A 143,840-nucleotide genomic window follows, 5' to 3' on the forward strand; every position below is an offset into this window, starting at 1 on the left:
TTGTTAACCTCTGATGGAGCAGGTATAGCCGAGGAAAGATGGGCTGGGCCGGGAAGCTGGACCGCTGTAACCTGGCTAAGGACTGCACGGGGACCCGGGAGACCTTAGAGGGTCACCAGCCATTGGTTAGGATTGAGAAATTTCTTGAGCTCTGGGACTTCAGGTGCTAAAACGATGAAAGTCTGGGTGAACCAGGAGGAGCTGGTCGCCTTAAGGCCACAGCAGAAAGGAATTCGAGTGGTATCCATGAGGATTCGGATTCTATTCCTGGCCTCGATTAGTGGGTAGGGGATCCAGCGTTGCCCTGAGCTGTGATGTAGGTCGAAGATGTGGCTAGGATCCCGCACTGCTGTGGCCATGGTGTAGGCCCGCTCCCATTAGACCCTTAGCCTGGGAACCTCCATGTGACATGGGTGTGGCCCTAAAAAACAAAAACAAACAAACAAAAATCTCTGTTTCTGACACACTCTGTGATTAAAAAAAGGCAGGTAATTTCCCCACACCTTCTTTCCTCTGTTCATAAGTGGAATTATCCTGTGTTCCTTTTCCACAGGGGATTTCCTCTTTCTTATCACATATCACTAAATTTCACCACCCCAACACCAGAACAAAGATGCCCCAGTGGGTTTTTCTCTCTCTCTCTCTCTCTTTTTTTTTTTTTTGTCTTTTCTAGGGCCGTACCTGCAGCATATGGAGGTTCCCAGGCTAGGGGTCTAATCCAGCAGCAGCTGCTGGCCTACACCACAGCCACAGCCACACCAGATCTGAGCCGTGTCTGCAAACTACACCACAGCTCAGGGCAACACCGGGTCCTTAACCCACTGAGCGAGGCCAGAGATCGAACCCGAAACCTCATGGTTCCTAGTCGGATCTGTTAACCACTGAGCCACGATGGAAACTCCTAGTAGGTTTTTTTTTTAATGATTTTTATTTTTTCCATTATAGTTGGTTTACAGTTTCCTGTCCATTTCTACTATACAGCAAATTGGCCCAGTCACACATATATATATATATTTTTAATTGTGGTAAAACCTAGAAATGGAGGATAGTTATGAGTTAAAAGCTTCTAGAACAAGTCAGGGGTAAGACTTGGACTGAGAGAGAAAGGTATGAGGTTCCATGGAATCTCCTGAGGTAAAAGCGAGGGCAGAGGCAAGGGAAAAGAAGCTGGTTCAAAGAGGATGGGGTAGTCTTCCCAGAAAGAAGTTAGTGCTGGAAAATTCTGTGGACAGAGTTCAGGGAAATTGCCAAGCTGGAATTCAGGTAACTGTGAGGAGAGCAGTTTTGACTGGAAACGAAGGAGAATCCAGGACCCTAAAAAGACCTAACTTTTCCGAGAGGCTGGAGAGGCTGAAGAAAGTGAATTTGGCTTTAGAGTGTGGGTGAAGCATGCAAGGACGGAATGATTGAAGGATCAAGCTTCTGAAGGACCAGCAGGTAAACAGGTGAGAAGGAGGAGCCGGAACTTGCTTGGAGCCGGAATGCGGTACCCTGAAACTGTGCACCTGCAGCCTCTCAGTCTGAACAGTTTATACGCTGAGATCTCCTTGTCATGCAGGCTCATAATCAGGCAGTTCATTGTGGTTCTCCCCTGCAGCAAGCATGCAGAAAGAATGGGTGAAAGGGACGAATTAAATCAAATCTGTGGGGTTCTCCCTAACAATGCAGTCGTTGTTCAGAGAAGGGACTCTGGAGCCCTGGACAAGAAGGCAGGCTTCCCATGGTCGTCCAGAGATGGCCAGAGAGAAGGAAAGATGGCACTGCGGGTAAGGGATTAACCAAAGCAAAGCTAGGGCATGCGTGTGTTAGAAAGTAGTCAACAGTCAAGGCTGGTTGGGCAGTAGATGAGGATTGAATCCATTTGACAGTGTTTCCCAGCCTTTCATTTCACGCACGCATTGAAAATGGTGACAATAGTTGAGGGTAAACCAGTGTGGAGGCCACCCGTCTGCTGTTCTAGAGCATTAGGCTTGGTCATTGAGACGCAGCAGTGTGCATGGCCCATTGCTTGATAAACTGTGAGATAACGAGTGAGGAATCCAGTGTCGAGGTCCTGAAGTAAACCAGAGACATGGCTTGACTTGCTGGGACATGGAGAAACAATGTCAAAACCTGAGCAGGACAATAAAACGTCAAAAAATGGTATTTTAAGAAAAATACTACAACCGCATCATCTAGGATGGATTGGGAGTAAACGATAGCTTGAGAAGGAAGGAAGGAAAATATTCTCATAGTAAAAAGGTAATATTATTTCGTACAATTAATGATTCAGCTGAGGTACTTTTAGCCACTGAAACATTTTTTACAAGTTGAAATAACCTTTAAGCTGAAGTATTAACATTACTGCTTCCGGCTATGGCTTGAATGATGCTAAGGATGATGTTACCATTCAAGGTTTCCTACTGTCACCTTACAAAGTGAAAAGAGATTATTTCGTCTGGATAAATTAGACTTCAAAAATTTGTTTCCTACCAAATACAAGGCACTAAGCTAGACACTGGGAAAAAGAGCAAGAAGGACAAGTGATATGGAACCTCCACTCTCAGCAGAGAGCCTGAGATATAAAACACCTGAGCCTGTTACAATATGGTGAGCATTGGGAGATAAGAAGGTACAAGGAGGAGGAGTTCCCTGGTGGCTCAGCAGGTTAAGGACCTAGTGTTATCCCTGCGGCAGCTTGGGTCGATGCTGTGGCACAGGTTTGATCCCTGGCCTGGGAAGTTCCACATGCCTCAGGTGCAGCCAAAAAGAAAAAAAAAAATGTACCTAGAAAAAGAATGAGGAGTTCCCGTCGTGGCACAGCGGTTAACGAATCCGACTAGGAACCATGAGGTTGTGGGTTCGATCCCTGGCCGTGCTCAGTGGGTTAAGGATCCGGCGTTGCCATGAGCTGTGGTGTGGGTCACAGACGCAGCTCGGATCTGGTGTTGCTGTGGCTCTGGCGTAGGCCAGCAGCTGTAGCTCTGATTGGAAGCCTAGCCTGGGAACCTCCATATGCCGTGGGTGCAGCCCTGAAAAGACAAAAAGAAAAAGAAAAAGAATGAATTCTGGTGGTGGGGGTGGGAGGTAGGGGGTATCCCTTGGTATCTTAGCTGGACCACGAGGGATGAAAAGGATCAAAAAGACACAGAGAAGGGAAAAGCTTGAACAAAAAAATGTGTGAGCTTGTCTGTGTGCAGTTGCACAGCGCATCCTTTCAGGACGGTGAGTGCTTCGGTGTGGCCATCATGAGGGACAGGGAAGGATGAGAAGGGCGTGGTGAGACATGAGACTGAAGAAGAGCAGCTTCCTGGGAAAAGTCCTCTCCATCTCTCTCTCACCCGCTCAGTGGAGGGTGGTCTTCCATTCTCTCCGAGGAGGCGCCTTAGCGTGTGGTCAGGAGAAGGGAGAGGCACAGCCCCGCCACCTGCTAGCTGAGCGACTTTGGGCAGATCACTTCATCGCCCCACCTGTAAAGCGTGGTCCTTGGAAGGTCTTTGTGAGGAATGAATGAGTTGATGCATAAAAAGCAAGCACTGAGAACGGGCCTGCAATGTTGAAAGAGATCACTTAATGTCAGCTATTATGACTATTTTAACATAAGCATGTTATTTTTTAGTTCTTATGTTAGGAAAAGACAGTGTTAAATCTGAATTTGTCTTATTCTTAGGGGTACGGTGTGACTTTGTGGGCGCTGGCGGCAAAGGAGCTTTTGCTGAACCAGCCTCTCCTGCAAGAACTCTTTTCTGCTACCTGAGACTCTACCAACAGCTCTGCTTTTTAAGGAAGTCCTTTATAAATGTTAATACTTTCACCATTAGCAGCTCAGCAGGGATTCGTTCACCCCCGGAGGCAGGAAAGACAGGGCTGAACTAAAAAAAAAAGTAATATTGGACAGGTGAGAAAGGAGGTGGTAGCTTAGAAAATTGTCTGTGGGTTCCTTGGAAATTAGGAACCATTTTAGTATCACGAGGGGGCAAAGGAAATTAGTCAAAGAGGAGAGGGACATAAGAGAAGAGAGAATTGTTTACTTCACAGCGAGGTTTAGGATCAAGCCTGTTAATAAAATGAGTTGCTGGTGGAGTGAGTAGTTCCCTTGTGGTGCAGCGGGTTGAGGATCACAGCGACAGCTCAAGCCACTGCTATGGCGCGGGTTTGATCTCTGGCCTGGAAACTTTTACATGCCATGGCTTGTGGCCAAAAAAAGAACAACCGGAACTGCCGAAATGACTTAAATAAAGCTGTGATCAGATCTTGTCTAAAAAAGTAGAAGGTTCTAAGCCCTAACATTTTATGCAAACTGATTGTGAATAATAATATCGAAGAAAAATATGTACTATATTTAGATATATATGTATGTCCCTTTGTGTTTCAAGTTAAAGCTGACAACAGTCAGAATGCGTGGCCCCTTGGGGTACTCATATCTAGGTTGCAACTGTTTCTAGTGGTGTGGGGGGGCCTGTGTCAAGTCCCTGTACTTCCCAAAACTGCTGATGGGGTTTCCCCCAGGGAGGAAGTACTTCATTGGAGCTTTAGTGCAGAAACCAGCACAGGTAGGTGAAATGTTTTTATAATTGCCACTAGGAAAAGGAGAGGGCCCAGGAGGATTCTCTGCCCAAGAGAGCTGCTCCCTGGTTATAACCTAATTTGTTGTGTATGTGGACGAGATGGATGGAATTAAACCTTCTCAGGTATTGTGGTTAGATTGTTTTAAAACGTCTGGCAACTCCTGGATATATGAGGAGTCATATTTCTCTTTCAAAGGACCATCCTCTTGTGGTTCAAATGTAGGCTTTAGAACCTTGAAACTGCTCCTCTTGGGGTTATAGAGTGGGGTCTCTTGGTTTGCCTCCTCCCCCATTGGGGTGTACTGTAGGAAGGCTGCAGAATTCTTGGTTTAATGTTTGTGTTTTGATAAACATGGTTCTAAGGCAGCAGGCAGGAGGACTGGAAGCTGGTTAGTCACTGAAGAAGGTCCTTGGCTTTCTACGCTTTTCTGCCCTGAAGACTGGCCATCCCAACCTACTGGTCAGCTGTTGAGAGTATTTATACGTCTGTCTGCTGAGTGGCACTGTGGAAATAAGCTAGAGAAAAGTCTCAGGAGGCAGCCATAGTAAGTTGAAAGGTGGCAGGGCAAAAAAGTATAGGCAAGGGAAAAGTATTATATGTAAGGTAAAAAAATACAAAACATATCTATTTAAATGAACACGGAAATATAAGCAACAAATCCAAATGTCATCTGGAGTTGTTCCCTGAAGAAGTCGGCCTACAAGCAGTTTCCTATCCATCATAAGCCCTGAATTATCTGGAAACTAAATGTGCTGCTGTGATCAAGAAAGTTAAAAAAGACAAAAAAAAAAAGAAAAAAAAAAGTTGAAAAGAGAAGTCCTTTCATTCACCCTGGACAATAACACAGGGCCTACCTACATCTGGAACATGATGGCTTGGTCCGCGTGCTTTGCTTCACAAAAAGTCTAACGAAGTTGGAGCCAGTCAAGAGGAGACCAGATGAAATAATCAAGGCGAGGGCTTCCCCATCCCCCACACAGAGCTACTGAAATGGTGGCGTTCCACGGTGGCAGTGGTAGGAGGATGACGTAGGGCTGAGCTGTGTCCCCTAAAATTCATATGTTGAAGCCATAACCCTCAGTAGCTTAGAATCGCCGATGCATTTGCAGACAGGGACTTTAAGAAGGGAATTAAACAGGGTCATCGGGGTGAGTGCTAATCCAGTGTGACAGATATAAGGATCGGTGTCCTCGCAAGAAGAGATTGGGACGCAAAGAGACAGACCCCGACACCTGCATGTCCAGACAGACAACTACCTGAAGATACTGGGAGAGGGTGGTCTTGCACAAGCCAAGGCGGGATGGCGTAGAAGAAACAAACCCTGCCAACCCCTTAATCTTGGACTTCCAGCTTCCAGAACTGTGAGAAAATACCTATCTATTGTTCAAGCCACCCAGTCTCTGGTATTTTCTTATGTCAGCCCTAGCAAACAAACACAGATGAGAACAGATATGATTAAATAACTTAACGGAGTTCCCTTTCTGGCTCAGTGGTTAACGAAACCGACTAGGATCTATGAGGATGGGGGTTCAATCCCTGGCCTGGCTCAGTGGGTTAAGGATCCGGTGTTGCCATGAGCTGTGGTGTAGGTCAAAGCCGAGGCTTGGATCCTGCATTGCTGTGGCTGTGGTGTAGGCCAGCAGCTGTAGCTTTGATTTGACCCCTAGCCTGGGAACTTTCATATGCTGCAAGTGTGGCCCTAAAAAAAAAGGCAGTAAATAAATAACTTAAAATCATGAAGGGTCATGAGAAGGATGTGATTATTGCAGGATACGTCTAGGTCAGAGTTTCGTCAAGCCAGGTTTGCGGGCTATGCTATTTTAAAAAAGCAGGTTCCCAGGCCCCACTGGACCTACAGTATTAAATTTTTTTGGTATTAAGTCTAAGAATATCTTTTGTTTGGTAGACACTCCAAGTGATGTTTTTAACGTGCTGAGGTTTGACACCTGCTGGGCAAGGTCCTGCCCAACCTCTGGCCCTTTTCTGGGCATGACTGATTGGTACTAATTACATCTCAGCAAGTGCTGGTGTTTCCGGTGCTCTGGCAGATGCTCTGTGATCCAGGGAACCAGGTACAGATCATGCTGGAGGTTCTCTCCCTCCAGGTGTCAGCCAGCATTTGCCAACATGTGGGGACTGCTGAATGGTGGAATGGACCTAATGGAATCTCAGGGGAGTTTACTCTTGATTCTTGGGAGAAATATGTGTCTCACCTCTCTTACCCACTTAATATAATGAGATATTTTAAACAATAATCTATAATACATATTATTTCTCTCATGAGATTTATTTAAAGATGCTGTTACCTTGGCACCTAAATTTTCATAGGAAATCCAAGGGACAAAAAGGTCATATTTAACTTTTCTTTTTTTTTTTTTCCTTTTTTTGGTCTTTTTGCCTTTTCTAGGGCTCTTCCCACGGCATATGGAGGTTCCCAGGCTAGGAGTCTAATTGGAGCTGTAGCCTCCGGCCTACACCAGAGCCACAGCAACTTGGGATCCAAGCCGCATCTTCGACCTACACCACAGCTCACGGCAACGCCGGATCCTTAACCCACTGAGCAAGGCCAGGGATCGAACCCGCAACCTCATGGTTCCTAGTCGGATTCGTTAACCACTGAGCCACGAGGGAAACTCCATATTTAACTTTTCTATTGCTGTACATCAGTTGAACTTATACAGAAAGATCTCTGACAGGGCCTGTGCCTTTTTATGCCTTGTACAATTAAAATATAATGTTGGTACAATAGATAAATAACATATATAAATAAAGCAAATTAATAATAAAGAGGAAGGAATCTAATAAATTAGAAAGCCAGGCTCTGTGCTTTCATATTTCCTCATTGCATAATGGAATAGGAATAGAAAATATTCTTTCATACGTCATTTGCATTTTCTTTCCTTCACCTGAGTGCTACAGAGGAGCTGAAATTATGGACTTAGAAAGAGAGGGAGAGAGAGGTAGCTGAGAGTCCAAAGCAAAGGCAGTGAGTGATAAACATTTTGTAGGCATTCTGATTTAAGTATGGCAGTTCACAAGGGGCCTGCACTCGCATTTACAAATGTGATCAAGGGACATAGCAAGTCCCCCACTCGCATTTACAAATGTGATCAAGGGACATAGCAAGATTTTATAAGTGTATTTTTAAACTGAAATTTAGGTAGAACATGTGAGAATGTTCAGGTGGGCAGGTCATCGGGCTATTTCTCTGTTTTCTTTCTGGCGGCCCAACCTTTGAAACAGAACGCAGTTGCAGTGCTCTAGGAGTGACTAGGCCTGTCCAGGGGTACCTATGGCCACGAATTTTTGAGCACTTACTCAATGACAGGCACTGCCCACATGCTTTTCTCTCCTTGACTAACTAAATTTCAGTCTCTGTAGATCACTCATTCCCACTGCATTTCTTTTTTGCCAGGAAGGGGGTGGGAGGATGGATGGAGAATTGGAATTGTCATGAATGTTCCAGGTGCTTTCCAGGAACGAGAATTCTGGCACTTAAAGTGAATTGATTTTAAACTCTAGACCTTCGTACTCCAGAGAGATTCGGAAATAAGCCATGAGCGCAGTTGGGTTTCACTAGGAGGGAAAAGAGGGCATTCAGTCTTCAAGGAGACAGCTTCCCAGTTTGGGGAGCGATCGGTTTGCCTGCAGACAGAGCCCTGACAATGAAACGCGGCTCTCGGCTTGATCCAGTCGCTCCTCGCGTGGCGTGAGGGTTGGTGCTCATTCCTGGATCTTTCTGAGCGGCCTCCTTCCTCGGTGCCAGGGCCGGGCAGCCCCAAGGGCCTCGACCCGCGGACCAGCGGGATCCCAGGCGCTGGCGGCGGCGGCGGCCGCGCCTTCATTAGAGGGCGCTCTGGGGGCGGCTGTGCCGCAGTCCCGACTCCCGCCGCTTCCTCCCCGTCGCCCCTCCCCGCCAGCCCGGCGAACGAGGCCGGGCGCTGGGGAGCGAGTCTCGGCGCCGCCGGGGACCGGGCGCGGGCCGCGCCGCAGCGGGAGCGGGGCCGGGCCCCGCCGCCTCCTCGCCCTTCCGCCGGCCATGCATTCTTCCGGCTCCTCTGGCCCCCGTGGCCCCGGCCGGAGCCGGGCCGGCCCGAGGTAACCCCCGGCTCGGCGGGCGCAGGCCCCGGGGCTGCGGCGGGCCGGGCCCGGGAGGCGCTGGGGGGCGGGGAGAGGGGGTCGCCGCGCGGCCCGGGGAGGCGGCGGCGGCGGCGGCGGCGGCGTGAGGGATGAGGGCGCGGTAGGCCCCGGGGAGGAGGCGGGGGCGCGGGGCATCCGCCCGCCTCCCCGGGACCCGCCCCGGTGACAGGTCCGGCCTCTGAGTCCCGCCGTCCCTCTGTCCGCAGGCAGCCGCGAGGGGAGTAGGGCGCCCGCGCGCCCGCTCGCGCCGCGCCTCGACCGCCGCCGCGTCCATGACCGCGACCCCTCGGCCGGGGACACCCGCCGCGGCCGCCGCCGCCGCCGCCGCCGCGCAGCACCGCGCCCCGGGCCGCCGACCCCCGGCCCCGCCGGCCGCCGCGCTCCAGCGCCCGCCGCCCGCGCCCGCCGAGGTGAGCCCGGGACGCTGGCCGCGACCGCCGCCCCGACCCTTCCACTGCCGCGGAAACCGCTGCGGGCTCCACCCGCCCCCCGAGCGGGGCTGTTGCCTCTTCCCCGCTTCTTTCATCATCCCCGCTTCCCTGCCCTCGGGTCCCGGGCTGCGCTCCCATCCCTGGCCCTTGGCCGCCGCCGCCTCCGGCTATTGCTCCCCTCCCCCTACTCCTGTCCTTCCTCCTTTTCGCCTTATTATCGCCCACGATCTTCCTCTCACCCCTTTGCCCTCTTTTCTGGCCTGTTCTCTCTTTTTCTTCTTCTTCTTCTTTTTTTTTTTAACTAAAAAAGAACACAAGACCCCGATGTGCCGCAAATGAAAAATTTTCGCGTAACTCTTTTTGCTAATTCGAGAGACCTTTTGAAGGAATGAATCAGTGCAGGAAGGGTGGTGGCGAGGGTACCGAGGTCGCGGTATCTGGGAGATCTGATCCAGAGCTTCTGTTTCAGTCCTTTTCGCCCGGGTCGTCCGTTTGGAGCTACTGACGGTGTGTGAGGCCAGTGGGTCTGTTTTTCTTCCTTGAAGTCCAACCGAAGACTGCAGTCCGACGCGGTTGCGGAGCTGGCCACCGATTAGTTGGTGGGAATAGTGTTATCATTTGCTAAATATATTATGACATAGCCTGTGCCTCGGTGAACAGCTCCCTTGACCTTGTGCCGCTCCTCCTCCCTCGCTCACTTTGCCCGTCTGGAATTTCCCGGACAAATCCCCGAGGTACCACACTGGCAAAGCTTCGATCTTCCTTTTTTTCCCCATTTATTTTTCTGCCGGAGGTGATGTCTCTGTCAGTGACTATTTAGATGTGCTTAATCCATTTTCCTTTTTAAACGAATTTTCTTTTCGCCTCAGAAAGACCGGACAGACCCCAATGTGAGAATGGCTGTGACTTTGGAGGAAGCTCCGTGGCTGGGCTGGATCTTGGTGAAAGCTCTGATGAGGTTTGCCTTCATGGTCGCCAACAACGTGGTTGCTATTTCATCCTACGTCTGCTATGTAATTGTGCTTCAACCCCTTCGAATGCTGGACAGTAAGCGGTTCTGGTACATTGAAGGCATCATGTACAAATGGCTTTTAGGAATGGTGGCTTCCTGGGGATGGTCTGCTGGATATACAGGTGAGAGATGTTATGCTTAAGTCAGGAACCACGATTTTGATATATGTATGTATATATATGCGCATACACGCATCTGGTGTATCTATATCTGTGTATCTGTATTACGCTTCCGGTAGAAGATGCTCTGATGCTTTAACTATTGAAAAAATAAATAGCAAACAATGCTATTGAGCTTTTTTTTTTTTTTTCTGAATCCTAATTTAGGAAGGATGATATTTTCAGAGGTATAATTTCATAATTATATATGGATAAGTTCTTTAATAATGTTTTAAGATGATTGACATCTGCTAAAACTGATCTGTGAAAGCGCTCTTAAAGGAATAGGAGTGCGTTTTATAGGACGACAGGGCTTATAAAATGAAGAGGTAAGATATTTAGCCAGTAATCACTGGGCATATAGAAATGTCTAAATGGTAAGTTGTGCTAAGATAGTTTAATACATTTTTTTATTTAGTGGTGTGTTGTACTGTGTTCACATTTGAAGCCAAGCAAAAAAAATGGCTCTCTTTTCTGTTGCATATGCTTCTTTTGTTTACTAGAATCTACATGTTATAATTCTATATTAGAATATTAGGTGTAAGAAATTGTCTCATCCCTGTTAAGCTAATTTATTTTCTGAGTGTCTTAAGTAGATTTTTACTTCTGTAGGAGTACTGCTATTCTGAGGTGGACTTTTTTTTAAAGAACTGAATGAGAAGTAGTGTTTATTTTCTGTGTATAAGCCTTATATGCTTTGAGCACTTGTGTCCCTGCTGTGCAAACTGTGCATTGTTTATTATATTTATTTGACTTTTTTCCTCTAAGAGTTAGGATAATGAAAAAAGCATTGAGGTTTCTGGCACTTGTCTTAGACGTGGAGGCTTTATCATGGAATTTTATAACCGATAAGCTCCTTACAGATGGTGCCACAGATGCTGCGGTCAGTGGAGTCTGTAGGTTTTACCTTGGAAGAGCCAGAAGGGTATTTCTGGGGCCGGGCAGCGCAGAAATTTTCAGTCTCCTTTCTTGCCCAGGCTACATCTGCAGATTTTATGCACACACATGAGGGCACTGACAGCACACAGCTTTTATGGAGTCTGCCGGTCTCTTGCTAGGTCACAGTGCTGTCAGTTGCCCCAGATGAAGCCTTTTCTCCTTCTGGCAATGCCATTTATTCTGTAAGCCCCAAGCCCTGGGATAGTGTATGCATTGCTTCTCTGCTATGTGTTTTGTTGAGATTCCAATGCTGTTTAGATGCAATAGAGGAACTTCTAGTCCTTTTTTAGGATTTGGTGGTAGCAGTAATGAGAGAGAAAAAAAGGAAGTAAAAATGAAGTTTTCATCTTTGTTGCTGAATTCTTACCTGAACCACACTGCTGTCACAGGATTGCTTGGCTCAGTATAGTTTGAGCTTCCGCAAACATGCTGTTTGGTATAGTGGCTTTGTTCTCAGTATGGTATACCTGAGTTTGCTTGTTTTAAATGAGCTCATGGTATTTTTCGATACAAGTTCTAGAAGTTCATTCTACTTCTAAAGAATGAAATTACGGAAGCATTTGTGCTTGTGTGCGTGTTTGTGGAATATTTGTGTATAAGTGTTAGCATAATGAGAAATTGGAAAAAAATAATTGGGCATTGACCTTGAGATCGTAAGGAGGATAATGCTGTTGATTGAAGTTAAAGTTAGCTGTCTTATGGCCACATCAAGGCTGCAGTGTATTTTTTAGCATGTTTTCTTGGGGTGTTTCTTCCTTGCTGAATATAGACACTTTCTTTTGCCACCTGCTTGGAAAGTGGTCTTGGCATGATTTGCATATTTTAGTCTCTGAAGCATCTACTCGTCAAGCCACTGCCCTTTGACCATCTGATCAGTTTGTTTCATGTAAGTATAGAATATTTTAGTATGTGCATTTTAAATGGTCTTCCTATAGGTAGAATACTTTTAGAGGGTCTAGTCATAGCGGAACATAGTCAAGAGGTCAGTCAAATGTAGGAATGACTTTTTTTGAAGGCCACAACTGAGTCTGGAGAAGCAAACATAGGCGGGGGTTGATGACAGATGTCCCCAGAAAAGAGTCTAGGGGGGTGTATTAGGTTTTGGGTGGATCATGTGTTTTATCTCTTACCATTATATCAAGAGAGGGTGGGCTTAAGTAGCTTTTTTCCCCCTTTCCCTATGCTTCAGTTTCTTTTTCTTTTCTTTCCTTTTCTTTTTTCTTTTCTTTTCTTTTGTCTTTTTGCCTTTTCTAGGGCCGCTTCTGTGGCACATGGAGGTTCCCAGGCTAGGGGTCTAATCAGAGCTGTAGCCACTGGCCTGCACCACAGCCACAGCAATGTAGGATCTGAGCCACGTCTGCGACCTACACCACAGCTCACGGCAATGCCGGATCCTTAACCCACTGAGCAAGGCCAGGGATCAAACCCACAACCTCATGGTTCCTAGTTGGGTTCGTTAACCGCTGAGCCACGACGGGAATTCCTATGCTTCAGTTTCATAGATGGAAAATTGAATGTTGCCAAAGGCATTCTGCTCCGGAGGTCTATCTAGTATGTTCATGCTTTAGAATAAAAAGTGCCAAACCTTGTTGAAAAACCACCTCTGAAGAAATCTTAAATGTTAATTAGTTAAGTTATTAATTAGGATGCTGGATATGAATGCTCCTATAGGATGTCATCTTTTCAGACTGTCCCATTCAGTCTAAGGTATGTCAGTTACTCAACTTTGCTGCTGAGGACTTAGGTTGATTACCCAACCTGCACTGTTTCATATGGTAGCTGCTAATTATATATGGCTATTTAAATTTAAATTAATTAAAATGAAAGACATTGGAAACTCAGTTTCTCAGTCAAGCCAATCACATTTTAAGTGCCCCGTGCTAGGTGGCTACTATATTGGACAGTGCAGATAATAGAACACTTCTCTCAGCACAGAAAGTTCTGTTGGATGAAGCTGATAAATAGTAGGTATGGTTTTCTCCTTTTTCTTAGGAGAAATGCACTTTATCCTTATAAAGGAATATTTATCTCAGTGTACTTCTAAACAGGTTTCTTTGGGGTAAGACAGGAAAATTTATTAAAGTTTATAAAATTCTTATTTTTATTTTGTCTCTTGTCTTTTTAGGGCCACATCCACCTCATATGGAGATTCCCAGGCTAGGGGTCTAATCAGAGCTGTAGCCGCTGGCCTACACCATAGCCACTGCGACACAGGATCCAAGTGGCGTCTTCGACCTATACCATAGCTCATGGCAACGCCGGATCCTTAACCCACTGAGCAAGGCCAGGGGTCGAACCTGCAACCTCACGGTTCCTAGTCAGATTCATTTCCACTGCGCCACGATGGGAACTCCAAAATTGTCTTTTTTTTTTTTTTTTAAACTTTAAATTTTATTTTATTTTATTTATTTGTTTTTTGTCTTTTTGCCATTTCTTGGGCCACTCCAGCGGCATATGGAGGTTCCCAGGCTAGGGGTCCAATCGGAGCTGTAGCCACCGGCCTACGCCAGAGCCACAGCAACGCAGGATCCGAGCCGAGTCTGCAACCTACACCACAGCTCACGGCAACGCCGGATCGTCAACCCACTGAGCAAGGGCAGGGGCCGAACCCGCAACCTCATGGTTCCTAGTCGGATTCGTCAACCACTGCGCCATGACGGGAACTCCCAAAATTGTCTTTTAATTTGAGGCAAATGTCACAAAAATGGGTCCTTTAAACTCAGACGTGCTTCTTGAATGGGCTAGTGGTGAGGCTAGGAAGCCCAGGACTTGACTGAACATTCTTGCACCGAATTTGCGTTCTCAGAGCTAGAGTGCTGTCTGCCGACACAGAAGATGGAAAGGGGTTTCCTGCTCTTTCTGCCTGTGTGTGACTTCACGTCTGTGCAGGGGACACATTTCTTGAAAGGACTCCAAGGACATCGGGGTTTCTTCTTTTCCAGCTTTTTGCTGCTAGGTAGTCATGGTTGTTGTGATCCCACTTCCTTTAGTGGGAGGTGCTGTACAAGCATCTCATCTGAGGAAATGTCGCATACTGCCCTGCCTTCCTATGTCAAGTGCAAACCGCAAGACATACCACCTTAGCTCATGATCCGCGTCTGCCTGCTGTATTCAGATCTGGGATCAATCAGTGCCCTCCCCAGCCCTCAGTTTTAGTGACGATTGGCACATCTCAGTGAGAGATTTTTATGTATTTATTTATTTATTTATTTGTCTTTTTTGCCTTTTCTAGGGCCGCTCCCGCGGCATATGGAGGTTCCCAGGCTAGGGGTCAAATCAGAGCTATAGCCGCAGGCCTACACCAGAGCCACAGCAACGCCAGATCCCAGCCGTGCCCGTGACCTACACCACAGCTCACGGCAACGCCGGATCCTTAACCCACTGAGCAAGGCCAGGGATCGAACCCTTAACCTCATGGTTCCTAGTCGGATTCGTTAACCACTGACCCACGACGGGAACTCCCTCACGAGAGATTTTTAAAAAGTAAGGTGTGTTTATTTTGATTTTCATTCACTTATCTTAATAAACTCGTTTCCCATCCAAACACATTTAATTAAAGTCTCTTACACAAAATCATCTAACAGTATTCATTGTAAGCGGAAGCTCCAGAATTTCTTGGGTAGGATGAGAGTCTCTGGGGCCACAGTCTGGCTGGAAGGGAACTGAGTGTGCCCGGGACTTGCCACTAAGCTCAATGGCTGTTTCCCTTAGATTGGGAATTTACTTGGGTGGCTTTAGAGAAAACCGATGGAGATTAGGTTTAGCTTCCTCCCACGCGCTAAGTGACAGCTGTCATAGCTCTCTGTTAGTCTTTGGATGTTATTTGATAGTGTTTTACCTTTTTTTTTTTCCCTTAAGATATTCGTTGTGTGAGAAAATGATCAGAAATTACATCTGACTTTGAAATTCTAGGGAGAATTTTAAAAACATACCTTTTAGAGCAGTATTTTCCCCTTTTGAGTCATAAACCAAGGTAGTGTGTCAAGATGAACGTTTTAAAAAGTGAAATAGGAAAGGTGAAATAGAAGCGATCAGGAGTGCTTGTGTCTGTACTGGGTGGTGCTTAGAATCCATTTTTTACTGAGCCCTGTCACCATCTGAAAGGCATTGTTCTGGTGGAAAGAGCACGGAAATTGAGGGGAACTCCAGGAGCTGGCTGTCTCGACCTAGCTTTAACTTTAATATCTCTGCTCACCGGTCGGAGGGAGATCCTTGCCTGCTCCATGCCCACTGGGCTGTGAGCTCTCTACACAGAGATATGGCCTTCTTTGTAACCCTGGAGTCCACTTCGTTGTCGATGCTCCATATGCACCTGCTTTCTTGAATCTCTTCTTTCATTCATGGTCCCAAAGGAGCTGCCTGAGCTGCCTACCTTCCTGATCTTGATAACAGACCTTTTGGGAAGGTAAGGCAGCTCAGGCAGCTCAGTCTGTTATCAAGGTCATTGCAATCCACAGAATATAAACCCTGAACTGGATCATGTTTTTCACACACACCCCCCACACACACCCTACAATACCCCGTTTGTTAATTTAGCACACCTCCGTTCAGATTTTCTTTTGTGTGGGAACAGATGCCCTGGAGGTGCTGAGATGCACACAGCACTATCACTGACTTTAAGGAGTTCACAGCAGCCTTGGTGGGGAAGACAGTGCCACCAGCAAGGCACACATTCTGGGATAATGCTCTCATGGAGATGTACCACGGGGTGAGAGAGCAAGGCCTCCTTCTCTCATCCCAGTGGTAGGTGGTAGCAGAGCGGGAATAGGGAATTTAGGGGAGGATCGCCTTACATTCTTTTTTTTTTTTTTCCGTTAGGGAAATATTTCTATGTGGCTAACTCTATCATCAATTATTATAATAGCCTTAAAAGATTCAGTAATGCATCACTTGAAATTTATATCTTTGTGGTGTTAATATTAGCTAACATTCATTGCAATATAAGCCAAGCAGTATTCTAAGTGGTTCAGTGATTTAATGCTCACAACAGTCTTATCAGGGTGGTACTATTATTATCTTCCCTTTTGTTACTGATGTTGAAATTGAAATACAGAGGTTTCACAATTACTTCCTCTTAGGCATTAGCAGTTGATGCTGTCACAAGTTTATTTTTGTAAAGAGCCATTATTGACCTTTATATAATATTCCTAGAGTGTTTCTTAATTTTTACTACCCATATTTTTGCTTCTGAGGCATGAAATCTCTTCCTGAAGCAATAATTCTTTAACACCTGAAAGCAATATCATGGATTTCTGCAAGAGGTTAAAGAAATTGTTGCCTTAACAGAAGTATTTGTAGTATACTGTAAATTTCATAAAATCCCATTTCCTTTCATTTCAGAGAGCAACTCAACTGAAATTTTGGTTTGGTTTTTTTTGTTGTTGTTTTGTTTGTTTGTTTTTTAAGGGCCACACCTGTGCACAGGAAAGTTCCCAGACTAGGGGTGGAATTGGAGCTGCAGCTGCCTGCCTCCGCCACAGCCACAACAACGCTGGATCCAAGCCGCCTACACTGCAGCTTGCGGCAATGTTAGACCATTAGCTCACTGAGTGAGGCCAGGGATCAAATCCACATCCTCATGGATACTAGTTGGGTTATTAACCCACTGAGCCACAATAGGAACTCCCGAATTTGAGTTTTTTGAGTGCTTGGCAATAGATTGTCATCAGAACGAGGAGTTACCGCATGATGTTAGGTCAACAGCTGATCTTGACATAAATCCAGATGGGGAGTTTTCAGTATGGTGTTTTGATATTTATATGGAAAACTTTTATATATCATTAAATGTAAACATTCCTAAATTCTTTGAACTCAGCAATTTGATATCAGGTCTCATTTTGCAGACTGTGTATAATTGAGTAATTTATTTTAAGTAGTTTAACAAAGTAGACAAATTCATTCGTGCACACCCACCCACATGCACTATTCAGAAGCACATGAAGCATTATTTGCTATGTTTATAGTGGGTAAGACCTCAGATTCTGGAGTCAGAAAGAGCAGGGTGAAACAGTTCCTACTGTCTCTTTGTTTGCTTGCCTTGTATATCTTTGCCCCTCCTTTCATTTTCAAACTGTTTATTTGGTTTTGCTTTTTAGGGCCACACCTGTGGCATATGGAGGTTCCCAGGCCAGGGATCGAATCTGAGCTACAGCTGCCGGCCTACCCCACAGCCACAGCAACTTGAGATCTGAGCTCTGTCTTTGACCCACACCACAGCTCATGGCAGTGCCAGGTCCTTAACCCACCGAGCCAGGCCAGGGATCAAATCCACATTCTCATGGATACCAGTTGGATTCTGCTGTGCTGCAGCGGGAACTCTTGGGAGTTTTCAAACTTTGAATTACTTTGATTTAGTTGTGTCTCTAACAATCAGCATAGAGATAGGTTTTGCTTTGTGAGTCAATTTGAAAATCTCTTTTACTATGAATTGAGCCCATTTGCATTTATTAATATGTCAGACATATTTTGTCTGGGCTGTGTTACTGTATCGTATGTTTTCTGTTTCAATAGATATAAATGTTAAGTCTTTCACTGTGTAGTTGGTTTTTCTTTTTTTTTTTCTGATATTTAGGAAGGTTTGTATTTTGGTCTTATTAGTTACTTTATATGATATTTTTAGTTCTCTATTGATAGTAACTATTAGTTCTCTCCTACTAACAAAGGTAAAATTCTTTTTAAACACTCCCTTCTCCTTTCTGTTCTCCATCACCCAAGTTTAGTCAGTAATGAACAGTATTTATTCACGACAGTATTTGCGTTTGCACTATTACATATGCTTTCACTTCTGCTGCTTGATTTGTGAGCCTTAAGACTATCTCTTGACTCCTAGCTGTTCCATCAAGGTTATCAGTAAGCTTATTTTACTTCCTACTTGCTTCCTCCCTTCGCTCAATTTTTGTAACTTGCATTGATACCTTGTTATGGCCTACGATATTTGTGTTCTGTTTTTATCACCTTTATCTCTTTCAGTTTTAGTCTTCATTCTTCAGTTAAATATATGCAGTGCTCACCTGAGCCCTTTTGCAATTCTTCCCAGTCATCCTTTGGTTGGTTAAAGTCCATCCTCTGATGGTTTTTCAGTGAAGAATCAGGGAAACAACATGGGAATATTATTCTTGCACCGTTTTCAGCACGTCTTTTTGTTGCTTTACACTTGAAGGACAGCTCAGCAGGTAATAAAATCCTCGGCTCACTCTTTCTTTCCTTGAGCATCTTAACAGTGCCGTACAAATGTCTTCTGGCATTAATGTTGCTGTGGACATGTGTGAAGCCAGCTTGACGTTTACCCCATCATTAGTGATTTGATTTCTCTTGCCATTTGCCCAAAGGATTCTCTCATTGTCTCATATTTAGTAACTTTCCTGGGATATGCTGGTGTAGGATTTGCTGGCACAGGTGTGCCCTTTCAATGTGTAGATTCAAATCTAACTTTATTTCAGGAAAGTTTTTAAAATTATATCTTTAAGTACTTTTGTTTGGTTGTTTGGGTTTTCTTTTTTGGTGACCCTAATTATAGGTCTGTTGGATCACTCTTTGTATATCTTTTTTATCTATTATTTTCTCTTTAATCCTTTTAAACACTTTCATTTGTTTGTTTTTTTTGTCTTTGATGTCTCTTATCGAGTCTTCCGCAATGTCTTTTTTCTTTGTTCTCCTTTCAGCTTCTTCTTCATTTCTATGATGGTTTTGTTTATTCTTCTCTTTTTTTTTTTTTTTTTGTCTTTTTAGGGACTTACCGACGGCATATGGAGGTTCCCAGGCTAGGGGTCCAGTTGGAGCTGTAGCCCCTGGCCTACTCCAGAGCCACAGCCACAGCAACACCAGATCTGAGCCACGTCTGTGACCTATACCACAGCTCATGGCAACACTGGATCCTTAACCCACTGAGCGAGGCCAGGGATTGAACCCGCAACCTCACAGTTCCCAGTCGGATTCGTTTCCCCTGCACCAAGATGGGAATGCCTATTCTTCTTTTTCTTTCTTGAGTTCTGCCAGTTCATGCTTCCTCTTTTCCTGTTGACTAGATATTTCTTTCTTGAGTTCTTATATTTATGCTTTGTGATCTTCTTCATAATGGTGGTGACTTCATTGAGTTTGTTAAAATCCGAAGAGAATATTTAGTAACAGTTTTTATCTTCACCATTGCAGTGTTTTGTAGTGAGTATTCTTTGACAGTCGGTACATCATGCTGCTAATTTCTACCATTTTCTTACAGTATCTCCAAGTCAGTGCTGCACCAGTTCCTTTTTTTTTTGTCTTTTTGTATTTTTGCCTTTTCTAGGGCTGCTCCCACAGCATATGGAAGTTCCCAGGCTAGGGGTCCAGTCGGAGCTGTAACTGCTGGCCTATGCCAGAGCCACAACAACACGGGATCCAAGCTGCGTCTGCAACCTGCACCACAGCTCACGGCAATGCTGGATCCTTAACCCACTGAGCAAGGCCAGGGGCCGAACCCGCAACCTCATGGTTCCTAGTCGGATTCGTTAACCACTGAGCCACGATGGGAACTCTACCAGTTACCTTTTTATTCCCTATAATTTAGTGAACTGGACCTTCCTCAGTCATTTATTTGTAGGAGGTACAAGTGGGGTCAGGGTAGATTCCCAGATAGCTGCCACAGAGATAGTTATTTTTTACATGTGGCACCTAGGAGTGTTCTCTGTGCTGCCACAAGTCCTTCATCGCTCCAAACCAGACTGAGTCCAGGGGGCTTTTTGCCACCAGTTCTGGACTTCCCACTCTTTCCTTTGTAGCTGTGACTGGAGGGACAGCCACAGCATGGCAGTGTAAATCCCTCGCCTTAAGGATGTGTGTTTTTGCTGTTACTTTCTGAGCTCGGCCACTCCTGGGCCCTCTTCATCACATGCCAGGCATTCTGTCTTTATGTCTGCTCCCCACTCCCAATGTAGATTCTTTCTCTAACATCAGCTTTGTTTGATCTCACATATTTTGGAGGGCTTTTTTTTTTTGGCTGCCCCTTGGCACGTGGAGTTCCGGGGTCAGGGAGAGCCACAGTTGTGGCAGTGCAGGATCCTTTAACCCACTGTCCTGGGCTGGGGCTTGAACCTGTGTCCTGGTGCTACAGACACTGCTGATCCCATTGTACCACAGAGGAAACGCATGGAATTTTTATATTTTTGTTTTTTTCCTAGATTTGCTGGGAAAGAGTTCTGTGAGGTTTTTTTTTTTTTTTTTAACCTCCTTTCTCCTTGTTGATGCATGTATTTTCCAGGGAGATTCATGTCTATGACTCTACTGTGCTCATACCAGAAAGTACAACACCAGATTTTTATTCAATTATATAAGTATAATCCAGGCAACTCTGTCACCATTCTGCTTCACTACTAGTTGATTATTATAAAATGGAGATCAACTTTTCCACCTAATTAATTTTCTTTAAGGTCTGTCCAAAAGCAAGAAATAGCCTTCCCCATTTTTTTGTTTCTCCCAAACTGTTTTGGTTTTTGGTTCCCAAGCTGTTTTGATTCTTAGAATATTTATTGGAGTATAGTTAAGATAGCCGCTCTGTTTTCCACTTGGCTACAATAAGAAAATGTCACCAGAATGAACAGAAGAAGTGAGTTACCTTGGATACTTGAGTAAAGAATATGAATGAAGAGTAACATTAATATTAGTCTCTAGGATGTGGTCTGGGACCACCTTGAAAACTTTAAATGATTAGTGCTCCTAAACCTTGATAAATATATTTATAGTATCTTATAATAGTTAAATATATTAATATATATAATATATTAGTTATATATGTAAGGTATATTGTATACATTAAATATAGTAAATTTGTAGTGTATTTGTTATAAACTCATTTTCGAGTTTCGTTTCAGAGTTGGCAAACTAATGGCCATATTCAGCAACTGAAGTGCTTTCTTTGACCTTTACAGTTATTTCAACTTTTTCTTTAATTAATTGCCAACATTTCAAAATTAGGGGGGGCTTCATAAAACACGAAAAATAAAAGCAAGACTTGTAGTTCTTGGGAAATTAGAAATCCAGCCATGCTGGGCCCTCGCGTCTGGCAGCACTTTGCTGGAGCTAAGTGATGGCTGCCCCCTTTAGAGGAGCCTGGCTCCCCAGTTCACCCAAGAGCCCACTCCTTCCAGGTCTTACTCGGGGCCTGCTTTGCTCATTTACATTACTTGCCTGGACCCCAGAAGCTTCAATGATGTTCATTTGAAAATACTCAAGTCACAATTACCAGTCTGTTTCTGCTGGGCGTATGATATGGTAGTTTTGCATTTATATGCCTTAATACTGCTAATATACTAATGAGTTCTACCATTAAAACTGAAAGTGTGTTAGTGAGCTCAACTGCTGATTTCACGTAGCAGAGGCATGTGACGGGAACTGAAAGATGAAGTGCCATTAGTAAGAGCTGTGGTCACAAAGTTTTTCAAGTTTCATGTTACATATTACTAACATAGTGAAATGTTTCCTGTTATTTGTGCACTCGTTAACTAGAAGGATGTCTCATTTCTTCTTATAAATATAATCATGTAAAATTTAGATTATTAAAAATTGGTTATTTTTAAATATGAAAAAGCAAGTCTAGTTGATTTCCATTTCTTTAAATTACTGTACAGATAATTTAAAAATAGTATTGTAGGAGTTCCCGTCGTGGCGCAGTGGTTGACGAATCCGACTAGGAACCATGAGGTTGCGGGTTCAGTCCCTGCCCTTGCTCAGTGGGTTAACCATCCGGCGTTGCCGTGGGCTGTGGTGTAGGTTGCAGACGCGGCTCGGATCCTGTGTTGCTGTGGCTCTGGCGTAGGCCAGTGGCTCCAGCTCCGATTCAACCCCTAGCCTGGGAACCTCCATATGCCGCGGGAGCGGCCCAAGAAATAGCAACAACAACAACAACAACAACAAATAGTATTGTAAAAAGCATGCATAAATCTGGGAGTTCCCGTCGTGGCTCAGTGGTTAAGGAAGCTGACTAGGAGCCATGAGGTTAAGGGTTCAATCCCTGGCCTTGCTCAGTGGGTTATGGACCCGGCATTGCTGTGAGCTGTGGTGTAGGTTACAGACGCAGCTCGGATCCCGAGTTGCTGTGGCTCTGGTGTAGGCCGGCGGCTATAGCTCCGATTCGACGCCAAGCCTGGGAACCCCCATATGCTGTGGGAAGCGGCGCAAGAAATGGAAAAAAGACAAAAAAAAAAAAAGCATGCATAAATCTTAGTTATGAGAACATGCTTTTTCTTAACTTGGTAGATCTGGTCAAATTTAGCTACCAAAACACTTTTCGCAGAATTTTTTAGTACTCATTAAACTTTAAGAATCCATTATTGGGAGTTCCTGTCGTGACGCTGTGGTTAACGCATCTGACTAGGAACCATGAGGTTGCAGGTTCCATCCCTGGCATTGCTCAGTGGGTTAAGGATCCGGCGTTGCTGTGAGCAAACTCGGCTCGGGTCTGGTGTTGCCGTGGCTGTGGTGTAGGCCAGTGGCTACAGCTCCGATTGAACCCTTAGCCTGGGAACCTCCATATGCCGCAGGAGTGGCCCGAGAAAAGGCAAAAAAAAAAAAAAGAATCCATTATTAATAATGTATGTTGACACATTTCGCATATGCCATTAATTAGAAATTCGCATTATTTTACACTTTAAGGGATTAAACACCAATAAATTTAAATACATCAAGATGTTTCTTTTCTTTTTTTTTTTTTTGCTTTTTAGGGCCACGCCTGGGCTAGGGGTCGAATCAGAGCTACAGCTGCCAGCCTACACCACAGCCACAGCAACGCAGAATCTGAGCTGCATCTGCTCATGCCAGATTCTTAACCCACTGAGTGAGGCCAGGGATCGAACTGACAACCTCATGGTTCCTAGTCAGATTCATTTCCACTGCATCACGATGGGAACTCCATCATCAAGATGTTTCTGAATGATCAAAAGACGAAACTATGATCAATCTAGTTTTACTAGGTATGTTAATATATTGTATATATAAATTGAGATCAAATTCACATACCATAAATTTCACTATATTTAAATCTACAATTCAGTGTTTTTACTGTGGTCACCAGATTGTACGGTCATAAGCCCTGACTAATTCTAGAACATTTTGTCGCCCCAAAAAGAAACCCCAAACCCTTTAGCAGCCACTCCCCATTGCCTCCCTTTAACCTCTGGGAACCACTAATCTGTGTTCTCTCTCTATGCATTTGTCTGTTCTGGACATTTCGTATAAATAGAATTGTCCAATGTATAGTCTTATGTGTCTGGTTTCTTTCACATAGCATGGTGTTTGCAAGGTTCATCTGTATCCTCACATGTGTCAGTACTGTATTCCATTGTATGTTGGAATAACATTCCATGGTATGGATAGCCCACATTTTGTTTATACATTCACCTGCTGATGAACATTTGGGTTGTTTCCATGTTTTGGCTCTTGTGACTAATGCTTCTGTGAGCATTCATGTACAAGTTTTTGGGTGAAACATATGTTTTCAATTCTCTTGGACCTTGAGTCCAATTGCTGGGTCACATGATAATTCTATGTTTAACTTTTTGAGAAACTGTCAAACTGTTTTCCAAAGCAGCTGTCCCATTGTACGTTCCTACCAGCAATGTAGAAGAGTTCCAGTTTCTCCACATCCTCACTAATACTTATTAGTTTCTGTTTGTTTGTCACTTTTAATTTGGCCATCCCAGTGGACGTAAAGTGATAGCTCCTTGTGGTTTAGATTTGCACATCCCTCGTGACTTATGATGTCAAACATCCTTTCATGTGCTTAATAGCTGTTTAGATATCTTTGGAGAAATGTCTATTCAAATCTTTTACCCATTTTAAAATTGCATTATTCGTGAGTTCCCAACTAGTATGCATGAGGATGTGTGTTTGATCCCTGGCCTTGCTCATTGGGTTAAGGATCTGGCATTGCCACAAGCTGTGACGTAGGTCACAGATGAGGCTCGGATCTGACGTTGCTGTGGCTGTGGTGTAGGCCAGAGGCTGCAGCTCTGATTCAACCCCTGCCTGGGAACTTCCAAATGTCTTGGATGTGGCCCTAAAAAAGAAAAATTTGAAAAAAAATTGGACTGTCTTTATTGTTGAGGTGTAAGATTTTTTCTATATTTTATATGCTAAGCTCTACTTTTTCATTGGTTGGCTGTGTTTTTGGTATCATATCTAAAGGACCACTGCCTAATCCAGGGTTGTGAAGATTTATACCTATCTTTTCTTTTAAGCATTTAGATTTTATATTTAGGTCTTTGATTGATTTTGAGTTCATTTTTCTCCATGGTGTCAGGTGGGGGTCCAGACTTCATTCTCCTGCGTAGGGGTATCTAGTTGTTCTAGTGTTGTTGTTTTTCCCCATACAGATATTGAAAGCAGTCTTTTGATTCATTTGCCTTGATGCTTTTATTCATCATCAGCTGCCTCTGTATGTTTGGGTCTTTTTTAGAGCCTATTCTTTTTCACTGATCTAATAACTGTCTTTTTACCAGTACTTCAGTATTTTGAGTACTGTAGCTTTATAGGAGCTCAGGTGGTATAAATCTTACTATTTTGTACTTTTTTTTTTGTTTTTTTGGCCACCCCGTGGCATATGGAGTTCCCAAGGATCAGATCCAAGCTGTAGTTGCCACCTAAGCCATGGCTGCAGCAATGCGGGATCCTTAACCCGCTGCGCCAGACTGGGGATCAAACTTGTGTCCTAGTGCTCCCAAGATGCTGCCAATTCCACTCCACCATGGTGTTGTTTGTTGAAAAGACTTTTCTTTCCATATTGAATGATCTTGGCATCCTTATTGAAAATCAGTTGGCTGTCTGGGTTTATTTCTGGGGGCTTTCACTTCTGTTCCATTGATCGGAATGTCTCTCCTTATGCCAGAACCACATCTTCTTTATTTCTCTGGTTTTGTGCTATATTTTAAGTGTCAGGTATAGTTTTTTTGTATTTTAATTCTTTAAAAATTCGCAATACTTCTTGTTACATATAATGACTTCAATCATGAGGCTAGTTCACGAATCAGAAATCCTAGTTTAAAGCTTTTCTGGATTTAAAAGTGTTTGCTGGAAACAGTTTTTTTTCGAGAATTAATATTCTTAACTGGGCTAAATCATATCTTCTTTCCTCTGTGTTGAGGAAATGCTCACTAGTTACGATTGCGCTAGGAGTTGCCTTCGAAAGAGTGTGGTTAGGAGTAACAGTATTTCTTTCCTGTTTACTCTCTCAAGAAAACAGGACCTTAGTGGCAGAAGTATCTTATGTGATTGATCAGCCAGGTGCTTATTGATTGCCTGCTGCCAGTTAGCATCAATAAGTACTTGTATAATACGGTATTAGAGAGTACGATTTAGATTAATTTCTACCAAAAGAATTTTTGACATAGTTTCTACTTTGATGGATGATTTGGGGGATAGTTGAGTTTACTATGAACTGTGTGTCCAAAATGCTCCTGCGAAGTTTTCTGAAAAATGGAGATAGGTATGCTCATTTTCCCCTAATGTGATGGTTCCATTTTTTAAAGTTAATTGAGGTCTCTGCAGAGAAGAAAATTAACTGGAAGCTAAATTTATGTTGTAGAATAAAGTATAGGTTACTTGGATATGGAACAAGGGTGTCATTTTAAATGAGTCTTGGGTTGTTTTTTACAAGTAGGATAGAATTAGCTTTTATATATGAGAGACTGAAATTTTAAAGCTCATTTTAAAGCTGAAATAATCATTTAAAGGTGTTTTAAGTCTAAGAGACTTACATACAGATGTTGTGTTTTTAACAAATGGTAGATATTGCTAAGTAAGTATGATATTGGAGATAGCATGATATATTAGAAAAAACATTGACTTTTGAGTTAGTATGAGTTTGAGTCCCACCACTGCACATTTCTAGCTGTATAACTTTGAGCCGATTGCTTAGCTTCTCTGAGCCTCAGTTTGACCATCTTTAAAAATGGAGGTTGTGATACTTATCTTTTATGAAGCATGTTTGGTATTCTATACATAATAATATTATTATTAGCAGTAGTAGTAATATATGAATGCCTAGGAAAACAATTATGTTAACCTTTTGGGGAAAGGTATGTCTACACGAATAAAAACTTTCTAATGGAATAGTTTTAGAAATACATTTGAGGATACTGAAACTTAGTCATAGCCTAACTAAACTATTAACTGAATATTATGTTTATAAACTATGAAATGCTTCAAAGCAAATTACATTTAACTGTCTTCTAATTCATTCAGTCACCTGTTCTAATACCAGATATTTGAGTGCCTTCTCTGTCAGGCACCGTGCTGGTGGAGGAGATAAAATGATGACAAACAAACCAGAACAGCTCCTGTTCTTCTGCAGTTGACTTTTTCACGTGGGGGACAGGAGGAGTCATGTGATAACCATGCAATCACAAGTTGAAAAGGGCTGCAAAGAACAGTATAGGGGCGGTGAGAGTAATTAACAGAGCTTTTTCTGGAGATGATGGAGTCGCAGAGGAGTGGCCTCCTTGAGAAAGTGACATTGAGACTGAGACCTCGAGTATGAATGAATCAGGTGATGCTGGGGGAGGGGCAGCATGTGCAGAAGATGAAAAGAGTTTGTCGCTTATGAGGAACCGAGGGAAGGCCAGATGGGCTGCCGCACCGAGTGAATGAGGAGAGGAGTAGAGGTGGTGACAGTGGAGGGGGTGGGGTGATGAGGCCAAAACCACTGAGGCTTTGACATGCTTCCTAAGGATTTTGAAATTTATCTTGAAAGGAAACAACGCAAGGAATTTAAGCAAGGAAATGATGAAATCTGACTCATATCTGTGATTGTATACTCCGCCTGCATTGTAGAAATGGATTAGAGAGAAGTGAGAGTGTGCAGGCTGTACTTTCTTCTTATCCAGGTGAGGTGATAGTTGCTTGGTCTAGGGCTGATGGCAGTGGAGATGGAAAGAACTGAATTAATTGGAGAGTTTTGCAGGTGGAAACGTGTCGGGACTTGTCGAGGGATGGGACACAGAGGATGCGATACGTGGGCAGGTGACAGGGGGGCGGGGGGGGCGGGGGGGTGACCATAAGTTTTCTGGTGTGAGACGCTGGGTGGATTGAGAAGCCCAGAGAAGGAGCAGTGTTGAGAGGAAAGATGAAAACTGAGCATAGGCCAAGTGAGAAGCTTCTAAGGGAGGCTCTGATGTCATCTTCAGCATCCACAATCTAAAGCCCTTTTCCTGGAGGCTGAGAATCTCCTCATCACTTAGCTGATTTTCTGGGGTTTTTTCTTTTTCCCTCGTCTGAGTTATAGTTCTCTGTCTTTTCATTTTTATAGGTTTTTGGTGTGGTGACCTTTTTACAGATAACAGAGTTGTAGCCTCTCTTAGTTCTGGTGTCTGCCCCCCTTGTGGCTGAAGTTGGTACAGGGGCTTGCTGTAGGCCTCCTGATGGGAGGGCCTGAGGCCTGCTCACTGGAAGGCGGAGCTGATTCCTGTCCCTCTTGTGGGTGGGGCTCTGTCTCCGGATGGGATTAGAGGCGGCTGTGTGCCTGGGGGCTCTTTGGGCAGCCTGTTTACTGATGGGGCAGTGATCCCACCTGGATTGTTGTTTACCCTGGGGTTTCTCAGCGCTGATGGGTGGGGCCAGATTTTCCCTGAAATGGCCACCTCCAGAGAGAGGCAGCTGCTGAATACTGCCGAGAGCTTTGCTTCCAATGTCCTTGCCCCACAACAAGCCACGTTCACCCCTGTTTTCCCAGGAGGGCCTCCAAGAACGGCCGTCAGGTTTGACCCAGATTCCTATGGAGACTTTGCTTTGCCCTGGGACCCAGTGCACGTGAAAGTCTGTGTGCGCCTTTGAAGAATGGGGTCTCCGTTTCCCCCAATCCCGTGGAGCTCCTGTGCACAAGCCCCATTGGCCTTCAATGCTAGATGCTCGGGGGGCTCTTTCTCCCAGTGCCAGATCCCCGCACGTGAGAGTTTGATGTGGGGCTCCGAACTTTCCCTCCTGTAGGTGAGTCTGTGAACCAGTTACTTTCCAGCCTGTGGGGCTCCCCACCTGGGGGGTGTGGGGTTGCTTATAGCGTGTGATCACCCTCCAGCTTCTTGAGGAGTCTTTGTCTTCTGGAGGAGGATATCTTTTTGAAGGTTTCCAGTCCCTTTGGTTGAAGTTTGCTCAGCATTTAGTTGTAAATTTTGTTGTTTTTAGGAGAGATGTTGAGCTCCAAAATCAAGTGTTTTTAAAAAAGCCTAAGTGAGGCTCTGAAGTAGGCATGGATAGGCTGTCTAGAACTGAGCAGAGAAACATGAGCTAGAAAGGTAAATGGGAAAATTACCAACAGTGTTTAAAGCCAAGAAGACAGATGCAATCCCCTGGGTGGATTCTAAGTACTGAGTGATGAGAGGCCCGGGGCCAGACTCTGAGGAGGGGTCAGCCTGGGAAGGAGCAGCCCAAGGAGAGGAAGGCATCCCGGCCCTGCACGTGTGTGTCCGAAATGAGCCGGTTCCAAGGCAGGGGCGCGACGGGAGAGCTGCTGAGAGTTCTCTTCTGGTCCGATGAGAACTGATTTATCCTTCCATTGATTTGGCAAGAGCAGCTTCGTTGACGTGGTGGAAGTGGAAACCAGATGAGAGTGGACTGGAGATGAATGATGAATGGAGCAGACAGAAGGGAAGCACGAGTGGGTGACTTTCCAGAGACATGGCTCTGAAGGAAGAGAAGGTGATAGTCACCAGAGAGAAAGTGGGTCCAGGGAAGGCTTTCGAATTTATTTTTAAGATTTAAAAGTCTAGCTTTCAGCCTACTGGGAGTTGTACCTGAGGAAAGCAGGGTCACTTACTGACACGGCTCAGGGATTTAGGAAACCATTGCAAGTGAGGGTGGAAGGAGAGAAGGCTTAGCAGGGCTCGAGGATACAGAGGACACGGGAGGCACTGAAACGCTGGCTCTGGCGACAGAGCTCAGCAGCAGGGCAGAGCTGCCACAATTTGCTCCTGTCCCAAACTCTTGTTTAGTCAAGGCTCCAGTTTCTCATTGATATTCCTTCTGTCCCTAAAATCTGTTTTTCAGTTTCTTTGAAAAATTTCTGCCTCCTTATATAAGCCTGTGCTATCCTTTCCCGCTCCTCCGCTTCTTCTGTTTCCTTCTCTCTGAACCTCTTTGGCACCTGCTCTGTAATTGTGGTTCACACACTTTTGGGCTGAGAGTTCACAGTTTTCTCAAGGGGTCAAGAATTCATACACATGTTAAGTACCATCTGTGGATGAATAAATAATGGGTCTTATAAATATGTGTTAATATTTATTTTTCAATTAGATGTTGCTGTTGTTGTGATAGAGATCTCTTTTATAAGCACTGTAGACTTCAGACTTGCTTTTTGCTGTGGATCTTTTCACTCAGTTCTAAAAGAACTGCTATCATAGACGTCTGCCACATTTTTTTGACATTAAAAAAGACTGTTCGTCTTTGAAACAGTTAGGACTCACTGCTCCACAACAGAAAACATCGGGAATTCCACTTCATGTTTTTCACTGTTGTTTTTACCTTTGCCCTTCCTGTCTTTTAAACTAACTTGTCAGTTGCTTAAGGACAGGGCCTGTGGCTCTTTCTTCTTCTTTACAGCTTTCTGCAGAGGTTGGCAAGCTGCAGCCATTGGGTCAAATACAGCCCACGGCCTGTTGGTTTTGTAAGTCCTTTCCAGCTCAGGAAGTTTTTACCAGTGACCATTTGCAATTGATCTGATGATAGGAAACACTGACTTTGAACCCCAATTAAGTGAAATCTTACCCCTCCCAAGAAAGAATTTTATTCTTCTTGTTAGTAGACCAATATTGCAAAAAAAAAAAAAAATTGTGTTTATTTTTATATTTGGAATTTTGTCAAAAATTTTGTAGAATTTGTTGGAAAAAAGATTTGTTATGTAAATAGCTGTATAATATTCTCAGTTTTGCCTCTTGACCTGCACAGCCTAAAAGTTTTACTATCTGACCTTTTACAGAACAAGTTTCCTGATCCCTGCCTTACAGAGTAGTTCCCAAATTTGTCCGCACATCTGCCTTATCAGAGGAGCTTTAAAATTGATGTGTACGAACTTCTCTACCCTGGAGATTCTGACTCAGTACCTTGAGATGGAGCCTGAGGACCTATATTTTTAACAAGCTGTTTAATTGTTTGGGAATCCCTGCCTTATAATGCATTTGTAGGATTGAACTCCAAGAGAGAATGAAATGAATATTGGATTAGATATCAGAGAAGAGCTCATTTCCTCACTTCAGCACTCACTCACCATGGGATCTGATCCAAGTAACTGCTTGTTCCGCAGGTTTTTAACACACTTCCCGTTCCTTTGTTTGTAGACAGTTTTGCTGTATCCTCTGCAGTAGTAGTCCTTTTCCCGTTTGGGGTTCATAAGAACCTCTTGTAGAATCTGATGAAAGCTACGGGCCCTCGCTCAGAACAGTGCACCTGTATTAATTTCCTATGACTGCATAACAGCTTAGCACAAAGGCACTTAAAGCAGCCTAAGTGTGCGGTCACATTTCTAGAGGCCCAAAGGTCAAGTCAGGATGTCGGCAGGGCTGCGCTCCCTGCAGAGGTTCTATGGGGAGATTCCTTGGCCCTTTTATTTCCAGTAGCTGCCAGCATTCTCTCCTAGCTTTGCCTCCAGGGTCATGTGGCCGCCTCCTCTTCTCCCTGTCTGTTCTCTCTGTGTCTCTATAAGGACATTTGCCATTGATCGAGGGCCTATTTGGATCATCTAGAATTAGCTCCTCCTCTCAAGATCCTTAAGCAAATCACATCTTTGCCATGTAATGTCACATTCCCTAGTTCAGGGATTTGACTTGGATATTCTGTGGAGTGGGGGAAGAGGGCATTTTTTTGGCTTACCCCAGCACCTTTGCACGTGCTCACAGTTTTACAGACAGTTTCAAGGGGCTCACAACTCTTTGAAATCTGTTTGTGGGAGCCTGGGGACCCCAGGTTTGTACGCCGAGCTCCTGAGCTCGGTGAGGACCTTGCACCTTTCGTGCATTTGGTCTCTTTATTCTCCTCTATGTCATGTTCTTACGTTCATCTCCCATTAATCCCAGTCTTAAAATGATGATGTTTGCTTCTTGTGACTTTGATTCTCCAATTTATAGTTTGCTTTTTGATTTAGTTTCTCTGATTCCTTTAGAAATTATTTATCTTCCGGTTAGGGTTATTGCTAAAGAAAAGCTCAATTCTTTTTACTTAATTTTGTGGCAAAGAGACTGACTTCTATGCAAATCATAGATAACTGGCAATGCGTCTGTGAGAAGAGAAACCTATTTTGAGTACCTGCTGTGCCAGGTACTAGCAAGTGCTTACATGTGGCTTCTTATTAAATACGGAAAACAATCCTGGGAGGGAAGTGTTATCAACCCTGTTATAGAAACAAGACACAGACACTTCTGGGAGTGAAGCAGCTTGCTCAGTGCGAGTGATAGAGCTGCTCTTTGAACGAAGGTCTTCTGCTCTGAAGCCCACGCTGTTTCACTGTGCCTTGGAAACAGCACACTTCCCGTTTAAGTGAATGGTTAATGCTTTTATTAGACAGGGGCTATCTAGATTTCAGTCACATTCATTGCGCTTACTTGCAGTGCTCCTTTGCACCGTGTCTTCTCTGAGCCTTAGCTTTACACGAGATTGGTACATGGCCTGGATGCCCTAGAGTGCTGCTGTGGCAGTTGAGAGAATATGAATGAAAGCCTTGTAAAACAGGAACATTTTTTACTAATATATAGTACAATTCATTAGTTTCTCATTTGATTATATTCTTAGTACTGTCTTCTTTTGGTATCCCAGATGTCAAAGTTTAGGAATACGGCCAAGTCTCAAATCAGAGGCTATGTTACCTCCAGCCATGAACTTCTTTGCTTCAGGCTTCTGGACAGTTGGCTGGTGTGACTGCTTGCGTCTGCTTTCTGGTCTTTCATTTGAAGGGGCCTCCCCAGTTTCATCTAGGTCAACTCCACTTAGGATATCTATGTTCATGATAGTTTTCTGAGCATTCTCTTTCCCAGGTCTTTTTTTTTTTTTTGTCTTTTTGCCTTTTCTAGGGCTGCTCCTGCAGCATATGGAGGTTCCCAGGCTAGGGGTCCAGTCGGAGCCTCCACCACAGCCACAGCAAAGCAGGATCTAAGCTGCATCTGCAACCTACACCACAGCTCACGGCAACGCCGAATCCTTAACCCACTGAGCAAGGCCAGGGATCAAACCTGCAACTTCATGGTTCCTAGTCAGATTCGTTAACCACTGTGCCACGACGGGAACTCCATTTCCCAGGTCATTTTTAAGTTCCTCTCGTTGCCTCTTTGTCATGGGTTTGTTTGCAGGCCTGGGACTGTGCCCTGGAGACTCTATCCTCTCCCCAGTTTCTTCACACCTTCATTCATCTGTAGACCTTCTGTCATCCAAAGCGAACATCTCATCTCTCTTGCTTCACCTCACTGCTTCCTGTCTCCTCGTGTCTTTGCTCTTGTCTTCCAGGATATAAAGATACTAAGTACATTCTCATCCTTAAAAAAAGTCTCCCCCATTTAACAGACATACTCTCCCTCATCCCCACAGCCTGTCACGCCTTCCTCCTATCCCTCTATTGTCAGGTCTTTTCACCGGCTGGCTGCCTGTGGTCTGTGAGCTAAAGTGCAGAATTCTGGTGTCTACTGGCCCGTCCCAAGCCGACCTCTTGAGCTGTATCACTTGGCATTCCTTCCTTTATTCTTCCCGTTAACGTGCAGGAAGTCCTTCTTATCATCTTCCTTCCTGCTTGCTCAGGGAACCTTCCTCTATTGTTTATCTCCTCTTCAACTTTCATAAAAATGCTCAAATTTCCAATTCATTAAAAAAAAATTGGGAGTTCCCATGGTGGTTCAGCAGTAATGAACTCAACTAGTATCCATAAGGACTCGGGTTTAATCCCTGGTCTTGCTCACTGGGTTAAGGATCTGGCATTGCCATGAGCTGTCGTGTAGGTTGCAGACACGGCTCTCATCCCATGTTACTGTGGTTGTGGTGTAGGGTGGCAGCTGCAGCTCCAATTTGACTCCCTGGGGACTTCCATATGCCGCAGTGCGGCCCTAAAAAGATTAAAAAAAAAAAATCGGAGGCTCTGGTGATCTGGGTTCCCATCCCCACATACTGACCATAGCCTGGAGCCGGATAAGTAGCTGCCCTCTTTTTGGGTGGGGCATCCCTCTCTATTTTTAACACAGTGTCACTGTTCCCTTCTGCCAAATAGGAAGCCCACTTTCTCACTTTTGTCACCTGTCTGGTGGCCAAAAAAAAAGAATTTTATATTTTCTGGCTTCTAGCATCTGACTTCAAAAGTACCTCTCCAGTCTGACCTTGTGTTCACGGATGCAGCCTCCTTCTCCATCCTTCCGGGTCCTGTCCACTCCAGTCTGACCTTGTGTTCACGGATGCAGCCTCTGGTCCGGACCACATGAGGCCACTTTCCTCATCTCTTTGGCGGGCCTCTTCCCTCCATGTTTTTGTTCCCAACCGTTTCTTCTTCCTCTGCCTCCTGTGGAACAGATTTTCCTAAGGAACGCATCGTTCCCGTTTGTCTTGTATTCTCAATAAGTGAGCAGACGTCTTGGGGGCAGGATCATATGTCAGTTTAAAAGTTTGCTTCAGTTTTATGTGGAAGAAAATGTTTTTTGTTTTTTGTTTTGTCTTTTTGCCATTTCTTGGGCCGCTCCTGCGGCATATGGAGGTTCCCAGGCTAGGGGTTGAATTGCAGCTGCTATAGCCGCTGGCCTACACCAGAGCCACAGCAGCGCAGGATCTGAGCCGCGTCTTCGACCTACACCTCAGCTCATGGCAACGCCAGATCGTTAACCCACTGAGCAAGGCCAGGGATCGAACCTGCAACCTCATGGTTCCCAGTCAGATTCATTAACCACTGCGCCACCACGGGAACTCCGATTTTTTAAAAACCTGAAATCTTTGGGCTCCGTGAGATGCCGGCCTGGTGATGGGCACCTGAGAGCTGAAACTGACAAGTGACAGCGGCTTCGTGGTTCCAGCCTCCAGCTTCCTCCAGGGCCTCCGTCTGAGGACTGCAAAGGCAGGCAGCATTGCTTGTACCGTTTGAGAGGTTCTGTTTCATCTTTTCAGTCTTCCCTTCCGTGCTCTCTCCTTTCTCACCTTTCACTCTCTCTCTTTTGTTCTTGTTGCTGAGCTCACATAGCTGAATGTAGTGAGCTGATTGCTTTGTGATAGAATCCTGCTCTGCACTGATGTGCCCGCAGTGGTCGAATCCTGTTTCTCTATGAAGAGAATCAAACTAGCTGAACGAATGGAGACATCACTAAGTGCTTTGGGGAGAGTGAGCAGGAGGCGCTGTAAATGAGTTATACTTACCATCTGTGTGTTTTCCAGTCAAGGAGCAGCCATCGCATTCTGTTTCGTGTATTTGATTCAAAATATCTGTGACATGCGGAGCTTGGATTCAGATACCTCTAAATTCCTTTCTAGCTTTAAACGTCCTTAAAATCAAAACCCTGCCATAAGTAATCATCCAATTCTAAAGCTGTTTAGAGATCTGGTAGCAGAGCAGAGCAGCTAGATTGCCCACTTATTTCTAGCCGTGGGGTGCGATCCTTAACCTTTAGAAGTTAGAATTTCCCCATCTTCCAGTCGCTTATTTTAGCACCCTGAGGCAGGTAACTACTTAATCCCATTGCTTAAGTGGAATCACATTAAAATACCTGTGCTTTAAATCCCCATCCCTGAATTTTGTATAGTGTTCTGTTAGTCTCCTTATGAGTAAATGAAAGAAGCTGTTTAAAAAGTGGAGGAAACACAACTTTGACCAAGTCGAGGATTTTGTGCAGAGTGAAGTACTTTTATTGGCACCTACTATGGAAAGAAACTGAAGATGTAAAGTCTTAGATACTTCCACTCTCAGTGTTTTAACAAAATACGTTTGAATCAGACTGCTCTGGGGAGAGGCTTTCAAAAGAGATAGTGAAGGTGAGAAAATGAACATTTAAAAAACAAGTAACAAGAGTGCCATCCACTGTTAATACCTTCCATTATTACTTTGATCTGGGGAGAAAAACCTCCCTGAATCATGAAAGTAAGAAGTCAAATGCTGAAAATTTGGAGGGAACAGAAGAATGTGAAAAAGGGAAAGGAAAAGAACAGAGCAAAGACCAGCCGTAGTTCTGCCACGTTGCCTCTCACTGTCCTTGGTGATCACACCCCCCGCCACCTCTAACCCAGGCAACCCCTCATCAGTTTTCTTTCACTATAATTTTGTCTTTTGGGGAATGTCATAAAATGGAATCATGCATTATGCAGCTTTTTGAGACTGACCCCTTTCACTCAGCATGCCTTTGAAAGCCATCCAAGTTGTATCATTAGAATGGTTTTTTTTCTTGTCTTGTTTTGTTTTTGTTTTTGTTTTTGTTTTTGCTTTTAGGGCCACACCCATGGCATATGGAAGTTCCCAGGCTAGGGGTAGAATCAGAGCTATAGCTGCTGGCCACAGCCACAGCAATGTGGGATCCATGTCGCTGTGTCTGCGACCTTCATCACAGCTCACGGCAACACCAGATCCTTTAAACCCCTGAGGCCAGGGATCAAACCCGCATCCTCACGGATCCTAGTCAGATTAGTTTCCACTGTACCACAGCAGGAACTCCCAGAATGTTCTTTTTTTGTTGCTGAGTAATATTCCATTGTATGGATGTACCACAACTTCTATCCATTCAGCTATTGACAGACATTTGGGTTGTTTCTAGTTTAGCAATTATGAATAGAGCTGATACAAACATTCATGTGCAGGTTTCTATATTAACGTAAGTTTTCGTTTCTCTAGGGTAGGAGTCAGCAAACTATGCCCATTGGGCCAAATTTTCCCGTTGCCTGTTTTTGTATGGCCCTGTGAGCTAAGAATGGCTATTCCACTTGTAAAGGTTTCCTAAAAAAACACCACCAACAAAAGAAGAATATGCAACAGAGACCATATGTAGCCTGAAAAGCTTAAAATATTTAATGGCTGACCTTTTACAGCAAGTTTGCTAACTCCTGCTCTAGGGTAAATACCCAGGAGTAGGTTTCCTGGGTCAGATGGTAAGTGTATTTTAAACTTCATAAGAAACTGCCAGACTGTTTCCAGAGTGGCTGTGGCTTTTACATTCCCATCAGCAGTGTCTAAAGTTCCAATTTTTCTGCATCCTTATGAAAGCTTAGTATTCTCAGTATTTTTAACTTTAGTCAGTCTAATAAATGTACAGTGTTTGCTCATCATGGTTTTAATTTGTTTTTCCCTGATGGCTAATGATGTTGAACGTCTTTTCATATGATTGTTTGCTTCACCTCTTTGGTGAAATGTCCAAGTTTTTATGCCCAGTGTTTGTTATCTTACTGCTGAGTTTTGAAAGTTCTGTAAACATTCTGGATACAAAGACACCAATCCTGGTGTTTCTGCTGTGGCGCAGTAGGTTATGGTTCCAGTGTTGCCGCAACTGAGGCGTAGGCCACAGCTGTGGCTCAGGCTCGGTCCCGGACCTGGGAACCTCCATGTGCTGCTGGTGTGGCCGAAAAAGAAAAGAAAAAAATAGATAAATAAAAACAAACAAGAACAAAGACACAAATCCTTTGCTGGATATGTGATTGCATGTTTTTTTCCCAGTCTTTTTATTCTCTTAACAGTGTTTTTTGTTGAGCAAAAGGTTTACATTTTGGTAAAGTCCAGTTTACGGATTTTTTTTTTTTTTTGACTGTGGCATGTGGAAGTTCCCAGGCCAGGGACTGAACCTGTGCCACAGCAGTAACCAGAGCCATAGCAGTGATAATGCTGGTCCTTAACCTTCTGTGCCACCAGGGAACTCCTAGACTGAATTTTTAAGATGGATTTTGCTTTTCTGTCAAGTCTAAGAACACTTTGCCTAATCCTAGGTCATGGAGATTTTCCTGCACATTTTTTTCTGGAAGTTTTGTAGTTCTAAGTTTTACACGTAAGTCTGTGGTCCATTTTGAATTCATTGTTATATAAGGTATGGGTTAAGGTTTCGTGTTTTTCTAGCATTGTTGAGAACACCATTCTTTCTCCACTGGACTGGCTTTGCACCTTTGTCAGGAATCCTTCAGCTGTATTTGTGTGGTCTATTTCTGGGCTCTCTTCTGTTCTGTCCATCTATATGTCTGATCCTTCACCAGTACCATGCCATCTTGCTTATTGTAGCTTTATAGTTAGTTTTAAAGTTGGGTCATATGATTCCTCCAACTTCATTTTCCCTTTTCAAAGTTACTCTGGCTGTTCTAGTTTCTGGCATTTCTTTGTAAGTTTTAAAATCGAGTTGTCTGCAAAAATTCTTACTGGGGTTTTGATTGGAATTATGTTACATTTATAGATCAATTTGTGGGAGAATTGATATCTTTACTGTGTTGAATCACTCAATGCATGAACATTCATTTCACTCTGGCCTTCTTTGATTTATTTTATCAGTGCTTTGTAGTTTTCAGGATACAGATCCTGTCCATGTGTTTTTGATTTATACCTAAGCATATTTTTTGAGCTATTTTAAATGAGATTTAAGACATTTTATTTCCTATTGTTCATTTCTGGTATAAAAATGATTGATATTATTATTGTTGACTTTGCACCTTGCAACTTTTATAAACTCACTTATTAACGATAGGAGCTTTTTGTAGATTAATTGGGATATTCTACAAAGACAGTCTTGCCATTTGCAAATATTTGCAGTATTATCTCTTCCTTTCTAACCTTCATTTCTTTTTTCTTTTTGCATTATTGAATGGAATAGGACTTCTGGAATAATGTTAGACAAGAGAAATGAGGTTGGACATCTTTGCCTTGCCTTGTTCTCAATCTTAGGGAGAAAGCACTCATACATAATTAATATTAAATATTGTGTTAGCAATAGATTTTGTGTAGAAACATTTTGTCACACTGAGGAAATTCCTTTCTGTTATTAGTTTACTGAGAGTTTTTATCATGAATGGATATTGAAGTTTGTTTAATGCTTTTTGTGCCTCAGTTCATCTGTGTCATTCTGTTTGGGCTGGTATTGCAAAATGTCACAGGCTGAGTGGCTCATAAACAGCAGAAATTTCTTGCTCACAGCTCTAGATCCAAGATCCAGGTGCCAGCATGGTCCCCTTCTGGCGAGGGCTCTCTTCATGGTGCCCAGACTTCTCACCGTGCCCTCACTTGGTAAAATAGGCTAGAAAGTTGTGTGGATCTCTTAGAAGCCCACTGAGCCCATGCATGGGGGCTCAACTCTTTCAGTCTAATCACTTCCTAAAGTCCCCATCTCCTGAAACCATCACCTCTGGAGGTGAGGATTTCAACATAGGAACTATAGGGGGATACAGACCTCCAGACCATAGCAATGTGACTATGAGGTTTTTCTTCCTTAGACTGTTACTATGGTGAATTACGATGCTTGATTGAATCAGCCTTGCTTTCTTGCAATGTTAAACCTTACTTGGTTGCCGCATATATTATTGTTTTCCATCTGCTAATCTTTGTTGAGGATTTTAATGGATATCAGCATTAGTTTTCTTTCTTTTGTCCTTTTCTGGTTTTGGTGTAAGAATGATGCTGGCTTCATAAAGTGACCCTGAAGGCGTTCCCTTCTTTTCTGTTTTCGGGAAGAGACTGTATAGAATGAGTATCATTTCTTTTTAAGATGTTTAAAAGAATTTGCTAATGAAACCATCTGGGCCAGAAGAATTAGTTTTGGGGAGGTTTTTGACTATAAAATCAGTATTTAAAGTAGAGATAGATTATTCAGGTTATTTATTTAATCTTGGATGAGTTTTGGTAGTTTGTGGTTTTCAAGGCATTAGTCCATTTCATTGTAGTTGTCAAATTTTTTGTAAAGTTGCTCTTAGTATACCTTAAAAAAATTTTAACGTCTGTGCTATGTGTAGTGATAGCCTCTCCTTCATTCCTGACGATGATAATTTGGGTTTTTTCTTTGTAAATTTTGCTAGAGATTAAAAATTGTAATGACTTTTTCAAAGACCTCCTTTTGATTTCATTGATTTTTCTATTTCCTGTTTTCCCTCTTTAAAAAAATTTTCCACTGGCTTTACACCCCCAAATATTTTAGATTTCTTAATAAATTGATTCACTGATTCTATGAAATTAAAAAGTCATCGTGTCATGTTTTTGCATGTGTTCTTTATTTAGCTTTATTGCACATGTTTTTTAGTCAGGTTTATTATAGTATAATTTGCATGAAGTAAAAGTCACCCTTCATAGTTTACAAGCCTATGCACTTGTGTAATCACCACCACAATCAGTGCATAGTGTCATTCCATTACTTCCTAAAAGACGTTTTTGTCCTTTTTTTTTTTTTGTCTTTTTGCTATTTCTTGGGCCGCTCCCGCGGCATATGGAGGTTCCCAAGCTAGGGGTCCAATCGGAACTGTAGCCACCGGCCTACGCCAGAGCCACAGCAACACAGGATCCGAGCCGCGTCTGCAGCCTACACCACAGCTCACGGCAACGCCGGATCGTTAACCCACTGAGCAAGGACAGGGACCGAACCCGCAACCTCATGGTTCCTAGTCGGATTCGTTAACCACTGAGCCACAACGGGAACTCCGTTTTTGTCCTTTTAACTTAATTATTTTGGTAACTTAAGATTTCTAAGTAGAAATATTTTAACTCTATACATAACGATGGCAATTTTACTTAATATGTTAAATTTCTAGTGGTATAAAACAATATGGTAAGTATGATGCCTTTTCGACTTAAAAATTAATCTTCATACGAAAATTTAATCTTTATAGGAAAAATCACTGGAAGATATATTACAAAATTTTAGTAAGTCTTCTCATTCCTGAAGAGTGGAGTTTGGGGTGATTTTCTTCTTTGTATTGTTAAGTGTTGTTCTAATTCACTGTAATGAGCAAATACTGTTTTACTATTCAGAAGCCATACATTTTTAGAAAAGATTAGCCTTCATCCTATTTTAAAATAGTATCTTAAAAATATTTTTCTAGGTTGTATTTGAATTTTATTATAATTTTGATTGTATCAATATTGAGAGATTTTCTTTTTTATGAATATATATATGTCTGTTCATAGCCGAACCATGTAATAAAATTGTAAACGCTTTCACTTTTCTACACATTTTCCTTAGAGCCAATATGTGAAATGATAACTAACTCAACTCCAAACTTGTCAGCTTTAGATTTCTCCTCAAGTCATACTTTTCTGCATTTTTCATCTTTTTGGAAAAATCTCTCTGGGAAACCTCTAATTTGCTCCAATTTGGACTGGTTTTCCACTGTCTAGTGCACAGCTAACATCCTAGGGATTCTTTTTGCTTATTTCTGGGTTTGCATTCCCAATTAAAAAATTTTTTTTTTTTAGGGCCTCACTTGCAGCATATGGAGGTTCCCAGGCTAGGAGTCAATTGGAGCTGCAGCTGCTGACCTATACCACAGCCGCAGCAACGCTAGATTCGAGCCGTGTCTGTGCCCTATACCACAGCTCACAGCAAGGCCAGATTCTTAACCCACTGAACGAGGCCAGGGATCGAACCTGCATCCTCATGGATACCATTCAGGTTCTTAACCTGCTGAGCCACAAGGGGAACTCTGCATTCCCATTTGCTGGTATCATGTGTCTTTCTCTTTCTTATTTTATTCTCTTATTTCATCATTCAGCTTCCTTAGAATAAGAGATTTGTTTTTCAAGGTGTTGGGCACTGGAAAATATTTTTTCTGCTCTCACTCCCAACAAATAACTTGGGTAGAAGATTCTAGGTTGGAATAGTTTTTAGAGATTTTGAAACCATAATTGGTTTTTGATCTTGATCTTTTGACTTGCTATAGCTATTAAGAAATCCAAAGTAAGTCTAATTCTTTTTCCCTTTGTACGTTTCCTATTTTCCTTTCCGAATGCCTATAGGATCTTCTCTTTGACTTCCTGAAATTTTCTGAGTATGTGTGCCTTGGTGTGGGTTTGTTTTCATGCTCTGTACTGGCTACTGGATGTCCCCTGTCGGTCTGGAAATTTATGTCCTCACATATTCTTTAATTATTCTTTGATCCCCCCTCCCCCGTGTTCTTTTTCCTAGAACTTCTACTATTTGAATGTTGGGCTTTAATGGTCCTCTAGTATTGAAATCTTTTCCTTTCTGTTCGTCTTGTTTTTTATTTACTTTCTGGAAAATTTCCTCACTATTAAGATGTTTATTTTAGCTCTCTTATTGATTTCTAACAGGTCTTTTTTTTCTCTGATTGTCTCTCCCTCTTTTTTAGGCATCTTTTTCTTGTCTCTTGGTTATCCATTATCACCTCTTACCTCAACACAGATACTAACACTGTCTATGAAGTCTCTTTTGAAGTTGTCTTTTTCATGTGTTGTCTCTGTTTCCTCTGGGTTCTTTACTTTTTGTTTGTTTTATTTTCTTTCTTGAGTATCTGGTAATATATGGCTATCTGTTCTTATTTAAGAGTAGAGGACCAGGGAGTTCCTGTGGTGGCTCAGTGGGTTAAGAATCCGACTAGTATCCATGAGGATGTGGGTTCGATCTCTGGCTTCGCTCAACAGGTCCAGTGCTGCTGCAAGCTGAGGCACAGGTTGCAAATGTGGCTCAGGTCTGGCATTTCTGTGGCTGTAGCGAAGGCTGGCACCTGCAGCTCCAATTTGACCCTTAGGCTGGGAACTTCCATATGCTGTAGGTGCAGCCCTAAAAGGAAAAAAAAAAAAAGAGTAGAGGACTGAAAAAGTAGCCCTGCTTGTGGCTGAGACTTGTCCACACTAAGCCTCACTGTAGAGCAGATATGTGGAATATCTCACTGGAGAATCCTAAGTGTCAGTATTTGTAAGTCTTTTTTCTTGAGCTGGTCGGATTTCTAGGGAAGACCCCCAGACCCCTTGCTTCCGTGCCCCGGGGCTGAGCGGTAAAGCATAGGCATCAAAGGCGCTGACCTCTGTTTTTAACAAGCACATGTGCACATAGTCCTCACGTGGTCTGTGTTATTCTCATTTGTTATTTAACCTCACTCTGATTTTACCATTGGCTCATGCTGACCTAACTCATTTTAAACTTTCACTTACAGTTTCAAATGGGATGGAAGTGGGCATGGGATGTTTGGAAATGGTGGGATCTTTGGGATTGTAACAAAGACTGCTGGCCAGGTATAATAAAAGTTCTGTAGTGCTGATGACTGCAGGAAGAATTGCTTCTTCCCAGATCTCTCCCCTTTTGGAAACAAAGTTAAAGCAAATCTCAATACCAGTTAGCATTAATGCCCAGTTATTTTAGTTGACTTTCCTGCTTGCCAGTGGTGATTTAGATTTTATTGGTATTTGAAATTGGAAACTCTGAAGTTTTCTTTTTTCTTTTTGGCCATGCCCATGGCATATAGAAGTTCCTGGGCCAGGGATCGAACCCATGATTGACCTTAGACACCGCAGTGTCAACACTGGATCCTTAGCCTGCTGTGCCACAATGGAACTCCCTCAGGTTTTCTTTTAAGCAGGTGGCTGGAGTGGTAGTGAGAAGACCAGTTGGGAGGTTCCTTCAGAATCCAAGGAAGAGGTGTTGGTGGCTTGGCCAAGAGTGGTAGTAGCAAGGAAGGTGTAACATAGGGGATGCAGGGTGTATCTCAGAGGTAGAGTCCAGAGGACTTATAGATGGATTAAATGTGGAGAATTAAGGAAAGAGGGAACCCAAAGGGGGTTTGAGGTTTTGTCTTGCGTTGACTGAGTGAATAATGGTATCCTTTGTGGAGATGGAGAAGGCTGGGGTGAAGAGCTGGTTCTGTAGTCAGCGTTTTCAACTTAAGATGCCTGCTTCCTGCGCCCAAAGACAACGCTGACTCTTTTAATAGAGAACCCTTTGTCCCTTTGGACCTGGCCATTATTCAGCAGTCCTCCAGACCCCTTGATGACCCCTTGATTCTGGGCTCGACACTCTGCACCTCCCCTTGGTGCCACCCACCAACCTTATTTGTCGAGGACTTTGGGATTTGGCTTGTCTACGCCCCTTTCATGGGGCAGCTTCAGGGGCTGCGTGGGCAACGTGTCCAAGTTGCTGTCCTCAAGATGCCCGCAGTGACAGCATGATATGGTGGTTTTGAATCCCAGTTCCCCTACTTCTGAACTGCGTAACTTGGAAAGTATTGCTTAACCTTTTGTGTCTCATTTTCTTCAGTTGTAAATTGAGGCTAATAGTGTCTATACATGTGGGATTTTATGAAGATTAAAGAAGAAAATGTGAATTATTTTCTATTCCTAATGGCTGTCACATAGCAAGGATTCTATAAACGTTAGCTATTAAGCTTATTAGTATTTAATTTTAATGTCTATTTAATAATACATGCTACTGTTATTCTTTTAGTTAAGCAACGCTTCCAAAAGCTACACTTTGAGACTTGTCTCTCCAAGTTTAACCTCTTAAATTTTAAGTGCCAAAAAATGGACACTGTCCACAACGTCCTGGTGCGTTCAGTCTTCTTGTTTTAAGAAAATAAAACAAACTCATCAGCGCTTAAATTCCAGTGGTTCTTATGTACAGGTGCTTGTTAGATGCAGCCAGAGGCCTTTCTCAAAAGTCTGGGCCCTGTTTTGGGGGTTTGAATAGGGTGGGTAAAGGTGGAGAGGTGGGCTGGCAGTAGGTATTCCCATTATAATAGCCCCCCCTCGGTTTTCTTTCAGCCCCCTTGCTGGTTACTCCCCCTCCCCCCCCATTAATCAGAACCTTAAGCTACTTTCTCACAGGCACACCTTCAACGGCCTCACTCCCTTTTCACCTTGCTCTACCAACCCCTGACTTTGGATGCATCCAACCCAGTCTGCCCCCAGTGTGGACCACTGAAAGCCACAGTTCTGGAGCTACGCGAAATTCTTGAATGCGTTCTTTTTTTTTTTTTTTTTGCTCTCTAATCTTTACTCTTCACATTAGAATACCTGACCTTCCGTGACACTGTAGTTGTATGACTCTTTTTAGTTAATAATGATTTCAAAAGTAACTTCACCCAGGATGTCTGTGAGTCCAGCAATTGTATACCATTTATTTTCACCATGTGTTTGAGTAGCATAATGATATTGTTAATATTTCTTAAGTGATTATACTGAGGCATGGAATGGTGAAATAGTTTGTAACATCAGCTTGCAGGCATATATTTTCTTTTTTTGGAACTTTGAAAAATAGACTATTAGGTTTTCTTCTCCACATTGATTCTGTTTTGTGGGTCAGTATAATGGCTTTAGGATCGCTGTTTTTAAGGAATTTGTGATGGTTTATTGTTTTTATTTGCTTTTTGAGATATGAATTGTCTTATTCTAGTTTATAACTTTGGGAGAAGGTTTATTGATGTGTGTGTGCGCATATAGAGTAAGTGATAATCTTTGGGTTTGGTCTTTCACACAATTTTTTTAAAGTTAAATTACAGTTAGGGAACTTTTCTTCCCATTTTTACTTAGCTGTCTTTCATTCCCTTTGGAAGTAGTGGACCTGACCCAGTTCTTTTTTGAGAATTCATTTCACAGAACCATGTGTTAAAATATTTTTGTTCTTCTAATCAAGTACAATGTAAGAACTGGCAGGCATCCATAGCTTCTGTTCTTTAACGTGAGAATAAATATTCTATTCCTTGGTTAAGATATCAGTTCCATTATTATACTTACTGGTTTGGATAGCAGGGTATGATTTGAAAACATAGCTATTTCATACATAAAATAAATGCTTTTTCTCTATAAGCGTATTTTAATCTTGATTTTGTTAGTCACATAACTTTTTTCTAACAGTGATCTTTAAAGTATATAATGATATGGTAAAAGTATTGGTAAAAGAAGAATGCTATAGAACCGAAAACGAAATTTATTGTTGAATAAAATTTAGATTATTAGAAAATTCAACACCACCTCATTGCTACATCAGGATCATTTTTCAAAAAAGTTGATCCAGCCGCCTTCATTTGTTTGATTTGGTATGCCATCTGAGTCTCAGTAAATTGACATTTAGTTTGAAAATTAATTTTACTGGGTTATGGCCAAGAAATAAAATACATGTTGGGTTGACTCTTAACGATTATTCCCTGAAAGTATTCTAGAAATGAACATTGAGAATCATTTATAATACATGATATTAGATTTCTCTTATAATATTCTAGGTGTTTAAAGTACAGCGCTGTTGTTCTTTTTCTGCAGTTGTTTAGGAAAAACCGTCTAATTTGTGGGGAATAGAATGTGAAAGAGAAAGGGTGGGGCAAGTGGAGGGGTGGAGTCTGTTCATTTCAGCAGGCTGCCAGAACAGAGCTCCACAAACTGGGTGGCTTAAAACAACAGGAATTCATTCTCTCACTGTTCCAAAGGTTAGAAGTCTGAAATTGAGGTGTCGGCAGGGTGGTTTCCTGTCTGAAGGCTCTGGGGAATACGCATTGTTACATCTGTAAAGACCTTGTTTCCAGTAAGGTCACATTCACAGATTTTGGGTGGGTGTAAATTTGGGGGGACATTGTTTAACCCAGTTCAGAGAGTTCTAACTTCAATTAACAATTTCTACTTTGAGATTTAAACCAACACACTTACTAGATTTATCTGTTCTACATAAAGCAAACATGGAGGATGCATTTTATGTAGAAAACTTATTTTTATTTGCAGTTATATTCACAATATCCTTTTCTACTGCACTGGCCTGGGTAGCTAATATTTTCCATTTATGTAGCACAGATTGCATTAAAGGAATATTTGGTTATGAAACATCTATTTATATAGATGTGGAGCCAGAAGACTTTCCACATTACCTCTTCATAGCCCAATATTTATAGAACGAAGCTAGGCTTTCTTGAGTGTTTTAACTGCTATTAGAATAATACTTTTGTTCTTATTTGTATTATATCCACAGTGCCCGAAGCTGCTATAGTGAGTGAAGAAGTGATATATATATATATATTAATGACAGAATGATGTGTATGTGTCTTCATTGAAGGGTTGTCAACAGAGGCATGATATGGGGAGTTTTCATTTAGTAAACATATTCTCTGTCTTTTTTGAAAACCCACCGGCAGCATCCTTCATACTGCACTGTTCTGCACTTTGCTTTTATTACTTAGAGTATATCATTCCATAGCGGTGTATAAGCTGTCTTTTGCTTAAATGGGTTTTAATAGAAAAATTAGCAGAACTCTTTTCTCAAGTGAACTCTTACGAAGGGCTGTACCATGCTGGGGTGACATGGAGGGCGGGAGGCTGGCAGGGGTAAAGCCTGTGAGCTCCAGGTCGCCCATCCCTCTGCACCCTGAGCTGCTGCATACAAGGGCTCGGCTTCTTTCCTTGCAGCAGGGAGTGAGATGAGTGAACACTAGTACATATTCAGCCTCTGGTAATTCGTGTCAGACATTTGAGGACCCTGGAAGCTTCTTTGTAGACTCCTGATGTTAGAAGCTAATGATTAGTTTTATTTTTTCTGTGCAGTAAATTTGCTGTAAAATGAGGCATAACGACTCGAGATACCGCTGTTTTCCTTAGTGTACTTACAGGTTTTGGTGCAATAACTTTTCATGTGGAGATGTTTAATAGATGTAACGTCTCTAATTAGTTTTCTTATTTTATTTTTTTGTCTTTTTGCCATTTCTTGGGCCGCTCCCGCAGCACATGGAGGTTTCCAGGCTAGGGGTCAAATCGGAGCCGTAGCCGCCGGCCTACACCAGAGCCACAGCAACGCAGGATCTGAGCCACGTCTGCGACCTACAGCATAGCTCAGGGCAATGCCGGATCCTTAACCCACTGAACAAGGCCAGGGATCGAACCCGCAACCTCATGGTTCCTAGCCGGGTTCGCTAACCACTGAGCCACGACAGGAACTCCTAGTTTTCTTATTTTAAATTGAGAATGCTTTCATATTTGGTAATGTTTGCATATTTTATTATGAGGTAGAATTTAAAGGGCTTTGGGAACCACTTCCCAGGGATGGTCGGTATTAATAGTTTTGAATTCATTCCCCAAGACTTTTTTCAAGATTATTAAATTACCTGTAAATTTTATTCCTTGTTTAAAATGATGGGGTCATACTATATATATTGTTTTGTGATTTGCTTTGTTTACTTGATAAGAAGTCCTTTTGGGTTAGACATATCCTCCATTCTTTGAATGGATTTATATTCTTCCAATATATAAAAATGTTCTTATCCATTCCCCTGTTGTGAACATTTAAGTTGCAATAAATATCCTTTACATATACCTTTGCCTGTTTGGACAAAGTTTCTGTAGGATAAACTTCTAAGAAGTAGAATTTCTAATTCAAAGGTATGACTATTTTACATTTATTAAATGTATTTGTGTCTCTATCAAATGTTACATGGACACTCTGAATTTTATAGGAAATAAACTTAGTTCTGAACTTTCGTAAATTTTAGCTAGGTGATTTATCACCTCTCGTATGCACCGTTTTTCCTAATGTAAGATTTGTGGTAGTGTAGAACTCTTTCAAATCACAGTTTTGAAATTTTTTATGCTTACAGTGATGGAATGGGGGGAAGACGTTAAAGCCATTTCAGAGGATGAAGCGGTCATGCTGGTGAATCATCAGGCAACAGGAGATGTGTGTACACTGATGATGTGCCTCCAGGACAAAGGGCTGGTAAGCACCTTGAAGGCAGGGATCAACTGCAGACCGGGGAGCTTAACAAAGAACCAACTTAAGCATCTACTGTGGGCGGGAATGTAGACCTAGGCTTTAAAATGTCTACTTTTCCTGAAAATTTAGAAAAATTTTAAAGGAAAAATATGCTGCACATGTAACTCTAAGTCAACCCGAGTGGAATTTACAGACTTAAAGAAAAATAACTGAGATAATGTGACCTAAATCTCCACGAAGTTTATTTCATTTTTTAAATCACTGAAATGGAAGCGAAGGTAATAGGATTCAGCCTGGGGCTGAGGTGAGAGGAGTGGTGGGTTGCCGGTTTGGTGCTACAGACGCCGAAAGCAGTTTGCTTAAGATAGGAGTTGGAGAATTAGGTGATCTTGGTGATCTCAAGCCAGAAGAAAATAAGGTAAATATTATTTTGGATTTTACTTAGAAAGCAAATTGGAAGAAAAGGTTTTAGGCCCATTTTTTTCAGTGTTACTAAGGCTATGTTGCAATAACTTCATCTGGAGATGTTTAATAAGTGCAGCGTCTTTAGTTTTCTTATTTTAAATTGGAAATGCTTATACATTTGGTAATGTTTGCATATTTAATTATAAGATAGAATTTTATGTTGAGTCTATGTTGCTTATATTAATAACTAAAATATACCTATCTACTGGCAGGGTGTGAAATAAAATCAGTGCTTAACATGAAAAGAATTAATCACTTTTGGAGAAAGTAAAGAGGTTATATTCATAGAAAAGTAAATAAATTGAAAGTATATAAAATTAATGGACTTAATATTTGGCCTAATACTGAAGAAACAGATCAATAGATGTTGAGTGAGTGTTTCATATTCATGGCCACTGACTGTAAATACAGAATACCATTCTATAGGATAATATCCTCTTAAAGGAACTAATAATCTAGTGGTAGGAGGAGCAAGGGAATAGTAAACAGTACTTAATTGCAAAGTGAGAAGTATTCAGTATTCAGTGGAAGACGAGCTCACCATCTACTTGGTGGAAAAAGAAACCTTTGTGGAGGGGAGAGGACATAAACTTGACCCTGAAGGATGAGTAGAATTTAGCTCAGCAGAGTAGTGAAGCAAAGGCCTTCTTCCTTAGTGAAATAATTTGGCCAAAACACCAAGGCAAGGATAAGCCTGGTGTGTTTAGATCCTATAGAGTTTGATTTAGCAGGTCAGGGGTCAGAAAATGAAAAGAGCAAATGGAAAATAGATTTGCTAAATATGGAGTATGTTTTTGTTGTTTATCTGAAAAGCAGAGGCATAATTTTGCTAGAATGCAGAAAAATTCAATCCTTTCTTATATTCAGAGTTTTGAATTGTTACAAGAATACCACTGTGTATATGTATTTGCACTTACAATAATATTTATGGCCTATCCCCTAAATTCTTGGTGTTAAAATTTTGTAAGAACTGGTTTATTTGGCTGTATCAAGGAGAACATTTTTATTCTCACCAATAAGATAATTACATTTATAGTGATTCTTCCGAGGGCCTACACTGTCCTCTGTTGGCTTTTGAATCTCAAAGAATGATTACAGTAGTAAATATAATATAGGAGTTCCCTCGTGGCTCAGTGGGTTAAGGATCCAGCAATGTCACTGCTGTGGCTTGAGTTCGATCTCTGGCCTGAGAACTTGCTCATGCTGCAGGTGTGGGCCCCCACCCCCCAAAAATATAAATGTGCCTAACTTCATGACTCTAACTCTAGTTTGGCAAAGATGATAACTGTAGTAACAGAATATTGTCATCAGTCAGGTGGACAAAAGAAATTTTGGTTTATTGGTTTGCTTTTATAAAAAGATTTCAATTAGTTGGTCTTAGGTTAATTTTTCTGTCCAAAGTTGTTTGGTTTTTATTTTCAGATTAGTTATACTAAACTTTTTTTATCATGTGATATTACTAAATAATTTGGAATCTTAAAGAACTTTTTACACTGTTTCATAAAGGAGTAATTGAGAAATATAAAGATGGAAGGATTATAGTCTCTACCTCCTGCCTACTAAGTGTAAGGCAGTACTAATTTCTGTTCACATGTAGGAATGTTTACCTGATAAACTGCACACTCCGTAGGCACTTTTGAAGAAAGAAGGCTAATGCTAATTTGTGGCCCCTTTTAAAAAAAATTAGTTTAATGGTGATGTGAATATAACATCCTTTTTTGAAATCAGGAACTCCTGTCGCACCCGTCATCATCCCTCAGTGGGGGCACTTTCTGCGTTTTGGTGGGACAGCACTGTCGTTCTGAACTGTCCTATTGGCCATTGCTGGACAACCGTTTTCCTCACCTGGCTGCCCCCACGCTAGTAGAACTCCCTAGTCACCGAGACAGCCCAAACTGTCCTTACAGATGTCCAAACCGGAGAACATTGACTTCACCCAAATTTCAGAAGGGATATAGAGGATGGAGTTAGTCATGTAAGCCTCTCCCGATGTGGTGATAGGGAGAAAATCCATGCTTGCAGGTAAAGAATAATTGACGTAGACAGTACTGTCCCTTGGAAACACCTAACAGTGTTCTGACAGCCCGCGAAGCTTCAACAGAGTTGGTTCAGAGGTCTTATTTTACTGACCTCCTTTTCTCAGAAACATGAAATAAGGATGCATTGTACTTTCTAAATGTGCTGGTACCTTTTTAATGAGTACCTGTGAAGTGAGGAGTCTTGCGCTTTCATGACAATTGATGTTAAAACTAAGAATTTTTTCCTATGAAAAGAACTTCATTAGATATATAATAATATAAATATTTATTGACTTGTAACATTTCCCCTAAAATAAGTTGGGACAGAATTATCCATACAAATCTCAGAAGATAGTTGGCTGTCTTACTGAATTTGTTTTATTTATTTATTTTTTTAATTTTGTTTTTTTTTTGTCTTTTTGCCTTTTCTAGGGCTGCTCCCGCGGCATATGGAGGTTCCCAGGCTAGGGGTCGAATCGGAGCTGGAGCCACCGGCCTACGCCAGAGCCACAGCAACTTGGGATCCGAGCCATGTCTGAGACCTACACCTCAGCTCACGGCAACGCCGGATCCTTAACCCACTGAGCAAGGGCAGGGACCGAACCCGAAACCTCATGGTTCCTAGTCGGATTCGTCAACCACTGCGCCACCAGGGGAACTCCTTACTGAATTTGTTTTAGGTAACCCTTCTTCCTGTGGTAAATCTACTGTAAATGTAAGGTTAAACAGAAAAGCTAGTTACATTAGTGTTGTTGTTAAACCCAGAGACCAATAAAAAGTGCAGCTATACTTCATACTGTGTAAGTTCTTTTGTAAGTTCAGAAATTTTATAAGTTGAATCCATGTTGCTAGGGTACGTTTTAGCAAATTCCATTTAGTTCAGATCTCAATTTATTTAAACAAAGTGGCCATCATTACAAAGCAAAACAAGATTCAGAAATGACCTGTTGGTGATTATTTTATTCTGTATTAATTGACTTGGAGAATCAGTCCTTCACTGGATGTGTATCTTTATTTTTAAAAAGTTATTTAATATAATAAAGCTAATGGAATAGGGGTCATGCAACTGAACTCTTAAGTGATACTGAAAAATTAAGAAGCTTCAATATTGTATTATTTGTGAGCTTTTACAGTGTTTTTGTAAAAGCTGCACACGGGTGGCAATGCTTAGTTTTTTCCTCATATGTTACTTCGTATAATTTGGTGCTTAGAGGTGAAGTTTGCATTTGTTGTTCCTCTAGGAACCAAAGTAGGGCTCTGCTGCATTCTTGATTGAGGCTGTGGTTTTCAATTTATTTATTTAAGGCTTGTAACAAAGAATGCTATTTTCTCAGCAGGGAAGAACAATTAACCAATTCATTTCCTAGACTTTGCACTTGTTTTTAATTCTGAAATTTGCTTGAAATAAAGTCTCTTGCTTCTGATACAGGTATTGACCCCTATGAGCAATGGATAATATTTTTGTGTTTAAGAAACTGAGTATTTTTGTGCTGGCAAAGAATATGGCCTTTCATAAACCAACAAATACCCTTCATAACATAATAGAATGTGTAAATCATTCTACTAAATGAATTTTTAAAAAATTTATATTTATTGACTACATAAATTCTTTCATGTTCTTTTATTTTGAACATTTTTATAATTTTGTATATTTATATTTTTTGACTTTTAAAACTTTATCCATTAAGGTAAAGTCACATTTTATAAAGCTGTAGTGCTTATTAATTAAACTTATAGCCCTGATTTGATAAAGTTAGGCACATTGTATTGTTTCAATATAACTTTACAAGTTATATGAGAGTTACTAGAGATTTTGTTTAGGTAGAACAAATTGGAAATCATTAAGTTCAAATTGAAGAAGTTAATTCAGCTTTATTTGTTACCCGGTGATATGTATGTACCTGCACCTTAGGATTCTAAGACTTGGAATCAAGACCTGTAATTTTCCATGTAGGGCTTTATTCATAGAAATAACATTAGATTTAAGATATTTAGGTTAATTAAAAGTATGCTTGGATGATTATATTGAAAATTGAGAGACTGGCTAGTCAGATTTTTTTCCATCCAACATTTAATTATTTCTTGCTTTTAAATATTTTAGGTTGTTGCGCAAATGATGTGGTTGATGGATCATATTTTTAAGTACACCAACTTTGGAATTGTTTCTCTAATTCACGGAGACTTCTTTATAAGACAGGTAAGTAATGAGCATTATTTTTCACAGTGATAGCCTGATCAGTCTGATTCTTTATTGTAAAAAGAGGAATAACAAAACCAGTTATAATAGAGCCAGTTCTAATATCTCAGGAGCTGGGAATCTCTGTTCCCCAAAACATTCATTTCCATCTGAATTTGAGTACGAATAGGCATTAAAATGCTGATAATGCAAATACTTTAACCTCCATCCTCCTCCTCCTTTCTAAACAGTGCCATGTTTAGTGAATATTTATCAGGCACCTGCCACAGTCTCAGCTCTTCTGCTTTTTAACTGTGTGAACTGGGCAAGTTAGTTAACCTCTCCAAGTTTCCTCGTTTTTCTAATGAGAATAATGGGGATTAAATTAAGTAGTCATTTAATTTTGAGTCTGTGTTACAGACTCAGAACAGTCCCTTCTACTTTGCTCATAATTCTGTCATGACTACGATTGTTATCATTTGTATTGTCACTGTTATTTTTATTCACAGGTCACTTATATGGTTCAGAAGGTATCTAATTAGCATTAGGAAGATTATTAAATAAATAAGATTACCATCAGGGAGCTTATTAAATAAATAAAAAATAAATAAATAAGAGGAAATGTTTTTGTGAATTCATAGTATGAAAAGTGAGTATGTCAAGTTTCTATAAATCCAGAAAAACCTTAGAAGAGAAGATGATATTTGGTATAAATTTAAGGAACGAGTCTGGGTTTGATGGAAGAAAGTGGATTGGGAATGGGTCCCAAGCATTAGGAATAGTTTGGTGAAGGAAAAAGGATAATACCTTCTTTTGGAGAAAAGGGAACCCTCCTATACTGTTGGTGGGAATGTAGGTTAGTGCAGCCACTATGGGAAACAGTGTGGAGGTTCTTCAGAAAACTGAAAATAGAATTACCATATGATCCAGCAATCCTACTGCAGGGCACATATCCTGACAAAACTGTAATTCAAAAGGAAACATGCACCCTTATGTTCATAGCAGCACTGTTCACAATAGCCAAGACATGGGAACAACCTAAATCTCCATCAAAAGAGACATGAATAAAGATGTGCTACACTATGTATAATGGAATACTACTCAGCCATCAAAAGTATCAAATAATGCCATCTGTAGCAACATGGATGCAGCTAGAGATTATCATACCGAGTAAAATAAGTCAGAGAAAGCCAAATACCATATGATATCACTTATATGTGGAATCTAAAATATGACAGAAACGAACCTATCTATGAAACAGAAACAGACTCACAGACCAGGAGAACAGACCTGTGGTTGCCAAGGGGTAGGCGTTTGGGGAAGGGATGGAGGGGGAGGTGGGAGTTAGCGATGTAAGCTATTGTGTATATATATGTGTGTGTGTATGTGTGTGTGTGTGTGTATATATATATATATATATATATATATATATATATATATATAGAATGGGTAAACAGAGTCCTACTGTATAACACAGAGAACTGTATTTAACATTCTGTGATAAACCATAATGGAAAAGAATATTTTAAAAAGAATGTATAGGTAGGTATAACTGAATCACTTTGCCGTATGGCAGAAATTAACACACCATTGTAAATCAACTATATTTCACTAAAAAAAAATACATTCTTAGCAAGTCATCACTACATTTTAGTGTTTCCCCGGTAACGCTGCTAGTATCACATGCTTCATTTTCTCAGAAAAGGATAACTAAAATATGATATCAAAGGAGTCTTCATGCATGGTAATGCCACACTTACCTGGTGTTTATGTATTTAGCCACTACACCCTGGATTGTGCAGTATTTTGCACATAGTAAGTACTTAGTGAATAACTAGTGAATCTAATTAAGCCTCTTCTGAGAACCACAAGTTTAGAAATAAGCTGAAAGTTTGTAGAAATAACTTTTCTGGCCACTGTGGTCCAAAGGGAAGTAAGTGAGAGGACAGCACTATTGTAGCCTGTGATTGGGATTTACTCCAGAAGCAGCTATCTCTAATTTTATGACATTTAAAAGTGAGATGTGCTTATACTTATTATATGTATATCTACCTTCTAGGGAAAATCTCATCGTGACCAACAGCTTCTTCTTCTCAAGAAACACCTAGAAAATAATTACAGAAGCAGAGGTCGAAAGTGGGTTGTTCTTTTTCCAGAAGGGGGCTTCCTCAGAAAGAGGCGAGAAACCAGTCAGGCATTTGCCAAGAAAAATAACTTGCCGTTTCTTACACATGTCACTCTGCCAAGGATTGGGGCAACAAAAATTATTTTGAGTGCACTTGTAGCACGACAGGAAAATGGAAGTCCTGCAGGAGGAGATGCTAAAGAATTAGGTATGATGGTTTTTAGTATATTTTCTTTTCTTGGAATTGAAGGATTTTCTGGAGTTCCAGGAGATAGCATTCTTCTTTTTCATATTTGTAATTTTTGTCCAATAGAAATAATACTGAGGGATAAGATAGAAATATAATTTTTAACGGTTCTGTGTACGAACGTGGTCCATGCTTACAATAATTTCTCCAAATAATGTAAGAAGGTAGAGTCAAAGGTGTCTTTCTCTTAACTGTGTACTTTACTCCTTGCCCTTCCCACTCCTACAGTCCGCATTACTGCAAACAGCTTTAAATATTTCTGGAGGAATGTCTGTAGTATAAATTCTTAGAGGTGGGATCGGTAGCTTAAAAGGGCAGAGAATGGAAACGACTCCTTTGAGAAACTGATAGTAACTATGCAAATGGGATCATAATGATATATATTTTTTCATTTATCAAATTTAGAAAGCTGTTTTTTTAATATGGAGAATGAATTTAATACAGTTTGGTGGTATTTATTAAGGATCTTAAAATGTGGATAAATGACTCAGTTATTCCCCTGCAGATGATCTGAAATACCGGCAGAGTGGTTTATCACAGCATTATTTCTAGTGGCAAGAAATTGGGAACAGCCAGAGGGGGATGGATAAGTAATGATCAAATATCCAGCAAACAGAATACAACACAGCCATTGCACATGATGCTTATGGAGAGTTGGTACTGGCTTGGAAAATGCTTATGCTTTCTAGTGTTAATGGGAGGAACATGCAACTCCTGTGTAAACAATATGAGCTCCAATAAGTAAATAATAAGGAAATCAGTGAAAGGAAAAGATTCCAGAATATCAGCAGTGATTGCTTTCCTGAGTTATAATGTTAGGGATAGTTTTTCCCCATTTCTTAACACTTTTCTGATAACCTAGTGAATTGTGGAGACTTGCGAAAGACACTTGTGCCAACAGCCTGAAAGACTGAACAAGTTTATTAAGACACTATGAAAGTTTGGTGGTAAATTAGAAATTAAAAAGCTGAAAGAAACTCACTGGGCCTGTTTCCTTAGTAGCATTTTGCTATTTCTTTAAATGTTCTTTAGGTAAAATAAAAATGGAAATGATTGGCCCTCAGAAATAAGTGTTTTTAGAGGGAAATAGGTGTTTTTATTTTTATTTATTTATTTATTTTTGTTGTTGTTGTTGCTATTTCTTGGGCCACTTCCGCGGCATATGGAGGTTCCCAGGCCAGGGGTTGAATCGGAGCTGTAGCCACCGGCCTACGCCAGAGCCACAGCAACGAGGGATCTGAGCCATGTCTGCAACCTACACCACAGCTCATGGCAACGCCGGATCATTAACCCACTGAGCAAGGGCAGGGACGGAACCCGCAACCCCATGGTTCCTAGTCGGATTCGTTAACCACTGCGCCACGACGGGAACTCCGGAAATAGGTGTTTTTAGATGACAGTAAGGACCAGACATAGAACTAAGGTCTTTGAGACGGCGCTGAGTTTTCCTTTCATTTGTTTTTTTCTAAACAGCTCCTTGGCAGTCACCTCTCTTAATCTTTTTTTTTTTTTTTTGTCTTTTGTCTTCTTTGTTGTTGTTGTTGTTGTTGTTGCTGCTGCTATTTCTTGTGCCTCTTCCGCGGCATATGGGGGTTCCCAGGCTAGGGGTTGAATCGGAGCTGTAGCCACCGGCCTACGCCAGAGCCACAGCCAGAGCCACAGCAACGCAGGATCCGAGCCGCGTCTGCAACCTACACCACAGCTCACGGCAACGCCGGATCCTTAACCCACTGAGCAAGGGCAGGGACCGAACCCGCAACCTCATGGTTCCTAGTCGGATTCGTTAACCACTGCGCCACGACGGGAACTCCATCCTCTCTTAATCTTTAAGCATCTAGTCAAAAGACACATTGAGGGAGTCTTTTAACAGAGAAGGAATGTTCAGAATAGCTTCACTGCTGGAGAGACACTGTGGCAATGTCAGCCCAGCCGAAGCCTGAAGGCAGAGGTCTTCCAACTAGGATTAATTGCACTGTTGAAGACTGCTGTTCTTCAGTAGTTTTACCCAGTCCGTCCTCTCAAAGGTGTGGGCAGTTGTCATACCGATTACACACGATGGCAGAAAAATGCTTTTCTCTTTCGGAGAGAAGCGATTTCTGTTTATAACCAGAGCAAAGTAGTTTATTACTTATCTTACCTTAGTTAAATTTTTTATTCTAGCAGTTTAGGAAAAATCATAAGAAATTCTAGAAAACTGCATACCCCAACACTAGCTTTACCATTTTCTTCTTTACGTTTTGGTATTTTATTTTCTTCAGCGTTCATATTCACTCTTTAATAATTTCATTCCACATACACGCAGACCGTGCCTTCCTTCGTGTCTGTTTTTAGTATGTGATCCATACACATCAGAATTAATTTGTGTCTAATTAACTTTAAAAGGATTAGTATTTTCTGTCTATTGTATGATTTAATAGATATTAAACTGAACTCTTGGATTTTTCCCAACTATTTTATCATCAAAATTTTCAAACACACATAAAGCATGAAAGAACTTTGCGGTTAATGTCCATGAGCTGACCGACTAGGTTTATAATTAACACTTGACTGTATTTACTCTGTCACCATCCTTCTTCCGACTACTAGTCCATCTTGGTTGTCCTTTTTTTTTAATGCATCTCACAGTAAGTTGCAGACATCAGTGTACTTTATCCCTGCAATTTCAGCATGTACATCATTGGTTAGCTTGTTAAAATGTGTCTCTCAACAAACTGTGTTCCTTTAGCAATATACTATTTAAAACATAATTTTTTAAACGTTTTATTATATGGGTATTTTTTTCCCTTCAGAATGTTGTCTAAATTTTTGAAAGAATTTAAGGCCAGTTTTGAGTTATTTAACATTTTAAGTAGAATATTATTGATTCCTACCGTACACTGGGACTTAGGTTTAAAAATAAGGTTTTTTTTTTTTTTTAAGGGTCCTTTTATACTTCTAACAAAGGATAGAACATTACACGTTAAAATCTAACTATCAGCATTCTCTGTAAGGGTTCCCCTTTCAATTCTTGCTCAACTTTGTGCTTCACACTGGGAATAAAAGCAGTGTGCAGAGGACCCAAGAACTTCCCCAGCCCCTCTCAAAACAGTAGTTACCTGTGGTACCTGCCAAAGGGTGGACAGGTTTATTGCTTTATTTGTATATAACTCTTGCTAAAACGAGAGGAGTTTTGTGTTTGTTTTAAACAAGGACAGCAATGGATTTTTTTTTTTTCTTTTGGTCTTTTTGGGACTGCACCCTCAGCGTATAGAAGTTTCTGGGCTGAGCCAAACGGGAATTCCAAAAACAGCAACTGATGATCATAACATGCTTAATTTTATTGCTTTATTCCAGTATTTATTACTGCCTCCCAAGTATCACAAGTCTTGGTATTTGTATTACATAGCGTTATATTTAGTGAGTGGATTTTTTTGTTTTATTTCGAAGTCTGCTTTTTGCTTTTGTGATGTGATACTTTAGCTTCTGACTTTTCAGTAGACCAGCTTTTATGAGTGATAAAATGCAAATTAGACCTCCTTAGTACACGCTTGTATTGAATCCTTAACTGACTGCATGTCCAATAATAATAGTGCTTTGTGGTTTGTCAGTTTGTTTGAGATTCCACCATTTTATAATGTAACAGGAAATGCTTAGTTTCATCCAAAGCGCATCATATAGAGCAGAAGCACCAGAGTTCACAGTCTTACAGCAAAGGATAACTTCTGTACTATGTTATTTGCTGCAAATAATATAAAAATTGATTCAATTTTGTGTTGTTCTCAGACAGCAAATCAGAGGGCCTCCAGTGGATAATAGATACAACCATAGCTTATCCCAAAGCTGAACCCATAGATATTCAAACCTGGATCCTTGGATACAGGAAACCAGCAGTCACACATGTACATTACAGGTAAGAATTCCACATTCGTTCTCAACACAAATCCAACCTAAAGTACTATCTCAGGATGTTGTGGATATTTTAATATCAAAGTTTTAATCAGTAGTGAAAATTGTTGGTTCAAAGTCACTCTTATACTGAATTTTTAATATGAACATATTTGAAGTAGCTATTTTCACTGACTGATGAAAGTCTCTAAAAATGGACTTTTAGCCGCGCTATGATTACTGATTGCCTGACACTCTTGAGTGAGAGCAATTAACTTCAAGGGCAAATATCAAGGGTAAATATATACTCATTTGGGTTAAGTAGACTTGTATTAATAGAAATGGAGTTTGGCTTTAAATCATTAAGTCAATGTAAGATTTACTAAATGATTAAATTGATAATTTAGCTGTGACTTACACTTTCAAATTTTTAATACACCTGCTTTTGCAGGAACATTGAATATTCTCTACTAGCTCCTTGAGATTTTTTAATGTAGGTTTCTTTTTTCAAAAGAATTTCAGGTAAATGTGTGCAGGTATTCATATCAAACATAATCCCGATAAGCCCTGGATAGACTTGATCGCTTTATAAGCCGCTTATCTTAGCTCTATTTCCTGGTCAAAGATCTCAATACATGGCAGCTAAGTTGCTAAGGGAGAAGTTGTTCCCAAGGAAGACCACAGTTGCTACAAAAACCCTCCGTTTTGGGGCCACATGTAGGTTGTATCTGCATTGGATACGTGCAGATCTTCCTAGCGCATTATACCCAAAAAGAACTGAGACGAGAGAAAACATTTAGGTAGGCATTCCTCATTGTTGACCTTGTTTTGCTTTTTAACCAATAAATGGAAGAAATGTAGCTTCTAGATACTGACAAAGAAAATGAATGGAATGAAATGAAGAAATGTCCATTTTTCACAAAATTATTTTAATAAAAGCAAATATGAGGCTCTTAATAAAAGCAAGTATGAGGCTCTTAAATTCACTGGAAGCAGGCCTGTCCTGGGTCTCATGGATGAACCTCCCAGAATTTAACTGAATCTCTATGCAAAATTCTGTATATGTTCGTGATCTTCTGCAGAGACGTTTAATAGCTTTCACTCTAGTCTCAAAATAGATTAAGGATTAAAAAAATATTAAGGACCCTGATTTAGAGATAAAAACCAAATATTGTAGTAGATGGGAGATGAGGAATGGTTAGTTTGATACAGAAAAATACTTCTATTAATAAAATAGAAGTGTCTCAGAAATGAGGGTTGTTTTTTTTTTTTGCCTTTTTAGGGCCACACCTGTGGCGGGCATATGGCGGTTCCCAGTCTAGGGGTCTGATCGGAGCTGTAGCCACCAGCCTACGCCAGAGCCACAGCAACGCAGGATCCGAGCCTCGTCTGCAGCCTATACCACAGCTCACGGCAATGCCGGATAGCGTTAACCCACTGAGCAAGGGCAGGGATCGAACCCGTAACCTCATGGTTCCTAGTCTGATTCATTTCGGCTGCACCACGACGGGAACTCCAGAAATAAATTTTTATAGGCACTTTATCAGCAGATGTAGCAATAGTAGAGAACATTCTAAATGTTAAATTAGCTGAGATTAAATTATGACATAGAATCATACTCCAAAAATATTAAAGCACAAATTATGCACAGTTATTTATACATACACACCACACACACACAGAGACAATCCTACAAGTCTTGGGACAGGTAAGATACACTTTTCTTTCCAGAAATTTAATAGAGACCATTATCTAACCAATGTTAGGAAAAGAGAAGGACCTGGGTTCAGGTGGGAAAGGGAGGGCAGGTGAAGAGATGCAGGAGAAAAACAGGTGTCTGGTGTCAGGATAATTTTGAGGATTTGCAAGGAGCTTGAGAAAAGAAATGTGGCCCACGTTCTTAGTAGCTCCCAGGAATACATCTCCATCGGCCATGAGATCTCCTCATGTATTATTCTAGGCCCCCAGGACACCCTGGGGGATAGGGAAAAAAAGATTGGTTTTTTTGTTTTGGATTCTTCAGCTGTTTTTTTTTAAACCCCTGGATTTCTCAATTCCAAAATAATGTTTATTGTGTATCCTGGATTTGTCCTGTCAAGAAAAACACCATTGAAATTAGAATAATTTTAAATAGACATGATGCTCCATGTCTGTTTTTGTTTTGTTTACTCTTCTCAGAAAAATTGGTTTCTGTTCAGAGCCTCCAGTTGTTTGGTTATCTTTAAAAAAATTTTTTTTTTTCTTTTTCAGGCACACCTTTGGCGTATGGAAGTTCCCAGGCTAGGGGTCAGATCGGAGCTACAGCTGCCGGCCACAGCCACAGCCACGGCCACAGCCACTCCTGATCCAAGCCGCATCTATGACCTCCACTGCAGCTTAACACCTTAACCCACTGAGTGAGGCCGGGGATCGAACCCACTTCCTCATGGATACTAGTTGAATTCATTTCCACTGCACCACAGCGGGCACTCCTAATCATTTATTTAATGTTAATCAGTGGTTGGGCCATTTTTAATTTCTTTAATACAGTTATTTTTCCTTCTTGGAAATTATTGTCAAGGCTACCAAGTGAATTCCACTACCTGTTCAGAACCTACTGTAATGGGTATATGGAGACGTCTGAGCTAGAAGGGTATTTTCCCTATAGAGTGACTTCAGTTATAACGTGTTAGTAAAATTAAGTGCTTAGAAAACATTTGGTCTTTATTTAAATATGAAAATAATATCTAGTTACCAGAATGTACAGCAGGGGTTTTTCTAGATTTTAAGTTTCTCTACTGATGCTTAGGGGAAAAAAGTGTAAGAGTGCAATAGCTAATTTTAAATGTTCTGAAATAAACAATTTTTTTTTCAATAGCAGTTTTCTACACTGTCAATTCACTTCTTACTTCTTAGGCATAAGGATTTCTGGAAGAGATGAACTCTAAATATACATGTTATATGCTGTGAAATACTTTCCTAAAATACCACGTAAATAAGAAAGTAAAAATTTGTGACATGGTTTGTTAGATCATATCTTACAAGCAGGTAGTAACTAACAATGCAGCACCTTCATTGTTTGAGCCCCACATGACACATTGATTATTAAAAAGTGTCTTCAAAACTACAGAGCACCGGGAGTTCCCGTCGTGGCGCAGTGGTTAACGAATCCAACTAGGAACCATGAGGTTGCGGGTTTGGTCCCTGCCCTTGCTCAGTGGGTTAACGATCCAGCGTTGCCATGAGCTGTGGTATAGGTTGCAGACGCGGCTCAGATCCCTCGTTGCTGTGGCTCTGGCGTAGGCCGGTGGCTACAGCTCCGATTCAACCCCTAGCCTGGGAACCTCCATATGCCGCGGGAGCGGCCCAAGAAATAGCAGAAAGACAAAAAAAAAAAAACCAAACCTACAGAGCACCTTACAAAATATTGTTATTAAGATATATAACGTGTGTATGAATTATTGATACATCGGTACTAGTAAATGAGCATTCTCATAGATTGGATTTAAGCTACTTATTACTTTAAGAGAAAAGATGTCTTATTGTTTGCTTCCCAATATTATGTATTATTTAACCAGGGAAATATTTTTATTAGTAAGGGTACAATTACATTATTGGTCTTTTTCAAAAGCGAAGCTTGTTGAAAGAAAGGAACTAAGGCTTAACTGTGAGAACCATTTTTCCCTCCCCCTCATATTAATGGTACATTGAAAGACAGCTTATTGGTATTAAAGTAGCAATGGGCACAGTGTGCTGCTGTTGGGAGTTAACAGCAAAATTAAACATGAATTAGCTTTTAATTACAGGGGTAGCATGTTTATAGGAATAAATGCAAGAGTAACCCCTGTCCTTGATGCAAATGTCTGCTTCACTTCAGATTAGGAAAGTGAGTTAGAGAAGATGAGTCTCTTGTGCAGAAATAGTTTGTATTTTTATTTTAAAGAATCTTAAAACAAGTTGTAACCGTGAATGTAGTGGCATAGATATTTTACTAAAAGCAGAGGTGTTACTTTCCTGTCTATAACATGATTGGAAAGTTGTAACGTTGGAGAAGGTGTTCAGGGCAAGAAATTATTTTCATTTTAGAGAAGGGACTTAATTCAGAGAAGGACCACTTAAGGAATATTTTTAAAGAAAACACGCTCACTAGCAAGAATGGAAAAAATGTTAACATTCTGCATATTTGCCTCAGGATATTTTTATCAGTAAAGGAAATAAAACATTTCTAGGCTACAGTGCTTCTTGAATATATGACTGCCAAGGTGCCTGCTGTGTAGATGTGCACTGCCCGGTTATCACAGCCACTAGCCACCTGGGGCTATGAGGGCTTCAAGTGTGGCTGGTCCGATTTGAGATGTTCTCCAAGTATAAAATACACAGTAAATTTTAAAGACTAGTGGAAAAAGGGAATGTAAAATATCTCAACTTTTGTTGTGATACCCTGAAATGATAATATATTTAGATTTGGGGATTAAAGGATTAGAGTTCTTTAATGTTATTAGATGTCCTCTCTTGTGTACTTTGTAAGCTACTAAATTTATTTTTAAAAATAAGAGCATGTAACTATGAAAAATATTTCACAGAGGGGAAAAAATCTTTCCTAGCATGTTCAGATAAAATTCCTTTTAATATTTGTTTTTAAAGTATAGCTTTAATGTAGCTATAGTTGTAACATGCATACAAGTTACTTGTATTCTACTTTAACCCACATAGCATTTTAATGAACATTAAACCGGTACTGCACACATACTAGGTGTTAAGATTACAACTTTTATAAGTATTTTTAAGTACCGGTTATAAAGTCTTTACATTTTTAGTGGCTTTCCAAAATCCTGGCTTAGTAGATACACTTAATTACCTGTTTCCCTATTGATCATAGGCTTTGCAGGTTTTATTATCAATTTTAACAACACTATGCTAGATGTCTTAGTACATATATATAGCTCTCTCATCCCATGTTTTAGACTTTCTTATAATAAATATATTTAATGTTAGTTTTACTGTTAGATTGGACAGTATTATTAAAATTACTTCCGGGAGTTCCCATCATGGCTCAGTGGTTAATGAATCCAACTAGGAACCATGAGGTTGTGGGTTCCATCCCTGGCCTTGCTCAATGGGTTAAGGATCCGGCGTTGCCGTGAACTGTGGTGTAGGTTGCAGATGTGGCTTGGATCCCAAGTTGCTGTGGCTGTGGTGTAGGCCAGTGGCTACAACTCCGATTGGACCCCTAGCCTGGGAACCTCCATATGCCGTGAGAGCAGCCCTAGAAAAGGCAAAAAGACAAAAAAAAAAAATTACATCCGAATTGGAGTTCCCATTGTGGCCCAGCGGGTTAGGAATCCAGCCAGTATCCATGAGGATGCAGGTTCGATCCCTGGCCTTGCTCAGTGGGCTGAGGATCTGGCATTGCTGTGGCTGTGGTGTAGGCCAGCAGCTGCAGCTCCAATTCAGCCCCTAGCTTGAGAACTTCCACATGCCACAGGTGTGGCCCTAAAAAGAAAAAAAAAAATTATATCCAAATTGCAAGAGTGAAGGAATTCCAAATTTCGATGAGGGAAAAACTTATTTATAAGAAAAAATACCAGCATTTTAAAACAGTATAATATTTTGATAATTTTATGCATAAACCTATATATATTTGTGATTAATGTATCACTTTGGTTTTCCTTTCTGTTTTTCCCCTCCTGTTAAAAACAGAAAAATAGAAGGTCACAAGTTTTTATAAGTTTTAAGGGCTCTAATTTTGGAAATAGTTTTTCCCTCCAAAGCCTTTTATTATAGAAAATTTCAAACCTATAAATTATGGTTTGAGTAATGTACCTGCTGCTGCATGTCGTACAGTTCTGGCGAATGTTGTTTTTTCCGTGTTACTTCTCAGATCCTGCTGGATTATTTCAAAGGAAGGCTCAGACGTTATATATCATTTCATTTGTAAATATTTTGTTATGGATTCTCTAAAATGTAATATTTCTTTTTGTAAAAAAATTATGTATTATCATACCTAAAATATTAATGACAGTTCATTGATATCATTACACATCTAGTCAGTTATCAAATTTTCTGGATTGTTTCATAAATTTTTTTTTGAAGCAGTTTGGATTCAGTTAGATTGCAATTGGTTGGTATAGCTCTTAAGTTTCTTTTTTTTTTTTCTTTTTTATTATTTATTTATTTTATTTTATTTTCCCACTGTACAGCAAGGGGATCAAGTTATCTTTACATGTATACATTACAATTACATTTTTTTTCCCCACCCTTTGTTCTGTTGCAACATGAGTATCTAGACAAAGTTCTCAATGCTACTCAGCAGGATCTCCTTGTAAATCTATTCTAAGTTGTGTCTGATAAGCCCAAGCTCCCGATCCCTCCCACTCCCTCCCCCTACCACCAGGCAGCCACAAGTCTTTTCTCTTTTCTGAAATGTTCATTTGTGCTGGATATTAGATTCCAGTTATAAGTGATATCATATGGTATTTGTCTTTGTCTTTCTGGCTCATTTCACTCAGGATGAGATTCTCTAGTTCCATCCATGTTGCTGCAAATGGCATTATGTCATTTTTTTATGGCTGAGTAGTATTCCATTGTGTAAATATACCACATCTTCTGAATCCAATTATCTGTGGATGGATATTTGGGTTGTTTCCATGTCCTGGCCATTGTGAATAGTGCTGCAGTGAACATGCGGGTGCATGTGTCTCTTTTAAGTAGAGTTTTGTCCGGATACATGCCCAAGAGTGGGATTGCGGGGTCATATGGAAGTTCTATGTATAGATTTCTAAGGTATCTCCAAACTGTTCTCCATAGTGGCTGTACCAGTTTACATTCCCACCAACAGTGCAGGAGGGTTCCCTTTTCTCCACAGCCCCTCCAGCACTTGCTATTTGTGGACTTATTAATGATGGCCATTCTGACTGGTGTGAGGTGGTATCTCATGGTAGTTTTGATTTGCATTTCTCTTATAATTAGCGATGTTGAGCATTTTTTCATGTGTTTGCTGGCCATCTGTATCTCTTCCTTGGAGAAATGTCTATTCAGGTCTTTTGCGCATTTTTCCATTGATTGATTGGCGTTTTTGCTGTTGGGTTGTATAAGTTGTTTATATATTCTAGAGATTAAGCCCTTGTCGGTTGCATCATTTGAAACTGTTTTCTCCCATTCTGAAAGTTGTCTTTTTGTTTTCTTTTGGGTTTCCTTTGCTGTGCAAAAACTTTTCAGTTTGATGAGGTCCCATGGGTTTATTTGTGCTCTAATTTCTGTTGCTTTGGGAGACTGACCTGAGAAAATATTCATGATGTTGATGTCAGAGAGTGTTTTGCCTATGTTTTCTTCTAGGAGTTTGATGGTGTCCTGTCGTATATTTAAGTCTTTCAGCCATTTTGAGTTTATTTTTGTGCATGGTGTGAGGGTGTGTTCTAGTTTCATTGCTTTGCATGCAGCTGTCCAGGTTTCCCAGCAATGCTTGCTGAATAGACTTTCTTTTTCCCATTTTATGTTCTTGCCTCCCTTGTCAAAGATTAATTGACCATAGGTGTCCGGGTTTATTTCCGGATTCTCTATTCTGTTCCATTGGTCTGTCTGTCTGTTTTGATACCAGTACCACACTGTTTTGATGACTGTGGCTTTGTAGTATTTTTTGAAGTCTGGGAGAGTTATGCCTCCTGCTTGGTTTTTGTTTCTCAGGATTGCTTTGGCGATTCTGGGTCTTTTGTGGTTCCATATAAATGTTTGGATTGTTTGTTCTACTTCTGTGAAAAATGTCATGGGTAATTTGATAGGGATTGCATTGACTCTGTAGATTGCTTTGGGTAGTATGGCCATTTTTACAATATTGATTTTCCCAATCCAGGAACATGGAATATCTTTCCATTTCTTTACATTTTCTTTGATTTCTTTGATTAAAGTTTTATAGTTCTTGGCATATAGGTCCTTTACCTCCTTGGTCAGGTGTATTCCGAGGTATTTGATTTTGTGAGGTGCAATTTTAAAAGGTATTATATTTTTGTATTCCTTTTCTAATATTTCATTGCTGGTATACAGAAATGCAACTGACTTCTGAATGTTAATCTTATATCCTGCTACTTTGCTGAATTTATTAATCAGTTTAAGGAGTTTTTGGGTTGAGTCCTTAGGGTTTTCTATGTATAGTGTCATGTCATCTGCATACAGTGACAGTTTTATCTCTTCTCTTCCTATATGGATGCCTTTTATTTCTTTGGTTTGTCTAATTGCTGTGGCTAGGACTTCCAAAACTATGTTGAAGAGCAGTGGTGAGAGTGGGCATCCCTGTCTTGTTCCAGATTGGAGTGAGAAGGCTTTCAGTTTTTCCCCATTGAGTATTATATTTGCTGTGGGTTTGTCATAAATGGCTTTGATTATATTCAGGAATGTTCCCTCTATACCCACTTTGGCTAGGGTCTTGATCATGAATGGATGTTGGACTTTGTCAAATGCTTTTTCTGCATCTATTGAGATGATCATATGATTTTTGACTTTTCTTTTGTTAATGTGGTGTATGATGCTGATTGATTTGCATATGTTGAACCATCCTTGTGAACCTGGGATGAAGCCTACCTGGTCATGGTGTATAATTTTTTTGGTATGTTGTTGGATTCGATTGGCTAAGATTTTGTTGAGAATTTCTGCATCTATATTCATCAATGATATTGGGCGATAGTTTTCTTTTTTGGTGGTATCTGTCTGGTTTTGGAATGAGGATGATGGTGGCATCATAGAATGTCTTTGGGAGTATTCCTTCTTCTTCAACCTTTTGAAAGAGTTTAAGGAGGATGGGCATCAATTCCTCTTTATATGTTTGATAGAATTCGCCTGTGAAGCTATCTGGTCCTGGACTTTTATTTGTAGGGAGTGTTTTTATGACCTCTTCAATTTCATTTCTAGTGATGGGTCTGTTCAGTTGGTCTGTTTCTTCTTGATTCAGTTTTGGCAGGCTGTAAGATTCTAGAAAATTGTCCATTTCTTCCAGATTGTCAAACTTGTTGCCATATAGTTGTTCATAGTATTCTCTTATGGTTTTTTGTATTTCTTTTTGTCTTTTTTTTTGTCTTTTTGCTATTTCTTTGGGCTGCTCCCACGGCATATGGAGGTTCCCAGGCTAGGGGTCGAATCGGAGCTGTAGCCACTGGCCGATGCCAGAGCCACAGCAACGCAGGATCCGAGCTGCGTCTGCAACCTATACCACAGCTCACGGCAACGCCGGATTGTTAACCCACTGAGCAAGGGCAGGGACCGAACCCGCAACCTCATGGTTCCTAGTTGGATTCGTTAACCACTGCGCCACGACGGGAACTCCGGTTTTTTCTATTTCTGCTGTATCCGTTGTGATTTCTCCTTTTTCATTTATAACTTTGTTTATTTGGGTTCTTTCTCTCCTCTTTTTAGTGAGTCTGGCCAGGGGTTTGTCAATTTTGTTCACCTTTTCAAAGAACCAGCTCTTGGTTTTATTAATTTTCTCTATTGTTTTTTGAATCTCTATTTTATTGATTTCTTCTTTGATCTTTATAATTTCCTTCCTTCTGCTGACTTTAGGGCTTTTTTGTTCTTCTTTTTCTAGTTCGTTTAGGTGGAGGGTTAAGTTGTCAATTTGGGATCTTTCTTTTTTGAGAAAGGCCTGTATTGCTATAAATTTTCCTCTGAGCACTGCTTTCGCAGCATCCCATAGATGTTGAGAGATTGTGTCTTCATTATCATTTGTTTCAAGGTAGTTTTTAATTTCCTTCTTGATTTCCTCATTGACCCATTGGTTTTTTAGTAGCATGTTGTTTAGTCTCCATGTAGTAGGTTTTTTCTCTTTCCTTTTCCCATGGTTGATTTCTAATTTCATGGCATTGTGGTCAGAGAAGATACTTGAGATAATTTCTATGCTCCTAAATTTATTGAGGTTAGCTTTGTGTCCCAATATGTGGTCGATTCTTGAGAATGTTCCATGAGCATTTGAGAAGAATGTGTATTCTGCTTTTTTTGGATGTAGTGTCCTGAAGATATCAATGAAGTCTAACTTTTCTATTGTTTCCTTTAGGATCTCTGTTGCTTTATTGGTTTTCTGTCTAGAGGATCTGTCCACTGATGTGAGGGGGGTATTAAGGTCTCCTACTATGATTGTATTCTCATCAATATCTCCCTTTCTGTCTGTTAATATTTGTTGTATGTATCTGGGTGCTCCTGTATTTGGGGCATATATGTTGACGATAGTAACATCCTCTCCTTGGATGGATCCCTTAATCATTAAGTAGTGTCCTTCTTTGTCTTTCTTTATGTCTTTTGTTTTAAAGTCTATTTTGTCTGATATGAGTGTTGCGATTCCTGCTTTTCTGTCATGTCTATTGGCATGAAATATTTTTCCCCACCCTTTCACTTTCAATCTATATGTATCTTTTGTCCTCAGGTGAGTTTCTTGTAGGCAGCATATTGAAGGTTTTTGCCTTTTTATCCACTCAGCCACTCTGTGTCTTTTGATTGGGGCATTCAGTCCATTGACATTTAAGGTGATAATTGGTAGATGATTATTTATTGCCATTTTGAACCTCGTGTTCCAGTTGATTCTATGGTTCTCTATTCTTCCTTTTTTTTTTTTTTTGGTTGGATGGTCTCCTATTATTATCTGCTTGAGCGGTTTTTTTTTTTTTTTTTCATCTTTTGTGAATGCAATATTTGGTTTTGGCTTGTGGTTGCCCTGTTTTTTAAGTATGCTAACCCCTTCCTATAATTGTGTGTTTTAGCCTGATGGTCCCGCGGCATATGGAGGTTCCCAGGCTAGGGGTCGAATCAGAGCTGTAGCTGCCAACCTACGCCAGAGCCACAGCAACGCAGGATCTGAGCCGCGTCTGCAACCTACACCACAGCTCACGGCAACGCCGGATCCTTAACCCACTGAGCAAGGGCAGCGATCGAACCTGCAACCTCATGGTTCCTAGTCGGATTCGTTAACCACTGCACCACGATGGAAACTCCAAGTTTCTTTTTAGATATAGATTCCCCCCTCTCTTATTTTCTTTGTAGTTTGTTTTTTGAGGACACCAGATTGTTTGCCCTGTAGAGTTTATACAATTTTGATTTTGCTGATTGTAACCCTTATATTCCTCTGTCCCCTGTATTTCCTATAAATTGATAAGGAATAACTTCATCTGCTATAACTTCATCAGATTGAGGTTTGAATTTACTTGATAAGAAATACTTCATAAGTGGTGATGCTTACTTCTTGCAGGAGGTAAATAATGTCTGGTTGTCTGTTAGGAAAGAGCTTTTTTTTAAGTGGTAATTTTTTTAAATGATTTTTATTTTTTCCATTATAGTTGGTTTTCAGTGCTCGATCAATTTCTTCTCTACAGCAAAGTAACCCTGTCACACAAATACACACACACACACACACACACACACACACACACACACACGCACACATTCTTTTTCTCACATTATCCTCCATTATGCTCTATCTTAAGTGGCTAGATATAGTTCCCAGGGCTGTATAGCAGGATCTCATTGTTTATCCATTCCAAAGGCAATAGTTTGCATCTGTTAACCCCAGATTCCCAGTCCATCTCAGCATCACTGATTATTAGAGAAATGCAAATCAAAACTACCTTGAGTACCACCTCACACCAGTCAGAATGGCCATCATTAATAAATCCACAAATAGCAAATGCTGGAGAGGGTGTGGAGAAAAAGGAATCCTCCTACACTGTTGGTGGGAATATAAATTGGTACAACCTCTATGGAGAACACTATGGCGGTACCTCAGAAAACCAAATATAGAACTACCATGTGACCCAGCAGTCTCACTCTTGGGCAGAAATAGCCTTTGAGGGGATTCCTGTTGTTTCTCAATGGTAATGAATCCGACTAGTATCCATGAGAATGTGGGTTTGATCCCTGGCTTCACTCAGTGAATTAAGGATCCAATGTTTCTGTAGCTGTGGCTTAGGCCAGCATCTGCAGTTCTAATTCCACCTCTAGCCTGGGAACTTCCATATGCTGCAGTCACGGCCCTCAAAAAAAAAAAAAAAAAAAAAAAGAGCTTTTGAATGCTGTTATTAGTTTAAATTTTCAAAACAAATATATCTAGTGCTTTGAGGGAAAAATGATACCTCCTTATTTCACCTCTTTGACACCAAACACTTATGTCAGGGATTTTAATTAGAATTGAGGCCTTGGAGGTCTCTGGTGGCCTAGCAGGTTAGGGCATTGTTGTGGCTAGAGTTCAATCCCTGGCCCAGGAGCTTCCACATGCCGCTGGCACGGTCAAAAAAAAAAAAAAAAATTGAGGCCTTTTCTGTTGTGTAACACATAAAGAGGATCAGTTTGCCTAAGATTCCCAACGGTGTAGGAAGATCTGTAGTCTTAAATTGTTTGATGAACCATTAAAAAGGGTTTTTCCCCCCTACTGGGTCCCAAACTGTAAAGATGTCGGCAAGGTTCTAAACCTAATCAAAAAATGAGCTGTAAATCCTCTATTGGGATGGCAGATGGTTGGATCAGTCAGGGTTTTTCAGAGAAATAGAAACAGTAGGATAGAGAGAGATATCAAGAGGGGACATTTGTCATAGGAATTGGCTCTCCTGGTTACGGAGGCTGAGGAGTCTCACAGTCTACTGTCTGCAAGCCGGGGAACCAGGTCAGCCAGTGGTATAATTCAGTCCGTTCCCAAGGTCTGAGAATGGTGAGGAAGGAGGGCTGAAGCCTAAGAACGGGGAGCGCTGGCGTCCTAGAGCAGGAGGAGATGGATGTCTTAGCTCAAGCGGAGAGAGTAGACCCCCCTTTCTCCCACTTTTCTGCTCTGTTCTGGCCCCAGTGGGATGCTGCCCACCTGCATTGGTGAGGGCCACCTTCTCTACTTTGCCTGCTGATTCGAACACTGATCTCTTCCAGTGACGTCCTCACAGCACACCCTGCAGTCGTGTTTTACCAGCCATCCGGGTATCCTTTAGCCCAGTCAAGTTGACACATAAAGTTAGCCATCGTAATAGTCTATACAGAAAACCCAAGAAACTGAGTTCACCATCTGTTTATATGGAGTTCCTCAATCTTGAACTCTTTATAATCAACAGAGTTGATTGTACTATCCCTTTATATCCTGGCAGTAAATAGGAAATGTAATGTTTTAAAGATATTATTCTCAGAAGCAAGGAGACTTGAGTATCTACCAATAAAACTCAAGAAAAAAAATGTATGACTTTTATGAAGGAAAATATAAAACTTCATTGAAGAACATAAAAGGCCCGAGTAAGTGAAAAGAGATACTGTGTTCACAGAGGGGGAGGCTGAAAATTATAGAGACGTCAGTTTTCTCAAAGTAATCTCTAAATTTAACATAATTGCAATTATATTATGTGCAGGAGAATAAGAGTCAAAATCCGGGTTTTTTCCTGGAACCTGACAAATGATTCTAAAATCCTTTTGGGGAGTTCCCTTCATGGTGCAGTGGTTAACGAATCCGACTAGGAACCATGGGGTTGCGGGTTCGGTCCCTGCCCTTGCTCAGTGGGTTAAGGATCCGGCGTTGCCGTGAGCTGTGGTGTAGGTTGCAGACGCGGCTCGGATCCTGCGTTGCTGTGGCTCTGGCTGTGGCTCTGGCATAGGCCGGTGGCTACGGCTCCAATTCGACCCCTTGCCCAGGAACCTCCATATGCCATGGGTGTGGCCCCAGAAAAAGGCAAAAAGACAAAAATAAAAATTAAAAAAAAAATAAAATCCTTTTGGGAAAATAAAGCTAAATGAATAGCTAAGATGGTTTTGAAGGTGAGCAAGACAAAGGAATTCTTCCTACCAGATGTCAAGGCTTAGTGTAGTTAAAGCTGCACAGTATGACAGTGGAGTCCGATGAGTGGAAAGATTAGAACATCCACATTTACATGGGAGCTTGTGTATGACTGACGATTTCCTAATTAATATTTTCGGTAGTTGGTAGTTACAAAGATGCTATTTGAAGCCCATAAAGATAGTGTTACTTCACAGATACTTGAATTAAGTTCTGAAAAACACGATGAGACGTGATATACCATATTTCTTCCATTAAGATATATATTTTTTCAAGTATTAACACCTCTGAGGAGTTCCCACTGTGGCCAGCAGATTAACGACCTGACTGCAGTGGCTCACGGTCACTGTGGAAGCTCAGGTTCGATTCCTGGCCCAGTGCAGTGGGTTAAAGGATCCAGCGCTGCCAGAGCTGCAGTGTAGTGTAGGTCACAGCTGTGGCTCAGATTCAGTCCCTGGCCTTGGAATTTCCATAAGCCACAGGTGCGGCCATTTAAAAAAAAAAAAAAGCCTCTGGGAGTTTCCATTGTGGCTCAGCAGGTTAAGAACCCAGCTAGTCTCTGTGAGGATCCAGATTCAATCTCTGGCCTTGCTCAGTGGGTTAACATCCGGCACTGCTGCAAGCTTCGGCATGGGTCACAGATGTGGCTCGGATCCCAAGTTAGTGTGGCTGTGGCTGTGGTTGTGGCCAGCACCTGTAGCTCCAATTTGACACTTAGCCTGGGAACTTCCATATGCTGCAAGTGCAGCCCTAAAAATAAATAAATAAATAAATAAAAATCTCTGAAACTGGGAGGTATCTTAAAGCCAGTTTAATAAAGCCTTAGTTATAATTTGGTTAGATATATGGCATGGAGCACTTAAACAAGATTAAAAAAATAATTTCTACCTCTCCTCTGTTCTCCTCCCCTCACCCCTCAAAAGAAGGCAGCACAGTGACTGCTGAGTGGTTGGTATTAACTGTTGGCCATGAATGCCTCTGGGGAGAGAGGGAATCTTTTCTTTGTACTAATTGAAGCTTTTTTTTTGTTTTGTTACAATGTGAATATATTAATTCTTCAATAAAAAATTAATTGAGGAGTTCCCGTCGTGGCGCAGTGGTTAACGAATCCGACTAGGAACCATGAGGTTGCGGGTTCGGTCCCTGCCCTTGCTCAGTGGGTTAACGATCCGGCGTTGCCGTGAGCTGTGGTGTAGGTTGCAGACGCAGTGGCTGGGATCCCGCGTTGCTGTGGCTCTGGCGTAGGCCGGTGGCTACAGCTCCGATTCAACCCCTAGCCTGGGAACCTCCATATGCCTCGGGAGCGGCCCAAGAAATAGCAACAGCAACAACAACAAAAACTACAACAACAAAAAAAAAGACAAAAAAAAATTAATTGAAAAAAGAAATTATCCACAGAATTTAAAATTTTGGTTTAATAATCATTTGAGTAATTGCAACAAAAGCATTTTCACCAGATAGTTATAAGAATTTAATAAGTTCACATTTTAAATGCATACCATTTAATAGATACCAAATAGATTTTTACCCCTATAAGCCAAAGTATTGAGATGCTCGTCTCATAGATAGTTTTAGATTTTCGTATTCTAGTGTTTAGTCCATAATTTAAAAGTAAGCTTTAAGAGGCTTAAATTTCTAAAGTAATACTTTTTAAGTAAAAAAGTTAGAATAAAGTAGACTGTGATTAATATAAAGTTATTCAGAATAATGAAGGCCAAGTTCCGTCACCTTTTCCCAGTAACTGTCACTCGAAAGTGGTCCCCACCTAAGTGATAGACGCCAGGCCCTAACGATGCAGACTTAGACAGAGCTTTAGCACCCTGAGCCCAGCCCCTGCCACGCAATGACTCATTTGGGAGTGAGGCCAAGATTGCCTCTTGAACTGAAAGTGGCTTTTCTTCCCCCTCGCAGAAGGAAGCAGTGACCTCTCTTTAGTTTTTCCTAATCTGGGCCTCTTCTCTGTCACCGCTTCTGATGCTCATTTCGCCTCTCCTTACTGACGAATGACTTCTTCCTTCTGCCTTTCTTATCATCTCTTGTTTTCTACTGCTTTGCCTCTGTATCCTAGCTCTTCTCTGGAAAAGACTGGATGTGTTAGTCATAAGCCACTCTTCAAAGCTGCCAGATGGAAAATGGAAAGTTACATATTAAATTTAATTTTCAAGTTTTTAGTTCCATTTGGCTGTTTTTATCAATGTTCACCAACCCCAAGTTCTTTTTTCTTTTCTGCACCAGTGGTTTTTTTTTCCCCCCTTTTCTTTAAGAGAACAAAACATTTTAGTTCGGCACCATTCAGGATGAGGAATACATTGAAGAAGTGGTCTTGAGGTTTGACTATTACGGATTGAACTCTGTATTTCTGTAGTTTAGAAATACAACGTTAAGTTGAAGGTTTGAAAGAGGCGAATCATCATAGCAAATAAGATAAAATCTCCATCTTCTCATTAGAAGATATGCTTGATTTCTTCTCAAATGTCTATAAGAAGTTATATATGAAAGAAATTTTTTTTTTACTGTTAACATAATAAGGAACCGAGACATAACCTAAAATCTAATTTACTAAGTTATTTTCAATCTATGAATCTGGACAGAATATGATTTGGAGAACTGTAATAAGCTTCGGAAGTGAAGCGCTCTCTCTCCCCACCTCCTCCGCCCTCTGGAGGCTCACTATGGCTTTTGCACGTTCCGCTTTCTCCAGGGTCAAGCACAGTGACTGCCACTGGTATTCAAAACATACTTTTTGTTTTCTAATTAAGTTTTGTTGGAAGTATGATGGTATAATGTCCCCCAAATTAAAAAAAAATTCTTAAAGTATAAATTTTTAATGGAATAATGGTTAAGCATAGCTCTCACTGATCACTGTTTATCTTTGAGTTACTTACAGTCATTGGTTTGATTCTGAGAAGTGGAAAGCCTGGCTGGTTTTTTTTTGTCTAACCTTCCATTTAATATGGGAAAATACACACACACACACACACACTTAACACAAACCTTCGCTGGGATACCGTTTTTGTCCTCTTTTTCCCCCTGTGGAGGCAATAACAGGTTGAGTTCATAGTGGGGAGTGTGTAGACGTGGCTCCTGGTGCATGTACCTCTCGCTCTCAGTCTTCCTCCCAAGGTCCAAACCCTCACTTTATTCCCTTTCCTCCACCGGGATCCCCTCTTGCTTCTTCAAACCCAATAGATGTAGAACTGAGCTCTTTTTCCTTCACACAAACTTGTTTTTGCCAGCTTTCCAGTTGGGGTTTATGTTACCATCATTCTGCCCTCACCCAGAATGAAAGTTTTGGAGTTCTCTGACGCTTCCCCTTGTAAATTTTATCCTCTCTCTCAAATTCAGCTGCCAGTTCCTATGAAAGGTACCTCTGCAATGTTTGTTTCTATTCCCTCTTCTTATCTAAATGCCATTGCCTAGCTCAGATGTCACAGCTTTTTATCTAGAGTGTATTTGCTTATTAAATATTCCCTTTATTGATATTGGTACTTATTTATTTCACTGCTCTACTTCTCTTCCTAAAGCATTTTACCTTTTTCTCGTTGTTTCTTTCCTTTTATTATTTTATTTTTATTTAAGTATGGTTGATTTACAATGTCGTGCCAATTTCTGCTGTATAGCAAAGTGATCCAGTCATACATATATATACATTCCCTCTCTTATATTATCTTGCATCATAGTCTGCGCCAAGAGATTGGATTATAGTTCCCTGTGCTGCACAGTAGGACCTCCTTATCCATTCTGAATGTAATAGTTTGCACCTGCTGACCCCACACTCCCCATCCATCCCACTCCCTCCCCCTGCCCCTTGGCAACCACAAGTTTGTTCTCTATGTCTCTGAGTCTGTTTCTGTTTCTTATATAGGTTCATCTGTGCCAAATTTTAGATTCCACATATAAGTGATATATGGTATTTCTCTCTCTCTTTCTGACTTGCTTCACTCACTATGAGAATCTCTAGTTGCATCCATGTTGCTGCAAATGGCATTATTTTGTTCTTTTTTTTATGACAGTAGTTTTTGCTGCTTCTTTTTCGTATTCCTTTGTTTCTTTTTTTTTCTTTTTTGTTATAGGCATTAATGGGACATTTGGCAAAATCTGAATGAAATCTGTAGATTGTAGATTAGATAATAGTATCTATGTTCATTTCCTGGTTTTAGTCATTGCACCCTGGTTATATAAGAGACTGTTCTTCTCAAAAATGCACACAGAAGTATTTATGGGATACATTATCTGGAACTTACTCTCCAAAAGTGATAAATATGGGAAATAATGATATTTGGAGAATCTGGGTGAAGTGTACATATAGATCCTTTGCACTGTTTTTGTAACTTTTCTTCGAGCTTGAAATTATTTCAGAATAAAAAAATTTAAAAAGTCATTAGGGAGAGATGGAGAAGTCTCTATACCTTCGCCTCAGTTTTGCCATGAATCTTAAACTACCCTAAAAAATGAAGTCTTAAGAAAAAATTTTAAAAGTCATTAGACTCATGGAAAGCATAATAGTGGTTCTCTTAATAAATATCCCAGTGTTGTGTTTTGCTGGCGGAGTAATTCAGTTCATTCAGCAAGCATTTGTGGCTCAAAGGATGTAGCATGAATAGAGTTATGAGAAATAAGTTTGAGGTATAAGCAATGCTGTCTCGTTGTTTATACCCTTAGGTGGCATGTCGGTTTGCTTTAACTGTTTTAAGGAGCAGGGCATAGAGTTTCCTCATAGCTCAGCAGGTTAAGGATCTGGTGTTGTCACTGCAGTGGTGGCAGATCCCTGGCCCCAGAATTTCCTCATGCTGTGGGTGTGGCCAAAAAAGGCAGGGGGGCAGGACTCAAGGGGAAGAGTTACCAGGGCAATTGACCTTGACTGTGAAGGGAGCAGTGGCCTAGGTGCTCAGTATTTCCCATCCCACTTTCTTCCCAGGCCTTAAAGTCACTCACAGTTCTCTCCTCCATGACCCTAGATTTGCTGCCGTAGAGTCTTGGTTGATCCCTGTATTAAAAGAGGTAAAAGTTCATATTTGAGTTGCTGGATTCTTTTTTTTTTTTTTTAGATAAATGAGTGGTTTTTTAAAAAAACAAAACCAAACCAAACCGTTCTAGTAGATCCATAAGGAAGCTATAAATATGTTTGATATGTTGAAGATGAAGCCTGGGCACCCTACCCAAGGACAGTGGCTCAAACAAAACTTCTGGGAATTGAATGCTGGGAGACAGTCCCATAAGTTCAACTTGACAGAATCTGTTCTTGTCCATAAATCTACTTTTGGTGACAAGTTACCCAGCACATTTATGCATTATTCTTGTCACCCTAGCCCTGGTGGTATCAGTTAACGGTGCCCATAGTATTGATGGCTGTCTAGAGACGGCACCTCATGAAGTGTTATGCCAGCAGGTTACTCTGAATTTAACTTAGTTTAGCAAACTTAGTTCCCACAAAGGAGCGGGCACTGGTTTTACACAGAGGGTGTGCAGAGAGAGTATAGCACGGTCTGCTAGAGGAAATGGACTCATAAGAAAAGAAACAGAACATAAACTAATAAGCATAGTTACAAAGGACAGCGTTGGCCCTGAGGAGGCATTATTAACTGTAGGAGAGGAGGGGGAGGCCAGGGGAGCAGAGGGCACAGGTGGAAGAGAGCCACGCCCTTATGTTCCTAGTAGGAGGTCAGTGACTACCCTTTAAGTTGAATAACCTAGAGACAGTGGTATGAGCGTGTTTATAGGCAACGTGGAGGTGAGCAGCAGGAGGAAGCGGGGAGGGACTGGGTCTGACTAGTAGGTGTCTGAGAAGGGAAAAAATAGGTCTGTTATTTTTCATTGTGCACCTGGTAGTACTCTGACCCTTGAAAACTATATGCATGTCGTTACTCTTTAAAAAATGGTTTTTAAGTCTTTTCAATCCTACTTACTCTTTTGGGCCAACTCAAGTGCTGCCTTTTCCTGGAATCCTGTGTCATAAGTAGACACGCACATCCCCGCATTTAAACTTACGCAGAAGTTCTTTAAATTCCTTGTATAACATTTACCTTGCTCTGGTTTTAGATTATTTGCTTTGTTATCCCTCTGCTAGATTATGAAGCTTTAGAAAGCACAAACTGTTTACCTTCTTCAGTGCTTATTATTATTAGCTCCTAGCACGTAGTTGGCATAATTGAACCAAAGGTTGAGCCATGTCGTTTGTAAGCTCCCATCTTGTAATATTTGTGACATGAAAATCACATATTCTCCTGAGAATGTTTAGACATTCCATCTACCAAGCATCTTCTTTTTGAAAGTATAATCTAGTGCTCTTAAATCCAATTGTGTGGATTTGGGTGGAATACTCTGTGTTTAGGAGCCTGTTCTGGATTACCAGTAAGAATTTTTGCTTCTCAAAAGTTGGGAGCTAGTTTCTCATTAGGATAGCTATTGATAGTGGAAAGATTTGTTTGTGATTTATTTATTTATATACCACAAGAGCTCCTTTTATTTGATTCCAAGAGGACCAGTACTCAGTGCATTTGACAGCCTGCCATGTTAGGAGATTAGTCTTTTTAATATTTTAATCCCATGCTGACCAAACAAGGAGAGTAATAGAGGTAGATGGCTCTTGAGGGAGCATTTGGTCTGCCCTGCTGGCTGTCTCCTAAGGCAAGAGAATGTCCAAGCTATTCTAGGCAGAAGGTAGGGTAGGTTTTCTGTCAAAACAGCCCCACCCCCAGCCTCATCCCATTTAAAGCGATAGACACATCGCCAATCTCACCACATTCTTTCAGAAGTTCAATTGATAAACCCAAACTTCCTCTCTTTCATTCAGCCTTATTTTTAATGTCCCTTTTATCCTTATAAAGATGTTTTGAATGTGGCTCTGCTAAGTTATCCTTAGGTTGATTGGACCTGCTTTTCTATTAACAGAAATAGTATACTTTTAGAGGCTAAAGAATAATGCAAATAATTTCCCAAACTATTTGACCATATTCAGTATGGTAGAGATAAGGAGTTTAAAAAGTGTTACTTATAGGGAGTTCCCGTTGTGGCTCAGTGGTTAACGAATCCGACTAGGAACCATGAGGTTGACGGCTGGCCTTAACCCCTGGCCTTGCTCAGTGGGTTAAGGATCCAGCGTTGCTGTGAGCTGTGGTGTAGGTTGCAGACACGGCTCGGATCCCACGTTGCTGTGGCTCTGGCTTAGGCCGGCGGCTACAGCTCCGATTCGACCCCTAGCCTGGGAACCCCTATATGCCACAGGAGTGGCCCAAGAAAATGGCAAAAAGACAAAAAAAAAAAAGTTTTACTTATATTACAAAACTATGTTAAGACAGTATTAAATTATCTAAAAGTAAAAATTAAATTTTATTTTAAAAATGAATGGTATTACAAATTATTGACTTTTTAATTTTTAACTCTACATTCCCTGAATCAACTATTTTTCAGTTTTTTTCTTCCTTTTTTTAAAAAAAGAACATTTCCATGGAAGAAGCAAACAAAGCAAACAAAACATTCCTGTAATATCAGGATGACATTAACTGACTTTCCTAAAAATCCAAATATTTAAAGATATTTAATTTAGAAAAACAAAAAGAAACAAGTGATTACATTTCCCAAATAGTTAAATTTCTTGTATAGCTCTGGGCATCTCCCTTGTGCCCAGACCGTGCTGGCTTTATTCTGCCAGTTTGCCCAGAACGTACATAGTTCAGGGGTCACCCAGGGGTTTGATTAGGGATCATACTTGCAAGTCGTGGCTCCCACTCAGTGCTTTTGCTTCTTTCCAGGATTACTCACTTTCCAGCTGCTACAGTTGCCCTAATCCCTGTCCTCTGAGTCTTCAGCCAGGAAGACTACATGTTCTGCGTGGCACTCACTGGGAACTATTCTCAGTTAAAAAGCTGTAAAAAATGGAAAACTCGCTCAGTGCCATTCCTGTGTGCCAGGTGTTGACTCTCCTTCAATAGCTGCCTCCTTGTGGTCACTCTCCAGTGCCTCATACTAATGGCTTTTTGCATTTTATCCAGTGTGTGTGTGTGTGTGTGTGTGTGTGTGTGTGTGTGTGTGTGTGTGTGTGTTTTGAGGGCCACACCCATGGCATATGGAGGTTCCCGGGCTAGGGGTCGAATCAGAGCTGTAGCTACTGGCCTAAACCACAGCCACAACAACACAGGATCCGGGCCTCGTCTGCAGCCTACACCACAGCTCACGGCAACGCCAGATCCTTAACCCACTGAGCAAGGCCAGGGATCAAACCTGCTTCCTCATGGATGCTAGTCAGATTTGTTTCCACTGAACCATGTCGGGAACTCCCCATCCAGAGCTTATAACTATTACATGTGAACTACTCTGCAATTACAAGAAGCAGAACTCCTGTCGTTTTATTTTAATGGATATTAAAAGTCACAGGAAGATGAAAGCTAAGTATCGAATGAATTTTTAGAGGCGAAAGAATGGATTTTGCTCTTCAGTATGCCTCTGTTCACTTCTGTAGCCTTTTACTTTTAGAGCAGTACTACATTGTACCAAAATGATGGTCCATGTAGGCTCTGAAATCACATGGCAGTACTTAATTATGTTTATCTGTGTGAGTCAGAATATTTTTATTAAGATTCATATTGGAAACCTCTTTGTTTGTTTGTCTGTTTTTGTCTGCACCTGCAACATGTACAAGTTCCCAGGCTAGGGATCAAACCTGTACCACAGCAGTAGCCAGAGCCACAGCAGTAACCAACACCGGATCCTTAACCTACTGAGCCACCAGGGAACTCCCGCTATCTACCTTCTTTAAGAGAGCTCATGTAAGGATTCCCCAAAATATTCCCCAGCTGGCACATTCCAGTTGTGAAACACTGCCAGCCGTCCTCTGCTGCTAAATCAGAGCCTTCTGACTGTGTTATTCTCTATTTTAGAAATCTTTCTGGAGAGGCATTTTCATAAATTGATAGTGGGTATATAAACTGGTATAATCTTTATGAAGACAGGGTAGCAACGTCTTTCAAAATTACTAATACATTTAACCTTTGAATTAGCAATTTTACTTCTGGAATTGTCTCCTATATACTTGTACATATATGAATGGACATATGCACAGTGTCATTCATTGTTTATAATAAAAGATGAGAAACTGTCCATCAATAAGGAATAAGAGGAATCTAATGTTTACCATGTATTAAGAGATTGTAATGAAATAGAAAATATTTTTAGCAGAATGATAATGAAAATATCTATAAAAACGTAGGGGGAGATCCTGCTGTGGCTCAGCAGTAACGAACCCAACTAGTGTGCGTGAGGACGTGGGTTTGATCCCTGGCCTCACTTAGTAGGTTAAGGATCCAGTGTTGCGGTGAACTGTGGTGTAGGTCACAGATGCAGCTTGGAACCTGTGTTGCTGCGGCTGTGGCATAAGCTGGCAGCTATAAATCCGATTTGACCGCTAGCCTGGGAACTTCCTTATGCTGCAGGTGTAAAAAGAAAAAAAAAAAAAATCCGCATTGTGATTCTCAAAGAGATGAGATTCTCAGAGAGATAAGGTAGTGCAACAATAGGAGTTCCTGCTGTGGCTTAGTGAGTTAAGGATCCAGCATTGTGCTCTGTGGCAGCTGCAGCTTGGATTTGATCCTTGGCCCCAGGAATTTCCATGTGCTGCTGGCGTGGCCCCCCCCCCAAAAAAAAAGATAGTTCAATAATAATTCATTCTATAAAAAAGAAACACTCAGAAAGCTCTTAGAAACTATGGTAAAGGAAGTAAAACTCAGTAAAAAAAAAAAGTTTGAAATTAAATAAGAGATCTCCCAGAAAGGAGGGCAAAAAGACAGATGGAAGAAAATGAATTCTAACCCTGACTCCTACATCTAGTCAAATTATCAACCAAATTATGAGGACAAGAGAAAATACACTGGCAGAAATGCACGACTTCGAGTACCCTTTCTCAAGAAACTGCTGGAGGATGTACTCTGTCAATTGTGGAATCAGTTCAGAAGGAGGACGACGTGAGATGTAGGCAACACCGAGTCCATGTGAGCGGTACCGAGCGTCACCTGGATAATGGGGAAGGGCCTTTGCAGGATGAAAACTACAGGCAGCACATTTAGAATCGGGGGGAAATTTCCTCAGGAAGGTGAACTTGAAAGAATATCTGATGCATGTGAGTATCTTGAGAGGAGATCTAGACCATAGGTCAAGCTGGCCCACTGCCTGTTTTTTAAATAAAATTCTATTTGTGGAAAAGGCAAAAAGACCAAAAAAAAAAAAAGGAGTTCCCATCGTGGCTCAGTGGTTAACGAATCGGACTAGGAACCATGAGGTTGTGGGTTCGATCCCTGGCCTCGCTCAGGGGGTTAAGGACCCAGCGTTGCCCTGAGCTGTGGTGTAGGTTACAGACGAGGCTTGGATCTGGCGCTGCTGTGGCTCTGGTGTAGGCCAGTGGCTACAGCTCCGATTCAACCCCTAGCCTGGGAACCTCCACGTGCCGAGGGAGCGGCCCTACAAAAGGCAAAAAGACCAAAAAAAAAAATTTTTTTTTTATTTGAGCACAACTATACTAATTCCTTTATACCTTGTTTATGGCTGCACTACAAAGCAGAGTCAAATAGTTGATCTTAATAGCCTGCAAAGTCTAAATACTTTCTATCTGGCCCTCGAAAGAAGAGTCTGCAGATCAGAGCTAGAGAATTGATTTTAGACAACTGGTCCAGAGTTGGTGGTTGAATTAGTTATGTATACATAGAAAACAATGCAATTGCTCAATCTAGAGAGAACAAAAATTGGGTAGGAAAAGTAAAGTGGCGATGATTTTACTGCATTTGACTCTGTTTGGATATAGTTACGTGATTGTAGTGATGTCCATGTCAGTTGCGGTGATGAAGACGACCCTGCACACACCTGCACTGGGATCTTGGGGAGGATGGGGGGGAGGGGCTAAGAAGAGGAAGGAGCCTAATCCTCACTGTCAGTGCTCAGGAGGTAGGCCGTCCACTGAAGAAGAAATAATACGGCAATAAGTATCAAGAGGTTAAAAATCAATTCCTCTGGGGAGGGAGAAGCAAAGGGCAGAGGGAAGGGAATTGCAGTTTTCATACAGACAAACCTTTTGCAGACTTTTTAAACTGTACCTTTATACCTTTGATGAAGAGAAAAAAAAAAAGAACACCCTCCCCCTCAAAATTAGAAAGAAACCCTTTTTGAAGGTCACTTCTAGCCCTTACTCAGGCTGCCCGTCTCTGTTCTCACTTGCCGTGGGTAGAGATCTGTCATCATCCCAGCCAGTCTCCTGTTCAGCAAGGACATGGTCACAGAATCTTCAGAATCGTGTTCCAGCAACTGTGCCCAGGCAGTAAGAGTTGGCCTTGCTCATGAACCAGTATCTCTGATGTAATTAGCAAAAGGGCACCAATTTAGGCAAATGCTATCTGGTTCACAGACATACTCACCAAAACAACATTGCTAAGATGCATCATTTGACCCAGTGTTTGAAAATTCTCAGTGTGTTGTGCATTTAAACACTTCCTTCCAAAAACCTACTTAAACCTACAAACATGGGAAGACAGGTATTTCTCAATAATCATCCATAGTTGCAGGATAATCTAAAGCTAAGTTGTGGTTCCGAATGATTGTGACTTCTGAATTAAAACAGTTTCTGCTTTTTTTTCTGACTCTTAACAGGATCTTTCCAATTAAAGATGTGCCCCTAGAGACTGATGACCTTTCCAACTGGCTCTATCAACGTTTTATTGAAAAAGAGGACCTCTTATCACATTTTTATGAAACAGGTACACAGAAACCTATTACGCACATTGCTGAAGTTACTGATAGTTTCAAGATGTACTTTAGGAGAGAGAACCATTTTTTTAATTCTTCAAACACCCTAAAGGAATCAAAGTATTTCTGTATTTAAGAATTTCAGTTTAGGAGATCCCACTGTGGCACAGTGGGTTAAGAATCCAACTGCAGCGGCTCAGGTTGCTGCCTCGATGTAGGTTTGATCCCTGGCCAAGCTCAGAGTGTTGAAAGGATCCAGCGTTGCCACAGCTGTGGCTAGGATTTGACCTCTGGCTATGCCGTGGATATAGCCATAAAACTTTTTTTAAAAAATGAATTTCAGCTTAGAATTTTCATAAAGACAAAGTTAAGTTTATTCACGATCTTCATCAGCTAGTGTGAAAAGATCAAATAATGAGGAAAACGTTGACTAAATGGATCTAGTTCAAGAGAGTACACAGTCTGTGGGAGACTTTGCAGTTACACAGCTACGATTGTATGGCCTGTTCTATGAAATAGCAACTATCATTCACGTTTTGGCATTGCACTTGATCGTTTCACTAATGCTATCTATCACCTTGCAGGCATTTCAGATCATTTGTAACGGCATTTTCACATGCGTATTCTTTTCTTTATGCCGAGGGATTAACGTTTTAAATTTTCATGGATTCAACATTATTATATTTTTCTCCAAGGGAGAAAAAAGTCTGTTTGCCCTGAGATCCCTTTTCTATACTCAGTAGTCTCTATATGCTATTCTGTATGTTTTACAAGGCAGTGAAAAAGACACAGGAGGGGAGGAGGAGAGAGGGAGGAAGAAAGGAAGTTAGAAAAGCAGGAAATTCACGTGTCGGTAGCACACCAAGCACACCAGCGTGCTTTCACAGATAGCTGTTGGCCTATTTTCTTTATTGCAGGGATCAAAAGATAGAGACACTTGTCCCAGGTCTGAGGACAGCCCTGGGGGTTTTAGATTGGGTTTTAGAGGCCCAATTTTCTTCCCACTTAGATTTTTTTGAAACAGAATTAAAGTAGATGTTAAATCTGACTGTCAGAGGTCTAATACTGATAAGCGAGGCTGATACTGTTAATTACCGGGAAAGCTCATGTCTTTGTGTTTAGGATTGTTGCCCTTCGTCCTCAGTAGGATTCCTTCCTCACCTTAACTGTCTGAGCCTGGGGCCTTGGACCAATGCAACTGAAAATGGCCTGAGTGGGACACCGTGTATACTGTTAGAGTTCCCAGTAAGACTCATTGAGCAAGATGCTCCTCTCCGCTGTGTGCATTCTGGGTCTTACTCTAGAATTTTCTGTAAAGATAAGACAGGATGGATGGATAAGAAGGCGTCAAGTATAAGAGGTTAAGATGCATAAGAGGCTAGCAAGCTTTCTCATCTTTTTCACCCTCAATCTCTTTATGATATTCAGCCTAAATAGTAGCAGCAAAAATGGAAACCTCTTTTTAAGAGCGCTGTTTGCAAAATAGACCTTGAAACTTAAAAGTGTTCTCTGCAAATTGTGAGAAGCAAATCCTCTCCTGAATCAGCTTACCCTGGGGGATTATCAGCACGGACAAAGACTGTTTAAAATACCAAAGAGTGTTTTCAGAATGACCCCGGGCATGTGCCTCCGAGGGGTCTAGCTCTCCTTTCCAGAAAAGAATTTAAAGACACCTGTTTACTTGGTGCTTCTCCTTTTCATTATTAAGATACAGTCCGGAAACCATATTGCCTCTTGCAAATAATATCAGTAGTTTACAACACCTTTTGTGGCAAAATACTTAATTTGTAAATAGAAGAGTCAGTCTAAGTTGTGCTGTTGTGGAAATTATTTATTTGATCTCACACTCCCCGTGTTCTGGTCATTGCGGAAATCTATAAGGACCCAGTGGAAAACAAGGCAGCCAGACCGCCTGCTCTCCTGCAGTAGATACCCCAGCAGGAGACAGAGAGTAAACCAGTCTGTAGGAAAAAAGAAAAGATAGCTTGGGATCAATACAGATTGCGGCAAGCGCCAAGAAGGAAATGAGAGTGGCTGGTGGGGGAGGGAAGACCAGCGGTATTTTTTCTGCCGCTGGAAGAACGCAGTGAGCCTGCCCTTCACTGCCAGGACGAGGACAACGACGAGGAGGCACATTCCAGGCAGAGAATAAAGGTAGAGGCTTAGAGGCAGGAAAGGGTTTCACAGTTTGAAAACTGCATTTCAAATGCTATCTCTCTGGAGTTCCCATTGCGGCTCGGTGGTAAGGAACCCAACTAGTATCCCTGAGGTCGCGGGTTTGATCCCTGGCCCTACTCAGTGGGTTAAGGATCTGGCATTGCTTTGAGCTGCAGTGTAGGTTGCAGATATGGCTGGGATCTGGCGTTGCTGTGGCTGTGGTGTAGGGCTGCAGGTGCAGCTCCAATTCGACTCCTAACCTGGAAACTTCCATATGCCAAGGGTGAGGCCTGAAAAGACAAAAAAAAAAAAAAAAAAAGGTGTCTCTCTTTAAGAGCAAAAAGAAGTCACAGAAGATGCTTCAAAAACTATATAAACAGATGTTCAACTTTTACTCTAGGACACCTATCACCACAATAAAACAAATTAATATTTCTGTCTTGTCTTTTAGGGGCTTTTCCACCTGCCAAAGGCCATAAAGAAGCTATTTCCAGGGCGATGACCCTCAGCAATATGTGGATATTTCTCATACAGTCTTTTGCGTTTTTGTCGGGCTATATGTGGTACAGCATCTTTCAGTATTTTTACCATTGCCTGTTTTAGGAAATTCACTTGGACTTGTCAAGGTACCATAGGAATTTAGACTTTCATAAGCGTGCATCATTTTACATGGGCAAATCAGAACATAAAAAAAAAAAAAAGCAAAGAAAATTCAATGGATGGATTAATATTTATCCCCCTTTGGGATGTTTTAAAACTCTACTAAAATGAGGATCAATAATATAATGACCTGCTAATTAATAATGTTTTAAGAACTTTTCACGTTTTAAAAAGGTACACTCTACTACACATTTAAGCCAACATCACATTCGGAGAAAAAGAAATCGTAAAATCATCCTAGAGGACTCTGGAGAAATTCTCTTGCCACCAGATATGCCTGATAATCTAGTTCCAGTGCAGAAAGTTGTACGCGTCCGTTCCTCTGAGCTAGCGGTCTCGATCGGGCAGTGCCTTGGCATGCCCTCACCCCCCCCACCCCCCCGATCTTGCTGTGTTCCTGGCAGCCTTGAGGTGAGCTTCTTGGCACCTTCCGAAGAACCACTGCCCCGTTTGCAGTGGCACCCCTGTCCTCCGCGGCTCCGGGAGGTTCGGTGTCCAGCGTGCTCTGGGGGAGAGCAGTGTCCCCTGGACATATTCCGGTACTAGAACGTGTGCTTCAAAAAGAGCAGCCCAGTCCAGTGCCAGCGCGACGTGCACGTGTGCTTGCTCTTGTCCACGGGGTGGGGCTGGGGGTGTCCCTGGATTTCTCTTTGTCTATAGAAGGCGTATCATGGGTTGGCAGTTGTCTTTTACAAAATGCACTTTTATCAGATGCATAGGTAGCAGAGGATTAGTACCATAGCCTGAAAACAAACCCAAGCATCATCAGGGAGTAGGATTCCTGAGAGGCGTCCGGTCCAGCGCCACCTGCACTGGGTCCCGCCTGAGGCTTCTGTCCTTTTTTCCCTCCATTTAGCATATTCGCATCACATACATTTGGGGATGGTTGAAACAAATTAATATAAACTGATTAAATGATCCACTTAAGGCGAAATAGGCTAGTTTGTTAGAAAAATAAGAGCTCTGCACGGTCCTAAGACGGCGATGTGTTCTCACTTGGTGTCCCCAGAACCCGAGTCCCGTGAGCACGGGGAGGGGCCACCCGTGTCCGAGGGCTGTGACCAGGAGAGAGGCCAGCAGAGAGGATTCTTGGGCTCTTCCAGTGCTTTGGGAAAAAAGGAGAAAGTCAAATTTCCATTTCTAGAGAACATTTTTTTTTGCCTCTGTGCTTGCATGATTTACCTCACAGTAGAACCAAACTTTTCTCAAAAAGCGCTGGCGCAGCGTCCGTCCGTCTCCTGCCCTCCCGGTGCTGGGACAGAGTATGTTTTCTGGTTTGGGCCTCTGTGCTTCTTTAGACCCTAAACAGTCAGTGTAGTTCTCTGTGAGCATTGTAGATCCCCTGTTGTCGCTAATCATACAAATGACGATTTTGAGACGTAGGCCAAAAGATAAAAATAAAGGTTATTGTTTTTTATTTTTAAATAAACCAAAAAAAAAAAAAAAACTGGAAAGATGTGAATTTTCTCCCAGTTATGTGGGAAAGGCAAAGCAACACCAAATAAAAGCCCACGGCAGCTTCATCTTTTGCTTAATTCAGTGCCGATGTGAAAGCGAGTGATGCATTGCCTGAAATACCTCCTTGACTCTCAGGCTGCTGCTGGGGAAAAGCAGAGGCCCGTGTTCATGTGTTTGGTCCGGTAACGGTTGTTGTAAGATGCAATTTTTTGGAAATCTAATACGCCTTGCGATTCGTGTTTGACAGTGACAGTGAGTCAGTGCAGCCAATCTCAGTTTAGAGGTACAGTTTATCATGGTTGGTGATAGGAAGCCCGATCGAAGCTTGAAGATGCTTCTCTTTGAGGCCCAGCAAACACGACTCGATTACAAGATGAATTGAAATTGTTCGTTTGAGAGATTAGTCCGCCTTCTGGGGATAAGATGCTCACTCCTGAGTGTGGCACACACAGTCGTAGCTCATAAACCTTTTCCTCGTCACTGAACAAGCCATGGGTAGAGTGGCCAATTCTATCCAAAAAAGGAAGAGCAAGAAATGCATATCATATACCTGCATATGCCGATGCGCTTCAGGGCCGCTTTGCCATCACGGAGCTCCAAAGGAACATGATCTCGTTCAACAGGCTGCACGCATTGAACAGACGGGTCTGCAAGATGCTTTACTTAGCGCAGTCGTTTCCGCAGTCTTTGACTCGTTGATGTGTGAGTTAATTTTTGAAGATCTGTGAGTTGTAAATAGATGTATATTTGATCTACCCTCTCCCTCTTGGGTTCTTTATCAACATGTTCTCTCCCTTCTGTTGGCAAAAAAATATATTTGCTCAAGAGCATTGACAAGTGCTTTCTTTATCAGTAACTAGAGTTCTCCTGTTTGCTCGGGAATGTGTAAAGAGAGAATCATTTTTATATGGCCATCAGGGAAGCAGCAATATGCCACTGTACAGAACTGAATGAAAAGCCCTAATTTGTATTTTCTTTGCAAGGTGAGGTCAAAGGTTGTTTAGGGAATATGCATTTTGTCAAAGGGGAAAGAAGATAAAACTGTGCCAGTTGTATGCCAGTAGCTTATAGAATTTCAGGACTGCTTGGTGTCAGCTGATCTGCGTAGATTCACACAGCAGAGAGGGGTGAGAACTCCCTGCCGGATCCTGGTCTCAGTGAGTCACCGGGATGGAGCATCTGCTTGGCCACGGGCAGGCGCGGTGACCACTCCAGCAGTTTGCTCTTGACTTCAGAAACTATTATTGGTGTTGAGAGATGTAGATGTATATTGTGGAGAAACCTATACGCCACTAGAAGGTAAAGAAAAATTACAGAATGAAAAATGATGTTTTGGGTGACAACTGAGTTGAGAATCTAAAGAGTAGATTTTTTTTAAAGCCAGCTGTGAGTTCAGATCTGTCATGTTATTAGATTTTTAATATTGCAACAACCCTTAATTTTCTACAGTAAAAGAACTAGAAATTACTGGATAGTTAATCCAGTAATGGGTCATCATATGCCAAAAATCTAATTGTATTTAGGAGTTTGAATTTTTCTTCCTACCCAACTTTCATTTTCTTCTGGGGATGCCTATTAATTTAAAGACATAATTTGAGTTGTTTATTAGTTTCTCTTGCCTATGTATATTTATGACTGTAAATGAGTAGTGAAAAGATTTGGAAAGACAGCTTCAGGAAGAAGAAACAAAACCCTGAAAAATCCCTGGGCTAGAGGAGGAATCCATGAAAAATCAAGAGTTGATGGTGTTGTAAGTTTTCTCAAGCCTTTTTGTGAAAATGAAATGTTCAGTCACCAGATGTGAACCTCAGAACATCAGCGTGGTGTCGCTTAGATCGGCGTTAAGAACATGCCTCTTCATTCTGTGTTCACATCACTCGTCTCTGGTGGTTTTGTTTTAGTAGCGTTTTTTGACAATCACTTCCCTACAGACTGTTCTGAACTAGCGGGACCTGGTTGTTACCATAGAAGGTCGTTTTTAATCATGGTTAGTCTTATGGGATTCTTTTGTATTTAAGACCATTGTATTTGCGTTGCTGAATAGGAAAGTTACTTTCTCCACGACACAGGACTTCACTCCAGAGTTGCCATCATGAGCGTGCCAGCGCCGGTCCACCAAGGATGCATTAGTCTTGGTTAGTCTCATTTTGTCACAAGGTAGTGCTATGAATTTTACATCTGTTGACGGGAAACGCAGAGTCAGTGCTGTCCTGGGCAGCAGGTACACTGTTCGTTTTATGAGGCTATAGGGACGAATCTGTTTGGGACCACAACCACCTAAATTGGACATTTCTGTGTCACAGAGGGGCCGGGTGTTCTCTGGATCAGTCACTGGTTGGTGCTTTATTGTAATCCTTTTGCACTGATCCCCACCAGTTAGGAACTGGACCCTGGGGATAAGCTGAGGGTGCTTAACTGTTGGCGGAGGGTGACTGTAGCCATGTGAAAGACAAAATAAGGGTTTTTCTGCAAAATTTCCACTTGAGGATTTTTACATTTAATATTTTTTTAAAACAGTTAAAAGAGCAAAAAAAATTTTTAAGTGTAATCTAGTTGCAATGTATGCACACATATTTTGAATGGCTTTATTTTTATTGTGTAAAACTGTTGAACACATGACTGTGATGCACAAATTCTTTACGTGTAAGGAGACTATGCATTTTACAGTATCTCATTTCATGACTGAGTAATGAAACAGTTGTACATTGAACTGCCATTGCTGTATTAAGTGCTTTCCTTTTCTTTGCAGCTATTACAGAGTTGTATTTATTTTATGCAGGTGGATTTTCGTTTTCCTGATGCCATGATGTTTACTTCAGCCGTCTTTCTTTCTTTGTGTATCTGCATGTTGTCATGTATGATGCGAATGTACGTAAAGGCTGTGGCAACTGTAACTTAGATTTTGTAAAGGGCTGGTCACATGTGGATCTGGTTTATGAATGCATTGGGGATTATTTTAGTAAAGATCCCCTTTTCAAACATTTAGGTGTGAACACCAAAAAAAAGCATTTTCTCAACACAAATTAATAGCTGGTTCTATTTTTTTTAAACTTAGAAAAAATAAAGTTGATTTTTTTTCAAGTCAAGTGCTTTTAATTCTTAGTGTTGGGGAGGGGGCATTTGTAGTTTACCAGAGATATTTTGGCATTAACATCTGTGGATGAATATCATGGCAGTTGGATGCTGAGGGCAAAATGAAAAACCAAATGAAAAAACATTGTACTTCCTTCTTTGGTTTTAAGTCTGTTCCCCACACTCCTTCCTCATTTTTCCCATCCAGTGGCGTTCTAGGAAATGTTTACTAGTCTGCTCTCCTAGAGAAAAAAAAATATGTATACAAGTGTATGTAAGTTTGTTATAACGTTTGCTGATAGCAAGGATATACAACAACACAATAAATAATAATAAAATATACTTTATTGTAAATGCCACATAGCCAATTGATTCTCCCACGATGCTTTGATTTTTGCTGAACTGTTGTAGCCAGTGTAGATCACAATTCAACTATGATTTGAAAAACGGAGTTTCCTCCTAATCCATTTATTACTCAAATATATTGTCATTCAATCTGATATGTAGTCTGTTAAACTATGTCTTACCCTTGTCCAAATTATACTCATTAAAGTGAACCACTGTCAGCCTCAGCACTTATTGCAAGCTTATATAATTTAGTTTGAATAACAACTGTTTAGCAACTGCTGGCAAAATTCTAAAATTTAACAGTCAGTCGTAGGGAGCCGGTAGGAGCAGTCTCTCCAGCACACCACTGCCCTGTGCTTGCTTGTTTTTTGTTTTTTGTTTTAAACTCTTAATGTTGAGTAAACCCTCAGCTCTCAGGAAATTCCTATGACTGACCTTTGCAGTGGCTTTAAAGGGTGGGAAAGCGCTAATATTGGCCCTACAGAGGGTGCTTTTGATTTGAAGAATTGACAAAAGCAAACCTTTCCTGAAGTGCATCGGAAGCTTGTGTATTTCTCAAGTTTTCGGGGTTTTTTTCCTGCTTTCATTTCTCAAAACTAAGTAAACTGATAATAGGCATCTCTAAGCTTTTGTTTTACTCACTGCAAACATTTATTGTTTAGGTATTTGGAGAAAATTTTGATCCCACTGAAAAATGTTCAGTGTATTTAAATATCTTACACAATCTACCAGATAAGTTAAATAGTTACTGTTCAGTCTACCTCTTCTTTTTCTATCTGGATTTAGGCTGCTGTTTTAGTGAGGATGTAATTCCACCCCCCTACCCCCGCCCCGTGTGGTTTCTGTGGAAGACAAAGAACAAACTGAGGCCGGAAAGCAGATTTGAAGCACTCTGAGATCTATTGCTGACCAGCCCTATTCTTCCTAAGTCGGGGGAAAAAAACAAAAGCCATCGTTTTTAATTTCCACTTAATATGAAAATGTTTGTTTTTAGAAAATGTTTCTTCTTGCTGAAAAAAAAAATGTATTTTTAAAAGGAAAAAATTTCCTCTTTTGGCTATAAGAAAAAGTCAGCTGTATGAGCCGGTGTGACCATATCATAACATGCTGATATGATATAATTCAATAAATTTTTACCTCTCAGGACTTGAATAACCTGGTTCTTAACTCTCAGAGGCTTGAGAAATATAAACTAAGAATCAGTTACCCAGATCATGTATAAACATACACACACACAAGTGGACTGGGGAGCGGAGTTGCTCACCACTGGAGAAGAGGCTCCTATCATAGAAAAAATCCTTTTCATTAGGTTTGAGTAAACCCGTTTTACAAAGGAGGAAATTGGAATTATTATTATTATTTTTTATTCCCCTAGGAAGCCTGACCGTATCACTGAGCTCATTCCTGAGTTGTCTCCTAGTAGGTTTCTGTTGCCTCTCCTCGACATACTTCCTGCCCTCCAGCTGTGAGATTCACTCTCCAGATGCTGGTTCTCACTGTTGAAGAGGGACCTCGGGGCCATTCTTGTGATTATAGCAGCTGTCTTAGTGGTGTCATTGAGAAACCACGTGGCTAGGCCACCTCCCTTAAAATATCAATTGCTGCATCTTCATTCCTTTGTTTCATTTTTTGCTGCAAAAACTGCCTGAAAAGATCTTACCTTCAGTTTTCTTATCAGTCAATTAACACCTATCACTGTATCAAAATCAGCTGATGGGCAGTTACCGGAAAAGAAAATAGATACCTAGAAGTGGGGCGGGGCCTGGGGTGGGGCAGTGCGGATCTGAAGCCCTTGGAGTAGCAGGAAGAGGGAACCAGGAGTGTTAAAAGGCAGAGGGAATGCTAAAGTCTGCTTTACAAACAGGTGCACACACCCGGATACACAAGGATCCCTGGGAGTATTCAACCACAGTGGCCTTAAGGAAATCGACTTGCAGGTGAACTGGCCTCACCCTCCCATCCCTGACGGCTCACCTGTAGAGGGTCCCAGCTCCGATTTCAGAATCTCTGACCTCTTGGCAGAAGAAAGGTATGCCTCTTGGCCATTAGGCATCTCTAGATGCCAAACAAAGAGACAATTCAAAATGTAACAAGGAGCCTCTTTTAATCAAGGCATCTAGAGCCCACAATAGGGCTTTTTCTCTTACCCTGATATGTACACATTTTAATAAGGACAAAGGGTGGCTTTGGAACTGAGGCATCTGGGCCTGTGTTGGATCGGTTCAACTCTGATCTGTTTAGAGCGGAGCAGTGAGAGCAATGGCAGCTCAGAGCTTCCCCAAAGCACAAAAGTAGGAGCAACCAAGACTTCTTTGGCTTAGACCCAGAACCGGCACAATGTCACTTTGGTTAAAGCGAGTCACAGGATGATGTGGGAGGGTCTGCAGAAGGGTGTGAGTGCCAGGCGGCATGGCTCATTGGGAGCCATCTTCAAGGACCAGCTATCACAGGAAAAAAAATCCCTCAGCTGTTTGAATGATTGAAGAATGCTCTCGATGGGTCTAGAAGAGCTCTCTCACATCAACAAGTTTAAGCGTAATTTCAGTAGTTGGGAATTTTTTTAGTTTCTAAATACTTTAAGCGGATTAGCTCTGTTGATCCATCACTCATTCCTATAAACCACATTAATCAAAAGGACACTAAAATAAACTAAAGCAATGGGGGTTTTGTTGGGGAGTAATCTTTATATGATTTTTGGCACTGATTGATGCATAACTCCTTAGCCCTTAGAATTTCAGAGCTAGTGGAACTTTACAAATCACCTTGCTTTGAGACGGCAGGTTTCATTCTGGTGCCTTTCTTGTCCATTACAGGATGCATCAAACGGCTACCTAATAGAATTGTGAGAACTAGAATCAGGTCTTTTGATTTCCATTCAAATGTTTTCCTCAAAACAGCAGGTTGCCCCTGTTTGAGTTTCTGTTTTTAGGAACTAATTAAGAGTTAAATCTAAAGGGTTAAGTATGCTTGTTAAAGGGGCAATGGATCTAAAAGTTTCTATAATTTCCATTTTCTTGATTTTTAAAGTAAACATCATAGTTCCCAAGCCCTCAAAGATTACTTTTTAATATGTGTTGTCTCCCCTCAACTGTTGCAGAGATACAATTAGCCACAAAAAAAGTCTGCAATCCATGCTTTTTGTATATGGAAATGAAATGTATTTTGTTTTTATTTTTGCCCTCTGGAGTACAACGTAAAGAGAATGTCTTTGTTTCAGACTGATGGGGAGAGAGATTTCCCTCTCATAATAGTTCTTCTCATTTCTGAATTCCAGGTGTGAAACTGGCAACAGGTAATAAATTCATAACTACCTCTTAGTGCCCAAGCAACCCTTCGTCATGGTGGCCTCTGGGTCCCAGGGCTTGTCCCAGTAGGAGCCTGCAGATAGGCAGCAGAACCCCGGACCTGGCCCATGACCTTGAATCTCAGTGCATTTGACAAGTTTCTTACCCTCTCAACCTCATTCTCATGTGTTTCAGAGGTCTCTTCTGTGTTAAGCGAGCTCGTGTATGTGCAGTTCACTATAGGTCATGCTCAGTAGGAGAGGCTGTTTTATCCCACTCCAACTAGAATTAATAGAGGATGTAAATGATTCCCACCCCTAGCTCTGCCTAAGGTCCATCTAAGCTCTTTGGTTCATAAGCATCGTGTCTCTATGGCAAAGGCTCTAATGCCCACCGTCTCATTTTCCAGAGCCCTGGATCCTTCGGCCCAGGTAAACTGAAATGCAGTCAGCATAGCTAAGCTCCTAACCTCACCTAGTCAGACTATATCTAATTATCTAAGGCTCCAGACAGCAACAGGAAAAAGCTTTGTGGTTGGAGAGCCAATTAGAAAGGTGAGGAGACTAGGACATAAAGAGGAAATAGAACCTGCCAGACAGAAGACATTACAGAGTCTTCATAGGGACCTATTTTTGTCCTGAGACATGATGTCACTTGTGGTGAAGACCTTGAACTAATTATCAAAATGGAGGGAAATATAATTTCTAGCGGTTGGAAGCTGTGCACCAGTCCACAGCTCTCTATGTATAATTCAAATGGTCGTAAGTGCAAAGCCTGCGTGGAAGGCATCCTAGCAACTTAGGAAACCACACTAATTTTGAAAACCTTTTCCCTTCTAGCTGCAGAAGGCTCTGAGGTTTGAGATTTCGTTTTCCAGGAAGCGCCGTGTATTCAATTCTTAGGAATCTGGGTGCCAGCAGGAAGTGGGCAGATTAGAATCAAATGTGTGCCTATGGTGATGAGGTTAAGTACAGGGGGACTTTCACCGAACTGGAATGGCAGGTGTGGGGTTGAGGCCCAGCTCTGCTGAGGGTGGGTGTAGAGAGGCGATAAAAGGCAACATTTCTAAGCCCCATCTGGCCCTGAGAGCCCTTGATTTCCCAGCCTGATGGCCAGCGGGCTGTCCAGGCCACCCCTCCCAGAACCTCTTCAGAGCATGGACACCAGAAGGTGGCAACCCCACCACCTGGAGAGAAAGACAGGATGAAGGGCAAAGATGAGAGTGTGCAGGTCTCGCAGAGGAGATCTGAAGATACTTAGAGGCCACCCTCCAGTGATGACTCGTGGACGTGCACCTGTGCCTGCTCCAGTGTGACAACGTTGGGAGAATGCCCGCGCTGGCTTCTAACGGCGAGAACCTGGCTTTGGTTTTCTAAAGAACGGCTGAGAAAGGCAAGGGACTGAATGAGTTAATGAATGTGGCATTTATAAACCTTCTCCGTGGAGGCAAAGACATGGAATCCTGCAGAATCTCGTTCCACTGTGGACGAGGAATAGTCACGGAAGCAAGCTGGAGTCCTGCCGGGTAGGCAAACGGGTGTGTCTGACTCGGACCGACGTCACCCTTTATTGAAAGAGGAAGAGGAGCAGGGACAGGAGGGCCACCTCTCCAGCCCCGCTGGGCCTGCTGTCTCGCCACAGGGGAGCCTTCTAGCCCTGAGAGGCCAGCCCAAGCGGAGGCCCCTGGGGGTTTTCGTTTGAAGGGTATTTATGGGTGGGGCGGGGGCGGGGAGGAGGAGCTGCGTGGGCGCAGAACACAGCTGCGAAGACCCTGAAAACCCGGCGCAAGAAGGAAATGAGTACAGGCTTCTTCTTTGCTCTAAGCTGGGGAAGCAGGAGAGCCCGAGGTCTGCTGAGTAAGCAGGAAGCAACAAGGGTGGCCTTCAAAGGGCTCCTGCCACGCGTCCAGCCCCAGACATCCGCGTGGTGCGGGGCACGCTTGCCAGCAGAACCGTGCTGTGAGGCTACTGGCCTTGCCCCCTGGGGGCTCCAGCTCCTCCTTGTCAGCCCTGCACCCCACCTGGCTGACAGCAAGCCCAGGCCAGCCCTTCCGGCCCGCGCAGATCCCGGGACCCCCTCTTCTCAGATGGTCCCTTGCCCGTCCCCCTCCCCCAGGGCTGCCCTTCACATCCAAGGGCAGTGGTGCGGTGCTCAGGATTTCCTTGATGGGCAGATTTTCCCAGTCCGAGATGGCATGAAACCACGTGGTTCTAGAAGCTTCTGCTTCTGTCCTTGACTGGCACCTGTAAGAGCTCTACCCTCTTTCCTTGTATGATCAACTCTTTGGCTGTTGGAGGTGGTTGTGTTTTTGTTCTGTTGTCAAATTTCTGTGTTATTTCTTGGGCACAAGTGGAGGGAGTTTCTGTGATCCTGCTTAATTCCACCCTCTTTAAACAGAAAATCTAATACTTCAACTTCAGTTTTGGTTTTTGGCCACACCCGTGACACACAGAAGTTCCCAGGCCAGAGGATGAACCCATGCCACAGCAGCTACCGAGCCACAATAGTGACAATATGTACAGATCATTAACCAGGAAACTCCCAAGTTTCAGTTTTTAGAAGTTTCAGTTCATTAAAAGTCTGCTTGGCTCCTGCCATTTTTATGACGGTTATTCAAAGTAAAAGCACATCTGGGAAAACGGGCATTATATTCCCTTCAGCCCAGGGAGAAAAATAACTTAGTACTACAAAGAATTAAGGAGTTGTTTTCTTCTCTCTTGATAGGCTGAAAGACTTCCTAGATGACGAGAGATTTCATTTGTTGACAGAAAGAAAGGAAAGGCTAAGTCAGCAGGAGTTCCCGCCGTGGCTCAGTGGAAATGCATCTGACTAGCATCCATGAGGACGCAGGTTCGATCCCTGGCCTTGCTCGGTGGGTTAAGGATCCAGCTTTGCCATGAGCTGTGGTGCAGGTCATGACGTGGCTCAGATCTGGTGTTGCTGTGGCTGTGGTGTAGGCCGGCAGCTACAGCTCCAATCCATCCCCTGGTCTGGGAACTTCCATATGCTGCAGGTGTGGTCCTTGAAAAAAAGAAAGAAAGGAAAAGAAAAGAAAGAAAGGCTAAGTGAGAAAAGGCTATTAATCTGGAAGTTACAATTTCCTCGATTTCTACTCCTAAGAAAACACCTGTCACATCAGAGGGTTGGTGAGAAGCCATTGAGATAATCCTGCAAAGGTTTGGAGAACTTTAAAACACGCCAGGGCCATGAGGGGCAGTTACATTTAGAATCAACAATGAAACGGGCCCTTTCTTGCCACTAGAAAAATTCACAAAGAGGCTTGGGTGAGCCTGTGCCAGGGGTGCCGGGTAGGCAATCACAACTCTGGGTGGGGGGGCGGGTAGACCAGCTGGCCCCTAAAGCCTGTTCTCCCCCCCCCGCCCAGGAGCCATTGTCCGTCATGGGGGCTGCGATAAAAGGTCTCACTGTGCCCACAGTCTGCTCTGCTCAGGGGAGGGAGAAACAATGAGCCTGGCTTGGCCAGAGGACAGAGGTTTTTGCCCCCATCATCTGCAGAGGCCCCTCCCCAGGAGTCAAGCTACCCAGCAGGACCAGTTACACAATTTGTGGGACTTGGTGAAACTTAAAAGATTTTCAAAACTTAAAAGATTTTCAAGATGGCAACAACAGAGCAGTTAACCACGTTGACAGTGTGTCACTTCACACATTTATGAAGGGAGCCCTACCACCAGGGCCTCCAAGAAGGAAATGGGAAGGTGCCAGCCCCCTGGAGGTCCTCAGAGGCCCTACTTTGTCCCTCCCCATGAGGCACTGCGTCAGGAGCTCTTACAGAGGACGAGAGAAGTCTCCAACATAAAGAGCCCCAGAGTTTTCCTGTGGCGCGGCAGGTTAAGGATCCAGCAGCGGCTCCAGTCCCTGCAGTGGTGCAGGTTCGGTCCCTGGCCTGGGAACTTCCACATGCCACAGGGGGAGCCCCCACCCCTGCCCACACCAAAAAAAGAGCAATTCCGTCAGCCAGGCCATGCTCTGCTAGCACCTCCCACACCAACCCCTCCAACCTTCAGGGCACCCCCAGGAGGTGGGTACCATCATTATCACCATTTTGCAGAAGTACAAAATGACAGCCAGCGTTTATGCGACTTGCCCAAAATCACCCAACTGGTGGTGGCAGGGTCAGGATTCGGATACAGGCTGTCTGGCCTCTTAGCCACTACGGTTTCCTTTTTTCCCAGGGGGGTTCAGTGCTGGGGCCCAGAGAGGGGAACAGTTGCGGGGGAGCTGCCGCGGGGTGGAAGTGGCTCACCAGGCTGGAGCCTCTACTTTACTGCCCCCGTGGAAGGGCCTCACAGCCGGGCAGAGGCGCCGTGCCCCCGGCCAGGAGCGCAGGCTCCTTCCAAAGCACAGCCCAACACAAGGCTCTGGGTGTGGGCAGTTATATGGGAGCTGATTCCTGGAATGAGTCGGGAGGGCGTGGGGAGGAGCGGAAAGGGGCAGGAAAGGCCAGCAGTGGGGGCCTGGCCTCGGGTTCGCAGCTCTGCAGGGGAGTGGGAGGGCCTCCCCACCACGAGGGCCACACGCAGAGGAGACCCGAGCTGTGGCCCCCATAGTGACGCTGAGGACTGTGGGCCAGGGGATGCAGGAGGGACACCCGCATGTACGATAGGGGCGGCAGGAAGCTCTGTGGACACGCGTCATCTGCACTGCCCTCTGCTTCTGTTTCAGTTGTCGGTCGTGTGCGCCATCCTCCTAACCTGCCCTGGGGTCTGTCACAGGCTCTGTCACCCTCAGCGAACCAGCCCCAGAACCTGGGAGAGCGGGGACAGTGGGTGGGCCAGTCAGCCCTGGTTTCCCAAGTGTGTTTACAAAGCGGCCTGGGACGTGGGACAGGGGAGAGGACAGAGCTCTGGTCCCGACAACAGCGTGTGGACACATCCCAGATGGACCGTGGAGATTAGCTGTGGGCCTGCCCATGGGCTCTAGGGGAGCAGCCGGGGAACCCAAGCAGGAACCTCCCAGGGACCCCTCCCCGCGGGCTTCCTGATCCCAGGCTCTGGGGGGCTTCCTGGGCTGCCACCCTGGGGCTCTTACAGCTTGGTCGGGGTGGCTGGCTCAGTGGGCCTTCTCTGAACCTCTTGCCAAGCTCTTTCTTCTCCTCCTCTTCCTCCTTCTTTTTTTGGTCTTTTTAGGGCCGCATCCCTGGCATATGGACATTCCCAGGTTAGGGATCGAATCAGAGATACAACTGCCGGCCTACACCACAGCCACAGCAATGCAGGATAGGAGCTGTGTCTGCGACCTACCCCACAGCTCACACAATGCCGGACCCCCGACCCACTAAGTGAGGCCAGGGATCGAACCCATGTCCTGATGGATAATAGTCGGATTCTTAACCTGCTGAGTCACAACGGGAACTCCCAACAAACCCTTTCTTCCCTTGGCCATGTTTCCTTGAAACCACTTTCTAGGCCCAGGTTGCCTCCCGCATCTGAGAAACCTGACGACAAGTGGGCCCGCCCAGGACCCCTGAGCCTGCGAGCAGAGGGGCAAGTCTGTGAGTCTTGTGAATCTGGGAGAGGAGGGATCCAGGCCTGGGGAGTGGGAACCTCAGGGTAAGGCCGCCGCTCAGCTTCTTTCTAGCTGGCCAGGTCACACGGCCACCGCTGCCGCATCTGCCGCTGTAACCCGCCCGGCCATGTCCCCCTCCCAGGGTCGCTGGGAGATCAAAGGGAATAACTTTGAACCCACGGAGTTTTACGTGGCGGAGCATGATAACCTTTGTTTCTGCCCTCGCGCCTGGCATCGCGTTAGACCTCCCTGGCACAAGCAATGGACTTTGTTATTTGGAACGTGTTCACTTGGCAAACTCCTGGCTGACTGGAATCTAAACTGGACGCTCACTCAGGCCAGTTGTGAGTCGTCTCGGGTCGCAGTGCAATGGAAGGGGCACGCCATCCGTCAGGGGCCGGAGCCAAGAATTCTCCCTCCAGAGCCAACGCCCAGGAGCTCCACAGCCTGGGGCAGCCTCCCTGATTGTCCGGGGCCTCTGTGAGTCATCTGCGTGCTGCACAGAAAGGCTCATTATGCGCGTCCTGTCTGCTCCTGGGTTCTCCCGAGGGTCAAGCTAGATTTAAAGGGCCAACAAAATGCTCCCGAACTGTGTCAACGGTGGGGTGGTTGTTAAGGAAAGGCTTTCTGACAGATGCCACAGCACGCATCCGCCCCCGAGGCCCGACGTGGGCTCGGAGGCACAGATGAGAGCCTGAAATGCTCCCTGGATCTTCTGAGAAAGTCAGTGCACCAGAGAAAGCGCGTCCTCTTGCAGGCTAAGGGTGCAGGTAATGGCCAGCCTTAGGGTGGGCGTTGTCGTATGAAGGTATCGTGGGTCAGAGAGAAGAAAGGGCAAAGAGGGGACTTCGAGTCCCAGAAAAGGGAGAGGAGAATGATAAGAAGTCTTGGGAGGGGTGGCAGGGCCCACAGTGCAGAGCCCAGAAGAAGGCAGCATGAGGCAGGCTGGGCGCTTCGGGAGGAGGTGTAGGAAGGAGTGCAGGAGGGGATGCAGGGGGGGTGCAGGAGCAGGTGCAGGAACGGGAGCAGGAAAGGGTGGGGGAGAGGGTGCAGAGAGGCTACAGGAGGGGGTGTAGGAGGGGGTGCAGCAGGGGTGCAGGGTGCATGCATGAGGCCAGGAGATGAGGCAACACAGGTGACAGGTGATCTTGGCTCCCCCCCGCCCATGCTGGCAGAACCTGGACTTCTCCTTGAGTGTCAGACAGCGCTTTGTCCTCCCCATGACCCATGGATGAACGTGATTGGTTGAGAATCTCATTCTGTACCAGCGACCACCTTATTAGTGTGACCCAATCCGGGCCAATAGGATCAGAGAGAGAGTCTACTGGGGGCTTGTGGGAATGATTTTTTTCATCCTTTATTAAAATAAAAGAGATGAGGGGGCTTCTTCCCTCCTCCCCATCAGCAAACCCCCCAGAGGCCATGTCTTGCACCTGACATTGAGTATCTGAGCTTGATGACAGCTGGGTCACATTTCTAACCAGCTCCCCCACTGCCGACACCTCCCGGTGGTGACTGTAGGTGTGAGAGGCTGAGGCCCGGAGTGGCTACAGCATCTGGGGATGGAAGTCAGGAGTGAGATGGAGATGCTGACCCAGAGCCGGGACGTTATCAGGCTCCCGAGTCTTGGAATTCCCTCCAGGCTCCTCACTGTGTGAGACGAGGAATGGTTTAAGCCGCTTGTAATCCGGTATTCCATTGACAAGAGAACCAGGGATCAAACAGCGCGGATAGCATGTGCCACTGAAGGGAACTTTACAGTTTATACTGCATGTTCATGTACACATGTTATTCGATCACCCAAAAGAGGATAGGTGCTCTCATCCTCTTTCTAAAACACGTGAGGAAAACTGAGGCCAGGGAGGGAAAATGACTCCCCCCCCCCCGCCCCCGCCCCCATCACACAGCTAATTCCCAGGAGGTCTGATGTGTGTCGGGGTGTCCGACTCTTGGCCAGTGGACTTTTTACTCCACCTGTGAGAGACTGAAATCAGGGCTAAACAGAGGGAGAGGCAAACGTCCCCAGACACCAAAACAGATGCTCAGGCAGCTCCTACTCTCACTTCCCGGAAGAGTCCAGGAGAGAATAGAAGAGAATCTGATCAACTCTCGCTTGGCCATTGGGTGGGGGAACTGAGCCCAGAGTGTCGCCTGACAGCGAAGGCTGGGGAGTTTGACAGACAAAGAAGGTGGCAGCTCCTCTCCCATCCCCAGGGAAGCTCCTGGGTAGAAGGGACTCCTTCCCTCCTTCCCTTCCTTCCATTTTTTTCTTTCAATCAACAAAACCATACCGCGTGCTTCCCACATGCTAAGCGCTGTGCCAAGAGCTCAGGATGCTGCCGAGAACAAGGCAGACAAGTCCTCCTGGAGCTTATCTTCCAGCTGGGAGAAGTAAAACCCAGCTGATCCTCCTTATTCTCAGCTTCCACATTTGCAAGCTCAGCTACTTGCTAGAACTTAGTCCAACCCCAAGATTAATACATCCAGGACCGTCAGAGTCATTCGGGCCTAAGTGTGGAGTTAGTGAAAATTTTGTGTGGACGGTGGGCACATGGGCATGTTGCCAGATGAGGTGGAACCTTCTCATTTCAGTTCTCAGACTATAAACAAGCTTGCTTGCTTGCTTGCTTGCTTCCCTTCTTCTTCCTCTTCTTCTCTTTCTTCTTCTTCTCCTTCCTCCTCATCTTCCTCCTCCTCTTCCACCTCTTCTTCTTCTTCCTCTTCTACTTTTTGTCTTTTTAGGGCCACACCCACGGCATATGGAGGTTCCCAGACTAGGGGTTGAATCAGAGCCATAGCCACTGGCCTACACCACAGCCACAGCAACACCAGATCCAAGCCGCATCTATGACCTACGCTGCAGCTTGCAGCAATACCAGATCCTTAACCCATTGAGTGAGGCCAGGGATGGAACCCACATCCTCATGGATACTAGTGAGGTTCTTAACCCGCTGAGCCACAACGGGAACTCCAAGCTTTCTTTTTATGGACTATTTAGTGCCACTTTTTTTTTCTTTTTGCATTTTTGTGCTTTCCGTTGGTGATTTTGCTGTTTGAAATGGTCCCAAGCATAGCAGTGAAGTTGTCTGTCCAGCATTTGGAAGTGCAGGAAGTCTGTGAGGTGCCCCACGGAGAAGAGTGTTACTTTTTTTTTCTTCTTTTTTTGGTCTTTTTAGGACCACACCCAAGGCATGTGGAAGTTCCCAGGCAGAGAGTGGAATCAGAGCTGTAGCTGCCAGCCTACGCCACGGCCACAGCAATGCCAGATCCAAGCCCCGTCTGCGACCTATACCACAGGTCACGGCAATGCCAGATCCTTAACCCACTAAGCGAGGCCAGGGATTGAACCTGTGTCCTCATGGATCCTAGTCGGACTCGTTTCCACTGAGCCACAACAGGAACTCCAGAGGAGGGTTACTTAAGCTTCTCTCAGGCCTGAGTGCCTTTGGCTGGGAGTTGGACAACTGATGAATCAACAAAATATTATAAACAATGTATCTTTAAATAGAAGCATGACAATGTATCTTTAAATAGAAGGTCTGCATAGAACACCCTTAGGTCTTGAGAAAAAGGCGGTAACCAGAGGCTGGTGGGTGCCCAAACCTTGGTTTCCGTGATGTTTCAATATTTGCTAATTCATCCTTCAGGGCGAGTTTACAGAAGTCAATTCCTTCAATCACAAAGAAGATGGTCATTTTATTTATGAGACATGCCATGGGGAAGCACAAACAGAGAAGATGGGCATGCGATTGGAAGGCGGTTTCCTGAAGCGTCTCCTTGGCGACACTGGGGCCGAGATCTGCATGAGAGAAGCTGGCTGCCAGGCAAGTGACCTGAGCAGAGGGTTCCAAGGGCAGACTGGGGACTCGGGCCCTGCTGGGGAGGCCGTGGGCAGGGCTGGCCAGATAGAGCCTGAGCAGCTGGAGGGCCTATGAGGTGAGGCCGGAGGGAGGGTCCCTGAGGACCACACCAGGACCTCGGCTTTTACCCTGAGTCCCATGGAAGCCACTGGAGCGTTTAAAGCAGAGCAGTGAACCTGATTTCTGGATTTTCAAAGATGCCTGGCTGCAGTGTGGAGAACAGATCAGAGACAAAGATGGAAGCAGGGCGCAGCTGGGAGATGAGTGAGGGCCAGGCCTGCGGTGGGCATGGCCTCCACCGGGTGTGGCATTGGAGACAGAGTTGGGGTACATTTTGGAGGAAGAGTGAAACCTGATTGGCTGATGAATTGACCGTAGAAAGTAAGAGAGAGGAATTAAGATGCCACATGACACACAAGGTCTGGGGGCTAAAGCAACTGAACGAGTTGGGGTGTCATTTGTCCAGGTGGGGTATCTGGGGCAGGAAGATGACCACACGTGAAGTTTCAGACATCCACTGGCTCCAAAACAGGACACGTTGCATAAGTGATTGAAAACACGAATCTGGGGAGTTCTCTGATGGCCTAGCAGGTTAAGCCTCCTGTGCTCTCTCCTCTGTGGCTTTGGTCACTGCTATCTGGCGCAGGTTCAATCCCTGGCTCGGGAAATTTCACATGCTGCCAGTGTGGCAAAAAAGGAAAAAATTAAAAACAAAACAACCAGAACCCCCCGAGAGAACCTGAAAATAAGTGTTGCAACTTGAGAGAGAGGAAAGGAAGAAAAGAAAATACGAATCTGAAGCTGGGGGGTGTTAGGGTTTGAAAGGTCAGTTTGGACCTGAGGGGACTGGATGAGCTCCCTCTGGGCTTGATGGGGGTTCAGAACCCCAGCAGGATTCAGACAAGGTGTGTGTTGTGGCAGGGAAAGCCTGGGCCTCAGGACGGGGCCGTGGAGCCGGGGACAAAGCCGAGGCTGCAGGGCTTCTGGCTGTGGGAGCGCTGGGAAGGGAATGCGGAACATCCCGAAGCTCAGGGCTTGGAGGCACCCCCTGCAGTAACCCGCGGGCAGGACCAAGCTTCCTGGTGAGTAACAGAATCCAGGGCCAGCCTGGCACCCACGCCCCCTCCTGTCCCACCCACCAGGAAGCACCTGAGCGGGAGAAGAGCCCACGCAGGTGGCTCACAGGCTCCGCTCCCTTCTGTAAAGGCTGTTGCTCCTGGGGGCTGGGCAGCCAGCCAGCAGACCAAGGCAGGACTGGCCTGAGGAGGGGTGGAATTAGAGAACGCGGGGGTTTTCAGAGCCTGGCACGGCCTCGGGTGATGGGGCGGAGATGGGAGGAGGAGGAAGGGCAGGCTGGCAGCCCGAGGCCCTGGTCATGGCTGTGTGGTGCCCCGTACATCAGGAAATGGAGATCCCCTTTGCCCCAGGCAGCCTGATGAGACAGTTCATGCACAGGCTCTGAAGCCTGACCCTCGGACTCAGGTCTTAGCTCTGCCACCTTCTCACTGCTGTGCTCAGCCCCTCCACCTGCAGAAGAGCACCCAGCACCCCGTGCCCTCATGGAGCGCTAGGAACGGTGGCACCATGTAAGCAAGCTTCAGGAGTCTGTCCAGAGCTGGCTCTGGGCCCATTCAGCTTCCCCTCTGAGCCCAGCAGTGATTCCCAAGCTGCAGGCCACACCTGCACAGATGGCAGAGAGGTGGCTGTGGCTGGATGAAGGCAGCAAACGGGACAACAACATAAACAACAGGTCTGGGCAGCCCTCAGAACCAGGCAAAAGAACTCTGGGCTCAATAGGTTTCTGTGTAATCACTATGCTTACTGTAATAAGAGGGTTTTGGTTTTTTTTTTTCCTCTTTTTTTGGCCATGCCTGCAGCATGGGGAAGTTCGCAGGCGAGGCACTGAATCCACACCACAGCAGCGACCAGAGAAGCTGCAGTGACTATGCTGGATCCTTAACCACTGCACCACGAGGGAAATCCTGATTTTTTTTTTCCTTTTCCTTTTTTTTTGGTGAGAACATTCTTGATCCCTTCACGCTGTGTGCTTCTCACACTTTTCATCTTACCTCACGTATTCGTCTCTTCCAACTGCCATACAAATGACCACCAACTGTCTTGATCCTTATAGACGTGAGGTGGCCAACGACTTTCTTTCTTTCCTGGCCTGGCAGGCGGCATTCCAGGCCCAAAATTCCACAGAGAGAGGGAAAGTGAAAAGAGAGGAGCTAGAAGGAGAGAGCAAAAGAACCTGAGCCTTGGAAGCTGATGACAGAAACACCTTTGTTCAGAGAGCTTCACCAAGGCCTCAGGACATTTTCTTTTTTGTTATGAGTCCATTTATATTTGCCCATCTTAGTGGCAAGAGGTGGGGTTCATTTATTCATTTGTCTTTTCATTCATCAACAAACATTTACCTGGTGTCTATAGTGTATTGAACACCAATGGTGCAGCTGGGTCAGAAATGAAAAACAGGGAGTTCCCGTCATGGCTCAGCAGGTTAAGGACCCAACATTGCCTCTGTGAAGATGTGAGTTTGATCCCTGGCCTCGATCAGTGGGTTAAGTATTTGGCGTTGCTGTAAGCTGCTGCGTAGGCCAGCAGATGTGGCTTGGATCTGGTGTGGCTGTGGCTGTGGCTGTGGCATAGGCCGGCAGCTGTAGCTCCGATTCGCACCCTGGCCCAGGAACTTCCATATGCCATAGGTGCAGCCTTAAAAAGAAAAAAGAAAAGAAAAAGAAATGGAAAACAGTGTTGTGCTACTGAGGCATCCACAGAGTCTGCGTACAGAGCATTAGGTCATAGCCAGAGGGTACACAGTTGCAATGCAGGGGGTGCTGCCCCCTGACGGGTGTACAGTGGATGGAAGCAGAGAGAACTACGTCTAACTCAGCCTGGACTGGGGCACAGAAACCTCTCTGGAAGAGTGGACGCCTTGGTCAAGTTAGCAGGGCCCACCGTAGTCGTCCTTGCACGAACAGACCTGGGGCTGGGCAGCGCCGTTAGAGTGGAGAGGAATGGCTAACGGGAGGGGATCCAGGGAGGACTTGGTTGAGGGAGTTGACCCACAGAGTCCTCCAGATTCCAGCTCATGGAACTAGCAAAACTGGGGTGCCATTAACTGAAATAGGGAAGCCAAGAACAATTTTTTCGCCAAAAGAATTTTTTTTCCCAAATATGAGGATCCGATCATATAAAATACCTGATAGAATATTTCCCAAAGACTCTCCATAGCTTTCAGGATAATCTTAAGACTCTGTTGTTCAGCACATATGGGCCTCCAAATTCTTTCTTCTTCTCTGGATTTATTTCTTGCCACTCATCATTGTTCATCCTTAGATCTTACTATATAAAACTACCAGTAATTCTCAGACACATTCCATGGCTGCTGCGTAGTTTCGTACATAAGATTCTCTCTGTCTAGAAAGTTCTCTATTATGACCATCTGTTGTCTTTGTGTTTTCAGTATCCCTTCCTTGACTTAGTGACCTTGTCTCATTCCAGGGAGCTGCCAATCACAGCATCAGGCTCCCTGGTCCCAGGGATGGGCAGGAGATCCAAGCCTCATCAAGCATAGTGTCCTCCCTCTCAGTGATTGGCCCATGATTGGCACATGACCTAATCTGGGCCAATCAGAGCCCTTCTCTGAGATTTTATATGTGGGTCCTGGTTCTCTCTTTCTTGTGGGGCCAGCAAACTGAAATGATGTAAGCCTGGAATGCCTTGTGGCCACAGAGGAAACACAGAGGAAGCTTAACTGGTTAGGAGAGAATGAGACCCACACAGGGAGAGACAACAGCGCTAAGTATTTGAGTAGCAGATCTGAAGGGTTTATGAGGGTCTGAGGCCACTTTACAAAATCATCCCAGTTATACAGTTCCCTGGTTTGCTGAAGTCCTTAAGAGTCCTGGAGCTAAAATCTCAATTTCTTCTACCCACTTCCTATACCGCTGTGAAAAATCAGTTCCAACCCACTTCCTCCAGAAAGACTTCTCTGACCAGTTGCTCCTCCCCTCCCAGTTTGATGTACTTCCCTGGGTTCTCATCACTTGTGGGCAGATGTCAATTGCATCCCTTAATAATCAGATCCCTAAGGGTTGGTTTGCATCTCTGTTTACCGTTACATCATAAGCTCCTTGACCTTCACCGTATTCACTTTATAGCTCAATGACCAGCACAAAGATGGTGTTTAAATGCTTTTGATGAATGAATAACGAGTTCAGAGTCTGCCTGCGGAACATTCAGGTGCCCAGGAGGGTTTGTAGGGATACAGATCCAGGGGAGGTGTCTCTGCATCAGTGGAGCAGGTGGAGACCAGTGGACCGCAGGCAGCGGGCAGTGAGGAGGGCGTGGTGCCCTCAGTTTCTTCCCAGCGGCTTATCCGAGGAGGGAAGAGTAGCAGGCTGATGATTAGAGGGGCAAAGGGGGATTTATTTGAAGATTCCCAAGTCCCGAGTGTGTTTATATGTTGAGGGAATGGAGCCAGTGCAGAGGGGTGAAGCTTTGGAGAACCAGGCCATGGGATGGGGGTCGGGGTGGGAGTGGCCCGAGCACAGGTGGAGAACCAGGAACGGGTGTCACGATCCGCAGACACTCCAGCTGGTCAACAGCAGAGATGGGCGAGGAGTGGGATCTCCACGCCAGAGGAAAGTTCGCAGCCCCTTGGGCTACTGAGGTTGGGCACAACGGCACCTTCATCTTTGTCGTAAGGCCCCAGGCGTTTGGCTTCCTCTTACCCTTTACCCCCCGCAGCAAGTGAAGGGCCTCTGCTGTGCTTAAGCGGCCGCTATCAGGTCACTGGCCTCCCGCTGAGCCCGGGGCTCCCGGAGCGCTGGCCAGAGTCCAGGCTGACCCTCGTATTGTTCCCCTTGTTGTTGTTACCCGACCCGGGTGATCAGGTTCCCCCAGGATCGTGTTCACCGACTTTGTCGGGGGCCATGTGATCCTGTCAAGGGAGGGGAGAGGATGTAAATTATCGAGGAAACCTCAGGTTCTCAGCAACTCCCTAGCGGTTCAGATGCGCCAGGAAACCTGAGCGGACGGGCCCTCGGGGCACTGCAGCCAGATTGAGCAACACCGCCTCCCAGGCCTGCCAGCCTCTGGGCCTGCCAGTGACTCAGGGGGGGCCTCGGCAGCCAGGATGCCCCGAGATCTTGAGGGAGAGAGGGCACCAGCTTACTTGGGGGAAGCCAGCTCAGAAACCACGCTCCCTGGGCCCTTGGCATGTGTGAAGGTGAAGAGGAAGCAGAGCCTGAGGCTGAGAGGTGCCCAGGCAAGGCATGGTCTTCCCTCGAGAGAGGCCCAACCTGGAGTTCCCATCGTGGCTAAGTGGTTAACGAATCTGACTAGGAACCACGAGGTTGTGGGTTCGATCCCTGGCCTTGCCCAGTGGGTTAAGGATCTGGCGTTGCCATGAACTGTGGTGTAGGTCGTAGACATGGTTTGGATCCCGAGTTGCTGTGAATGTGGTGTAAGCCGGCAGACACAGGCCCCATTCAACCCCTAGCCTGGGAACCTCCACGTGCAGCCCTAAAAAGGAAAAAAAAAAAAAATAGGGAGGCTCAACCTCACCGTGGAAGTCATGCTCTGCCTTTCAGGAGCTCCTGGATGGGCAGAGGACACACGGACACACACACACACTCACACACACACACATACACACTCACTCTTGCTGTTTCCAGCTGCTGAGCAAGCATCAGATGCTGTGGTCCTTACAGGGACAAGGGCTGCAGGGTCTTGCTTGCCTGTTGTCTGAAGTCCCAGACCACCTTCTGGGAAAGCGGGAAGGAAGGTGGGAGGAGTTCACCATTCAGCCCCTCCGAACTTCAGTTGTTAAGAGACAGACCTGGTATCTGCCCTGGGCTCCCACTTCCTTCCTTTTAACAACTGTTGTCACCCCCACTGTGTTTTGCGGGCTCTCAAAGGCTGCCCAGCCTGTGTGTATGTGTGTGTATGTGTTTGTGCACGTGCCTAGGTGCACATATGTTCATGTAAGCCTTGCGAGCATCTCTCGTGCCTGGCCATCCAAGTCCACCTCTCCATGTGGGTGTGACCACGTGTGGTAATTCTTGCGCCTGCCTGAGTTGTCCCTGTGCACACACGAGTGTGTGCAGGTGCACTCCATGGGCATCCTCTTTGGCCAACACACTGAGCATGCTTCCACCAGCAGCCTGATGACATCAAACAGCAGGCTGGACCACTTCCCAACTTTGCCCAGAGCTGACACATGGACCCTAATGCCCCAAACTCCGTCCTCCCTTTTCAACCAGCCCCAAGTCCCTGAAGAGCTCTGCCCCGCCACACCCAAGACCTTCTCAGAAGGGCTGAGGATGTCTGCTTCCCTGGACCTCAGTTCACTGAGCTCCTGCTAGGCCAGGCCCTGTGTTAAGCGAATGATCTGAATTTCATTCCAAGCAGAGTGGGGGTGCGATCAGAGATTAGAAATGCGGAAGCCCAGGGAGTGTCTACTTTCCAACCCTTCCTTAGGGCTGGGAGTTGCACAACTCCAGGAGAGCACCTGTGATGTCAGATGCAACATGAAGGGCGCCCCCTGGAGTTGTACCGAGCGAGGGTCCTGCCGGTCTTCATCTAGTTTCTTAGTCTGTGTCCCTAGTCTTACTCATATTGCATTGAACTAATTCCACACTGGAGCAGATGAACTAAGGTGGGTTTGGAAGATTATGGGGTGGGAGGGGCACATGAACCTGCGGCGAAGGGGGGTCAGGAGAATCTCAGGGAAAACCAGCCTGATCCATAAGGTCAAAACCAGAAGGGTTGTTGAGAATGGTTTCAAATTCTTCCTTTTATTCATTTGCTCATCACCCATTCCTCTGATGTCCTCTCTAAGAGGAGAAGGGCAGAGAAGAGAAGAGCCTCTCATTTGTTCAGGATGACTTGGGTTAGTGTTTCTTCAAATACGTTTCTGAGAATAATAATTAGTCCAGAGAGATTCTGAGATCAAACAGTTACTGAGCTCAAACACATTTAGAAAATACACAGAGTTTCTGCTGTGGCTCAGCGGGTTAAGGGCCCAACACTATCTCAAGGAAGATCAGTGCTCAAGTAGCACCTGCATGATAAGAGCAAGCAGAGTACCTGCCTGCTGGGAGCTCCTCACCTGATGGAAGGAACAGCAAACCATGGCTTCCGAGATGCTGGACAGCAGGCAACAGAGGTCAGTGACCCTCAAGAGATGCCCCAGTTTAATGCCTTGAGAGAAGGATGAAGCCATAGCGCAGAGAAGGGAAATGGACGCAGACCCAGCCGTGTTTTTGAGTGAGGAGAAGGAGCTGGGAATCCAGGGAGACCCAGGCAGCCGTACAGTGTACACCCGAGAGCACCCTAGAGGAGTGAGCTGCACAGAGAGAGCCTGGAGATCTTCAAGTTTTCAGCAGAGCACTGATGGGCACGTGTGTGAGGCAACTACGCACATCTGGGGAAAACCTACCCAAAAGCATGAAGGAAAGAGTGCCCAGAGCTCGCACAGGGCTGAGAATACTTCCTACTCCTATCAATCAAGCTGGAAAAATTCATAATTTATGGGGAGATTACATAGAAGGATCCTGCTTCGGTAGGGAAAAATAATTAGCCTTTGACTAAAGACTGCTTTCATCTCACCTAACAAATCTTAAAGAGCTGAAAGGATAAAACTGCTGCATCCGAGAACAAGTTCAAGAACATTTAGAGGCATATAAAAATATCTAGCACCCAACAAAATAAAATTCCCATGTCTGGCATTGAATAAAAAATTACCAGGTAATATGTGAAGAAACAAAAGAAAAACCTATAAGGAGGAGGAAAAAAATAATCATTGAAACTGACCCAGATCTTACAACTAGGGTGATCAGCTGTCCTAGGTTGCCTGGGACTATTTTAGTTTTAACACTGAACGTGGTATATCCCAGGAAATCCCTCAGTCCCCAGAAATCTGGGACAATTGGCCACCCTATCTACAACTAAGACTGCATACCTTCCCCCTAAGACCAGGTGCACAGCAGAATGTCCAATCTCACTACTTTTACCAATGTTGTATGGAAGATTCCAGCCAATTTAAGGCAAGGCAAAGAAATCAGTACTGGAAAGAAAGGAAGAAGTGAAACATTTTTATTCTCTGATGATATGATCACCTACCAAGAAAATCTGACTCTGCAAAAAAAGCCACTAGAACAAATAAATGAGTCTAGCAAGGCTGCAAGATAAGGTAAATGTCCATGCATCAACTGGATTTCTAAACACTAGCAATGAACAATCAGGATTTAAATGAAAATAGCAAGACCTCTTTCAAAGCATCAAAAATATGAAATAAACATGACAATAGATGAGAACGACCTGTATGTTGAAAACTGTAAAACGTTGCTCAGAGAGACTAGAGAAGCTCTAAATAAATGGAGAGATACACTTTGGTTATAGTTTGGAAGACTCGGTGTCGTTAAGATGTTAATTCTCCCCAAATAGATTCAACACAATCTCCTCAAAAATCCCACAAGTTGTCGTTGTTTTTTAGTTTTATTTTTTTTAGAAACAGGCTGATTCTAAAATTCATATGGAAATACAAAGGTTCTAGAATAGTCAAAGTGACTTTTAAAAAGAACAACTTTGGGAGTTCCCACTATGGCACAGTGAGTTAAGAATCTGACTGCAGCAGCATGAATCACTGGGGCGGTGTGGGTTCCATCCCCGGCCCAGCACAGTGGGTTAAAGGCTCCGGCATTGCTGCAACTGCATCGTGGGTCGCTACCGTGGTTCATACTCAATCCCCAGCCAAGCAACTTCCATATGCCGTGGGTCCAGCCTTAAAATAAAAATAAATAAATAAAAAGAACAAATTTGGAGGACAAACGCCACCTAATTTCAAGGCTTATTACACAGCTGTAGTAACCAAAGAGACCCACCCAGATGCATGTCGTGGAGTGACTTGTGGCCCTTTTCCTGCAAATTTGTCCACCTGGAACTTTTGACTGTGACCTTACTGGGGAAAGGGCCTGTGCAGCTGTAATTGAGTAAGGATTTTGAGGTTATCCCAGATTAAGAATAGGCCCTAAATCCAATGATGGGTATCCTTCTAAGAAGGGAAGACACAGAGATACCTGGGGAGAAAGCCAGGTAAAGACAGAAGCAGGTGGAGTTCCCTGGTGATCTAGCAGTTAAAGATACAGTGTTGTCACTGCTGTGGCTTGGGTTCCATCCCTGGCCTGGGAACTTCCACATGCTGTGAGTGCAGCTCCCCCACCCCCTAAAAAAGACAGAGGCAGAGATGAGAGTCATGCTGCCACAAACCAAGGAAGGTCTGGAGCCGCTAGCAGCTGAAAGAGGCAAAGCGGAATCGCCCCCTGAGCTTCCAGGGGGAGTTCAGCCCTGTTGATACCTTGGTTTGAGACTCCTGGCCTCCAGAACTGTGAGAGAGTAAATTTCTGTTGTTTTAAGTCACCAAGTCTGTGCCTCTTTGTTAGGCAGTCCTGGGAAAGGAATACAGTCCTGAACGGATTTTCCGCAAAGGAGCAGAGGTGATTCGGTGGAGCAAAAATAGTCTTTTAGCAAATGGTGCTGGGACAATTGGATATACATATGCAAATAAGTAAACTTGGATTCATATCTTTTAGCATACATACATATTAACACAAAATGGACCACAAACCTGAATAAAAATCCAAATCTACAAAATATCTGGAAGAATTCATAAGAAAAAGGCCTTGTGACCTTTTGTTAAGCAAGGATTTCTTAGACATGACACGAAAGCATCCATAAAATTCGAAACTGATCAAGTAAACGTCTTAAAATCAAAATCTTGTGATATTCATAAGACACTGTTAATGAAAAAAACCAGTCACAGATTGCGATGCATGTATCTGATCAAAGACTCATGTTTAAATTACATATGTTGCACTCTCAAAACTCAACAGTAAAGACACAAACAACCCAATGTTTAAAAAAGACAAGTATTGGGAGTTCCTGTTGTGGCTCAGTGGTGAGGAATCCAACTAGTGTCCATGAGGATGCAGGTTTGATCCTTGGCCAGTGGGTTAAGGATCCAGCATTTCTGTGGCTGTGGTGTAGGCAGGCAGCTGCAGCTCTGATTCAACCCTTAGCCGGGGAACCTTCATATGCTGCAGGTGTGGCCCTTAAAAAAAAGGAAGACAAGTATTCAAATAGTCCACCAAATATGGCAAATAAGCATATGAAAAGATGCTCAAAATCATTAGTTAGGGAAATGCAAATCAAAACCACAAGGTGCTACTACACACTGATTAGAATGTCTATATTTAAAGGCTTTCAGTACCAAATGCTGACAAGGATGCAGAACAACTGGAATTCTCATGCACTGCTGGTGGGAACCTAAGATGGTACAACCACTTTGGAAGATAGTGAGACAGTTTCTTAAATAAACATGAACCTATTATGTGATCCAGCTATTCCACTCCTTGGTATTTACCCCAAAGAAATGAAAGCGTGTGTTCACACAAGACCTGTACGCAGCGTGTGTACATATATAACCGAATCAATTTGTTGTACCGCAGAAATGATCACAACATCGTAAGTCAACTAGACTTAAATAAAACTTAAAAAAAAAAAAGACCTGGACAACGCCCATCAGCAGTTAGATGGACAAATTCTGATATTAATACAATGGACTACTCAGCTACAGAAAGGAAGTGAACCAGTGATATATGCAACCTGAATGCATTGCAAAATAATTAAGCTGAGGGAGAAGAATCTGGACCGAAAAAATACAAAATGCACCATTCCATGTATATAAAATTTTATAAAATGAAATGAACCTACACCGACCAAAAGCAGATCCATGGTGGCCTGAGTGAGGCGTTAGGGGGCTGTAGGAGGGAGGGAGGGAGGAGATTCGGGGGGAGGGTGGATTATGTTCTTTATCTCCAGGCAATGGTTCATGGAAATACATACATCAAACTTATCAAAGTGCACGCTTTAAACAGGCGCAGTTTATTGTATGTCAATTAAACCGCAAAACATTGTAAAACAAGAAAGAAGAAAAACCGTTGTCTTCAGCACTCCCAGCAATAGCCCTGCAGCCACCGCCTAAGGATGGAGGTCAGAGGGAAGGGGCGAGGCGCCGAGGGGTCGCACGGCCCACACCCCCAGGGAGCCACGCACGCCTATGGCAGCCCACAGGCACACCCAGGACTGGAAGCAAGCAGCAGGCTGCGGGCCCCACTCCCCAGCCCCTCCTTCACCAGGCCACTGTGCTTGCCTGGCCAGAGGGGAAAGCTAGGGGAAACCAGGTCCTCAGAACGCTTGGAGCAGGAGCCCAAGAGAGTTAACGCAAAGGTCAGAAAACATTTGGTCCAACAGATGCTGTAAAACCCCTTGGAGTGATCGCCTTTCTTCGCTGCACTGGTCTCTGCTGCCCTTGTGCAGCTGGATCTTTCCACAGCACCCAGGGACTCCGCTCAGTTGCCATCCTACAGCCAGAGCGGGGGCTCTTGGGAGAGGGGACCAGGACCCCTCCAGTATAACTGGTGAATAGACTTGTTGGATTCACAAGGGTGTGATTTTTTTCCTTTAAATACAATTGTTTATTAAATGTAATCACATTTCCCACGTTCATAAGGCTTTTTAAATGAATACATCTTTTAAAATTGCGGTGAGGCACAGGGAACTATATCCAGTCTCTTGGGATAGACCATGATGGACGAGAGTATAAGAAAGGCAGTGTATACATATGTGTGACAGGGTCACTCTGCGTACAACAGAAAAGGGCACAACATTGTAGATCAACCACACTTTAATAAAATGCTAAGTCAAACTGCTATGAGGGTCGACTTGACCGGAAGGGGAGACAATTTTACAGCGTATTCCTGAAACCCCCCGCCAAAGGACTTGGGGGTCGTTTATCCTGTTAAACTCAGAAAACTCTCCTGCACCCGACCAGCCTGGTTTGTAGCCAAACTGAGTTCAGCTCACGCTTTGGCAGAGTAAAGGACTCAGAAATTCCAGCCTGCTGTGCATAAGTTTAAAATGATTGTGCAGGGAATTCCCGTCATGGCTCAGTGGTTAACAACCCGACTAGGAACCATGAGGTTGAGGGTTCGATCCCTGGCCTTGCTCAGCGGGTTAAGGATCCGGCGTTGCCCTGAGCTGTGGTATAGGCTGCAGACGCAGCTCGGATCCTGCGTTGCTGTGGCTCTGGCGTAGGCCGGCGGCTACAGCTCCGATTGGACCCCTAGCCTGGGAACCTCCATATGCCTCAGGAGCGGCCCTAGAAAAGGCAAAAAGACAAAAAAACAAAAACAAAAACAAAAAAAACCCCATAAAATAAATAAATAAATAAATAAATAAATAAATAAAATAAAATGATCGTGGAGTTCCCTGATGGCTCAGCAAGTTAAGGATCCGGCCTTGTCACTACTGTGGCTCAGGTCACGGCTGTGGGGCAGGTTCGATCCCTGGTCTGGGAACTTCCACATGTCGTGGGTGAGGCCAAAATAAAATAAAATAATAAAACAAAACAAAATAAAATAAAAAACGGTTCGAGCCTATGTCATTGAAGGCCTTGGTGGTTCTGCTGGGATCCAGATGTTCAGGTCAACAAGCCTTGAGGAATTCCTCTTGTCTCATGAGCTAGATTCCCCAAATGCCAGAACAGACTCTCTGTCCCCCAACCCCTCCACCCTGCCCTCCTTCTCTGCAAAGTGCATCTAGTAACCTGCCCGCCTCCTGCCCTGCTCGACATGAAACATTAATAATGACAAGAGCGGACGTGAGGACACTAGGAGGCCAGGCACGATGGGAACCCTTTGTGCACATTACCCAGCAAAGGCTTACAGCAACCCTCTCAACAGGTAGCATGATGAGTCCCGTTTGACAAATGAGGAAACGGAGGCAAAAAGAGGTGAGAGGGGGCTACAGAGTGTCCAGCTTTGGGTTCTGGGTTTTGTTTTTGTTGTTGTTGTTTTAGTTTTAAGTTTTTCATCATGGTAAATCACACAAACATAGAATTTACTCCCCTAGCCATTTTTTAAATGTTCCATAGTGTTAAGTATAGTCCTATTGCTGCGCATCCATCTCCCGAACTCTTTTCACCTGCAAAACGGTAGCTCTACACCCATTAAGCAATGGCTCCCCACTTTCCGCTCTGCCTCCCCGCCCCCCAACATTCACCATCCCACCTTCTGTCTCTGTGGTCTTGACCTCTGTCGGTCCCCCGTGTAAGCAGACTCATACAGTACTGGTCCCGTGACAGGCTTACTTCACTTAGTATAAGGCCCTCAAGGTTGCATCCATGTTGTAGCGTGTGACAGATTTTCCCAGGGTTTCAGTTTTGCAGGATGAAAAGAATTCTGGAGATGGGTGGTGGTGATTTGCACAACAGTGTGAATGTTCTTAATGCCACTGAATGCAACCCTTAAAAATGGTTAAAATCGTCAATTTGAAGTGACGTGTGCCTTTTTTATTTTTCTTTCCTTTTCAGGGCTGCACCTGCAGCATATAGAAGTTCCCGGCTAGGGGTTGAATCAGAGCTGCAGCTGCCAGCTACAGCCACAGCCACAGCAACATGGGATCCGAGCAGGGTCTGCAACCTACACCACAGCCTGAGGCAACAACGTATCCTTTAACTTACTGAGCAAGGTCAGGGATCGAACCTGCATCCTCATGGATACCAGTCGGGTTCTTAACCCCCTGCGCCACCACAGGAGCTCCCAAGTTATGTGTGTCTGACCACAACTAAAACAACAACAACAAAAACTGGTGAGGAAATGTGCCCGAAGGCGCCAATAAGTGGCAGATCCCCAACCAAGAGGGTCGGTGCCAGTGTCAGGCTGCTCAGCACTGTGTCTAACTACCACTCAGAACAGAAGTGACACATATAAAGCCCGAAGCCCCGAGTCCTCTCTGGGCCATCACACAAATGTGTGCAAGGCTGCAGATAGAGGCTTGGGGTTTATTACCAGCAGGACCAGGCTGTCCACGCAGAGGCGTTGGTGGAACAGGGCATCAGATCCACCAGGATGCTGGGGCCTTTTGATCAGACAGAAGGCAGAGAGGAAAGTGCCAGTGTGTTAGGAGGTGTGAGAGCCTGAAGACTGGAGCCACAATGGCAGAGCCTGGGAGTGGCTGGCGACGGAGGGCGGCGGGAGGTTGTACAAGGGTGGGTGTGCCAAGAAGCCCAGTTTAATGAGGGACCTGCGTGGGGCTAACAGGAGTTGGGGCACCCTCTTCCCTTTCCTCTGCAGGGGCTCCGGAGGAGTGAAGGTGCATCGGACCCTCTTCTGTGGGCCGAGACTAGAGAAAGAGGGTGGCGGGGAGAGAGGGACAGAAGTTGAATGGGCACAGTAACCAACTCACCCACTCACCCAGACCCCAGCCCTTTTCATGGATCTTAGACATGAACTTGCCCTGCCTTGGAGATCAGTTTCTCCCCATAATCACCCTTCACTCCCCTTTGAGATAAGCAGACCACCACTGAAAAACACCTGTCCTTTTTTTTTTATGGCTACACACACGGCATATGAAGTTCCCCGGCTGGGGATTGAACTTGCGCCTCCCAGGCAAACTGAGCTGCTGCATTTTTAACCCATGGTGGGAACCCCAAAATACTTGTCTTTTTCATCAACAGTTTTAGGTGGTTTTTCAAGAATCCAGAAACAGACATACAAATAATGTAATAAAAATTAGCATCATTGGGAGTTCCTATCGTGGCTCATTGGGTTAAGAACCTGACTAGTACCCATGAGGATATGGGCTCAATCCCTGGCCTTGCTCAGTGGGTTAAAGGATCTGGCGTTTCCACGAGCTATGGTGTAGGTCCCGATGTGGCTCAGATGCTGTATTGCTGTGGCTGTGGTGTAGGCTGGCAGCTGCAGCTCCTAGTGGACCCTTAGCCTGGGAACCTCCATATGCTGTGGGTGTAGCCCCCCCCACCAAGAAAAATCAGCATCATTGGAAAAATACATATCTGAATGTAAAGTCAACAGGAATAAATGACTTTTTTTCTCTCTCTGATTTGTCCCTGGCCTGGCAGGTCCTTTGCTGGGGTGTCAGTGCTCTCACCCCATTTTGAGGGGCCCAGAGGGGCGGCCAGTAGAGAACACCAAGAAATATGCTAGAGCCTTGCCGGCTATCTGTGCAGGGTCTGGGGAGGGGAGCCCACTATGGAGGGGAACCTGAGTCAAGAGCAGACCAGGGAGGTACCACCTGTGCGCAAAGGTGAGACCACCCCATCCCAGCCTCTCCAGGGCCTCCTCCAAGCAGGTAAGGGCTTCACACTGGGCTGAGGCTCCCCCCTGGGATAGGATGACCTGGACATATCAGCCCAACAACTGGATTACCTTCCAGGGAATCCTTGGAAGGAGCTGAGGAAAAGCCTTGTTCCTTGTCCATCCTCTGACAAGGTGTGTGAGCCCCACTGTGTCAGAGGAGGCTGGCTGGCCTCTGCCCAGCTGCACCATGCAACCAACCCTGGGAGTCTCAATGCCATGGGGCCCTCTCCAGCATCACCCAGTTAAAACCTCCTGGCAGAGGAGTGGGGCGGGGCAGGAAATGCCCATTCTGGGAATTAGTTCACTGTGTACACACATCTCCCTTGGCCTTAACTGCTCTGGGAGGCTGTCCCCAGCAGTGGCAGAGCTGGTTCAATCGTGGAGCTTTATTACAGCTTTGAACAACCTCCTGTTCTCTGGGAGACAAACAGAAGTGCTTAAAGGGACCTGATCAAGAAGTCAGAGAGGCAACACGAACACCAAGACTGTGCTCCCTGGTCCTGGGCTCCTCCCGGGAATCCAAGTCTCTCTCCCTTTCGCACACAACTATTTGTCAGCCTCTTGCACCCACTCTTCCCTCCAGGGCCCACGGCCCTCCTTTAGATCCTGCACGAGGCACCAGCTTTGCACCGTCTGGTTTTGTGATGATGGTGGGCGTCGTGACCTTATCTGAGGCCATACTTCCCGGAGCAGGGTGGGGCCAGATTCCTGACAACCCTTGGCCTAAAAACCCTCAGGGCCACAAGGCGGTGAGCCAAGCGGCCTCACCCGTTCTGCTGGGCGCCGAAGCACAGAACCAGCCAGGCAACCAGTTCAAGAGACGACTCGGGCCATGCTGAGGTTTTTGACAACCTCCTAATGCTCCAATGCTAGGCTGGGTAGGCCTGCTCCCCAAAAGCAGGCAGGAAAAGAATCATCATAATAAAAGGTAACTAGCTGATATTTACTGTACTTTTGCCAAGTCCCAGGCACTTACATGCATTATTTAATATCCTCTTCATAACCTTAGAAGCTGGTACTGGAAATTAAAGTGTTATTTTTATGCCTGTATTAAACACAGGAGAACCTCAGAAAGCAGAGAGCCAGTTCTCAAACTGGACTCCATTTATCCCCAAAGCCATGCTTATACTGGATTCCAGTGTTCCTCAACTTCCAGGAGCAGCAGTAACTCCTGGGGTCCCCAGCCCAGAGGTCCTGATTCAGCAGCTCTGGGGGGAAGCCTGAGTCTGCATTTCTCGACAGCTCAGTGGAGGCACTGCCCTGCACCACGCTTGGGGCCCCAACCTCCCTCAGAGACCACCTGAGTCTCCTACAAACCTGTGTTCTTGTGGTTGTCACCTCCTGCTCTTTATCCAGGAAATCCAGCGACTGCAGGTGTTCTGGGTCCCTGCCACCTCACCTAGAAAGCTCCTCTCCCAAAAACGTGAGGTAGGGCAGATACAAAGTGACATCCCATCTGTGCCTGAGATGAACTTTTCACCATTGGCAGGACACGCCACAGCACGACGAGGCTGCTTCTCTGTAACTAAGCCGTCCTTGTCCTCAGTCGGCAGACGCAGGCGGGGCTCAGGGCCAGCTGGGACAGCAAGACCCCCCAGCTACTCTTTCTGTCATTGTTGCCGTCGAAATTGATCAGACGTCAGCACTGTTTGACTAAAGCTCTGTCCTCTGTAACAAGAGCCCTGTGGGGACAGGCCTGTCTCGTTCCCCACCATGTGCCCAGCGTCTAGGACAGCGACTGGCACACGGGATGTGGGCAAGAAAGACATCTGCCTGAATAAACACACACACGGACAAAGGACCAACGAATGAAGACATGAAGGATCAAATGCCGAGTCGGGGGCCGGCCCCGGAGCGGGATGAACGTGACTTGTTGACAAGCAGGAAAATGACCTGGAATTAGTGAAACCAGGAGGAAGACGGTTCTGGGACACTCAGCTCCCCCCCTTCCTTCTTGCAAGAGGTCACCGTTTCACAGGTGAGGCCTGGGGACCCGCCCTCGCAGTAATCTTGACAGAGATGTATTAGTCTCCTAGGGCTGCTGTTGCACTTATCACAACCTGGAGGTCTTACACAATAGCAATTTACTATCCCACCGCTCAGGGGGCCAGAAGTCTGAGATCCAGGTGTGGGCAGGGCTGGTTCCTTCTACAGGTTGTGAGGCTCCGTCCCATCCTCTCTCCTGGCCTTGGGTGGTTTGCAGGTATCTTTTTTTTTTTTTTTTGTCTTTTGCCTTTTTTTTAGGGCCGCACCTATGGCATATGGAGATTCCCAGGCTAGGGGTCCAATCGGAGCTACCGCTGCTGACTGTGGGATCCGAGCTGCATCTGCGACCTACACCACAGCTCACAGCCACGCCGGATCCCTAACCCACTAAGTGAGGCCAGGGCTCGAACCCGCAACCTCATGGTTCCTAGTTGGGTTCGTTAATCGCTGAGCCACTATGGGAACTCCGATTTGCAGGTGTCTTTGATGTGCCTGGGCTTGCAGAAGCATCACTTCTAGCTCTGTTTCATCCTCACATGTGCCTCTCTGTCTCCAAACGGCCCCCCTTTAACACTAGCCATGTTAGATTAGGACCCTCCGAATTGACTTGGTCTTAACTAATCACATCTGCAATGACCCTATTTCCAAAGAAGGTCACATTCTGAACACTGGGGGCTACGACTTGAACATATTTTTTCTGGGGGGACATATTTCAAACCAGCTCCAGGCCTGGGCAAGCGGGCCCAAGGCACCTTCTGAAACACATCTGTCCCCAAGAAGGGGCAGTTTGCAGTTACTGTTTCAGGAATGGGGTCAACGTTTCTATATTTGGACCCTTTGCAGACTCTAAGCATCCCAAGGGTTTGGAGTTCTCACAATCCACCCCCCATCTCACCCGCAAAAGAGCATGCCACCCCACGCAGGGGAGAGCCACAGCCCTGTCCCCCTCCTTCAGGGCCAGGAGGGAAGAGCACCCTCCTCTGGTGATAAGCAAGATGGTGAAGAGAGGGTGGGGCTGAGCACCCTGGGCTCTTCTACAGGTTCTGGTCCCTGGAGGCCCCGTGGAACCATCTGGGGGACTTCCCCAGATCACTGAAGGCTGGCCCCTCGCCAGGGACCCCATGCAGGAGGTCTGAGGTGTGGCCCTGCCACTTTTAATAACAAGGAGCCCAGAGGGCTTCTGATCAGTTCCGTAGCTGAGAGCTGTAGGAACAGAGATAAGATAGGACTTCTGCTAATCACAGCTAAGGTGCCGGCATTTGGCAATGTTTTGAAATATATGTTAGGGCAGTTTTGAGGCTGGGCCTCTAGTTCTCCTCCTGCTTGTACTCTTGGAGAGGAAAGGCTGGAGTGGCAGCCCCTCGGCCCTCCCCGGCAGGCTGTCCCTGACACCTGCTCGCACTTGGGGAGCTCTCAGCGTGGCCCAGTGCTTTACTGCCTCCCAAAGCTTGGGCTCTGAGATGCCTGTGGAAGTGTGTCTTGAAAGCGGACGTTGTCTACACTGCGTTTCTCAGGAGAGCAAGTTTAGAAGTCAGAACTCCAGAGCGGATGTTCTTGCCTTTTAATTTGCCTGGGGAATTGCCTGGGACGGTGTCAAAGAGCAGTTCTTTTTTCTTTTTTTAAAGCTGCACCTGCAGCACATAGAGGTTCCTGGGCTAGGGGTGGAATTGGAGCTGTAGCTGAGGCCACAGCCACAGCCACAGTCACAGTCACAGCCCAGCAACACTGGATCTGAGCCGCATCTGTAATCTGCACTGCAGCTTAAGGCAACACTGGATCCTTAACCCACCGAGCGAGGCCAGGAATCCTTGAGGAGACAACGTCGGATTCTTCACATGCTGAGCCACAGCGGGAACTCCCCATTCCAAGTCTCAGAAACTGCCAGTCTAGAGGACCTTAAGGAGCCATGACAAAAAAACAAAACCAAACAAAACCCCCCAAAACCACGGAAATCAGAATCAAGACTGGACTTTAGTTAATAGCGGTTAACAGGACTGCCTCATTCTTTGTAACAGACTTGCCACACAGGTGGTGTTCCTTTGTTTTCACCCAAACCCCTTTATCTGTTCCAGGATGGCATCCAGATACCTCAGGACGTTCACTGCCATTGTCACGGCTCCTTAAGTTCCTCCAGACTGGCAGTTTCTTCGACTTGCCTTATGTTTGAGTCCTGTGCTAGCTCCCTGCTAGCCAGGGCTTGCTGTGGCCCAGTTGCTCCATTTTGGTCTGGCTTCCCTTTTTCTGTGGGGAGGATGCAGCTTTTCCATTTATAAAAACCACTCCTGTCTCCACCTGCACCCTGGCCTCTGTGCAGACATGCCTACCCATGGCATGCAGCCCTCCAGGGTGACCAGGCTCCTGCTGACCCCTCACTTGTGCCCCCTGCAGATGCTAGTTCCCAGCAGGGCCCTTGCAGGAGTCATATGGTTTCTAGGTGGTCTGGGGTGGGGGTGTTGGCGTAGGAGAGCTTCCTGTAGGGTGGGTATCTTCCACTGCAGGGTGGATAGGCATGTTTCTGCTTTCTCTCTTTCAGATGAGGACTCGTACAGTGACCTGAAACCTTGGGGTTAACCATTTTGAGCCTCGATTTTCTCTCCCCCCAAATGGGAATAAACCGAGGCTCCAGTAATGGGTTCATAGTGAAGCATAAAGGAGTAAGATACAGCGCTGTACCTGGCGTGGAGGAGGGGCTGTTATCATTCCTGGCTCCTGGGGCCACATCCAGCAGGCCAGGTGTACCTGTACCTGTGGCCGCAGCTCATCAGATGCTCCATACAGCCCCCTGCTGCTGCCCAGGGTCAGGGGCAGTGTGAGGGCGGCCACATGATGGATGATGCATCAGGCTGGCACGAAGCTAAAGAGCTGTATGTGTGACAAGTCACCAAGGCTTCCTCAAATTAGGTCTTTCTATGCACTACAGAATTGCTCAAAAAAAAAAAAAAAAACCTAAAGGGGCAAAGAAAATCTTTCAGTTTTTTCAGAGTGTTTGAAGAGCACACTGGAAGACTGGCATTTGAAAGAATCAGTAGTAAGTTCTTTTATAAAGTGACGAGTGGTTGGTGTCCCCAAAATCATCCGCTTTCCAATTACTGTGTGTGGCAAATTCTGATTTCAGGAGCTTCGTTTCCTTAAAGCAGGGATTTAACTAAGAACAGTGTGCTTTGGGTTCAAACCACATCTTTGGGATATATACAGACGTATCTGTATACAGCTTAGATATCCAACAAATGATAATCCAGCAAATGAAGAACTCCGGAAGCATCTGCAGGAGCCTGAGGTTCACTAGAAGCCCCAGAGGAGCTTCCAGATGTTTCCTGAAAAAGAAGAGAGGAAGAGTGGGGGATCTACATGTATCGTGTCGCAGACCTGAGTGAGACCCATGCTGGGATTTGAGGCTTGTCGGGGAGGGAAGAGGACCAGGACCTCTCCTCTGTCAGGTCCTCTCTCTGTTAGAAAAGAAAGAAAAGTGGGCGGGGGGGGGGGGCAGGGAGGGGGACAGGCAGCAAAAGAAGGCTGGCAGGCACCTGGGGCTGTTTGCACCTGCTCATCAATGGGGAAGTAGATTTAAAACCATCCCGAAAACAGCCACGCTGCTCTCAGCTTTGCTCCCTCGCCTTGTCTTGAGTGCTATGGGCCCCAATGCCCTTGAACTCGTAGGCTTGAGAACCTGCCCAAGGCAGGATTCTACAGACAGGCAGGCAGAACAGAAGCCAGCGAACGAGCCAGGCCAGCTGGGGACGTGTTTGCCTCAGCCATGCTGGTCAGGGTGGCTGGGTTGGAGGTTGTGTAAAATGCCCCTCAGGGAGCCTTGGCTGCCAGCAGAAAGTCTGGATGCTGTGCCATCCTCTGTGGCTCCACCCATGGAAGACCTGTACCCAAACCACTAATAGCTATGACATCTGGGGCATCAGTCAGACACCAGCATATTATTTGATTCAGCCCCAGTGAAGTCTTGGGAGGTCAGCCTTGTCGCCCGCCTCTATGGGGCACCTGCCTATGGTCTTGGCCTGCTTGTGCGCTGGGTGGGGTGGGGTGGGGGTGGGGGGCCAATGGGGGGGCAGGGGGAGCCCGCCTCAGGTCTGTGCGATTCAGGAGAGGAGGCGCTCAGAGCCCCACGTGGACTCTCGCCATGTCCCAGGGCGGCAGTAATCAGGTCTCTCCAGCAAGGCTGGGGATACCTGGTCGGCAGGCAGATGCCAGGCCTCAAGGCACAGCTGTTAAAGCAGAACCTAAAGTAGACATGGGGTGGTTGCCTTCGCTGATTGAAAATCCTCTCCGCCTTAGACGAGACCAGGCAAAGCCACACAAACTGGCTTTCAAGATCCTGGATCTCATGCCCGACCCCACCGGGCCTTCAGCGTGTAGGCACCCCTCACCACCCTGAGTCAATTATTTAAGCTCTCTGTGCCCCCAAGTTCTCATTTGTAAATTCCCCACGGGCACTCATGAGAGGGAGCGAGACAGGGTGACCTGTGCTGGTGCTGGGCCTGAGCTCAGTGACCAGTCGCTATAACAGCCCTCCAGGCAGGCTTTCCTTTCTGCCTCTGCCCGAGGCGTCCTCCCCACGAAAGGGAGCAGCAGGGAGGAGATTCTGGAGCTCGGCTTTGTCAAAGAATCAGCACAGAGAAACAACACAAGGGCATGGGCGCCTCAGGACTGAATCCAGACTCAAGTCTGCTTGCGGATGGCGGCTCCTGGGAGCTCATTGTGGCCCCGATGGTGGAATAGGCCCGAGCCAGTGCCTTTGGGTCCTGTCTCCTGGAGGTTGCAGTGACTTCTTTCTACACTCTCCTCAACTAAGCAAATACAGCCTCTCCCTCCGTCTCTGCATTCAAGTCACCATGGTCACCACCTTGGCAGCGGCTGACACCAGCTGGGGACGTCAGTGCTGTGAAGAACCACATGCTGTGACAGGTGTCATGTCATGAGTATGCCATGTGACATCAGCTGCAGACTGGTGTTCTGGGAGTGCTGACAATGAGGGCAGAAAAGCCTCTGGGATGGGTCATTTGTTCCCCTGGGGCATAGGACCAAGGTGCAAACGGGCACAAGGGCCAGGCCTGCAGCTGCTCTTGAAGGTCATCTGGGCTGTCCGCACATGCACACTCTGTCTCCCCTCCATCTGGTCCAGCTGCACGCCCCGCAGGCTGGCCTCTGCCCCCCACGCGGCTTGCAAATGTTCTTAGCGCGGTCACCTGTACTCTCCGAAGGACCAAATTCCGTGTTTTCATTTCTGCCCATCGCTTATGTGTTTTTTCTGAAACACCTGGCACCGTGGACCACTCCCACATTTCTTTTTTTGCCACACATGCAGCATATGGAAGTCCCGCAGCGTCAACCTACGCCACAGCTGTGGCAACACTGGATCCTTCACCCACGGCGCCACAGCGGGAACTCCCAGTCCCACATTCTTACAACCATCTCCTCAATTTACCACCTGGGTTCATAATTTCAATCTTGCTTCTCAGCTCTTTGGTCATGTTTCCTGGTCTCCTCTGCTGACTTTTCTTCCTTTTCAGCCCGGAATAACCTCCAGGCGCCCTTCCCATCAGCTCTCTCACTCTACCACCCTTGGGGCACATTCATCACCCCACCTGGCTTCTGTTACCACCTCTACTCTCACCTCTGTCTCCAGCCTAGACCCTTCGTTGAAACGTTGTATCTGGCTGCACTTTGGCCAGCCTCCCAGCCCGCCCTTGGGTTCGACCTGTGCTCAAGCGGCCCCGCCCCCACGCCCTCCTCTTGCTGCGCCCCCATCCACGTGGTCATTCAGGCCGGCAGCTGTCCTCCCTGCTCCCCTCCATGGTCGCTCAGTGCATCTCATCGAATCTACCTCCCAAACTGTCCTGGGCTCCCTCCCTCTGCTTCCTTCCCACGGCCACTGCCTTAGTTCAGCCGGTAGCGTTTCCGGGAGGGTTTTTGCTACCCTAACTTCTGACACCACGTTCCCCCCACATTCACGCTCTACCTCGTCACCGGGGCGATCTCTCTGGCGCACAATCTGATGATGCTCCTCTGCTCGAAGCTTCCATCCCTCAACCCCTGGGTGACCCTGCTCGCCTGTCTAAATCCCTGTCCCCCAAGGTAGCCACGTGATAAACGTTTGCTCCACCAACCCGCAGGCCCTGGCCTGCTTCCAGGCTTTTGCTCACGGTTCCCTCTCCTAATTCTAACTCATCTTTAAGATGTAGTTCAAGGGTCACCTCTCCCATGAACCCTTGCCCTGACCTGTGCTCCCTGTCACCCTTCTCAGAGCCTGGCTCCTCCCTCTGCGTTGCCCGGACATTTAGGCCAAGATCATGACGCCGAAGAGGAAGAGCTGACTTAGACCTGTTTCGCCTTTCCAGGGGGACCTCTTTGGAGGTCAAAGGCTGCTCTTTTATCTTTCTATCTCCAGTACCTGTCATGGTGTCTGCCACTCAATAAACGTTGCCGATAACAGTCAAGAATGAAGAAGCGGGATGCCAAGAAAGCTAATGCGGACGCAGCTGCTCGATTAAAACTGTCATCTGGGGTCAAACCAAGGGCTAAGCAGACCAGTGTTCTGGCTCTGACAGCAGCTCTGCCGAGTTTTCAGGAGGAGGGGAAAGGATCGTAACATGTGACGCTGGAGGTGTCACATGCAAGGTCATCTCATTTAACGCCCTCGTTTCACAGAGAGGTGAAGCAGGTTCCGGGGTCAGAGGGCGCATTGAAACAGAACTAGACGAACCCAGAGTCCAGGACCTCATGCTCACTGCTCAGGCAACTTTCCTGTTCTGGCCCCAAAGCGAAAATCAGGAGTTGTGCTTTAAAAACCCCTGTTGTCCCTTAGAACACATTATGGCCTCAGCACCTGTGAGTCTGTGTCAACATTCTCCTGGACCGATTTATAGTTATCAATACCCTTAGCGATTTGATAAGACATATCCTGAATATACAAATATTAAAAACCATGTAAAATTTGTGGATGGCTTTATCCTAAGTTTATCCTTGTATTGAACAGAAGTCAGCCTTCCTCTAACTGGTACCCTTGGGTACAAGCAAAAACACTGTCCCTCTTTAAAATGTGACAGAGCTCAGAACTAACCACAATTTGGTTTCAAAGATAAATTTCTTCTTGTCACATTCTTCCATTAGCTGCCTGCCATTAAATCCCAAGCTCTCTCTTAGTTTGCATCTTGTCCTGTTTATAGCAAGTGGTGGGTCACTGTTAGGGTCAATCTCCATTAGGCCTCATTCTTTCTTCTAGAACATGGTTATTTATTGAACTATGTCACGCATCTTTCTTTAACATCTTTCAGATTCTGATTGGTCTAAACAAAGAATCTCTCTCTCTTTTTATATAAAAAAAATGGCCCCACCCACGGCCTATGGAAGTTCCAGGGCCAGGAATGGAACCCACGCCTCTGCAGCTATCAGCTGCTGCAGTCAGATTCTTAACCCACTGCACCACAGCAGGAACTCCTTCTCTCTCTCTCTCTTTTTTTTTTGATTTCTAGAAATCTTTATAAGCACTTTAAAGAATTCCTAAAATCTGTGACTTCAAATGGCTCCAGTAATTGTGGGGATAAGGCACACAAAGCATCTTGTCTGAGATTTGAAGGGCTCGATATGCAAATCAAAGAGTGTCTGGTCAGGACACGTCTGGGGGTGGACTCCTGCGGAGCCGCTGATTCCTTGTTTATTATGCAGTGATTTACAGCCCTCTAGTGGGTCGTTACTGTAACGTAAAAAGGGAAGCCCAGGGCAATGGAGTGTGATGGTCCGGTTGCTGGTTCCTTCACTCGGACTTTCAAATGCCAACTGAGGCCTACTATGTGCCAGGCATGTTTTAGATGCTGGAGATACTGCAGTGAGCAAAACAAACGACAATAAGATCATATGCATTCCTTTCTTAAAACGGAGAAGACAGGGAGTAGAACCAATCTGGGGCAAAGCTTGGAAACTGGATTTTGGACACGTTAAATTGGAGGTGCCTGTTAATCCTCCAAGGAGCTTCTTTTAAAAATTAGCTTGTGTCTCTAGGAACACCTGCAGAGGGCTTGTGAGCAGAACACACAGAGTGTGTTCATTTTTCTCGAATCTTATTTGAGATTCCACTAAATTTAAATTAAAACGAACAACAAAGAATATATTTGGCAAGACAATTGTGTCCTGGTTTGTGCACAAGTGTGAGCTTTGGCCTCACCCTTGCGGAGCTGGTCACCTCTTAGTTCTCTCTTTCAATGTCATCTTCTTCACTTCTGTTCCAGTTCTTTGTTTTCTTAACTCTTCTCACAGTCCGCAGTGGTTGACTTTCTCCGTGAACTGGTCCATCCGCCTCCTCCACCTCCAGGACTGCACCCCAGTCCCAGGCCCTGGGGTGTGTTCATCACCCAGCATGCTTCCATGTATCTTTCTTGAAGGGTGAGGTTTTGATTTAATAGGTCAGACAAGATAAATATACACAAGAAGCTAGGAATTCAGATGATTATATGGCACATTCTAAATGAGTAAGGAACCCAGTTAGTTTCTCCTTGACGAGGACATCGTGGTTTGAGGGAAGCCAGGGTCATTTTCAGGGAAGAAACTGGCCTTGAGCTCTGTCATCTTCTCAGGAAGGAGAGAGGAAGCAATGGGGGAAGGGGGGTTTCCTCTAAAGTGACAGACGTCCGCATGCTTCTAGGCCACCAAGATCTCCTTCCACTCAGTGTCCAGTGGTCTCTGCCAGGCTGTCCCGCTCTCACTCCCACCCAATGACATAGGCTAACTCTGGCTGGTTATTAGGGCTTGTCATGCCACACCTATGTCACTCTTGACATCTTTGTCTCTCTCTCTGGCTACACCCAAGGGATGCAGAAGTTCTTGGACTAGGAATCGAATGCAGTGACCAGAGCCACGGCAGTGACACCACCAGATCCTCAACCACTGAGCCACCAGGGAACTCCTTTGTCTCTTTTTAAATGAACACCCAGCATATGAATACTTATCATTACATCTGGCACACAAAAAGTGATCAATAAATATTTGTTGAATGAATATATGTGTCTAGGAGCCACTCTCCACACTCTTGGGATGGCTCTTTTCCCCGTATTTGGTCTCTGCCACAAGACTGGAGTCCTGAAACTTGATGGCTCACTCAAATTCTTACATTTTTATGAATAGGCTGCTTTCTCATATTTTCATTTTTTGCAGAGATTTGCTGCATGCTTCTTTTGTTACAGGACTTAGGCTGGCTAGAAGGAGCTTGAGGTTGACTTACTGTGAGATCCACGTAAGCAAACAGTGATAAATAACAAGGACTGATTTATGTACAATGTGGTCTATGAATAATGTAGATGGATTAATTGTTTGCTTGCTAAGAAAGGCTTTCCAAGTACAAGAGAGAAAGTGGGCATTGGGTATTTAAAGACAATTTGTGTCCTCTAGACAAACAGGGTCAGGGATGGAGGAGTGGATACGGGAGTGGAGTGGACAGTATTCCAGACAAATGGAATAACAAGTGCAAAAGTGGTGGTGGTAGGAGGGACGTGAGAAAGAGTGTTGGGTGTGGGGAATTGGGGCAAAGCATCAGAGCATAGGAATGGCGGGAGAGAAGATGCAGGATTGGATTTGAGGCTGGCCAGTGAAAGAGCTCTTTAGGAGGTACTAAAATAAAAAATATAAAGCCAATTAACTCAGCCACTTGTGGCTCCTTACATAACTTTTGAAACCTAAATTGGTCCCATTCCCTGGAAGTAAGACAATGCCCTTGAACGTTACTTTTAAAATTCTCCTGGCTGGCAATTCCGGTGACGTTATAGTCAGTGCATGTAATAAGTTACTTATTTTTAACATAAAGAGGTTTGTAATTCTCATGAATAGAAAACCAAGTTCCTTTCAATCCCATGCTGAGCAGATATTTAAAGAAAACTGACCTACACATACATTTGAGAAATTATCAGCCATCTGCAATACCTACATTTTTCCATCCACCCCTGAATGGAGGCCTTCAGGTCCCCTGTCCCTGGTAAAAATGAGACTGTTCCATCTGGCTGGGAGAGCGGAAAATGTTGGTTTCTGGGTGTACCGAGAAAAGGCTGCATCCAATGAAGTCCTGTCAATTGAGTTCCTGTTTGGCGCCCCAGATAACCTATTGCATAGTCTTTTCTAATTAAAAAAAATTGTTTTCTAGTTGTTTAAAGGTAAACCTGTCTCTGCCTTCGAGCCACCATATTCTCATTTGGGGTATTCCAAAACATCAGGGTCTTCCGTATCCCACCTTGAGGTGTTTTTTTGTTTGTTTTTGCTTTTTAGGGCCGCACCTGCAGGCGTGTGGAAGTTCCCAGGCTAGGGGTCTATTCCGAACTACAGCTGCTGACCTACACCATAGCTCACCGCATTGCTGGATCCCTCACCCACTGAGAGAGGCCAGAGATGGAATCCGGAACCTCATGGATACTAGTTTCATTAGTTTCCGCTGCGCAACAAAGGGAACTTCTACCTCGAGGGTTTTTGTACACATCCTCTGCATGTTGAACAGTCTTCTAAGTTTGGTATTCAAAAATACAGTCTCTCTATGATGACTACGGTCATGCGTAAACATGCGTAAAAAAGTACCACTGTTTTTGGATTGACTCTACTCTTCTTGGCTTTTGGACCTAAAGCAAACACTATAGCCTTTGTGCTTAAGTTTCCTCATGGGAAATAACACTAATTCCCGCTTTATAAACAGGGCAATACATATAAAGACCTTGGCACTAAAGTCCCGCACTACTGTCAGGACTCATTCGCGCACTCTCTAGCGAGAGACAGTAATTTTCGCCTCTGTACTCAGCTTTAGCTTGCTCCGGTCTGGCCTCAGGGTACAGGAACCTGAGAGAGGAGAGCGCCTGCAGAGAGTGGGTAGTGTGCGAAGTCAGAGTGCAAAGATCAGAAGGCAGTTGGTTGAGGAGGTGTGCAAAAAGGTCTGAGGATAGTTCTACGGGGCTCGGTTACCTTGGTGACCAGAGGCGCAGTATTGTGGAAAGCCGCCTGTGTCTCAGCTGCTTTCAATCCTCCGCCTTCCCTTTGGATTTAGCTCCGCCCCCTTCTCCCCATTGGTGGGAGGCCGACGCAGACACCGACGCTGACGCGGTTGCCTAGCGACACGCTTTTCCCAAGATGCCCAGGGTGTTGTGTTCTTCTTAGCCAATCAGAGGGGCAAAGAGGCCTTACCGCGGGCCAATAGACTGCGAGGCCGAGGCCCGCGACGGTTAAACGGGGCTGGAGCCTGGGGCAGCCGGGGCCTGTGGTTTCAGGCCTCCGAGTCGGTGGCCGAAGCTCCGCGACGGCAGTGAGACCTGCAGGCGTCCTGCGCGGGCTCCGCCATGCCGACTCGGGCGGAGGACTACGAGGTGCTGTACACCATTGGCACGGGCTCCTACGGCCGCTGCCAGAAGATCCGGAGGAAGAGCGACGGCAAGGTGAGTGCGGGCCTCTTCCCTGTCTCCGCCCCTGCGGCGGGTGTTGCGCCTCTGCCGCCGAAGGGAAGCGAGGGGTCGGGGCTGTGGGCCTCGAAGGCCGTGCTCAGAAGTCAGCCAGCTCCCCCAGGTCTGTGTCTGTTCTGGGTCGCTCGAGGCATGGAGACTGTGTCCTTGTTTCTTTTTTCTTTTTGAAATTTGTAAATCTGCCCTTAATTCCTAAGTAAAATTAATAGAATGTGCCAAATACGTATTGTCAAGCACTGCTTTTGCTATTTACAGGAGAATGCATTTTTTATATACATGTATTTTCCGTCCTTTTTCTTCTCTCTTTCATGTTCTTCCTTTTTCATACTTTGACCTGCTAAGGGCCTTCTATTGGAGACAGGTAGCTGACTCCTGAGCTATTTTTAGAGAACAACCCTCTCAGTCATGAAAAAGGGGCAAGGCCACCAGAACCTAGAAATATTATGTCTTGTAATCAGAACTCATTTAAAATGCCCTTGGGATTGTTGGACTTCTATTTCCCAACGTGTGTAGGTAGACCTTACACAGAAACAAACAGTGAAGAGGAAACTGGCTCTGATGGAGGGATTTTTACCAAGTTCTCTTTCCCTGGAAGAGCTTGACCTGCTGGAATGGTGAAGGACTTTGTCTACCTCTGCGCTGGCCTTGGGCAGAGTACAGCCTTCTACTAAGCAACTGAGGGTAGGGTGGGGGGAGACCCCATGTGCCTCATCTCCCTCTACTGCATCATTTTACTGCTTGAAAATGAGGGGAAGATTATGGAAGTAAACTCAGGGGTCCTTCAGTTGGTTCAGCTAAAGGAGTTGATAATGACTGTATGATCCGTTTACCAGAGAAATAATTAAAAAAAATTGGGGGGGGGGGAGTTTTGGAGTTTAATGAGTTCATTTATACCTTGGAAAATTTTATTTCAGATATTAGTTTGGAAAGAACTTGACTATGGCTCCATGACAGAAGCCGAGAAACAAATGCTTGTTTCCGAAGTGAATTTGCTTCGTGAGCTGAAACATCCAAACATTGTCCGGTACTACGATAGGATTATTGACCGGACCAACACCACCCTGTACATTGTCATGGAGTACTGCGAGGGGGGGGACCTGGCGAGCGTGATCTCAAAGGGAACCAAGGAAAGGTAAATTAATCTTTTGTTTTTATTTTTTTACATTTGCTTTTTAGGGCCGCACTTGTGGCCCATGGACGTTTCCAGGCTAGGGGTCGAATCAGAGCTATAGCTGCCAGCCACAGCCACGGCCACGAAGGATCTGAGCCTCATCTGCCACCTATACCACAGCTCATGGCAACACCAGATCCTTAACCCATTGAGTGAGGCCAGGGATCGAACCGAATCCTCATGGATCATGGTTGGGTTTGTTAACTGCTGAGCCACGACAGGAACTCCCAGGTTAATTAATCTTTTAAATGAGCCTTGTTTTGTTTCTGTTGAGCCTCCTGTATTAGGATCAGAGACAGAGTCCTTAGTAATGGGGAAGGGTCTTCTCATGTTTGTTTGGTGGGTACTTTAGAAAAATCCCTGGCAGATCAATACCCATGTTTCATACCAAAATAATTTCTTTCCTTGTGTGTAACCTTTGAAAGCTAGATAATTCATCTTTGTGATGGTGTTCCTAGAAGTTACGTGCTGTATAACTGTTTTGGTTTCAGACAGTACTTAGATGAAGAGTTTGTTCTTCGAGTGATGACTCAGTTGACTCTGGCCCTAAAGGAATGTCACAGACGAAGCGATGGCGGCCACACTGTGCTGCATCGGGACCTGAAACCAGCCAACGTCTTCCTGGATGGCAAGCAGAATGTTAAGCTTGGAGACTTTGGGCTAGCTAGAATACTGAACCACGATACGAGTTTTGCAAAAACATTTGTTGGCACACCTTATTACATGTCTCCTGTGAGTATTTTAGAATTTAGATACTTGAGGCTCCCGTCATGGTGCAGTGGAAATGAACCTGGCTAGCATCCATGAGGATGCAGCTTCGATCCCTGGCCTTGCTCAGTGGGTTCAGGATCCGGTGTTGCCTTGAGCTGTGGTGTAGGCCGCAGATGTGGCTCAGATCTGGCGTTGCTGTGGCTGTGGTGTAGGCCAGCAGCTACAGTTCCAATTTGACCCCTAGCCTCGGAACTTCCATATGCCGAAGGTGCAGCCCTAAAAAAGACCAAAAAAAAAAAAAGAATTTAGATACTTTTTAAACATCTTAATGGTACTCATTTAACTGCAAGGAAATTGAGCTTTTTGTTTGTTTGTTTAGTAGTATCCAATAACCAAGAATTAACTATTGTTTTATTTTAAATTTGTATTTTTCTGAATGGGCCACCAGGCCATTAAATTCCTGTATCAGCAATCCAAAATAGGCTTGTATTGAATGACTGCTGGTTGCTAAGCTCTGTGACTACAAAGATGAAATAGGTTTTGTTTCCACCCTCAAGAGCAGCACTTCCCTAGGGGCCGTAAGTCCTGGACACCAGCTTGGATTTGTCTGGAGTGATCATTTAAAATGCAGAGTCCTGGGCCCAAAATCCAGGGAATTTGGGTCCCTGGACAGGTCTTTGCACTCTGTTTGTTTGTTTGTTTTGGACTCTATTTTAACAGACTCTTTAGATGACTCTAGAGATGGAGGTTGAGGCTCAGAGGCTCTCTCACTTCAGATAACATGTTTATCATGTTTTTGCTGGTTAACCCTTGGTGCTTGTTCTTTTTCTGTTGCTTCTCCTGCAGTGGAGCTGCAGTATCCACCCAGAAGCCTTTTCCTCTATTGCTGGATATTTTGTTTCCAAAATGTCTCACCATTCTGAGGAACAGGGCTCTGCATATCTTTATAGGAATTATCCTTTCTTCCTTTTTGGTTATTTCTTGGTGTATCGCTCTCGAAATGAATAGCTGGGTCACAGAGTATGAAATGTTTATAGCTCTCTAGTGACTTTGAAAAGCTTTTAAGTGACAGCACCAATGTGTTATATGCGAAATATTAGCTGGTACAGATGGAGAGAGATTTACTGTTCCTCATGGTTCACAAACATTTCCAGGGCTTTCTAAATCTTTTTTAGTTAGGTTAACCAATCTGACTACAGTGTAAAACTTTGTAAATTGGTGATTTTGTTTTTGACTAAGTTTAGACAGGGCCAGAACAGCGTCATTTTCTCACTGGATCAAATTCCATATAGGAACCAGTGGCAGAAAGGAAAATTAACCAGAGGTGGTTCTTGGAAAATTTGAAACCTGTGCAGTTCTTTTGTTCCTGTTTCCTCTGCCCTGGTAGTTAGATTGGGTCAGTTTCCTGAGGGGTTGATTGTCAGGAAGTGGTACCAGGCTCACCTGCTGGACTTTAAAATACCAAGAAGCCTCCTAAAGATTTTGGTACCGTACCTGCCTCTGTGCCCTCTGTTGAGAATGAGAGTCATGGTGGGCCATTGTTGCTGTACGTGTGGAAGAAGGCTAAAAAACAGTTAAAATAGAAAATGAGAATGTTAGCTACTACTGTGGTATATACAGTGGACTTAAGGGAAAAATACATAGATGAATGATTCAGTTAGCCATTTATATCTATATCCATTTAAATGTGGACCTGAAGTTATTCTAGAATTTGCTCTGGTTCTTTAAATTTTCTTTTCTTCTTTCTTTTTAGGGTTGAACCTGCAGCATATGGAAGTTCCCAAGCTAGGGGTCTAATTGGAGCCCCAGCTGTGAGCCTGCGCCACAGCCACAGCCACACTGGATCCAAGCTGCATCTGAGACCTGCCTCGCAGCTTGCAGCAATGCTAGATCCTTAATCCAGTGAACGAGGCCAGAGATTGAACCCACATCCTCGCAGTCACTACGTCAGGTTCTTAACCCACTGAGCCACAATGGGAACGCCTCTGGTTCTTTTAAAATGGAGTTTCTAGAGTATGACTGCCTTGAGGGTAGAGACCTCAAGTACCCCTTTGAATTGCCAGTGTCTGCCTGGAGTAATGCAGTAAATGTTTGTGAATGAAAAATAAGTGAGTGAATTCTATCTGGTGAAGTGTATTAGGATAAGAGCATTGCCTTTTTTCCACTGTAAATTTGAAGGTGAAGTAAACAGTAGCCTCTTTTGTTGTTAGGATACAAGACCTGATGTGAGCGGAATCAGCCTTTTGTATTTGAAATTTTTGTTATAGGTATAAAGTTAGATAAAAAATATTTATCATAAAAACTTTTTTTGGAGTTCCCATTGTGGTACAGTGGGTTAAGAATCTGACTGCAGCAGCTCAGGTCGCTTTGGAGGTGCAGGTTCATTCCCTGGCCCAGGGCAGTGGGTTCAAAGATCTGGCATTGTTGCAGCTACGCGTAATTTGCAACTGTGGCTTGGATTCAGTCCTTGGCCCAGGAACTTCTGTGTGCCGTGGATGTGGCCATTAAAGAAAAGAATTTTTTTTCTCCTTTTTCTTGAGTCAGCATTACCCAACTTTAAGTTAAGATTCTGTTTTTGTCCCAGGAGTAATTTTACATTTTAAAACAAAAAAACCTTTAAACTCCTTTCTTCCTCCCCTCAGGAACAAATGAATCGCATGTCCTACAATGAGAAATCGGATATCTGGTCCCTAGGTTGTTTGCTGTATGAACTGTGCGCACTAATGTAAGTATGATGGGACAGACATCTAGGCCGAGAGTGACACTTAGCTCTGTCACCTTTCACCTGGCTCAGCTTTTTGGGCACCTCTGCACGTTCAAGCCTTAGGTTAAAATGAAGGTAGACGGATCGGTTAAAAAATTATTTACAAATTAGTAATTAGCCCCTGAGGCTGGATCTGGACTTCTTCAGGCCTCTGACCTGGTTAGATGCTTCCCTGTTAGCCTGAGCTTGGCTTAAGGGGAGAGCACGTGGGTCAGGCCTGTGGGAGAAATGGAATAACGGCCTAGAGACGCAGTCTGGGGATTTGGACAGGAAAGAGCTCGAATTCTTTCCCCTTTTTATTTTCATTGTTTTCCTTCTAAAATATTCTGTCAAGCAGTGGTTCTCACCCAGGAGAGGAATCTTTTACCTCCCAGTCTTGCTTCCCATGGGACACTTGACACTATCTGAAGACCTTTTAGTTGTCCCAGCTAAGGATAGCTCCTGGCATCTCGTGGACAGAGGCCAGCGGTACTGCAAAACATACTCCCAGTGCCCAGGACAGCGCCCCCGACAGAACTATTCAGCTCCGGGCGTCGGCGGGGCCAAGGCTGGGAAACAGCTGTAGAAGATGCCGGAAGTAGAAACATAGCCTGGACCTATAAACGCTGCTCTTCATGTGCTGCTTATTCTATATTTTCACTTTTATTTTTTGAAAAAACTTTCCCCCCAGGCCTCCGTTTACAGCTTTCAACCAGAAAGAACTAGCTGGGAAGATCAGAGAAGGCAAATTCAGGCGAATTCCATATCGTTACTCCGATGAATTAAATGACCTTATTACGAGGATGTTAAACTTAAAGGTAAAGCTATAAGATGATATAGCACATGTTGCCATCTCTCAGTTAAAATCTGCACCACCTGCTCTGGTGGAGCGGTGAGACTGAGGAAAGGCTAAACACGTTTTTCCTCAGCTGGATCTACTCTGTGAACACACATGAAAACACGAATCCTTGGCCCGTTGCTGGCCTCCCTGCTGTGCTTTCTTTCTGTCCCCTCCCACGCGCTGCCACGCCAGCAGATGGTGGGAGCAAGGAAAGATTTTGCATAAAGGATCCAGATCCTCAGTTCCCCTTATCCTCGCCTACCTCAGGGTGGTAGGTGGTACAGGAAGGGACCAGGAAGAATAAGCCCTTATTACTCTGCCTCCAGCTCCAATGAGAGATTAAAGATTAGAGACTGTTAGAGACGGGTGGGGGTGGGGGGCTAAGAAGAACAGAGGGGAAGCAACTCAAAGCGAGAATGCAGACAAAAGTCAGGCCACTGGATGCGGAGGGAGATGTCCTCGGGATCAGGCTGCTGTATTAGACTGATGCTCTGGGAGGGGAACGAGAAGGACCGAAGGTAAGGGAGGGAACATCCTGCTTCGTGGAGCTTAGGGATGCAGGGACCGTCCATGCCCTGAACCAGACCTGGCTGTGGTACCCAGCACCGCACAAGGATGGAGCCTTCTTAAAGAGGGAACAAAGCTGAGTTAAAATCTGCATTACCTCGTGGACTCAGAACCTCATGAGTTCAGACCACCAGCGAACTTTTCAGGTGTTTGTGAGCCATCCATTTGCAGGGGGTGAAAGGGCGGAGGGAGCCCGTGGTGACGGGGGACCTGGGCAGGTGGTGGTGCTCGCCCTGTCGCACACACAGGTGCTGAGTGATGACGCCGCGCTCCTCCAAGAATAAGACCCGCCCCGAAAGGAGTCCTTTCTTTTGCCTTGGAAATAATACACCGTTTTAAGTGTAGCTGCTCTCAGGATGAGCTTTCCATTACGAAGCCTGCCTGTGACACTGGCTATTTCCCCCCAGGATTACCATCGACCTTCTGTCGAAGAAATTCTTGAGAATCCTTTGATAGCAGACCTGGTTGCAGAAGAGCAAAGAAGAAATCCCGAGAGAAGAGGGCGACGGTCAGGGGAACCAGAAAAGCTGCAGGATTCCAGCCCTGTGCTGAGTGAGCTGAAACTGAAGGAAATACACTTACAGGAGCGGGAGCGAGCTCTCAAAGCCAGGGAAGAAAGCCTGGAGCGTGAGTCGGGGTGGGGGAAGCGCCAGAGCTATTCTCCTGCGTGTGGAGATCTGCCTCAACAGAGGACCCTAGGTCTGTGTTCTATGAGAACATTTTTATAAATACCTGTGAAACCAGAATATGTACAGCGAAAGCTTGCTGGCACCTTTGAGCTGAGCCTCCTTCTCCGAGATCATTTGCTGTCATTGTATTTGGGGGCACTGATTGTGACAGCCCAGCCCAGTGGCCATCACCCTGTCCTGTGGAGTCACTTCTTTATCTTCCTTAATATACAGACCCTAAATCTCCCAATATAAAGGGAGGGCTTGGAGTTTGTTGCCTTCCAGAATAAAAACCCTCGCTTCTCCCTTCTGCGACAGCTGCTCCGACACTGTTAGGGTCTAAAATCCTGCAGTATGTGAGCGAGATGTGTTGTGGCAATTCCGTAGAGAATGCGGGTACAAGATACTTAAGTCCTCTGATGGGGTTGACAGATTGGGTGCTAAGGAGTTTTTGATGTTGAAAGCCTGTCTGCTCCACTAAAGTGAAAGCTGCTCCCCAGGTTTTAGGGTCCCACAAGGCGGCAGCAGCCGTGAGGCTCTGCATTTTGAGGTCGAGGAATGAGATGGGGCTGCGGCCGGCCTCTTTCCCCTTAAGGCTCATGTTTCGCTTCTGCAGCTTTCCGCAGGGGCGCACTGCATTCAGCTGGACTACTTACACGGCGTCCAGATGCATTCATTCGTGTTCTGCTTCCTAATGATTATTGTCTGGGACCGTGAGATTTGCTCCCTCAGGAGCTACAGCCTCTGCTTACCTGAAAATCTTTTTTCGTCTCTCAGTCAAAAGAATTCTTTTTCTTTTAAAATTTTTTTACTGGTGTATGGAAGTTCCTGGGCCAGGGATTGAATCTCAACCACAGCTGTGGCAACACTGGATTCTTTAACCCATGGTGTGGGCCAGGGATCGAATCTGCACCTCTACAGTGACCCAAGCCCCTGCAGTCGGATTCTTAACCCACTAAGCCATACTGGGAACTCCTTCTGTCAAAAGATTTTTTTTTTGTCTTTTTTTTTTAGGGCCATACCCGAGGCATATGGAGGTTCCCAGGCTAGGGGTCCAATTGGAGGGGTAGCTGCCGGCCTACGCCACAGCCACAGCAACGCCAGATCCAACCTGCGTCTTCAACCTACACCACAGCTCACAGCAACGCCGGATCCTTAACTCACTGAGCGAGGCCAGAGGTCGAACTCGTATCCTTACGGTTCCTAGTTGGATTCGTTTCCGCTGCGCCACGACAGGAACTCCAAGATCTTTCTTTTTTTTTTAATTATTAACGAAAAACAACCAACCAAAAACTTTGATGAAAACTTTCCCTGGTGTTTTGTAATTTCATGTAGCAACTGAAATCTGAACTCTCTGAAAGCTGGGCCATGGATAAATAGAAGCCTTTGTTACTGATCTAGAGGCACCACCTAAACGAGCTGTGGTTTCCAGGCTCTCACTGGCTGGAAGGAGGAGGGTTTGTGCCAGGCGGCCGGGTAATGCCCAGGAAGGGAACTGTTGCCCTTTCTTGGGGGAGAGGAGGGATGGCAAGCAGGGATGGCGGGGGCTCTTGGTTTTCCCGAGTGACTCCCACACATCTCGACCAGAGGTGGAAGCTCACTCTGTCCTGGCGCTTGGGCCAGTCGTTAGGAGAAAACCTGAGACCGCGTACCAACGATGCACTGCCTTATGAGCTGGGCACAGTCAGGGTGACTGGAGCATAGGTGAGAAACCCTTCACACAGCCCGACTCATCGGGAGTTCCCGTCGTGGCTCAGCAGTGAACGAATCTGACTAGCATCGTGAGGATGTGGGTTCCATCCCTGGCCTCAGTCAGTGGGTTAAGGATTCAGTGTTGTCGTGAGCTAGTGTAGGTCGCAGACTCGGCCCAGATCCTGAGTTGCTGTGGCTGTGGTGTGGGCCAGCAGCTATAGCTCAGATTCTATCCCTAGCCTGGGAACCTCCATATGCCTCGGGTGTGGCCCTAAAAAGACAAAAAAAAAAAAAAAAAAAGGCTCATCAGTGGTCAGGCTGTAGCCTTCGTGATAAGGAAAAGCTTTAGGATCACCACATGTGAATTGTATACCCAGAGCCGCTCATTAATTGCTCTCTTTCTCATCCGTCTCCTTTTAAAGAGAAGGAGCGAGAGCTTTGTGTTCGTGAGCGGCTGGCAGAGAACAAACTGGCCAGGGCAGAAAGTCTGCTGAAGAATTACAGTCTGCTGAAGGACCAGAAGTTCCTGTCTCTGGCGGGCGGTCCAGGTATGAGAACCAGCTCAGTGAACAGAAGCTGGTCCCACAAATGAGGAAGTGGGCACCAGCATTGCCCCCAAGGGGGCTCCGGTAGCCCTTTTAATCTCCAGAGTCTCGAATTGTAAGAGGGAGTTAACTGAACATATGTGTTTCAGTGGAGACAAGAATTCTGTTCTAGTAGTGACTGACTCACTGGGGTCAGAGGCATGAGACGCGAGGCAGGACGATTTCATCTTCAGCTTTTTTTTTCCTTAACTTTATCAAACTATGTGTTCTGTATCTGATATTTATTTTTTAAAATTGGGTCATTTTAAAAAATACGCTGTGTGTTTCAGATTTTTCTCTGAATATATTCTCAAAACTCTACATTTCCCTCCATTTTCCAGTGAAAATCCTAGCATTCCACTCTTGCACATGACCAAATAATACTTACACAGCCTTCGTAGAAAGTATGGCTTCAAAGGTGTGATAAACCAACGATAGAAAAGGCCATCCATTTGGGATCTTTATGAGGACTTGTTCCAGCTGAAACGTACGTGTCCAAGTGTGATTGCTTGGGAAGTTCCCTTGTGGCACAGTGGGTTAAGGACCCAGCGTTGTCACTGCAGCGGCTCGGGTTCAGTCCCAGGCCCGGGAACTTCCATGTGCCGTGGGTGCAGCCAAAAAAAGAAAAAGCGGTTGATTAATATCTACATATGCTTTGTAATAAGTGATAGAAATGAAATTAGTGATGGCAGTAAGTATCTTTTTTTTTCTCATTATTGCTATTTTAACATTTCAATATTTTTATACTTATTTCAGTTTTTCTGCGATTCCACACTGCCATCCATAAAGACAAACTACACTTAAATCATGATCGATAGAGTAAGGGGGATTTTTAACTGGGTGAGTTTCAAGCATCAAGCTCATTGCCAAGAATCATTGAAGGCGCCGTTGGGGACAGCTCTTCCAGTTATAGAGTTTATCTACATCTTGCCCCGAGAGTCTTTGAGCAAAGGGTGAAAAGCTAAGAAGGATGGTGTGTTTCACTCTGTAGGATCCGTGGGTAGAGGAACCGACCTGTATGCGAGTCGCGGCAATTACTGAAAATGAGCTGTAGGGTGGAGCATCCACTGTGGGTAGGAGATGTTTTAAAGTACTGAGCACATCAGAGCCCCAGATGAGCAACAAAGCAGTGGGGGGCAGTGTCCTTATGAACTCGGGACAGCTGGGAAGGTCCTCCTCCCTCCTTGGGTCCTGCAATTCAGACACGAGGAAAACAAATAAACTAAGAGCATCTTTTCTGAAGCTCTCCTCAGTCTATTTAATGAATACTAATTCGTTTCGTTTAATGAAATACTAATTCAAGGAGTTCCTGCTGTAGCAAGAACAGCATCAGCGGTGGTGTCTTGGGAGCGCTGGGATCCAGGTTCGATCCCCGGCCCTGCACAGTGGGTTAAGGATCCGGTGTTGCCACAGCTGCGGCTTAAGTCACAACTGTGGCTGGGATCTGATCCCTGGGCCGGGAGCTCCATGTGTCACAGGGCGGCCAACAACAAAAAAGAAATGCTAATTTTTTTCCTAAACCCTTTTCTTTCTTACAGAACTATCTCAGTAAGATTTACAGTTTATACTGTTGGTTTACAAATGTACAGGTATTTGAGGTCATAAAGGTGGATCTGTTTGAAACCATGGACTTAGGGCCTAAAAGCCATCTCCTGAAAGGCTGGCGGAGAAGCAGTGTAGGAAGTAGAAATCAGGCAGTCGAAGGCAGTGTTTCTCT

The 143,840-nt window shown here is 44.2% G+C and overlaps 2 protein-coding genes across 4 annotated transcripts in view; both read left to right on the forward strand.

Annotated features, from left to right (window-relative positions):
• Positions 1-8,482: 8,482 nt before the first annotated feature.
• Positions 8,483-92,986, forward strand: LPGAT1 (lysophosphatidylglycerol acyltransferase 1). Of its 3 annotated transcripts, XM_047752066.1 has the most exons (9): positions 8,484-8,646; positions 8,895-9,098; positions 9,989-10,253; positions 47,652-47,770; positions 52,352-52,447; positions 54,486-54,759; positions 58,561-58,687; positions 84,044-84,150; positions 86,748-92,986. In XM_047752066.1, exons 2-9 carry the CDS (start codon positions 8,961-8,963, stop codon positions 86,897-86,899), a joined length of 1,278 nt encoding a protein of 425 aa, XP_047608022.1. In that variant the 5' UTR covers positions 8,484-8,646; positions 8,895-8,960; the 3' UTR covers positions 86,900-92,986. The 3 variants fall into 3 exon arrangements, with proteins under 3 accessions (XP_047608024.1, XP_047608022.1, XP_047608023.1); XM_047752068.1 differs by lacking the exon at positions 8,895-9,098 and having other exon boundaries at positions 8,483-8,646; XM_047752067.1 differs by lacking the exons at positions 8,484-8,646; positions 8,895-9,098 and adding an exon at positions 9,211-9,853.
• Positions 92,987-132,907: 39,921 nt separating this feature from the next.
• Positions 132,908-143,840, forward strand: part of NEK2 (NIMA related kinase 2) — a 13,443-nt gene continuing 2,510 nt past the window's right edge. The window contains exons 1-7 of the mRNA XM_047753771.1: positions 132,908-133,122; positions 134,061-134,278; positions 134,809-135,049; positions 137,671-137,753; positions 138,463-138,589; positions 139,587-139,806; positions 141,962-142,087. Of these exons, the coding sequence (XP_047609727.1) occupies positions 133,027-133,122; positions 134,061-134,278; positions 134,809-135,049; positions 137,671-137,753; positions 138,463-138,589; positions 139,587-139,806; positions 141,962-142,087 (1,111 nt within the window). The 5' untranslated portion in view covers positions 132,908-133,026. The remainder of the gene's footprint in view (positions 133,123-134,060; positions 134,279-134,808; positions 135,050-137,670; positions 137,754-138,462; positions 138,590-139,586; positions 139,807-141,961; positions 142,088-143,840) is intronic.

This window comes from Phacochoerus africanus, chromosome 11 (genome assembly GCF_016906955.1).
Source record: "Phacochoerus africanus isolate WHEZ1 chromosome 11, ROS_Pafr_v1, whole genome shotgun sequence".
NCBI lineage: Eukaryota > Metazoa > Chordata > Mammalia > Artiodactyla > Suidae > Phacochoerus > Phacochoerus africanus.

Bases quoted from the DNA above. Each gene is read 5' to 3' on its own strand.
- LPGAT1 (XM_047752066.1), top strand. From the start codon at position 8,961: ATGACCGCGACCCCTCGGCCGGGGACACCCGCCGCGGCCGCCGCCGCC. The intron at 52,448-54,485 runs GTAAGTAATGAG...TCTACCTTCTAG, and splicing joins GAGACTTCTTTATAAGACAG to GGAAAATCTCATCGTGACCA. The intron at 84,151-86,747 runs GTACACAGAAAC...CTTGTCTTTTAG, and splicing joins ATCACATTTTTATGAAACAG to GGGCTTTTCCACCTGCCAAA.